This window comes from Ananas comosus, linkage group 17, assembly GCF_001540865.1.
Source record: "Ananas comosus cultivar F153 linkage group 17, ASM154086v1, whole genome shotgun sequence".
Lineage (NCBI taxonomy): Eukaryota > Viridiplantae > Streptophyta > Magnoliopsida > Poales > Bromeliaceae > Ananas > Ananas comosus.
The window spans coordinates 3,352,105-3,470,225 of record NC_033637.1 but is presented as its reverse complement, the minus strand read 5'-3'; the positions used below and the strand labels follow the sequence as shown (position 1 = coordinate 3,470,225).

Below are 118,121 nucleotides of genomic sequence, written 5' to 3'. Positions count from 1 at the left end.
CCCAATTATCTTATGATTTGTATTAATCAGAATGGTAGTTTGCAAAATAAGAATGGGAATATATCATGTTCGAAGAACATTTAGATGCTCAATTCCTTCGACCCATTTAGCTTGCTGATGTTCAGGTGAACTACTCGCACCCAACTGATCCACTTACCATCTCCTTTACCCAAAAATATTATATCTAAGTTCATTGCATCAATTAATGCCATGGTTCAGTTTTATCAATCTTGTAGAACTTATAAGAAAAATAAACGCACATAAATCTTACACTGAATATAAAGGGCACATCCTTTCACTATCTAATTTGACATTTGAACCCTTTGATCCGTGCAAACAAGTCCTATGCTCTTTCCAATCGAGCAATCGCAATTCGCCGTTTCCTCCTTCAAAAAGCCTTAGCAATATCGATAGCGAGTTGCGTTACGTACGCGCCCTATGACGCCCCACTTTTCATAGAGTTGTCTATTTTAGAATTATTTTAGCGCTAACATGTTTGATTTTCTTACCTTTTGAATCTAAGCATAGTCCAAAATGTTATAACTGGGTTAAAAAGTTTTGCCCTAATATATCCTGTATATAAAACGATTTTAAATTTCGGAAATGTTACATTCTTCTCTCTTTTAAGCACCGATATCCTCGTCATGCGCAAGTACACTCGCGAGCGCTAGATGATGTGAGACTCATCTAGCTAACTTCAGCCAATTTTGTGGCTCATTTCGCTAACCTTTGCTGATCCTGTAGGGAGCCGCGCTCCACCTACAACAGTCGTCAACCAGAGAGCGACGTTCTACCTGCTGCATGACCCTAGCTAGCTCAGTCAAAATACATTTCACACTTTCATCTGGTGATTGATTTTGATATCAACTGTGATGTCCCACTTCCGAAAAATTCACTCATCATGCTTGACTCTTTTAATTTTTTTAAGCCTAATCACCGCCTAAAATATTATAATTGGGTTAAGAAGTTTAACCCTAATATATCTACCCTACATAAAGAACTATTTTAAATCTTAAGGGAGTTGCACACCTTTTGTTTATGGCAATATCAAACTCAGCATGAGCTCAATTTTGGTTAAATCACCTATTGGCTGTTTTCAATAATAAAACCACACGCATATGCATGTTGAACTAATTCTTTAGACTCTTTTCAAGCTTTTAAACATCAAAAAATTAAATGATCTTCAAATCCTTTTACAATGGTATTACCTTCAAATCCTTTTACAATTGTATTACATCATAATCTGTTGATGCCCAGAAGAGCAGATCATGTGAGGAAGGTACCTTCAAAGCACCATACATCATTACATGGTCCGCAGTACGTTGAATATAACATATTCAAAATGTCGTTTTCTAATAATTTAAACTTGTAAAATAAATAATGATCTTATAAGGTTTTAATATGATATACAACCAATAAATAGCTTATCTAATATAGACGTTAATTTTTGAAAGCTTTTTACCTATGCATTAAGTACTTGCAAAATCGACACTTCTTCTTTTTTTCTTTCCTTCGTCACACGAGAAAATAGTTATAAAAAATTTATGATTTTTATGTACAAACTTTTTAAGTATTTTAGATCACATTCGGTAGTTTAAAAATTATGTTTTAGAACACTAATAATTGAGTGATGGTGAGCTCAGGCTAAAATCTGTCCAATAACTTCTCCTATCCAAAACATCTCAAAACTCACTATCATAAGTTGTTTTTTTTTTTTAATGTTAGAACACCTTATCTGTTACATTATTTTTTTTAGAAAAAAAATTTACCCAAGCCATTGCAGCAATTTTCTACATAAAAGTACACTCAGATGTTCACAATAAGGTAAAATATACAACCTCTAACAGGTGGAAAACAGTATTCTTGATGTGCTATGACTAGATTTTTCAATGAACTAAGAAACAATTTTTTAATAATCATCACAAAAAAAAAAAAGTTATGAGCACAAGCCCTGAAATTCTGGGAGGTCACTCATTATCTGTCCCCCATTGCTCCATATCTCCCTGCAATTGGTATATGAGTAACAATGAGTGGAAAGTCACCACCCAAACAAGCATTGAACACTATGACCATGAGTATTGCTCGGCTTCGGATAATTTTTTTTTTTTTGATAAAAAGATAGCACGCTATCAGTTTCATTCATTTAGATGATGAACTAAGCTATATTGATGAGGCAGCACAGCCTCGAAAAAGGCGAAAAAGCGAATAGACCAAAAAAAAAAAAAAAAAAAAACACTCCACTAACACTTTATCAGGGACCCGCTACATGTCATAGTTTCCCCCACAGAGTCGCCGGCTGATTAATCTTATAGTAGGATAATTGTTCAAAAAAAACTACTACTCCACCAACCATTAATTGGTGGCAGTTTGCTTACTGTTTCTTAGGTATTGAGAGACAAAACTAACTCATAATTATTTACTTATTTTAGTACTATTTTTTGAGAAAGAGATTCTTTTGATTAATGATTATTGATTGATAGTACTATTTTTGAGAAAGAGATTCTTTTGATTAATGATTATTCAACATCAACATATTTTCCTCTACTCTTTGAGGCCAATGATTTAGATTAGCTATGGGACAGCAAAGCTGCTATCACTTAGTACTAGGTTACTATTAAAAAGAAAGAGAGGACTAATAGTGCATTAGGGATTTTTTTCACTAGCAGAGCTATTAAAAATAGTACTAATACCTTCCTCTTTTAAAAAAATTAATAGCTTCTTCATGACTTCTATTTAGATAGCGTGAAAATTTGAGTTTCTGCTTTTAAGACTTAAAATCTCATATTCACTTTCCATCGTAGCAAAAAAGCGTGTTTGATATGACAGACCTGGGGATCTCTATTATCATCTAAGCTTTCTCCCTACAGTCGAAGTCTACGGACTGTGCATGCTCACAGCTCAGTAATACCGAACACGCCTACTCTAAAATATTTATTAACCAGTCATATACTTGATCATATGAGCTTCTATATTTTAAAATAGAAAAGTTATTTCGAAAGCAAAGTCACACAAGCACTCGGCGACGAATCAACAAACTTATACAGGAAAGGATGATAATTGAAACTGACAAACTAGGCTGAATCACCATTCCTATTCTTCCCCAATCAGTTGGTGTGGTTGGGTAACATGGCAATTATGCTATTAATACTAGGGTCTGGTCAACATCTCAATTTGTGTACAGGGAATGGATGAAGAGTCTTAGAAGGCTTAAGAGCCCCCTTCCACCAACCATTGTGACTGTGTTCTCTCACAACCCAGCATCCCATTTTCCACACTATGGGCCTTTCATGTTGAGGACCACTACTACTATTATGTTAGATGTTTATCTTATAAGAGGAAAAATAACAACAAAATAATTGTCAATATAATTTCACATTAATTACATTTATGATTACATGAATTAAAAGGTTTAACAACATATATATAACAGAAGGAATAGGCCAGGCAAATGAACTTCTTTTACAAATGAGAATAGTGTTGGGGTCCCTTGGTCAGATGATCGGATCGAAAATCCGACCAGTCAGAATCGGCTTCATATACTTGTTTCGAACCATCCGATCGATCAGATTGGGGTTGATCGATCGGAAAGTTTCTGACCAATTGCAATGCTCGGGCTGGTTTTGCGGATCTGACCGATCGGATTCGACAGTCCTAGTCGGTTTTTAACCTTGAGTTTTGGGCCTTTATGCATGCGATTGAGTATAACCCTAGTTAGGACTTTTTGAAGAGGATCATTCGGAAAAAGCTTCTAAGAGAAAATTAGGGTTCCAAGAAGCCACCAAAAAAGAAGAGAATAGGAGAGGCTTAGAGAGTATTTCAATCAAGAGGAGAAGATTGGATAAAGTTGATTGGAGAGGTTCCCTCAATCTCGTGTTAGAGTTGTTCCAACGAGGTTTTTTTGATGAGATTACTTCAATCTTAATTTCTTTTTTCTTGTATTGAAAGCAGCATTTTCGGTGTGATGTTGAAGAAAATATTATACTCTTAACTACTTTATAGTGAAGCTTCTTCTTACTCTGGCCCCAGACGTAGACTTCAATCAAACCATGTAATCTTGGTGTTCTTAATTGCATGATTTCTATAATTTCTTTGTGCTTTATTGTTATTATCACTAGTAACTAACCCATGCAATGCACCAAACTTTAACTCCCAAATTAAAATTTATTAATTTTATAACTATAATAATCCACTTAACTCAAATTAAACTTCCACCATAATTACCATTCAATTATCATTATGTGTACGTAAGCAACATATTGTAACTTCCAAATTAAATTCAGTTAATTTAAATCATGATTAAATAAAATTTATATTTTAATGGACATTCAATCATTATTAGATAATTTATTAATTATGATTTCTAACTTTTATTTTTTTCATTAATAAGTTGCACATTACTTATTTTAAAATTATGCAAAAATACAAAAAGATTACGAAACCTCATATACAAATATTTTTTAAAATATTTGTATAAATTAACTTAATTTCAACTCACAGTAAACAATATCATTCTCAAGGTATGAAACCTTTTATAAAACTGTGCCACGTGGCGTCTTGTGGTTCACTTGGAACCATACTTCTAAAATTATATAATAATAATAATATATATAACTTTTAAAATTATATAACATATATAGGGCCCGTTTGGCCTAGCTTCTGAAAAAGTGATTTTGGTTTGGAAAAGTGATTTTTGTTAAAAGCTGTACATCGTTTTGCTGAGTTTAGATTAAAGCGATTTTTCTGAAGTGATTTTAAAAAGCTGTTTGGCAAAATTTTTTCGATGTTTGCATAAATTAATATTTTTATTAAATTTTATTTTAAAATAATTTAAAATCTAAATTTAAATTTGAAATAAAATTAAAATTTTTAAATTTCAAAATTGTACAAAATTTAAAATTTCCAGTAATCGAATTTTTCCAACAAATTGTTTGTGTTTTAAAGATAATGATTTAGCTTCCCCTATTTCCAGTAATCGAATTTTTCCAACAAAAAAGTTAATGCCCAATGAGAGCTCTTTTCAATCTTAAAAGGATTGCCAGTTCTTCATTGACTTGAATCAATTTCAAACTTCGCAAGCTTATTTTCTCATCAGCCGCAAGATCCACAACTGTGTAATTGTTAGTTAATTCAGGAAATGACATAACGAATTAAGCCTTAATTGTCCCTTAATTTGTCTACTATGTTACATGTTATTAACAAACTATATGTCTTGTGAGCAGCAACAAATAGATAGATTCTGGGTGATGAAGCATGCATATTAAATGGGGGTTTAATTGGGTTATTTTAATAATGTGAGAGAGAGATGAGATGAGATGAGATGAGGCCACACAAGGACACTGGCTCACATGGCAAAGCACATGAGGGGATTGCTACTTCTTTCATGTAGCCCTGCCACTTGGAAAGATTTGCAACTAGGTCCACTAATAAGTGGGCACCACCAGAATCCAAGGGGGGTTCTCCAAAAATGATTAGAGAGGGGTTAGTAAGTTTATTAAAGACTGATAAAACATACAATTTAAATCAACAACACCACATGGGCATGCCTCGGCGTCGGCCCACGTAACATGCCAATCATGTGCATCTCGCCAGTTCTATTTGTTAGTTAGGATGTTGTTATTCTGAGAGCAGCGTTGCTTGTATACCTATCGGTAGAGTGTAAATTTCATACTCCAATCATTCAAAAACCAATATGTTTGAATACTAAAAACTTATAACAGATAATATAATAGAATGTACAGATAGTATTTTTTATACTAAATTGTTTGTGTTTTAAAGATAATGATTTAGACTTTTGCACACCACCTGCTTGAATGGTATAAATCAAAAAAATAAATTTAAAGAAAGAATCACACTAAGACTGGTAGCCTCTTCTGCCACAGTTAGTTTAGATTAAATGGTTTAAGAATTGGGTTGTGCACCGAAACCAACATCCTGGCCAATTTTCATGGACTCAGATGCCAAACAGTTAAAGACAAAATTTCCAATCAAAATGATCAGTGTGATTTGACCTATCAGCTTTGGCTACACATGGCATTTAAATTACTGGTGAGGGGATTTGTAGTTCCATGAAGAACAAGGGGCAATTAATGAAATGGTTTTAATATGGCATCTTGTTACCATCTGTTCTCTATAAAAAGGACACCAAATGGTCTTGTTTCCTGTGCACAAGCAAACTACCTCTCTCTGGTTGTGTAACCTGAAAGGAAAAGGAGAGAATGGTTTACAAGCCATCGGAGTCCAATCTTAGAAGGCAAGACTCTATGAAGAAGAAGAAGAAGCAGCAGCTTGAGGGTGAGGTGAGAGCAGGAAAAGATGCGAAGCAAGAGCTGGTGAGGCTTCCATGCAACAAAGGCAAGGCATGCAAATTCAAGAGGAGTTGCTTCAGTGAGGAAGAAGATGCAGCATCTTCTGCTATGCTTCTCTTGGCTTGCATTGTTTGTGCTACTTCATCTATCTGACCTGCTACATTTTCTTTCCAGATTAGATCAGCTTTTCTCTCCTGTATCTCTGTGGGCTTCAACTAGATATTCTATTTATTTATTTCCTTTTCCCTCCCTCCCTCTGGTGTGTGTGTGTATGTGTGCATAAACATGCTAAAGAACACTGCAGTTACATATATATATATATATATATATATATATATATATATACATATCCAAAAGAATATTGCGTAAACTAGTAAATATTTCAAGTTCTTTTTTTTTCCTTTTAAAGAAAAACTATGTAGCTTATTCATGAGTTAATTAAAGTACAAGACGGGATTCTGAGACCAAGTCTCCAAGCATATGGTAGACCCACTCCTATTTTTGATGGGACTATTACTTAGCATGTTGTACTCATCATCTGTTTTGCCGGGTTTATCTTGAATGGATCTAAACCAACTAAGACAACAATGAGAAGTGATTTCGACTGCAAATTGTAAACTCTAGTTACCATACATCAGATCGAAGATTATTTCGAACTCCAATCTGAAACAGCTGAAAGAAAAGACCAGGCTATATAAGAGAGGAAAATCCACTTCAATAGTTCTATCGGCCCCAGTGAGTATACAAATAGATATTATTGGAGTGGCAAGTTTCTCTGTTTGGTTTCCAGCTTAGTTGCGCAATCATATGATACTTTTGGAAGAGACTGTATCCACGAGCATAAGCACTTTCCATAGCTGAATTTGCAAGCACTGGGATCAGTTCACAAACAGTAACTGATTGTGCTATCTCTGTTAAACCCCACATGAGTACACTAATAATCTATACAACTTAGATCCACAATACTAAGTTAGGAGAATAACAAGAGCTCTACAGTGACGCACGAGTACAGAAATGCGGATTGTGATTTTCATTCCCCTGCAACTAGTTCATCCATCACACAGAACCAAAATGTATAACATCTACAAAACTTTCTCACACAAGCAACATGATTTAAAGAGGAAAATAATAAAAAAGATAAAGAGGTAAAACAGGCTCAAACGTTCTCAGTATTCATGATTCACTGTGAGTGAAGAAGCTTCTCTATGATGTTTTTCAGTGCCGGCGCGCTCACACTGCACTTTTGATCCGCGAAACACGACCTCCCTTCCTCGGCTGCTCGGCAAAGCTGCGGATCCATCGGCACTTTTCCAAGAAATGGGACGGCCATTTCCCCACACATCTTCTCGGCTCCCCCTTGACTGCTGTCAAATACCTCACTACAAGCAACAAGATTTAGTAGCTCCGGTGCATTCGACTTGATATAATTCAACGCCCACTCGGTTGCATCGCTCTCACCTCCACCCTCACCTAATTTCACAAACCTAAGGTCAGAAAGTGGCTGCTTTAATCCACTCATATTTTCCACGACACCCAGAACCTTGATGCCAACTTTCTTGCAAAAGCTTATCTCCTTACGCACATCGATCAAGGACACCTGTTGCGGAGTGGTCACGATGATCGCACCGTCTATCCCTGTTGCCTGTAGGAACTGTACGATCGAGATGTGCTCATCAGAGGTGCCGGGAGGGGCATCGACGACCAGATAGTCAAGCTCGCCCCAGTCAACATCCTTCAAGAACTGCTTGATGAGCCCATTTTTGCGTGGGCCCCTCCAGATGACGGCCTCGTCAGGGTGAGGGAGCATGAACCCGATGGACATGACACCGAGGTTCGACTCAACGTAGACCGGGGACCAGCCGAGGTTGCTCTGGTGGATGTCCTGGCCCTCGAGTCCTAGCATCTTGGGGATGCTGGGACCACATATGTCGATGTCGAGCAAGCCGACCTGGTAGTCCGTGTCGGCGAGGGCAAAGGAGAGCTGGGCCGAGAATGTGCTCTTGCCAACCCCACCCTTGCCAGATAGCACCAGTATCTTGTGCTTCACGGTAGCCATTCGCTCCACTATCGCGACCAAGTCTATATCAAAAGTCAAAAAAATTCAATCAAAATATGACCATAGCATTGCAGCTTGTAGTAATTTTAAAGAATAAAGGAGATAGCATTTCAAGGAAAATTAGAACATTTAACACAAATTCTATGTCACAGGCAGTATAGGTGCTATAATTTGATGCACAGATAAGAATACTAGTTACGTAGTGAGCATACAAGCTAAAAAGAAAGACCAGATGTTTTCTCAGTTCTGCCGATGCGGAATCAAGGGAAGTGTTTCTTAAGCAACACATAGGCCTCATGCATTGAAAAATAGCAGAAAAATAGATGTGAAACTGTTCCTTTCTGTACTCCAATATGCCTCGCAACTGAAACATGGAGCTACTCCACATGTTCAAGAAGCAGTATATGCTTGATTTAGATCAATAAAGATTTGAGGCTAACTATAATAGAATATTGCATGATATAGCCCAGACCCACGTATAGACACATATCACACCTGAAATATTCCATCTAATACCTCATACCAAGGTTTTAAGTGTCCGTCGGCACGGGCCGTATCCACCGTGCCGTACCGTGCCAACAAGATACCAGCACGATACAGACCCCGTGCGGATGGCACAGCTCAAAGCCCTCTATTCTTTAAATTAGTAAGTAATTTTCTCAATAAAGTTTAAAAGATGTAATAAAAAGACATAATAAATAGTTAGAATATTTTGTTGCTAAAGAAAATAAATATTTCATGCTATTATATATCAGCACACAAGAATTTTTTTGACCGGCACGCATCGGTACGGCTCGGCACGCACCGTGCCGTACCGTGCCGGCAAGTTTCCGGCACAACCCCGTGCCACGGCACTTAAATCCTTGCCTCATACATAAGGTCCCCTCTGGTTTAAAGATTTAGTTTCATCGGGAAAGATTCAAGTTTTCCAGATCCTCAGACAAAATTCTAGGGAATAACCTAATGCTCACCTTCTCCCATAAAGGAACGAACTTAGCAACAGTTCTTAGTCTAATCATCAGATCATTCAATGTATTCACTCTACATTTGGCTAACAGAAATGTCGGTCACAAAAGCATCAGACAAAATTATCAAACCAAACAACAATCCTTTGCAACACTAAGATTTTAAAAAATTGCTCTCGTATTAAAAAGGGAATTCAAGGCCTCCGGCCAAATTGAGGTTCAAACACAAGTATTCATCCATATGCCAAGGTGTAAAACATTTCTCACACTTCATCTATCTTTTGTGAGACAGCAACTATCTATTAATACGCTAGGATACATGAAGGCAATACTATTATTCGCTTTCTATCCCCAATATTCCAGTTTGAGTCTTCTGCCTTAATTACTGCACAATAACTTTACTACTGTTGTGAGTTATGATCCCTGATAAATCCTATAAACTGATAGAAAAGTTAAAATCAAATAAACCAATAAGACAGCCCTAAAAAGTAAATTGCAAACAAAGATAATTAATAATGCTGGGTGAGCCAGTTAACTCCTAGGAAAAGGAAACATACCGTACTATATGGCAATCTGAGAGAGAGAGAGAGAGAGAGAAGGGGAAGGGCCACCTTCTAAAATGCATCAGTAACGACAGCAAACTAGACTTTTAGACACATGAACTCAAGTTACTTGATGCAAAAATGTCAGCAACAATGAGATTAACAACAGGGAGAACAATATTAGAGAAGAGGAAGGGAAACTATTTAGAATGCATCAGAAATAACAGGAAACTTGCCTTTGAGACACATGGACTCAAATTACTGGATGCAAATATGCAAGCTACAAATAGTTTTAAAACATGCAGGTTGCATCACTGATTACCATGAACTCACTGGCAAAAGCATTATTCATAATAACACATATGGGCTCAATTAACTCCGCTATTCAAATAGCTAGATGATTAACTTGTTCGTCAAAGTAAGCTCATCATCGAGTTTCTACATATATCCACAGTATCATCATGATTAGCTCTTCAGTGAACCAAAACAAGACCTCTTGGTCTTCTTACCCAACAGAGCATTCGGACAAAAATACCTCAACAATCAGTCCAGAGAGCAAAGAAATTGAGAGGCATTATATGCACTTGAATTTTCTGTTACAAATTCAAATACTTCATCCAAAAATATATAGATTCTGGATTCTTTTCTAGAAAGCCCTAAAGTCCTAGCACAGCAACAGATCGAAAGTCATCAGCTTTTTTAAGCTCAAAGAATTTAGTTCCTAAACATACATATCTTAGGTCCTCCCAGGAAGCATTTAAAGTTATATAGTTTTCTCTTATCTGCCATGGGAGCTATCCATAAAATAATCAACACAAACATTCAATGGCAAAAGGGAAATTGAATTCTCTGTCTCTCTCTCTCTAACAAAAACAAGTCAAACAGGCAACTTGTAGGGAGATAACTAAAATTACCAAAGGATTTTTAATACCAAAGCAATCAAATTCTTTTCTATAAACCCCTAAAGTCCTTGCACAACAGCAAATTCAAAGTCACCACCAATCAAGTTCAAAGAATTCAGTTCATAAATATCTTACAAACTTCCCAGTAAACAATTAAGCTTTTATATTCGTCTCTAATCTACCATAAAAACCATCCTTAGAATAAATTAGACCCCAAAATATGAACAATCAATAGCCAAATACCGATTGGATTCTCTCTCTATAACAAAAAAAACAAAAAAAAAAAAATTAAAAAAACAACTTTTTAAGGACAAAAACTCAACTACAACAATTTTCACCACCAAACTGATCAAACAAAACATCTTTTTGCAGGATTCGAATAACTCGAACTCTAATATCAAATAGATATGATTTTTTTTTTCGAAAAAAAAGATTTGGTTACCAGGATCAGGGCCTTTTGGAGCAGTGGCGCATATCTGCTGATTAGGGCACCCGGCGCACTCATCCGATTTCCCCGCTGCCTCCGACTGAGGCCCCGGACAATCTAAAACAAAGAACGGAAAACAAAACCACTCAATAAGATTACAAAAACCACAAATGATTAAAACCCAGAAGAAGAAGAAGAAGAAGAAGAAGAAGAAGGAAATCTCCGAAAACCCAAGCTAATTGCATAGCTAAAAAGAGGAGGGAAAACATACGCTCGTTTGCGTTCTCGGGGATTTCATGGTACCCGTTCTCCATCTCTCTCCCTCTCTCTCTCTCTCTCTCTCTCTTTCTCGCGCTTTGTCTCCCGATCAACTCCTCAGCTAAATTGAGGACGCTTGAGATTATGGAACGAATAATGAAAATGTACGATGGCCCCCTCAACTTTATTTTATTTCGAGCCAACATCCTCCCTTTTATAACACCAAAACATAAATTTGACCCGGTGCACCAAGGAACCGTACCCGTCCGATCGAGATCAAACGGTCAAGACGCGAGCTTTCCTTTTTGCCCTCCTACGCCTCGCTCCTCATGAGAGTCGGTGCCCCGTTCCTTCGTTTACTAAACGGGGGTCAACAAAGCGTGCGCTTATAGAGAGAGAGAGAGAGAGAGAGAGGCGATGCGATGAGAGGAGGAGCCCTAGGAGTAGTCGTAGCCCCCCCGCCTCTCTCCCACTGCTATTACCCAAACGCCCACCATGTGTTCGACGCTATTCCCCTTCGAAGAGCGCTTCCCCTCTCTTCTCTCCGAGCCCCAAATGGGCCCTCCAAACGCAGTACTCCGCCGCGTTGCGGTGCGCCGCGGCTCCGCTCAGGTAGTAAATGCCAAAGATCGAAGCTTTTCCCCGATTCTTCATCTCGTTTTTTTTTTTTCTCCTTTTTAATTCCATGTTTGTTTGAACTATTTGAGCTGCATTAGAGTTCTTTTACTTGTACTATATGCCAATGCTTCTCTTCGGTAAAATGCATGGAGAAACCCCCTCAATTATAGGCTACTATGAACTAGAGCCCTCGAGTGTTTTTATTTTTTGAGCAGTTTCTGCTTGATGCATGCGCAAAATAGATGAAATTTAACCTCTAATAAAGTCATGGAAAAAAAAATGCTCAAAAATCCCCCTTTTTTTTCCCTCTCTCTTTAGATGATTCCTTTTGAAATATCTTTTGATATATCCATTTTGATCTCCTCTTGAGATTTAAACGCATGAATCCGTTGCCGACCAATTGGTTGGCAAGTATTTGAAGTTTGCTTCCTCATGGGTTCTTCGAATGCTGGGAAGTTTGGGATCCAGTGCTTTGCCTTAGGGGCATTCTCCATGCAAGATGTTTCTTAACCCAAACAAACACCTCTCGGTCTTAGAAGCAAGCGAAGAATCCGACCATGTTGCCTCTGGTGTCATCTTTATTCTTGCTCTTATATGCAAGTCATTGAGGCAACTACTGCATTTTCTTACTTGCCAGGTCAACACAGGATGGTGTAAACCCTTTAGATGCTTGTCTTTCTAGTTATAACTTTCTAATTCCTTTTCCAATTTGCGTAATCAATGGAACTTCCTTGCATTATTTTAGACAACAAGATATTGTTCTCTTGAGATGATTGTATACTTGTTCCCTATTGATCTCCTGCATCTGACCATCAAACAGTTAATAACTTCATCAGGGGCCTTCAACCAAACCCAGCCTTTGCTGCAATGGCTCGTGCGTATTTTGCGGCTTCCAAATTCCTACCACCCAGACAAAATTTTGAAGGATATATCGCTCGGAGCTGCACTATTTCCTTGTCTCAATCCTCCCAACCTTCCTCATCGATTGTCCTTGCAAATCCTCCACCTCTAGCAGTTTCGGCCCACCTCACATCATCGGATGTGCCCCAACGATCAGATGAATGGTTCGCCCTCCGCAAGGATAAGCTCACCACCAGCACTTTCAGCACCGCCTTGGGGTTTTGGAGGGGCAACCGCCGCTCCGAGCTTTGGCATCAGAAAGTATTTACACCAGAAGACATCTCATTCGAAGCAGCTGCAAGAGCAGCCATGGATTGGGGCATCCTCCACGAGGCCCCGGCCATCGAACAGTATAAAAGCATCACAGGCCGTGAGGTGAGCTTTTTAGGATTTGCAGTTCATGCAGAAGCCAAATTCGGCTGGTTGGGAGCTTCTCCGGACGGAATTTTAGGGTTTCATCCGGATGGTGGGATTTTAGAAGTGAAGTGCCCTTATAATAAGGGGAAGCCCGAACTTGCGCTTCCCTGGGATGCCATGCCGTACTACTACATGCCACAAGTTCAAGGACAAATGGAGATTATGAATAGGGAATGGGTTGATCTCTATTGTTGGACTCCAAATGGGAGTAGTTTGTTTAGGGTTTTCCGTGATCGAGCTTATTGGGAGCTTATTTATAGCATTTTATGTGATTTTTGGTGGGGGAATGTGGTGCCGGCTAGGGAAGAAGTGCTTTTGGGGAGGGAAGAAGAGGCTCGAGCCTACGAGCCAAAGCCGAGGCATGGGCTGACCAACATGGTTATCGGCAGAAGCCGAAAGTTGGCTGCGGAAGCAAGGCTCTTGTGCAGGGATATCGGAGGCCATGTTGAGTTCTTCAAGTGAAAGGATGAAGGATGGTTTCCCTAGCTGATGTTGTGGGATCTACAGGTTCCCAGAATTATTGCAGATCCCAGAATTATAATTCTTTTATTGAGCCTAAATGGTTGATGATGTTTCTATGTGTAAATGCTTCATCTGGTCAAAATTGATGATCTGATCAAAGCCATGTATTCTGATGTAGCAATTAAATCCAAAAGATGCAACAATTCAGAAAAAAAAAACATATTCAAGTATCGAATGTTTCAATTAATGCTCCCGTTCTTTTCCTTCAAGTGCTCTTTCCTAATTATAATTCTGATTGCTTGAATCAGAAGAGCTTTTTTATCGAAGTTTGGCTTGGTTTGCTTGTGTGTTTGCTGAAAGGAACTATTATTATAATTTGGTGTCTACTTTTCACTCATCTTGTCGGTGTTTTATTTTTTTCTCTCCTTGATGGTCAACTTTATGATTAGAGCCGTTTAAGAATCACCTATTGACAGGTCTTCAATTGTCTCTTTTTCTTTCTGTTTTTTAAGTTTAAGAGGGTATAATTTGAGGACAATTTTCCACCGTTTAGACGGTGGAAAATGACATGTTCAGAGTATCTTTGGTTGATCTTCGGAAAACTGCATTCCTTTAGGTGGATTATTATAAGACACTAATGTGATCAAGAGGTGCCAATTTATTTTACTATTATGTGCTGCAATTATGTGAGGCCCTTCCCTTGAATGAAACAAGGAGAGTAGTTGCTTCCTATCTAAATACAGCAAAAGGAATGAATGGTTCAAAATAAACTCTCCTAAATTGGGGTATCTTAACAATCATCTTTCCTCTTCTGAATGCAGGGATAGCAGGGGGGAAGAAACAAGTTTGAGAGAGAGAGGCAGGGGGAGAGATGGATTGTAGCTACGCCGGCGGGCTGTCGTGGGCCGACCAATGGGACAGCACTCCGGACTCCCCGCTACCGCCGACGACCGACGACAGAAAGAAAGGAAAGGACGGCTCGAAGGGGGCGCGGTCGGCGTCAGCCCGCTTCAAGAAGATGAAGAATGGTACCTTCGGATGGTTCAAAGAACTTTGCCAGAAGAAGTCTAACAAATAATCGGAAAGGAACCCATCAGCGCGGTCTAAGAAGATGAAGATCAGTAACTTTTGGATGGTTAAAGAACTTTGCCGGAAGAAATATAGTAAATAATTTGCTCGCCGTTTCTTTTTGCTGTACAACTTTGCTAAGGTTTATTTCTAAATGAAATAAACGAAACGGGTGCTACCTATCTCTCAAAAAAATAAAATAAAAAAAAACTTTGCATTTCATGTTGTTGTTTACTATGTAATGATTTCAATCTAATTGTTATATCTTGATCAAATCTACGGTATTTGATGACATATCTTTCCCACGTAAACGTTGTTTCCTAATCGCATAGGCAATAATTCTGTATTTGGTTGGCATGTTAATTTTATTGTAAATCATCAGCCATGTGATCATTGTTAGAAGAAGAAAGTACCACTCAACATTAAAGATTTTTCTCTTTTTTTTTTTCACTTACGATTTGCTCTAATGAAAGGTATTTAAAAGGCCAAAACAAGCAAATTGAACGTACTCAACAGACCAATGAATATAACTTGTTAGCTCCAAACAAAAATCATGACAAGAGCCCACTGTGTAAACTTAAAGTGACAGGTTGATTCCCGCGTGCACTTTTGCAATTTTACTGACAGTGTTTTTGGTTCCACGTAAAACTGTAAAAAAAAAAATTGGAGGAAAAAAAATTTTACGCTCTCTAATATTTGGTTTGTAGAAAAATAAAATAATTTTCCAACTGTTTGGTTGAAAGAAAAAAATAAATAAATAAATAAATAAATGTTATATATTTTTTATTATATATTATATATTATTAATATACAATAATTATTATACTATATATTATTATTATTATTATTATTATTATTTTATAAATAAATATTTGAAATATATTATATAATAAGTATGTAATTATATAATACTTCTAGGTCCCTTGTGGGCCTCTATCTCACGCGGTCCACACCGTGTGTTAACGCATCGCCTGAATCGCGTTTTTTGAGCGCGAAGTTTTCGACGCGTCGCCTGAACCGTGTTTTTTGAGCGCGAAGTTTTCGTTTTCCATTCAAGAAGAGCGAAAAACGAAAATGTGCAGTTTTCTTAGAATCTGTAAAAAAAAATATTTCTGAACTTTTTTTTTTTTTTTTACAAACAACCAAACAACAAAAATATTATTTTTCCAATATTTTCTTTTTTCGGAGTGGTTTTACAAGAATCCAAACAGACGCTAAGGAGGCCAATATTTTCTTTTTTCGGAGTGGTTTTACAAGGATCCAAACAGACGCTAAGGAGGCACGTGTTTCCAACTTCTTGGATAATGAAATAATGTATGCATACCCTAGAAGGTGTCTAAAACAAATGCGCCTATAGAAGATATTCATCAAACCTCATAGGCGTCATCTCCGTCGTATGAAATCTTTGGATAACCTTTTTTTATCCGCTTCATTTAGTGAGTACACCGCGCATCTCCGCGAAAGTAATTGGATAACCTTTTTTTTTCTTTTTTTCTTTTTTTTTTTGAGAGATAGGTAACACGCTATCCGCTTCATTTATTTCATTTAGAAATAAATTTAGCTAGAAATGTGAATCAACTAGGATTCGAACTTAGATCTCGGGTACCAACCATCAAATTCTTTGTCACTTGCTTTAGGGACGGTCGGTATAATTGGATAACCTTATGTAACGAGGCATTGCTACCCACCACCAAGCCCTTATGTAACGGGGCATTGCTATCTTAGTAGAAAATACATTACGTCCATGCTTCCTTAGTTGTTGCAAATGGGACTTCCTAAACCTACGTGCACAAACACTTTCTAAATTTGATCGACAGAGAGTAGGAAAAAAAAATAAAAGCCCTACTGACTCTGGTTCTTGACGACTTATAAAAAGTTGAATGTGCTTTGCAAATTTAGGTTTGAGTATGATATATTGTGAAATTTGGTTAGGTGAAATAATTGCTTTCGAATTTGGAGTTTCCAGTTTCAGTTTTTTTGCCAGATTGGGTTTTAGGCATGGATTTCCAAAACCCAACTGTCTCGGGTTTGGATTTGGATTTTAATTTCGGTAGTCAAATTTCAGGTTCTAATTTCGGTTTTGAATTTTGATTTTGGTTTGTGTTTTCAAAGACCGGTTTGAGTTTTTAAAAACTTGTCTGAATTCAGCCGTTCACATCTTTGGGAAAACTTCTAATATCTCTTGTGGTTTCACTTTTCTCTCACTTTAATACCCTATAGTTTAAAGTGTATCAAGTTAGTACCATATAGTTTTGCACTTTTTCACTTTAGTACCATGTGGTTTAATGTGTATCAAGTTAGTACCCTATGGTTTCGCACTTTCTCACTTTAGTACCATGTGGTTTCGCAATTTCTCACTTTAGTACCTTGTGGTTTAAAAATCACAGGGTTCCAACTTGATACAAAAATAAAACCATAGGATACTAACTTGATACAAAAATAAAACCACAGAGTACTAACTTAATACACTTTAAACTACAGGATATTAAAGTAAAAAAGTGTGAAACCACAGGATATGAACTTGATACACTTTAAACTATAGGATACTAAAATGAAAAAGTGCAAAACCACGGGAAGGTTTTGAAGTTTTCCCCACATCTTCAAACCAAATTAAGTCATCCAAATGAATAAAAAATTATGAACAAGAATCAATTAGAGCACAAATATGTGGTGAAATAGATTAAAATATCCTGTAGAACCCTCGACACCTCGGAGCGCTAGAGAACCCTTAAAAGGGTTTCTCCCACATTCCATAAATTATCTATTTAATAATAAGCCAATTTTCCCAGTGATAAAGCAGAACAGTACACGATTCTATAAACATTGCTATTTAATACGCCAAATTTCCATATGATAAAGCAGAACAGTACATGAAGTATATGTTGTTATTGGTACATTTCAAACAAGTGGCATTAATAACAATACATACTTATACATCACTCCTCACAGACACCTCACAGAAAAGCGAAGGAAAACGCTGTGCCCCATCATCAAAGATGCATGAGCGTAACATCAAAGGCGTATGAGTAACACTTGAATTTTTTTATGGATATTGCACAGTTTCAAACCGACAACGTAGACCCACACACATCTTTTTAGGATATAATCGAGGCAAGAGGTATGGGTAGCGTCGATGATTCTGCTAAGAGATTCGAATGAAGGATAGAACATCTGAGACAAGCCGCAAGTGATACCGACCTCGAAGCAGATATATGACTTGCTCTCCCTAGTACATGCCACCAGCTAAATCAAGCTCAGAGCTGATTGTGAGAACAAAAGACAAATGGTCTCCAGCCAATTCTTCATCACTCTTGATTTTCCTTTTTTTCCTTTTTTTTTGATTTTGGATCATCTTTTTTTTTTCTTTTTTTTTCATTGAAATTTTGGATATGGAAAAGATAAACCGAAAGATTGTCGTAATCATAGCCAAGCTATACCTCTTCAATCCAATCTTCAACTACTGTTCTGATAATAAACAGCCAGAACAGAGATGTTCAAGAGCAAATGTCTCTTGATACTCGCCGTCTTTGATGCACTTCCCACATTGTATACACCTCGCAATGCAAAAATCACAAGCCCTACATAGTTCTGGCCCTTTCTGCCTGCAGGTCTCCAGAGGGCAGTTGTAGACGAGCTTGTGCTTTTGGCACTTGGGACAAATCTCAATATCGAGAGCAGAGTTGTCATAACACCCTAAAGAAGACCGCTCTTTGTGATAGAACCGCTGCTTAGTAGAAGACCTCAGCTGATGAGATTGGTCCATGCCTAATAATAGCTTCAGCTCTTCAAAGTTGCTCTCCGATATGCTCAAAAGCCTGCCCAATTTAAGGTGCTTTATTCCCGTACCACTTCGAGTCTTGAAAGCTTTTAGGGTTTCGATGAGGCCCTCTGTAGTGAGCCTAACACAGTCGGACACATTCAACTGCATCATAAAAAGATGTTATTACTTGAGCATACAATAATAAGATCCAAAAATATTCAAGAAAATGGTTAATTTACAAAAAGAACAGTCCGGTTTGTTTCAGCAGTGATGAGAAGAGATTGACCAAAATAAATTCATTTTAAAAAAAGGTCATTGCAGAACAAGAAGCTGTACAAGCTAAAAGGCAGGTAGCGAAGAATGCTTCAATTTAATACCTATGACTTTAGTAGATCACTTCAAGATACAAATATGCATTAAGGAGGAACACAAATAAGCATTGGTCCTTTTCAGCATCCAACATATTTTGAACAGAATGATGGAAATACGCAAAAGGAACAGTCCAACACGTTTCAGTAATCAGCCGTAAAGAGAGGACATAAACAAAAATCAAGTAATTAAAAGAACAAGTCATGCTATGTTACTACATTCTGCGATGCAGGAAAATTCAAAAATAATTAGATGTGTGGATTTTAAGAAGCACAAAAGTAATCATAAGAACAAAATAAGTCTGCGGAATAAAAGAATCTTGAATTAAAAAATAACAACTACTGATGTGCAAGAAGCATTTTTCACATTCACAAAAGTTCAGATCTAATCAGTGCCTTGGGAGTCTGGGGCCCTTTCTGTCATAGGCATAATATGATCTAAAAGCTTATAACACAAATGGCAAATCGACAAAATAGATAAATATCTGGGAACAGTTAACTTATCCCAATCATCCTATTCAAAACATTGTCCTGTAGATTAGATGTCAATGTTATTTAAATGACTACACAAAGACTTAAAAGCATAATAGCATGCAGATTAGATGTCAATGTTATTTAAATGACTACACAAAGACTTAAAAGCATAATAGCATGCATTGACAGGAGACCCAGTCCTAAAATTCCGCATGACTTCGGAACTTGGTGCATCTTAAGAAGCTAAAAGAGCCAATCTTGGTAAACTGTTTTCTGTATCTTGTACATGATTGTCAAAGTAACTGATCTCTTTTACCAAATAGTCCAACTTCACATTAAACCTAAAGAGTCTATTTCTAATAAATTAGACCAGAAGAACCTATGAGACCAAAGGAAAGCCCATGTTTCCAATATGGAACTGTAGTTTATCTTGGAGCCGCAAATAAACTTCACTTTAACCTTAAGTTTCTATAGTCTGATTGTTACATTACGCATTCAAAGCAAGAGATAAATCATTCAAACAGCCCTATTAATTTAATTACCCGATTCAGCCCCTTAGCCAACATATTGCGGTGGTATACACACCACACAAAGTACATGGAAACAATTAAACATAATAGGAAACATATAAGCACTACAAAGAATTTTCATTTTTAAACAAAACAGTGAATACAAAATTTTGCAAGAAAATTCAAGCAAAATGAAGATAAGCAAAATGATTCGAGAGCAATCATGCCAACTAAATGACTTTCTAAACAAATAAAATTAACATTAGCTGTCACCAAAAACATTTCATACTAACCTTGCTAAGATTTGGGCAATTCTCAAGTGCATGCCTCAGACCATCATCAGTGATCTTTGGGCATCCCACCACGCTCAAGCACTGCAGATTGCCTTGGGCTTTCTGTGTTAGCCGCACAAGACCATCATCTGTTAACTTATCACCCAACTCATAATGTATGTGGATACACCTCCACAGAAGGGGGTCATTCAGAATGGCAGAGCGCAAAGTCTTGCAGACCCTTTCAACTGAGAGGCGATCTTGAATCTCGAGATAACCAAGAGTGTAAAGCAAACCATCATGTGGAATACTCTCGTCGCAATCATCCTTTCCAAGTTCAGGACCTTTAGAGCTGGAAAGCACTTCCAGATTGACGACAGGTTCAAAAGCACTTCCCCGCCCATCACGATGACCTTCGCAGTTCAATTGGACTGCTGAAGGTACCAGCAAAGCATTATTGCAGTAGTAACTCAAGCCCGCAAAAAGATCATTACCACCACCGAGCTGATAATCACCAAGTATAGCCCTGAAATCTCCAATCCAGCCAGCAATAGCTGCAGTGAAGGAGGTTTCAAGGTTCATCCCAAAGGGATCAGATGGCAAGAGATCTGCCGGATCAAGGTGATTAACACCCATTTGATACTCATTAGATATAATTCTTACATCTCCGATCCAACCAGATAATGCTGAAGTGAAAGTGGTCTCCAGGTTCATTCCAAAGGGGTCGGACGGCAATCGATCGACCACATCACGATAATCATCTCTTTCTCCCCACTCTCTCTTCCCTCTGGAAGAGCTAGGTTCATCAAATTTCCATCCAGATTGGTAGGAGCTACCAAAAGCATCCCAACCACTCCGTATTGAGTTGGCGCAATCATCGTCCCCACGGATTGGAGTTGGCAGCACCGAACAAGATGAGAAATTTACAGCCATTTTCCGATCCACCAATTCTTCAAAAACTGTGTAGTGACTTTCTCCTTTTTTTTGGTTTTTTTTTTTTTTTTTGCTTTTTTTTTCTGTTTTGGGTGGTATTTGTGGAATCAAATACAACGAATTAAAGAATAAAGGCAATAATTTTGTAGATCTTTTTTTTTCTTTTTTTCTCAGCAGATTTCTCCTTTTTTTTCCCCTCTTTTTTATCTTTATCCTACCATCTACCCTAATCCAAACCCTAGATCTCCCCAAGAAAACCCTCAATTTTCGATTGCAAACAAAAAACCTAGCACCAAAAATTTCACCGAGCCTCTTGATCACGGATTCCCCGAATCCGAAGAGATTTAGAGATTTGATCAATCAAACGACGAATAACTACAGCAAAAAAATTTGGGAAAAAAAAAAGGAGGGAGAAAACACGATTCCGAATAAAACCCCCGACCTTAATCCCCTTCAACACCTAAAAACTCCTCATCAATCGACTCAAAACTCGATCCCGAATCCCACCGAAACACCAGAGGCATACATATATATCATCCTCAGCGGACGAAAAAGAAAAGATTTAAAAAACAAAAGTGAGAGAAAAGGTTACAATAATGGTGGATTGGATTAAAAAAAAAAAAAAAAAAAAAAAAAAAAAAAAAAACCCTACCGATCGGAGGAGGAAAACGAGCCCGAAATCGACTCTAGCGCCCCGAATCGCCCCTGGAAAAGCGACCAAGGATCGGAGGGGCTCCGCGATTTGGAACCCCGCAAAGATCTCTTCTTCTCTCTTCTTCCGTAAAGAGGGGGGAGAGGGGGGAGAGAGAGAGAGAGAGAGAGAGAGGAGAGAGAGAGAGTACGAGGGAGAAGCGTGGAGGCGGGGGAGGGGGCCAACCTAGAATTTAACTAATCCCGGGGCGGGGGGGCGTTTCGGGAGAATAGGATCGGGGTTTGCGAGCGGTGGCCACGTGTCGGTTCCCAGAGCCTACAGGTGGTGAAATTATTTCCTGCACCCTGTGTACCCTTACACCTTGTAAACCGTATCCATTTTTAGATTGCAGTGGTTTTTTCCCTTATAAAAAAGGGAAAACTTCAAAAACCACCCTGTAGTTTCGCAGTTTCTCACTTTGCTCTTCTGCGGTTTAAAATGTATCAATATGCCCCCTTAATGCCCTTATGGTTTTTTTTTCTCTTTTTCTTATCAATTTCATTATTTTTTTTTCTTAAATCAGTAATAGAGTTAAAATTAAAGGATACTAAAATAAATATTTGATGAAATTTTTTGTATATAATTTAATGAAATATTAATGAAAAAGCTACCGAAAAGATAAAAACAAAACCACAGGGGGGCAAATTGATACATTTTAAACTGCATGGGGGCAAAGTGAGAAACTACAAAATCACAGGGGGTCTTTGAAGTTTTTTCTAAAAAAATTAATAATAATAAACTTCAAATACCACCCTTATAGTTTCATTTTTTTCTCATTTTAGTACTCTATAGTTTGAAGTGTATCAAGTTAGTATTCTGTGATTTTATTTTTATCTTTTGGTCAACTTTTTCGTTAATATTTTGTTAAATTATATACAAAAAACTTCACATACCCCACCTAGGTTTATCAAGTATTCATTTTAATACCATTTGGTTTTAACTTTGTCACTAATTTTAAAAAAAATTAATAGAATCTATAATAAAAAGATAAAAATAAAATCACAGGGCACTAAATCGATATATTTTAAATCATAGGATACTAAAATAAGAAAGTATGAAATCACAAGGAGTGGTATTTGAAGTTTTTTTCAAATAAAAGTATGGAGATCTCCTTAAGTAAAGGATTTTCGAAATAAGCCTCAAACTTTTTTTGATTATAGTGGGGTAAATCGTATCCAATTTTTGATCATAGTGGGGTAAAAGAAAAAAATAAATTGTGTGGAGACCCCCTCAACTATGGGATATTCTAAACTTCTCAACTTTTTTTTTTTAAGTTGAGACCCTCTTTAAGTTCGTATTTTTCTGATTTGAAACTTTAATAAAAGTAAAAATTTTATCATATATAATAATTTTATTAGTACCATTAATTTATTAGTTTTATTTGCTAAAATGTGATTGAAATTATTAAATTTATAAAATTATCAATAAATTTGAAAAAAAATTTAAAATTTTTAACTAAAATTACTTGATTTCAAAAAATTATAAGTTGAGGGTGCTCTGAAGCTATGGCTTAATTTGGTATTGAGGTCTATCTAACACTATTAGATAAAAATAGAGTTGAAGAAAAAATATATAGAGATATACTTCTGCGTTCTCCGGTGGAATCGCAGAAAATATATAGTAACAAACTCATCGCGATATACATAATGCAATATTACGTACGGAAACAAATAAAGTATTTTTCTATCATACTTTCTTACCACACGTAATACAATCTCACAGCAATCCCAAATGAAGCCTATCTCAAAATTGCCTATAGTTAAGATACTTTCTAAATATATTTATATAATTCCCACCTTAAAATTAAAATCTGATCCAATAAATACAATTGATAATTATTTAATTAATTTTAATTATGAGAAATTAAATGTCTTAAGCTCATAATTTTTTATATGTTGGATTTTAGATGTTCAAGTCTTTGTTACAGATTTTTTTAGCAATGGTGTATGAGATGTAATTATACACCGGGTGTAGGCAATAGTTTCTCCGTTGGAATGACGCACCGGAATGGTGTATGAGATGAATCATAAACCGGGTGTAGGCAATAGTTTCTCCGTTGGAATGACGCAACGGCACGCGGGGGCGTGATCGTGCGGGCCCACCTTATCGGATTGTGTACCCCACCCACGGGATCACGCGGTCGATCTTGGCCGTTGGATTTGAGATGGGCTATGATTAGTGCGTAAACTTGGATTAGTTGGAGATTCTAAATTAGCTTTACCACGGCACCTAGTTGATGACGTGGCGAGCTTTTATTGGTTCCTTTTTGTGCTGTTATAATCTCTTGTGTGCTCCGCAAGTTTTTGACTCATACGTATCCCTCACGCGGTTTGGCTCTGCAGCAAATACCCAACCCGATCTGACCCAATCCAATTTGGCTAAGTAGTTGGGTTTAGTTAGGAGCCAGGTTTGACCTATTTGCAAGAACTTAATTAACCAATGGAACTACTAATTGGATTCAAATTATCCAAATAAGCTTAAATTTACAACGAATTTTTTAAGATAATAATCAAATCTAGATCTCGAATTAGAACTTCTGCCTAAGAATGAATATATTTGGCTTTGCCGCAGACGGTAAATATTGTCCGATAAAATATTGTCGGAACAACATAAAAAGCTTTAATTTTAGTTTTTTATTTTGAGAATGAAAATCAAAGTGGGACCAAATAGGTCCTCAAGGACATAAACTAGATTGGTAGATCTAACACCCTTTTGTATCCTTTTTATAGTTTTTTTGCAGTTGGTATTTCTCTCTCTCTCTCTCTCTAACAAAACAAGTTACACATACATGGACAAAATAGTTATGTTTTAAAAAGATGGGTGGAATATTGGTCTAGAATAGCTTGGATGCAGATGGAAAGAAGGAATTAGAGAAGAAGATGGTGGAAGGAAGAGATTGAGTGCAACTTTGTTTTAAGAGATAGCCCAACTCACCAAGCATACCCTTACTAGTCATGCTATCTTTGTGTGGATTTTGCCCCAATTTTTTATAATGACTAGGTGAAGAATCTTGTACCCATGAGCAAGTAATAAGTAATAATAAAGTGAAAAAGTAAGAAAGAAATGCTTACCTTGTTGTGACATTTCAGCTCTTAAATTTTTATTTATTATAATTTTTTATTTAAAATTTATAAATTATTATAATAAGTTTTATAATTTAATTTAGTTGACTAAGTATTAAAGTGTCGGTAATGTGAAAGTGGTCCGACATCTTAATTATTGTCGCGTCGTCTATCACAACACTGTCATATTACTTTTAGGGGCAATTACTTATATACTTCTAAAAAGTTTTCGATTTTCTGATTTGCTCCTTTTAGAAAACTAATATTGAAAATATTTTTTTACGTTCCAACCTATTTTAAATATATTTCTAGAGTTAAATTCTGTTAATAAATTATTAACAATAGCTGTTATCTACATGAAATTACTATTATTTCAAATATACCCTTCCACCATCACTAACTTTTCTTATTTATCCTTAAGTTAGGGATACAAAAAGTATTTTAATTGTTTGACTTTTCAAATATAGCTTTCTACCATCACCAATATTTCTTATTTGCTGTTAAGTTAGAGCAAAAGAGACATTTTGATTTTTTTAACTCTAATAAATATTTAACTTATATTTAACACAAGTTAATTTAGCGGGTGGTAACTATAGGGGTATTTTGGAATAACGGAGGAACATATATATAATGGATGTATTGAAAAGAAAAAAAATAGGGATAAATAAAATATTTTTAAAGTTTTCAGAGGTATATAGATAATTATCCCTTACTTTTATATTTATAATATATAAATATTTAGTCCAGTAAATTAAATTTGGGAATTAATTATAACAGTTTAGAAATTTTGAGGCAGAAATTATAATAAGTTAAAATTGGGGACCAAAATATCATGCAACTCAGTTTGAGGACCAAAAGTAATTTAGCCTTTATTGATAGAAAGAGTAAAAGGTATTTGATTTTGCTCACTTTCAAGTAATAACAAAGTCACTTCTGTACATCATTGGTTGTGTTGAATCATGATTGATTAAGTTATTTTTTAAAAATAAGGCAAATCACTTAGTAGGTAAAATAGTATCAAAATCTTTTAATAGGCAAAAAATCAAACTTTAAATTTTCAGTCAAAAAAAAGTTGTACTTAATAAGTTATTACTAGATAATTTATTTCAACATTCAAATATGACCTTAAAGTATACGACGAGCAAAATGACTGATCTTGATTATTCTGATGTGTCAAAAAATTACTCTCAGTAGAATGCATTCACATATGCATCACAGTCATTATTCTTCTTAACTTATATTACTGTTTGTATTAATCGTTGGTCATATGACAAATTAAATGGCACGATACCGCGTAAAGTGTTGTTTATTTATTTATTTATTTTCTGTGAGAGGCAACTGAGTATCTTCTAATTTCAGGTTAAGTGCTTATCAGGAGTAAATTTCTCTAATTAGAAAATCTGCATCTCACAACGTTCACATATGACACTTACCAAAATTTTATTAAGATCACTAATCTTTTCACATTCTTTCACAAACCTGTGTTACTCGAGCAATATTTTTTATTTTAAATTATAAAGCACCAATGCACAAAAACAATGCTAACGCCAATAATGTCAACACTAGAACGTTTCATCATATGGATATACTAGCTATTACAGTATATGAAAACAAGAGCCTGTTTGGCACGACTTATTTAAAAAACAAAATAAAAATAAAAATTTTAGGACGTAAGCACATAAAAGAGCTTTTTTGGCAAATGGCCTTCTAAAAAATTTTTATCTTAAAACAAGTCCCAACAAATTTATAATTACAAAAATAACCCTACTCCTGCCGCGCAGGCGCCACGCAAGCGCCATGTGGACGGGCTGGGAGGTCGCTTGCCAAGTTCAACACAGCGAATCATTTACCGCGTTTTATATTTATATTCTTTTTTTTCTCTTTTAGGGATATCAACGAGTTGGGTCCGGGTTCGGGTTTCGGGTTTTTGGTCGGGTATGGATATGGGTATGGATTTTTAAAACCCGCCGGGTTCGAATTCAGGTTCGAGTTTAATTTGATTTTCAGATTCGGGTTTGGATTTTGGGGATGTCAACGGGTCGGGCTCGGGTTCGAGTTTCGGGTTTTTGGTCGGGTATGGATATGGATATTGATTTTTAAAATCCGCCGGGTTTGAATTCGGGTTCGAGTTTTAATTTGATTTTCGGATTCGGGTTCGGATTTTTGAAAACCCGATCTAATCCGACCCATTGACATCCCTAAAAAAGAAGAAAGTGATTATAAATATGTTTGAACACGGTGAATCATTCACCGTGTTCAATTTAGCAAGCGACCTCCGAGCCCGCCCACGTCGCGCTTGCGTGGCGCCTGCGTGGCAGGAGAGGGCCATTTTTATAATTATAAATTTGTTGGAGCAAGTTTTAAAATAAAATTTTTTCAAGGCCATTTGCAAAAAAACCCCACCATAAAATTATTTGGTGGCCAACAAAATCTTAGTTGAAATTAGCTTTAACTAGATTTCGACTCCAATTTATAACTTTTGACTCGAATTCTTAAGATAATAGTCTGTGACTCGAATTCTTAAGCTGATGATGTAAAATAACTAAGCTTTGAATTTGGACCGTCATATATCAATAATTTAGTCTTTGCCGCTTGCGCCAGTGACAGCCGCTTATTCACTTATTTTGTTAGATTACTGAACTTTATATTTCTGGTCAAAAGTGATAATGTTTTCAATTGCGATCTATGCTCCATATCATCCACCTTATTAAGTCAAAATTGATGAGTGTAAAATAAAACTGAAGTAGTTTAATTTTATTAAGCGAAAACTCTTTATTTTAAATTTTTTTGGTTTGTATAATTTAGTCGTTAGATTTAATTTACTTCTCTTATATTTAATAACTCTAATGGCTACTAGCATCTTCCGTTAACTGCCAATAGCTAATAACAAATAAAAATGGTTAATTCAATATGATTTTAGTTTAAATTAGTTTAAATTGAATCAATTTAAACTAAATCAATCAAATGATCAAGTGCCAATAAAGAGAGGGAGGTTTAGGAACCTGTTTCAAAATGATATGTAAGGGGGTTCAGTACATTTTCACTTGTAATTTCCGCTATTTTTAATCACAAAGTTCGCTTAACAAATTTTTTGAACCATTATTTTTGGAATTTATAAAATTATAATTTTTAAATGAAAATGTCCTATATTCTTTCTCTCTTTTCATGCCTATCCGTTTAATATTTATGCAATATAAAATTTATAGGTAATATGAAAGAAAATGGGCCAATTTGCATAAAAAATCCACTTATTTTGGGCTTTTGCAAAACCGGGCCACCTTTTTCGTTTTTGCAAATTCGGTCCGCTTTTTCAGCAAACTGACCAAAATACCCTTATTACTTTTTCTCTTTCCTCTTTCTCTCTCCTCTTCGTTCTCTCGTTCTNGCAAAGAGGTTGGTGGCGGGGTGGCAGAACTTGGCGTACATGAGGAAGAAGAAGAAGAAGAAGAAAAAGAGGAAAAAAAAAAGAGAAGGAAGCTTCTCCCGCAGGAAGAAGAAAAAAAAGAAAGAGTAAAAAAAAAAAAAAAAAAGAAAACTGTTCCTGCAGGAGAAAGAAGAAAAAGAAGAAGAAGAGAAGAAAGAGAGAAAAAAAAAGAGGATGGTGGCGCGGCCTCAGCAAAGTCGGAGGATTTGGGTTGAGGCAGGGGAGAGGGGCTCGTTGCCGGCGACGTCGCCGGAGCGGACGAAGGCGACGTCGCCGGGGCAGGGGTGGCGTTTCCGCCTCTGCTGCTCTCTGGGAAAAAAAAGGAAAAAAGAACGACAAAAAAAAAAAAAGAAAGAGAAAAAGGTACAAGGGCATTTTGGTCAGTTTGCTAAAAAAGCGGACCGAATCTGCAAAAACGAAAAAGGTGGCCCGATTTTACAAAAGCCTAAAATAAGTGGATTTTTTATGCAAATTGGCCTTTAAATGCTACACGTATAGCCCTTATAGAAGGTGTTTGATTTTTTAAAAAAAGCATAAAAAATTATGTTTTAAAAAATTTCATAATAAAAAGTATTATTTTCATAATTTCTGTTCTTAAAATAAAAATCTGAAAAACGTAAGTAAGACTTTTTCATAAAATTTGAAGAAAAATAAAAAATTTGTAGTAATCAAACTGATAAAAAATATTGTTTAGTGAGAGAACTATTTTTTGATATATCTGTTGGTGAAGCAAGCACCACGCAAAATTGATATTTTTTGCATGTATTGAAAAATTTGTTTGCAAATACTAAATTTGAATCGATATTTAGAATTTAGAATTAGAGTAGAGCTGCTATACTATTGGAAGCATAAAGTAGTTGGTGCTTCTGATTTTTTAGCTCTTAGATCAGTCCAATTAATCATTTCTAATCATTGGATTAATATTATTAATCAATAGGGATCACTCAACCCTAGGGACCACTCCACTCTAATGGGATCGTTATCATCCCAATCGTAAAATTTTTTGATCTAAGGATTAAAAAATCAGAAGTACTAATTACTTTATGCTTCCGATAGTAGCTCTACACTTAAAATTATATGATCAAACATTTACAAAATGATAAATTGATTAATTAAGTAGGCATTTTACACAAAACCCCCCACAATATTAGTATATTCTCCGCTCAGGCGAAGAAGCCTCATTGAGCAGAGTTACACCCTTTTCGTCTCCCTCCCTAAAAACAAATAAAAGCTTCAGCTGAGAAAAGCGGCGAAAAAAAGCCAAAACCCCCCGTCTCTCTCTGTGTCGCTCTCGCCATTAGCGAGCTCGGTTTCGTCGCTTCCTCCGAAACCCTCGTCTCTTTTCTCCTCCCCTCTTCTTCTTCTTCATCTTCTTCTCCTTCTTCTTCGTCTCGATTCCCCGAGTCCGCGATACGGGTTTTGTTGCCCTCATCGTCCTCTCCAAATCCCACTCCATTTGCCTCCCTTTGTCTCCCTAGAGATCGCTTCTCGAATCCCCAATTCCCCTCAGGTTTTGGAGGGATTCGCGACATGGGTTTTGCTCCGTCGGGGCTAGTCGCAAAGCCCTCTTGTGGTCGCCGTGTGATTCCATGTCTCTTCTTACTCTAGACCAGTTCTTGTCGCAGCCCCTCCTCCGTTGCTACCGAAGGAGGGAGGAGGAGGGCGAGGAGGAAGAGGCCGGGGCGAGGAAGAGCATGTACTTGGCCGAGAAGCCTCGACCCGTGGATTACTACAAGGAAGAAGCTAGGGATATGATGATCCAAGTCGTTGGCAATGGCGGATTACCGCCGCAGCAGCCGCCGCCTCCGCCGCCGCCGCCGCAGCCGCAGCAGATGATCTTCACTGAGAGCAGCGGAGAGGACCATGAGATTAAGGCCCCGAAGAAGCGGGCGGAGACTTGGGTTCAGGAGGAGACTAGAAGCTTGATCAGCTTTCGGAGGGAGATGGATGGGCTTTTCAATACATCGAAGTCGAATAAGCACTTGTGGGAGCAGATCTCGGCGAAGATGAGGGAGAAAGGGTACGATAGGTCGCCGACCATGTGCACCGATAAGTGGAGGAATTTGCTCAAGGAGTTCAAGAAGGCGAAGCATCAGTCGAAGGGGAGTGGGTCGGCGAAGATGTCGTACTACAAGGAGCTTGATGAGTTGCTTAAGGAGAGGAGCAAGAATGCTCCTTACAAAAGCCCTACTGCTTCCAAGGTTGATTCCTATCTGCAATTCTCTGATAAAGGTATCAGACCGCTTGTGTAAAGTTTGATAAATGATTAATGCATTTTTACATGAGTTTGCTTTTCCTTGATGATTACTTCTTATTGGTAATTTGCTATAGCATGATGATATATGAACATGATTAGATAGTCAATTAGCTTGATACTTAGTTGCTATCCAAGTAACTGCGGCTAGACTTTTGGTTGCAATTAAAGCTTTGTACAAACAAGAGTGACCTTACAGTTTCCATATTGTCTACTGTGAGCGTGGGAATAGACTTCTTGAGGATAATGATGTGAACCTTTTTGCAGGATTTTGCCTTCATCACTGGGGCATAGATTAGTGAAAGATTTGATTCGCAAAATATCAGATGGAAAACATTTATCTGTTTGAGATGCTTCTAATTAATTTCTGGCCACTATGGATTTTACACTACACATTGAAGTAAAAGAGAAGTGAGCTATTCAGCGGACTGCCTTGTTTGCGTGCTTATTGTTCTGTGTACATGCTGATGCCTGTGTGAAAGTTCAAAGTGTTTTCTACAGAACCATTTGTTCCATTTGTGCTCTCTTGATCTATCAGATTGCATAGATTTATCATATTTTTTTAGGAAGAACAGGTTGGCCATTACCTTTGTGGCATTTGTTCCCAATATGGAATTCATAGACTTAAGAAAGGCAGCTCTGTATACTCAATATTTCAGTTAGGCATTGCCATTTGTTTTCTGTTTTCATTATTGCATTATGTGCTCTCTTTATGCTATGCTTATCATTTTCCTTTCGTACTTTTCAAACAGTGATAATTGTTTACATTTTTTTTTGGTTGCGTTTCAAGCTGATATATGCAGTATAATAGTATATTTCTTGTCCTTCGGGATGTTAAAGAAGTAACCAATTAGCTGCACATTACTTATTTTTGTGGGCTGGACAGATATATTGGTTGCATGAATTATCTCAAACTAGAAATTATCCTGTTTTGGTATGTTAGCTACATGAATAAGCTCATACTCGTAATTATTCTATTTATTGTTGTTAACCTAATCAATTGATACATACTGTTCTTTGTCCTAGGTTTTGAAGATACTGCAATTCCATTTGGATCTGTTGAAGGTAATCGACTGTTTTTTATGTTTCATGACTGTTTCCTTTTTCTACGTGATATCCTTCAGAGCGGAGTAGTGGACTACTTTTTGTTGTCTCTCATGATTCTGATTTTGCATCCCTGGCTTTGTAGTGTGTATTATTAAGCCAAGTGATTTTTTTTTTTCAACACAAAATGCTTGGTGGAACATACATTATTTGTAATTAAAGCTATGTATATGATTTACTAGCTGGTGGTAGGTCAACCCTTAGTGTGGAAAGACATTTGGAGAGTGAAAGGCATCCTCTTGCCATAACAGCTGCTGATGCTGTAGCAACTAATGGTGTCAACCCTTGGAATTGGAGGGATTCCTCTGCAAATGGTAACACTTATATCTTGAAAATTTGCGATACCTGTTAATATACTTTCTCCTGAGATATTATTTTAGTACTTTGAAATGTGTTGATTGTTAATTTGAACACTTAATTTTTTTTTTACTTAAGTAGATTGTTTTTGGTTCTGATATTATCTTTTTCAGTTTTATGCGTGCGTGCACTTTCTGTCCAAAATTCCTAGCTTTTGTTAGGGGTTGCACATAACATGGAAAACCTATCATGTTATATGACTTTTGCATCACCATTTGCTCTAAACAAGGCCTCCAAACAATTTTATCATGTTAAATGACCTTTTACTGAATATTGAGTAAAATCATCTAATAGTATCAGTTGTCGTATGGAGAGCAAATGCGGAATGAAACATTGATTTGGGTGGAATTGAATCTGTGGATGACATTGCAAAAAAAAGGTTAGATTGAGATAGGCATGTCTAAGAGAAAAAGATTAGACACCAAAATCACAGTTCATCAGAAGTTCAGCAAATATCAAGTAATACTACTATATAGCAGATACTAGTATTACTGAAAGGGAACGACCTGTCCTTGCTGCTTAAGAGTCGACATTTAACCTTTTATCTCTGAAAAAAAGAATATGCAAAGTAAAATTTGCTAATTGCAATTGCAATTTAATTAGTGCTCTTTTAGTTTATTGGGTGTCCTGGATTGCTTTCACTCTATTAATTAGTCTTAACCTTATTGGCAGGTGGCGACAACCATCCTTCTTATGTTGGAAGGGTTATTTTAGTCAAATGGGGAGAGTACACTAAAAGGATAGGTATTGATGGCACTGCTGAGGCAATTAAGGAGGCCATCAAATCAGCGTTTGGATTAAGAACTAAAAGGGCCTTTTGGCTCGAAGATGAAGATGATGTAGTTCGCAGCTTTGACAGGGACATGCCATTAGGAACTTATACTCTTCATCTTGATGAGGGTAAAATTAATATACTTTTGCCAGATAATTGAACGATCTTCTTTTAGTTTATAATATTCATCATATATTTCTAATTTTCTACAAATTTTGTTATCTATCATCATACGTGCATCTCACAAGGCCTTTTTCTGCTTCATATTGGCCTATCCAAGGTAAGAGGCAAGGACTAGTTACGAGTACTATACTAGATGATTCGTGGAAGGATAAAAACAAATTAGGATTATTAGTCCGTTCAAAAATGCTTGTAGTTCAACTTTTACGAGAATTAAGAGATTAAAATCATGATTTAACTGCCTAATCCTTTTGGTGCAACTACACTAACAACAATAGAAACGACAATAATTAGGCAATTATTAGTGGTTTGGCCTTTGCGGAGAAAAGAATGTGAAACAAGCAATCTCTTAGGAAGGAGAGAAATAATACACTAGTTGACAATTGATCATAGTTAAATTAATGAAAGCTTACAACTAGTCTCTATGGATATGGCTATGCTACATAGAAATCAAGTTGTGCCTACTGATTCCATGAAACTCCCTCTTCTAACTTATATAATGCAAATTTCCCTTGTATCCAGCTTATCGTAATATTGTGTGGTTATCCATAACTGCATTTGCTATATACACAATGGAGATTTTATAATGACGGATATGAATACTTCCGCTTTATGACTTCTCGTGTATAATCTTTTCAGGGATAAGTATCAAAGTGTGCATGTATGACGACACAGATCGCATACCAGTCCAAACTGAAGAAAAGACTCTCTACACTGAAAAAGATTTTTGCGACTTTCTCTCACGCCGTGGTTGGACTGGACTAAGAGAACTTAGTGGCTTCCGAAGTGTTGATACATTGGATGAGCTTCGTCCGGGTGCGATGTATCAGGGCATAAGGTGACTGAGATTAAGAGAGATCTGAAACATTCAACTCAGTGAAGAATATTTACTGATTTTTTTGAAGAAGTTATACATACTATTGTTGGCCTGAATAGAAGCAATGACCTTCTATTTTGGACTATATGAAGTTACTTTATTTGCTTTAGCACGCATAGATCTGATTTAATGTTTGAACTAGTGTTTATTTTTGTATCTAGGGGCTCATGAAACTGTTACCAACCCACATATGAGTTGGTTAGGGCTCTCAAATATGTAGATAACCTTCACACTGTGAATCTTGCCGGTAAAAGCCTTCAGACATGTTTTCTGTTGGTTTAAAACTTTCTGGTCGATGAATGCGGCGAATGTAAATTTTATTATTTATCATCTTTTGGTGTGTCTTTTATTTTTCCTCATTTTGACGTTACAGATGGGAACCATTAAAGGTGAATTTCCCTTTTGCCTCAGACTTAATATTAATTGCCATCAGAAAAGTAATTTCCGCCGTAATTCCAAGTAAATTTTATGCAATTTTCTTTTCGCATAATCTCTCAATCAAATCTGTCTTCGTTGCATTGTTTTTACCTAATGCTGCAGTTAATTTGTTTAGTTGGAATTGGGACAAAATTATCCTTTTCTTTTTCTTTTTCTTTTTTTTTTTCATTGAATTGTTCTATCTGAATTGTTCTATCTGAGATTCAAACTTCTGCATTTCCTGTTGATCCTTTTCGTCAAGTTCCTCATCAAGTTTCCTTGTTTATGGGCGAGAATGATCAAGTAATTGTAAGTTCAAAAGTTACTTTATAGGACATAGGATGATAGTATTTGATAGAAAATTTCAATGCAAGACATGATACTTTTGCTGGAAGGTTGAATTCACCTGGTGCAATTTACCCCCAGTATCAGTATTGAGTACATAATTTGAAATTGACATAAACATCCCCTGAGAGAGGGTGCACCTTCCATTTTGCAAATAGAACTGCGTCAGGACATGCTACGATTTCTTGGTCATCATCAATGAACACGACGAACAATTCGTTCTACTTCTTCTACTCCTACAGATAGTTCGAGAAGCATTCTCTTGTGAACGATTTGTCTACTGCATATCGATTCCTTCATCAGAGATTTAAGTTCTAAAAAGCTGTGGTAATTTCGTAGAACCAAAAACATTCAACACATAAAATTGAACCAATCTAAATGATTGTTCTCACATTTCAGCACAAGATGCCATTCAACGGCCGATAATCTCCCTAACACACATGCCTCAATGTGAATGAACGGTTCACAGCCACTTATGAGCTTCGAGAACAGCGGCTACTGCTCGTCCCATTCATCGTTCTTGTATGAAACCAGGGTATCCACTTTATGTATCTGCATCATTCCATGTAAAGCGAGAGAGAGAGTTTAGCTTGGAACAAAGGCAAGTGATCAACAATTTTAGCGAAAAATAGATGACTGAGTTTACTCTAATAAGAATTATAGATTGTTTAATTACCTTGGTGTCGAAAGAATGCAGTTTAACCATCTGGGGATTCTGTATCAGTTTGGCGTCGCTCTCAATCCAAGTAAATGGAACAGCAACATCTTTATCAGTGTAGGCTAAAACATCAAACACACCTAGAAAAAAAAAAATATTATAGCCATTATTGCCCATTACAGTGAAAAATTCCTGGAAAATAAGGGGGAAAAAAAAGAGATAAATGAACAAGTGCTTTTGGTCTGGCTTATGGAATAACTTTTCTCCTCTCCAAAAATCGAAGCTTCAAAAAACAAGATGTTTGGCTAATCGATTGCCTTAAGCTTTTGTCATTGTGGAGAACTAAACTGTACCGCGGCTCTATTTCAGAGTTTTTGCTTTTGCTTCAGATAAACTACTTAAAAAGCACTTCTACATAAACTCTAAGCAAAAACGGCGCAAGACTCCCTAGGAATGGGAACGGCCCTATTCACTATCTTAACTCAACTTTACCAATCTTTCTCAATTAAACAAGTGAAGATAAAAGGGTAAGGAAATGACTCACAAGGTTCATCAAGACAGGGCAGGTAGGTGATGCAGGAGGCGATCTGACGCATGATCGCTTGGATCTCCCTCATGATTTCTTTATCACTCTTCTCCCTTATGACCCTGAGAACAATCACACACACACAAACAAACACTATTATTAACATACTTCAGGAATCCGACCCCTCCGCGGCCGCCCTTTCAACTCTTTCTGTGTTCTTCCTTACTGTTCAGTGTTTACAACAACTCACCCTTTCTCGACAACCTCGGCGTCGGTTTCGATGTTGAAGTTCCACCGCTCGAGAACCTCCGAGGTCGCCTTACTCATTATCACAAGAACAACCCTCTGCAGCTTCCCAGATTCCAACCATTCTATCGACAATAGGAACAAAAATCAACACTGCCAGAGATTCAGAATACTAAAAAAATATTGTTGACAGTAAGTTTCGAAAACAAGAATGTGACCTGATAATTGAGAAGTTAGGCTCGCGATGAACGATTTGACGCCGTCGTCCTGCGTCAGCAGCATAGTGAGCCCGTACTTCTTCACCTTCGCAAAGCTTTCCTCGGGGTAGACGCCGCGATTGTATAGTATGCTGCAGATCAAATCTTACACATGTTAGCAACATGTCTCCGAATCCAAACCAATTCAAGAAATGCGAAGAAGAAGGAGAAGGCAATCTCTCACCTGTTTGCAGCGTAGCCTGCGAGTGCGGCAAAAGAGCGAACACGACACGGGCGCAAAGAGATCAAAAAATGAAGAAATCAGGAGGATTTTTTTTTTAAAAAAAAAAGAGGAATGGGTAGATCATGATACCGAAGAACTCGCCGACGATTGCGGCGGAGCCCTTGAGGGTGATGATGTCCTTGGAGATGGTTCTAGAAGCCATTTGATCCTTCTTTCTCGATCCGAAGGCGCCGAACGGGGTTCCAAAGAAGCGATCTGAAGGAGAATTTTGAAGCAAAAAACAGCAACAAAAAGAAAAAATGGAGAAATTTGAGAGGGGGGAGGTTTAACGGCTAGTTTTTTCTTTTTTCTTTTTTGTTTCGTTTGAGATTTGGGGTGAGACTTGAGAGGGCGCAAAGGTCGCTCCAGGTTTTTAAAAACTGGTATGCCATCCAACGGTCGAAATTGAGATGGGGCCCACCCACTAGCACTTGTATAGCGGATCTCGTTGGGGTGCTCGTAGAACCCGATAACCCGTTATTAGTATCAGAATTCAAATCAGATCCCGTAGTTAATTGGATTTTTAATTCCGGTTCAACTTTGAGAACCTATTCCGTCATCGAACCATTCTGTAACATACATACATTGTATTTCTAAAAAATCAATATGCATTGATTTGCTCAAATAGTTAGTGGCTCAGTTTTTCAGCTAAAAAGTTAATAAGTTTTGGTTCAATCTGGTGTTACTGCCGATCAAGTTCAGTCATGTTTTTTATTCACGCCAACTCCGCTTAGAATCTCTCTAATGGAATTTATAAAAAAAGTTGAGAATAAGATCCAAACATCAGATTTAATGATATTAGGAAAATTCCGTAGTACTCACAAACGGAGAATTAGATATTAATGATACTTTTTTTAGAATACATTTGTTCTCAAAAAAAAAAAAAAAAAAACCTTACGCATCATAATAGTTCAATCAAAACATGTTTTATATTTCCGCAGAGTTCTACAACCCTCTGTTATTCTCCATGAATGATTTACTGTAATTTTTATTCCAGAATAGAATGGCAATTACAAGCTCTTCTTAATGCAGCAATAAGAGAGCAACACTCAAAAAATAATTGTGAAAAGCGAACTCGAGAATCGCCGATGATCTATCAGTTTGGATCCGAGAAGAACTTGTTGATCGACGGCATGATCTGCGGGGTTTTGTTGCGGAGGAACTTCCGAACCCCGTGTTCCGCGTATCTCTCTCCCTCGTCGAAGTTGTCGAGCACTCCTGCAGCTCTATTCTGCTTATTGACTCTGCACACAATTAAAATTACACAGCAATTTGTAATTTAAATTGCGGAGTTTAGTGTTTCTTTCCTTCTTTATTTGCCAGTATCAAGTAGGAGTTACTAGATATGCCAACTATGGTAGAGATAAACAAGGATGAATACAACAATTCAATTAATTTGCGACGATAAATATATCATAAAACCAAGGCAAAAGCCACACAACTATAGTCCAAATGACTAAGAATGAAGCTTCCAAGGGTGTAGAGAATTTTAGAGAACTTTTATTCGAAGTGTTAGCTGCAGTAAAAGCAAACCTCTACATCTTCTCTATTTAATTCCAAGTAAAGAACATTTGGCGGAATAGCGGAGATATTTACAACTTTCTCTTTTAGAACCTTTTACGTTGTACAATTGAAAAGTTTGATTCAGAATTGAACCAAAATAAGCACTCGGTCAACTACATTTCGTGCGCCTGTCGCACTCGAATCTCAGACACGGTGTATTCGAACAATTCCGAGAACTATTTGGTTTTGCTGAAATTTTGGAATCATATCATGCTCATGGTTTAGACACCAACAATGTTCAATTCGAACCAATTTGATGCAATTTTAAGATGTAACTATTGTCGTACGCAAACTCATATGAAGTCAATATACCTCACTTCAGGATTTGTGGAGATATTCCTGATCAGTTGCATGCCACATATCCCAACAGCTACACCAACAGCCGCGAACAAAGGATACACCTGCGCCAAAATTATCAACTTCTTTGAGAACAATAATAAACTCTTACGTGTGGCAAAGGACTTGGTGGTTGGTACCCGAGATCCAAGTTCGAATCCTAATTAATTCACATTTCCAGCTAAGTTTATTTTCAAATAAAATAAACGAAGCGGGTAGCGTATTACATATCTCTCAAAAAAATAATAAACTCTTGCGTGTATAAAAAAAATTGAAAAACAAAAAAATCAAGAAGGTTTGCACAATTACAGATAATTTTGAGAAGGTTAAAAGAACTTTATATTAACTTTGTATTATAGCGATCGATCATCTGAATAACTTCAATTGAATATTTGAGTCATTTTGTTTTCATGCAGTTCGAGATTAGTAAATAAATTCACATAATTAGTAAGAAAAAGAGATCAAATCAAAATTAAAAGAGAGGGAAATCGAAAAAAAAAAAACCTCGGGCCTCAACCATCTGTTGAGGGTGGAAGAAGCCATTAGATGTGGTGATGCAGAAGAAGAGAAAACGCAGGCTTCAATAAAACTGTGATTTGCTTCTTGTGGAGAAAAAAAAGCACCAAAAACTCAGCTATCTATTTATTTATTTTAGACAATAATGTTGAACACATATAAAGTCTCAGTTTCACACCGTAGCGTTTGAAAGAGATTATTCTGTTGGGAATCCGGTACTCGCCCCGGTACCGGATCTCGTGAATCCGCAACCCGCTCCGATACCGACTGCTGTGGATCCGGTATCGATTGTTGGGATTCCGCAACGGAAACGTCAAATCGGGTTTTTACCATAAACCCGTCTCCTCAGCAGATGCTGATTCAATCATAAAAGAGAGAAATACCAAAACAGAAAATATGCGGGTAAAATAAGATTCATTAAATAAGAGAATATTACACCTGACTCCTCTTCTGCACAGAGTAGCTACAACCCGAGCCCTCTTTCTGAATCTCTTCTACCCTTCTCTCGTCTTCTTTAAACCCATAAAGAAGACAATCATCCGCGCGCACCCATGCACTAGGTGTACTAAATAACTCTCTCTCTCTCTCTTTTTCTCTCTCTGGTACGACACCCAAGAGGCCTTTTCTCTCTCTCTCTCTCCCGTACTCACCTCAAAAACAAACCCACAAAGAGCTATTTATAAGGCTCCACTAAAACGTACCCCAATCCTAATATATTTAGGATTTCTACTCCAATTAATATCTAAATCTATCTTAATTAATCTCTAATAGATTTAAATATTAATCCTAATCTAGTTAGGTTTATCCTCTAATTAATATTTAAATCTTAATTTATCTCAAACAAATTTAAATATTAATTCTTATCTAAATAGGATTCAACTACAAATCTAACTAAATCCTAACATATTCAAGGATGGCTCCTAAATTATTGCACTGAATAACACAATTTAGTTCGTCCATATTAGATGACTCAGATGCATTCAATACGCACAGGGTTTGCAAAAAATTTACATACTATTTATCTACGTGTGTCTCCAATTCAAACGGTTCTTTTTTTATCTTTTACGTACTTGGATGGATTATACTTTTATATTTTAAGTTAGATTTGTTTTATTACTACGTTTAATTTTTTTTTTGCAAGTGTTGCAATCAAATACGCAACGAGATTTTGCTGAAAATATGAAATAACTAGATTTGAATCTTAAACCAATTGTATTAGCCAATTATATTAAACACTGACAATAATTTAAGTTTTGCGTTTTCCATCTTGAAACCAATTAAAGGTTTGCTTCTGACTTTGACTAATGCGTGGGTGGTGGTGCCGTGCAGAACTTGGGATTTTTCCCCCTCCGATTTTGAACTTCTAGAAGGAATTTTCTTTTTATTTTCTTTTTATTTTTGTTTTGGGGAAAGGAATCAAATGAATTTGGTAATTTAAAACTTCCAGATTTGATACATTAATTAGGGAATTAGTCGGCAATTTCAAATTCTAAATCCTACCACAAAATATTGCTAAAGTTAACTACACAAGAGTAACTGAGCCTCAAATTTTTTTTTCCTATAGAAGGATTAATTGCTTAAATTTGTAAATTTGTTAGTAACATATTTGCTTGTTAAATGATATATTGTCAAGGAACATAATATTTATTAGGAGAGATGCGTAAAAAGATATGCTTTTCGTAAATTTGAATTATAATCTATAAATTTGGAATCATTTGATTTCAGTTAGTGACTGTTTATCCACGATAAACCAATACTATGGGGTTTGGGTATAAAAATTTGTATAGGCACTAATTTTTCATTATCATGCACGTTATGCACGAGACAATTTTACTGCTTATTTTAACAAAATAAATAATAAAATTAATCTGAATTACTCTATAATAAATATTTATATAATTCAATTATGAGTCCGACTGAAGTACTATCGATAGCATCAAGCATTTGGTGCTATCGAGTTTTCCATCGTTAGATTTAATCCTTTGATTATTAGATTATATTATTCAACCAACCATCGACTCAATCTTAGAGGTCTATATCATTCTAATTATTTATTTCTTAATTTAAAGGCTAAAAAATTAATAGTATAAATAGTTTGATGTTATTGATAGTATTCCATTCTAGTTCGTTCAATTATATTGTACTGCTATTGAGCGACAAAATTATTCCGTACTTTGATTTTTTGTGCATAAATTGTAGCCAATATGCACATATTCAAACCTTCACTACCGTACCCGTCCATCGCTTTTCCACCGGCCGTTCAAGATCGTGCGGCTGCGCTGCGACTCCGCGATCCCATGCGACCAACGTGTGCGGCGGGCCCCACGTGTCATAATCAAAACCGTGATATACGACCGTTACACTCAAATCCACCAATCCATTTCCTTGGGCGCCAAGAAACACACCCTCTCTCTCTGCGGGCCCGGATCCGAATCCGAATCCGAATCCGAATCAAAATCCAAATCCAGCAACGGTTCGAAATCCAGCGGAAGGAACCATCTAGAAAACTCCGCCGCCCCTCGAATTCCGGCCGTCCTCGTGACACCAATCACTAAATTATATTCCCTACACCGCGTGTATACGTACACTCATGCACCTCGCCCTATAATATGTATAGTCATATATATATATATATATATTTTAAATTCCATTCATAAAAGTTAACAATAAATAATGAGTCATAACTAGATTTTCATCCGTGCGATGTACGGCTAATACAATAATATAAAATAATAAAAATTATTATGTAACAAAAAAAATTTCTAATTAATTATATATTTTTTAACAAATAAAAAAATATACTATCAATCTTAATTATAGTATATATTAAAGTATACAAGCTAGAGAAAAAAAAATTTGGACCAAATTAAATATTCAACTAAAATGCAAAATTCAATCATGCTCTATTATTTATGAATTGGTATGCAAAATAATTTACATTTACATATTGATGTGCGAAATAAAATGATAACTAAAATTGATATGAAAAATTACAAATGACATTAATATTTAAGCATATAATGAGATCAACTAAACTTTCATATTTGACACAANAATATTATATATGCGAAAAATATTATATTAATAGGGACCGGTATTTTGAGAAAAGGGAAAAATTCAAAACTAACGTTTTTATAAGTAGTATAGATCAGCAGCTAACTGAAAAAAATATATAAATATTGAAAAGATATATCTATAATTATATTAAATAATTCGCAACCAAATATTCATATTTGAGAAGCATATAGAAAATCACGTGTCAACTTTTCATATAGGATTTATTAAGTGTTCTACTTTTATATATAGTAATAAATAGGTAGATTTGATTATACGTTCAAAATTTAGAAATTTAGGTATACAAATCTTTAATAAAATGTCATAAAACCTTGTTAGTAAATTATTGAAATTTATGGGCGCTGCGTATAGAAGGACGCACTTGTACACCCTGTGCAGCCAAAAATTTTGTTCCGAAATTCACGCAACAGCGAACACGAGACTGACGCGTGGCGCGTATTCAGCCGTAAGAATCTGTCTACTTTCCCAGAACGAACGGACGAGATACGGTGAAAGGCGCTGCCTCAAATGAGAACCGGGTAACACTACAGTGCGCCTCGAGCTCATCGTAACAATACCTCTCGTTATATTAATCCTCGCCACACCTCAGTGATCTTGCTTCTCTCTGTATTCTCCATCTCCATTTTCGTCTCAGATATCTTTATCTCATTTTGCCTCCGTCGATCGCCATGGGTAAAACCCTCCTCAGATTACTCTCTCGCCTCCTCTTTCTCTTCTTTCTCTTCGATCTGTGTACTGATCTTATGATTTTTGTTTTTTTTTTTTTTCTGTTTTTCTTTTTGATTTTTCAGGGAAGATTAAGATCGGGATCAACGGTAGGTTCCAGATCGGCTTTGATTCACAAGTTGATCTGAGGTTTTTTCGGTTTTTTTGATCTATTTTGATTTTGATGATTTTGTATTGTTTTTATAAGGATTTGGAAGGATCGGACGTTTGGTGGCTAGAGTTGCTCTCCAGAGCGATGATGTGGAGCTCGTCGCCGTCAATGATCCCTTCATCACCACTGATTACATGGTATTGTTGTCCTCAGATCCGATCTAAGATGTTCTGGTTTGTAGTCTTTGATGCATATTTTATGATTAATCGGTATGCGGCGGATTTATTTATATATCGTGTTGCGCCTTGGATCGATGTAGATCTGGATCTTACTATGATAGAGTAGCGAGGAATGATCGGAAAATGTTGTGTTAATTTGTGGCTGGTTGTGTCATTGCCTCGATCTTTTTGATATAGCGACTCTGTTAGCTTTTTACTAGCGATCTCAAATTACCTCATCTACCTTTAAATTTTAATGGTTTAGCGGTCTAGTGGTTTTGTTGAATAGTTGCAACTCTATTATGTGGGACCTTTTATTTTTTTTCTTTTTGATGTATATATTTAACTTTTTGAAAAGGCTAAATTATTCTCCGACCATTTCTTGTAAGTCCCTAGATCATATCGCTAAGATGTTGTGATTTAGCGGGGTAAAATATCTGTGGCAACTGTTGTTGTATGCTCGTGCTGCTTTATCACATTAGATTGGCCGCCTATCTGAATTTATTAGTTACCAGATCTTCATCTCTAGTAAAGCAATGTTTCTAAGTTTTTTAGTTTATACAAATCTGATTCTTGGTTCTGTAATTTGCATTAACGGGTAAGGTGTCATGTATATGTCAGTGCTATTCAAAAGCGATTCAGAAGCGAATTTACAATACTGTTAACTCCTGTCATGATGTTTCTCTTGAGTCTCCTATGAAGTAAGTGATGATATGTAGGGACGTATGGTTAGTTTGTTTATGAAATTTGTTAGATATAATTGGCTGCTGGGCCATAATGGAGAAAAGATGCCTTATGTTGACCCCTTTTTTTAATGTATTGTGTGATGTAAGAATTGTATCATACATCTAATCTTATATAATATCAGCCAATAAAAACTTTTTTTTTTTTTTGCCTTGTGGTATTGCAAGATGATAATGTTGAGATTTAGTGTTGACAGCGACCATCTATTTGCTTGGGCTGATTCCCTTTTCCTCTTAGTTGGCCAATTGCATCTATTCTTTTTGCCTATAACATGAAGTAACTGCTTCTGTAGCGCCTGTGTTCCAATTGATGCTTTGCAGTTGAGATTTGCATAACTAAATTCACATTCTGTTAAGATCTGCTGAACATCAGAATCTTCTTGACCCCATAAATTGTTTATGTAAATTTTACCAATGATTTCTATTGGTGTTAATATTAATTTAGCATATTGTTATTTCGGTAATTGCTTGCAGACATACATGTTCAAGTATGATACCGTGCACGGACAGTGGAAGCACCATGATATTAAGGTGAAGGATTCTAAGACCCTTCTCTTTGGCGAGAAGGCAGTCACTGTTTTTGGAATCAGGTAATTTGTTGGACATTTTCTTGCCCAGCAACTCATTAATTCGCTTTAGAGATCTGACCTGAGAATTTCTTTATCAAGGAACCCTGAGGAGATCCCCTGGGGTGAGGCCGGTGCTGAGTATGTTGTGGAGTCAACTGGTGTCTTCACTGACAAGGACAAGGCTGCTGCTCATCTGAAGGTAATTTCCTCCTGTATAGTTTCATCATTCTGTAACATCATCTTATTTAGCTCATATATACTAGAGAAGGCTTGATGGATGTAGCATCTATCAAATATTCAGCCTTCTCTGAAGCAGCTTTGAAGAATATCAGTGGGTTATTAGCTGCAATTTTACTTGGTGATATGTGATATCGAAGTGAGAATAATAGGAAATAGAAAAGGAGTAATAATTCTTTGCATTATATGGTATCGACCACTTCCTAAATTTTGATAACTGAATATTCTTTGCACTAGGAAATGATACTTAAACAGACCGTTCTGGAAAAAGCAATATTTCTTGTAAAAATGTGTTCTCTGGTCTCTTAATGGTCTGCTATACTTTCTTTTGTATGTCGCATTATGTTTATATATATGTATATTAACTTGATTTTTTATGATCTATGACAAAAGGGTGGCGCGAAGAAGGTCATCATTTCTGCTCCTAGTAAGGATGCCCCGATGTTTGTTGTTGGTGTGAATGAGAAGGAATACAAGCCTGACATTGACATTGTCTCCAATGCTAGCTGCACCACTAACTGTTTGGCACCTCTAGCTAAGGTATTGTGGTTTCTATATTATCTCCTCATAGTTACATAATAAAAAGATTATGGGAGATAGATATTAATGCTTGCAAACTGTTTGGCAGGTCATCCATGATAGGTTTGGTATTATTGAGGGCTTAATGACCACAGTGCACTCTATTACAGGTGACTATTTATTTTTGTGTCTGAACTTGCTCTGCGCATTTATGATGAAGATGTGCTGATGAACCTTTAATAATTTTCCTCAGCTACACAGAAGACTGTTGATGGTCCATCAAGCAAGGACTGGAGAGGTGGAAGAGCTGCTAGCTTTAACATCATTCCCAGCAGCACTGGAGCTGCCAAGGTATACTACATATTTATGTTATGACGCTCCATTGTCGGCTACGAATATATTTTTTGTTTTCATGGATTATACTAGTCTGTGTGTTGATCATTCTTACATTAGGTTGAGAATTGTTGAACATCTTTTTCTACTGAATTAAACGACTACTGGTCATCTCCCTTAATATATGCTAGGTAATAAAAATTTGGAGTATTTCACGTGCAGCCTTGTTGCCAAATTTGACTAACATCTAAACTGTTCTTTTTTACTTTTCTTTGCTTGCACCAGATTTGTGTAGGTGCAAACAAGAAAAGCATCCATTGATGAAAAAGAATGTGTATCTACCTGCATTTTTGCCTTCTAAATGTGTATATTGGCTTATTTTAGTTGATGATGGTGTCATCTTGATATGATGGATTTCTCTGTTTGTAATGGGTTGTTCTCAGTCATCGTAAGAATATATATAATTGCGAAGCAAAGGTTTTCTTCTGTCCTTTTTTTCTTAAGGCGGAGTATTTAATATCTCTTTGAATGGTTGGTGGAGTTAGAAAGGTCTTAAAGGCCTTCCAACTACTCTCCTTTCTGCTTGGCCGTTGATTCCTTGACTCGGAATATTTTGCTCTCTCCGTGGTTAATTATTGCTATGCCAATTTTATTTTGAATCAACTTCTAAAGTAACTTTTTGATGATTTTAAATTGCATAGGCTGTTGGGAAGGTGCTCCCTGCATTGAATGGGAAACTGACCGGTATGGCTTTCCGAGTTCCAACAGTGGATGTTTCAGTTGTGGATCTCACCGTTAGGCTTGAGAAGGCTGCCAGCTATGACCAGATCAAGGCTGCAATCAAGTAAGTCAGCAGCTAATTGTTTGATTTTTATTCGTCTTTCATGTTAGTTACCTGTTATTTAACAAAGTGCCAACCTATGAAGGATGTGCAATTTATGTTAGAAGCGAGTGACGTGTTAAATAAACTCCTTTTTGTTGATGAACTTGCTCGATTAATAAGCTTAAGTGAAGCTCGTAAAATACTTTAGCACGGATCTGGACTAGCTCATTGATTGATCAATTGTTCTTTTTTCCCTTCTTTTTAAATCTTGTATTTATGTCTTTCTTTTCTTTTCTTTTCTTTTCTTCTTTCCCTTTCTTTTTTGTGCTAACACAGGGAAGAGTCTGAGGGTAATCTCAAAGGCATCTTGGGTTATGTAGATGAGGACTTGGTTTCCTCAGATTTTGTCGGTGATAGCAGGTAATACCAATTATTGTCCATGATGTTACCCGTGTGATTCCCACCTCTGAGTGGTGTTGCTGGTTTGTCCCATATATTTATAGTCATTCACCAATTTATGGCCTAACTATTCAGCGTTTACATTCCTGATACAACAGGTCAAGCATTTTTGATGCCAAGGCTGGTATTGCCCTGAACGACAACTTCGTCAAGTTTGTGTCTTGGTATGACAACGAGTGGGGTTACAGGTCAGTTTCTGTTTCTAATTATGTTGTAAAAAATATATCAGGATCCTAAACATGTTATTTGCTAATTTGGCCTTCTTTTGTTTTTGTTTTGTTTTATCCTATTTTTGCAGCTCGCGTGTTGTCGACCTCATCCGCCACATGAACAGCACCAAGTAGACAGTTCAGATTTCTTTTGCAAAGTTTTAAGTTATGGCTTGCGTCTTCAGGAGTTTAATGTTCGCGAGCCATCGGAATAAATTTTTGTTGTTGAAGTGTGAAACAGTGGTGTCTAAAACTTAACAGTGTGGGTCTGTGGCCTACATTTTTGTTTGAGATCTCTCTTTAAAGTGATCAGAGTTTAATTGGGATTTGGCTAATCAATAAACTATTTCTGCTGTGTGTGTTTATGTTTTGGTATGCTTTAATAATGTTTACAAAATAGTTTGGCTGCGTTTCACTAGTCATATGTGTCTAAAGATGTTTAGAAGTAAGAAAATTATTTCGTTTCTCTCTGTAGAGATGCCTTTTTTTATCGAATGATACGTGAACGCATGTAGCGCATATGGTGACACTTATTTTCTTCTCAGAATCTTTCCTTTTTTGGCTTGTATGTATAAGAAAACAACGTAGTGTTTTTATTTTTTTATTATTCTCCTTGTTACAATCCAATGGTTCATTGGGTAAATTTTAATACTAGAAATTTAAAAAATTAACTTTCTTTAAAAAAATTATAATCTATCCAGAAAAAATTATAATTTTTGGATAGAGATAAAGTTAATGAGGGTCAACAGCAAGAACCTCACTTTGACCTTAAAAGCAAGAAAAAGGATACACATATACTAGCGATGTTAACTTGTCAGTTTCGAATCATGTTTTGCAAAATTCAAAATCGAATCTGCATAAAATATTAAAATTTGAAACGGTACCCGAATTCTACGGTAACAAAAATTCAAACCCCATAAAGAACTGGAATAAAAGCCAAAAATCCACACCCAAAACTGAGAAATTGAAACCGATTATTTACCATCCCAAACATAAAATTAAATCATTAACATATACTAATAGTTAAAATAAATGTCTAAAAATACCATTTTATATATAATAGGTTTTCACACAAGTCTTAATTTCGGGCTCGGGTTCGATTGGAGTACAAACAAACATTATAACAAAATCCAAATCTATTAAATTTTTATTTTATCTATTGAGACACCTGACAAACTCTACCCATATCCGCAGATACCTGCAGGTTATCCGCAAATTTACAGGTACGGTTGCTAACTTTTCTCATCCAAAAATTTATGGGTTAAATGAATAGATATCCATTAAGTTATGAACATTTTAGACAACCCGCGGATATTCACGGATATCCGCATATTTTTTTTAATTAAAAAATATATATTCACGGATACCCGCATTTTTTTTAATTAAAAAGTATATAAACTTTACGATATTGACTTTATAATTATGAAAAATTTATTAATTTTATATTACAAAAATTGTGGTTACAAAAATTGTGAATGAAAAATTACTCTTAGATTATATAGTTTATGCATTTTAAGATTTTATATTGTTTATTGTATGTTATGATATTTCAATCAATAAGTTATATTATATTTTTAAAAATTATATTTGTTTTTTGCATTTGAAAAAGTATAAAAGCAAAAAAAGGTAAAAAAAATTGTAGTAACCCGCATACCTGCTCGCCCACTAGTGAGGGTATTGGTTAAGATGTTAACCAACTAAAAATTTACGGATAAAATTTATCCATTCCTAAATGACTTGCGGAACAATGATCTGCGCGTGGATTATTCAGTCCACCCATTTGCGAGGTCTACTATTTAGTATTGATCTTACCTGTTTAGTATCTACTAAACCCGCTTCTAATGGTTTCGAATTCTAATTAAATTTCGGATATCCATATCAATCGACATCCCTAGCATATGCTCAAAGAGGTGTCACCGTACTGAAGTTTGAAGCATGTGATACGATGGGCACCGACCATCCCTAAAGCAAGTGGCAAAGGGCTTGGTGATTGGTACCCGAGATCCAAGGTTCGAATCCTAGTTGGTTCACATTTTCAGCTAAATTTATTTCTGAATAAAATAAACGAAGCGGGTAGGGTGCTACCTATCTCTCTCAAAAAAAAGAAAAGAAGAAGTGATACGATGGGCGTATAAGATGGTGCGGTGCACCGTGCACGTATTATAATGATGCATCAGGTGCACGTATTTTTTTTATTAAATGGGCCAGGGCTGAGCCAGGAGAGGGCCTAATGGGCTTCAAATACTAATTCCCTGAGAAACTTTCGAAGCCCAGTTTTAAGACCTGGTCCACGGAAACACACTCGGTGTTCAAAGCCCAGTATTAAGACCCGGTCCACCGAAATCTCTCTCTCTCTCTCTCTCTCTCCAATCTCCATCCCCTCTCCCGCTCTTCACTAACCCTAACCCTAACCCTAACCCCTTCGTGCAGGGAGAGACACCACCCTTTCCCCTGCGCCAAGTACCTCTCTCTCTCTCTCTCTCTCTCTCTCTCTCTCTCTCTCTCTCTCTCAGTATTAGAGCCATAGCAAGAACCTGGATTAGTCCCTGCCTCCTTTTTGAGCTTGGATTGGTAATTACTTTGCAATCCTCTTAATAGTGTTTGGATTCTCCTTATTCTCTCGTGTTAATGAATGCAACATTTTTTCCCCTTTTCTTTTTAATTGAGCTTCTGCTTGGTACTAGTTTGCGCAAGAGTTGAGTCTATGGAAATTCGCGCATATTTTTGAAGGGGTTTATGCTATTTGTTCTAAATTTTATTCGTGTGATTGCGTACTAGATTTGATTATTTTGAAATGGTATTTGATCGTGATCATTACTACATCTTCCGCTTGGAATTGCATCAAAATTAGCTTTTAAACTTGTTTTGACAATGTAAATCTCATATGTGCTGGAGCTTCGGAGATGTCGATGCTTCAATTGCATAAGTCGTGCTAATAGATCATGCCCTTAATAAGAATGTGTAATGTCTTATTACATGAATCTTTTGCAGCTTGTAATGGGAATAAGAATGGATTTAGGTTCCTCCTAGATTCTTTCTTTCTACTTTATATGCGTTTGCGCTATCAAGATTACAGAGACCACTACGAGATCACGCAAATTGTAATATTGAAGTTTTATGTACAATCTCGTTATTATACACCTTTTTTAAGGGCGATTCACCACCCTAAGCCCTAAACCCAAAATCCTAAAATCCTATTTGAAATTTTGTACTTGTAGTGCAATGTTACGGCCAACTTGCCCTAATCTTTTAACTTATATCTCTCTGTACAACTTTTCATGCATATGCAAACAATGTGTGGTTTGTCTCCTATTGAAGGGGCCATCATCATTACATTTTGGCCATGGGCTTCAAAGTTTTGGGGCTATTAGCAGCTTGGTCTGTTTCATTGATCATTGGGAACGAACCCATGAGAACATGATATATGTGGTAATGAGCTCCAATTCATGGGAGAGTGAGATAGCGGATTATAATGTGGGAAGGGCAATACCTTGATTTAGATTTTCCTTGGGTTTTATTATTTTTGAGGTTTTGTCCCACTACTTGCAAGTGCAAGGTTTTCTAGGCATTGAAATCATAGAGTGGAATGTAAGTGAATCAGTGATCGTTCATTTCCATTTTGATACTGTTGAGGATTACTATCGTGCTCTAATTTGTCCTGTCCTGTGTATGGAATGTATTTTCTTAAAAGATCAGTTGTTTCTATTTTGATACTGTTGAGGGTTACTATCATACTCTAATTTGCCCTTTCCTCTGTATGCTATGTATATTTTCTTAAAAGCAAAGCACGACTTGAACAACCAAACGAGTGCCTAACTGTTTTACAGTTATTTCAGAGAGGATATATCTTCAGCTGATAACTTTGCGGTGGAAAAGGGCACTGATATTCTCAATATCCAATTTAAGGCAATTGTTTTAAGTCGAATGCTTTGTATTGCTTCACTGTAGATCTCCTATTTGGGAATGCTTGTCTGGAGAATGTGACTTATAATCTTTATATTAGGGTTATTCTTTAGTATCACAGTTAGCTTTTCTTTGGAAAGCTTATTTTGCTGACAATGTAATAATCCTTGGTAGATTACAACTAAAACTTAGTGTTTCTTCCTTTAGGGGCGTTTGGTTCAAGGTTTGTAATATTTTGGGAATATTATGTATTTTATATTAGGAATGACAAATTTGTTACTAATTTGGCATGCCATTTGAGTTGGGAGGTTGTTAAAAACTAGTATATTCTTATTAATGGACTGCTAATGATTTCTATTGAAGTATGAAATAAGAGTACCTCCTAATTCATAATAATTTAGCATTTCTATCACTTAAAAATTTACAATGATTTCACTACTTCACCTACTTCTTTTATAACTATTCAACTTGAGTTGAATGGTAACGAATTGAATTTATTTTCAATAGAAAATATGGAGGATTATCAGAATATTACAAACTGTGATAATAGGATATCTTGTGCCTTCTAAGTGATTAGCTTTTTAGCAACATTGGTGGAATTTTTAGCTTCTGTCATGGAATCCAAGCATTGGTAGCAGCTGTTGCTCTTTCTTGCAGGAACATGCGTATTCTATTGGTGTTTCCTCTTTTTTATGATAATTTCGTTCTTTTTCTTGGATTTTAAATGCAGTATTAGGTATCTAATTATGGCAACAATTGGCATAAGAAAACTGAGGCTTGCCTCTATCAGAAAGGAGGCAGCTCAATTGGCGATAACCAGAGGTTATTCAGCAGCTGGCGGTGGTAAGGCAAAGAAGGGTGGTAAAGGTGGTGCAGCCGATGCCCCCAAAGCTTCAGCTCTCAGCAAAGAGCTTAAGAGCACTACGGTGTTCGGAGCAAATATCCTCAAGGATGGTGCGGATCCCAAGATATCGCCTGATTCCGACTATCCTGATTGGCTGTGGCATTTACTGGATAAGCGCCCTCTCTTAAGTGAACTACGGAGAAAAGATACAGAGACTCTCCCTTTTGAAGACCTTAAGCGCTTCGTGAAGCTGGATAACCGTGCACGGATAAAGGAAAATAATGCCGTCAGGGCCAAGAACTGATTCTGAAGCAGGAGTAACTGCATTTTGGGCCTCTTTTCCTTTTTTCTCCTTCCCTCTCTTTGAATCCTCTCTTTGAATCATGCTATGGAATTTGTCGATTAAAGATGTCAGAGGTCTCTGAAATTTTATTTGCATGCTGTATGCTAAAAGAGAATAATGTGATCTGGGAGCTTTTCTTGTAGCTGTTTAAACTATTTCTGCCATCAGTAATATAGATTTGAGTTAGGGGCCTATATAATTAATGTCAATATACTTTGATTGCCATGTTTTCTTGTGTTTTTGGGAGATCATCCCAAGTATTCCTTCACCTTTTCCAAATCTTAATGTGCACTTCTTTTTCTCTTTTGGTTTTGTAAAGGATGTGCATTTGGTATTGCTCTTTTAAAAGCGGGCAGAATATTTTTAGTTTTGGGCGAATTGAATTGAATTATATTTAAGCTTCGTCTCTTTTCATGTCCAGTAGAAGTGGGAGATTTTATGTTTGGAACTCTCTCTGATTCATCATCAGTGCATGAGCATTCATACACTGCACCCGTAAAATTCAATTACAGAAAGCTTCATAATTAAAATGTAACTAAACATATTTTACAATATTTAAAAAATCCATGTACTAAGAGTTATTAAATTTATATCATGAATAAAATAATTATTTTACCATTGGCTTTCAGAGCTCATGATTTTTAATACAAAGACCCTACTTGTAAGATTTTTTGGTTTTTTTTGTTAACTTAGTTTAATTTGACGCTCTGAAATCGATCTTAGCCCTTTCAGATGCATCGTCCACGATAGTAAATGAGATATCCCAACCAAAATTCCGATTTATAGGTTGGAAAAAATGTAGTTTACCAACTAGGTTACTAGAATGTAAATACGACTTCAAATGGAAATGAGCCTTAAACATATTAAAAGAGGCCCTTCACGTGGGAAAGAAAACTTCTATTACATCTCAACATAGATTCAATCCACAAAATTTTTTCAAATAGAACAAATTTCTTTGCAAAAGCTTTAGATATAGTAAAGAGCTATCCTTTCTTTTAAATATCACTCATGTGAAATACCTAGCTTACCCATCCATGTCCTAATATATTAAATGTGAGGGAGAAAAAAGAATTTACTTCCTACTCTAACTCAAATCTTATTATGATTCCCCCAGATGCCGATTATCATCATTTGCTGTCGGAAAAATCAGCGTCAATAACATCCCCATTGTCGGACCCCTTGCCTGCGGAGCCCGTAGGCCCGGCATCTGCCCCACCCCCAGAGGCGGCCCCGGCTCCGGCCGTGGGTCCACTGCCGGGCTGATTATATAGGGATTGGCCCAGCTGCATGACCTCCTGGTTTAGAGCGGCCATCGCGTCCTTCATTCCTTGCGTCGATCCACCTGCGATGACGTCCTTGAGCTCGTTGAGCTTCGCCTCCACCTTCTCTTTCACCGCAGCGGGGACTTTGTCTCCGAGCTCCTTCAATTGCTTCTCGGTTTGGTAAACAACCGATTCTGCTTGGTTCTTGGTGTCGATGGCATCTCGCTTCTCCTTGTCCTCCTTGGCAAACTTCTCGGCTTCTTTCACCATCCTCTCCACCTGAACATTTATAATTAGTTAGGATAAATGCTCTTGCATAGATATCTCTTCACAGACTAAAATGTAATGATCAAACAGATCTAATGAGCTATAAGGTGCAGATGCGATATGCTAGCAATACAGATAATACAAATATAGAGACGCAAAAGAGCTTCGATTTCGAGCAATAGTGTATTCAGGTGATGTACCTCATCGGTGGGCAAGGTGCTGGCGCCGGTAATAGTAATGTCCTGCTTCTTCCCGGTGCCCTTATCCACAGCAGTAACAGAGAGAATACCATTGGCATCGATATCAAACTTGACTTCAATCTGTGGGACGCCACGTGGTGCCGGAGGGATCCCATCAAGCCGGAAGCTTCCAATAGATTTGTTGTCCCTCACAAACTCTCTCTCGCCCTGAAGGACGTTGATCTCCACACTCGTCTGCCCATCAGCTGCAGTGGAGAATACTTCCGATTTCGAAGTGGGCAGGGTTGTATTCCTAGGGATGATCTTCGTCATAACCCCACCTAGCGTCTCCAGACCAAGAGAGAGTGGGGTGACGTCGAGAAGGACAATGTCACTCACCTCTCCACCCAAAACTCCTGCCTGAAGGTGAGTAGGGAAACAAATAAAATAAAAGGTCAGAGATGAAGAAATGACCTCAATACAGTGAGCAAAATATGAGAGATGAGACGGGACACCTCAACCACTGACCTGAACAGCTGCCCCAAGAGCAACAACCTCATCGGGGTTCACAGTAACGTTAGGCTCCTTTCCCGTCATTTTTCTCACAAGCGCCTGTACTGCTGGAATTCGAGTTGAGCCCCCAACAAGAATTACCTCATCTAAATCCTTGAATGACAGCTTTGCATCTTTCAGAGAATTGTCCACAGGTGTCTTCAGCCTAATTGATGATGGCAGCAAATGAGCAACGGAGACATCGAAATAACAAGCATGCCACTAATTAGAGTAGATATTGTTTGGGAGGCATCATGTAAGACTTGCATGCAATTTGAAATAAAACTAGCACAAAAAATGAATAACGTTTACAGCAGTACTAGAAGGTAACAGAGAGCAATTGTTGGAATTAAAAACCAAAGAAAAAAGGTTCTCTACCATTCATACAGCAGAATTACTACAAAATATTAGAAAATACCTATCAAGGAGGTCCGAACACAACTCCTCGAATTTGGCCCTCGTGAGGGTTGTCTCAATATGTTTTGGCCCATCAGCAGTGGCAGTAATAAATGGTAAGCTGTTGAAGAGCAATTAGAACGGATTTAGAAAAGGAAATATAGAAAGAGAACATTAAAAGCGAATTGAAACATGAAAACTGAAGAAGCTAACCTAATGTTAGTCTGAGTCAACGATGACAACTCCATTTTGGCCTTCTCTGCAGTCTCAGTGAGTCGCTGGAGGGCTTGCTTATCTTTCAAAAGATCAATGCCTTCATCCCTCTTAAAGTCGGCAGCAAGCCAGTCTACAATTCTCTGCTCAAGATGGAGAAAAATTAATTATGATTTTGAACTTGATATTGGAGCATATGAGTGTATATGCGTGCCCAGAGTGTATATGTGTGCCCAAAGCATGCGCTTGGGCAGTTAGGCTCATGCAGGTTCATTTCGTTAGGCACAACATCTACGCAGTGTAGGCATATCTGCGTTCAAAGAATGTCCTCAAGTATGTAGCATAACACACCTAGGAAAAAGAAAAAGAAAACACTAGATAAGCAGCAAGCGTCATATTTCAGAATGATTCTGATCATGTAGCAACACAAGCTGGATGTCAATGGTCATCGAGTTGCAGGAATTGATTATTGAAAGTAAAACCTGTACAACTTGTTTAAGCTTGCCAAGCAAGCTAGCTAGATCATCGATTCCCGGCCATATTTCATATTCGCATGCATCACAACAAGTAACTTCCGTTTTGCAATGGCAAAAACGTCACATAGCCATTCATATATCCTCCATAAATGAACAAGATGGTCATAAAGCACTAAACCAAACAAATACTTCAGCATATGCCATGCTAGTGTCATAGAGAAAAAGAAGTGACCAACCTTGTCAAAGTCATCACCACCAAGATGAGTGTCACCTGATGTAGAGAGCACCTCAAAAACACCATCTCCAACCTCAAGAACTACAGCATAATATCATGGTTATTACTATAATTACAAACAAATGCTAATATTACATACATAAAGGTAGACCACAATCGTGAGCTCCTTTGCTGAAGCAAGCATGCTGCCTGCATTATTTCGCTGCAGCATTCTACTACATATGATAATGTAAAGTTGATGCTCAAGAAATCATATGATGGGTTAGTATAATTGCCAAAGATAAGTCTTTAATAAACCCAAATCTGAGATAAGAATTTTTTAAATTCCAATCTAAAGGAACCGATGGTGAATCTACTTGAAAATTCACTTATAAATAGACATATATGTGGCATCCATGCAAGCAAATAGTTTATTTGCCCGCAAAGAGGCTCTTGATACTTGGAGGACCTTAACATGGGATTGTGGACAACACACACAGAAAGATAATGAGATTAAACACTTCAAATGTAGATGCTTCAAATGTAGATTAGCTTCAAATTTAAGTTTAAATTTGTAACTCAAATAGATATCCAACCAATAAGCCACCTCTTCAATCAAGTCATTTCACTATTGCAGCAATCAATCTCTAACCTTTTAGTTTTTACGAACTTTACTAGTTGAAAGCAACAAAAACTGAGTTTACATAGTTTTCACTGTTTGATTTGCACAACAAAGATTGTGTATTGTGATCACAATTTGCTATCCTTCGTTAGCAGGCAATCCATTTTTCAGATAGACTTAAAAGGATCTTCTAAGTGAGGGATTAGGCAGTATTTAAACTTAGACAAGCTTCTATACCTGAGACATCGAAGGTGCCACCTCCCAAGTCAAACACTAAAATCGTTTCATTGTTCTTCTTTTCAAATCCATAAGCCAATGATGCTGCAGTTGGCTCGTTTATGATACGAAGAACTTCCAATCCAGCAATACGACCAGCATCTTTTGTTGCGGTCCTCTGAGAGTCATTGAAATAGGCAGGAACTGTGACTACTGCTTTGGTAACCTTATCATTTAAGAACTTGGAAGCGTCATCAACAAGTTTCCTCAGAACCTGGAAAAATAAAGACGTGGTTAAATGCTCAAAATCCTTTATGTAAGCAATACTTAATATTCACAAAAATATTTCCACAGTAATTTTCCAACTTCTTAATCGACTAGTAATTTACCATATTAGATCTTTAATAATAATCAGCCAAGACCATAGTTAAATTTTTGCAAGTGACTAATCAAAGTGGAACAATTTAAATGTTTTGGTGTCAGCAAATTTTGGACAAATAGTTTCTGATCTCAATTGAAGTTGTGTAAGAAAGAAGGATACAGTAATGCAATTCAAACTTGCACATTTACATTTAAAGCTTCCAAGGTGAAAAGTTATACATTATAGAACAAAGTTAAACATTAAATGTTGTTAAGAGCTGAAGCCACTGCATCTTGTACTTTTAAAAGGAAATATAAACCAAAATCATGTTGAAGTAACGCAGAAACCAGAGAAGGCCGGTTAATATTACCGATTGAAATGCCCTACGCCCCTACCAAAATCTGTTCTAAGAAGCAAAAGAATGCAACTTTAGAAGCAGCAGAACAACAAATATAAAGAAAAGAAGTTTTCAAGGATGGTTTGCTCACTTTTGAGTGGAAGCTAACATTAAATTCACTCAGGCAAACAAATACTACCAGACTAAGCAAACATAGCGAAGAACTAATGAGAATTGGATTATGCCTTCTGATTTACTACTCTAATAAGGGGAGAACTAGTAAATTTTGAGTATACATCTGGGAAGAGAGAAGTCGATCCATGAAAGCAAGAATGACAGATAGCAATACGAAAAAACTAAAACATCAAGTAGCGAGTCCATTTAGCCTCGAAGTGACATTCCTAGCTACTATGCTTTTGAGAAGTAACTAAGCTACTTTACACGTGCACTGGTAGATAAACACAATATAATGAAAGAGCCATCAAAGATTCAAGGAAAAGACCTGTGCCGAGATCTCTTCAGCGGCGAACTGCTTCCCGATGGCGGGGCACTCGAGCTTCACGTTCCCGTTCTCGTCCCTGACGACCTTGTAGGACACCTGCTTCGACTCCTCGTCGACCTCCGACATCTTCCTCCCGATGAAGCGCTTCACGGAGAAGAAGGTGTTCTCCGGGTTTACCACCGCCTGGCGCTTCGCGATCTGGCCCACGAGGCGGTCGCCGTTCTTCGTGTACGCCACGACGGAGGGCGTCGTCCGCTGCCCCTCGGCGTTCGTCACGATCGTCGGCTTCCCCCCCTCCATCGCCGCCACCGCAGAGTTGGTGGTGCCGAGGTCGATCCCCACCACCTTCTCGCACACCACGCGGAGGGGGGCCGCGGCGGCGGAGCGCCGGGCTCCCCTCCCCGCCGCGGTCCTAAGGCGGAGCGGAGCTCCGATGACGCCATGGGCGCGGCGGGAGCCGAAGAAGAGGGAGCTCGAGGAGGAGACGCTCTTCGCCCTCGAAGAGGAGGGGAAGGAAGGGGCGGCGGAGGAGCCGAGAGCGTGGATTTGGGCGGACGAAGACGCCATTTGTACGCACACCTTCCTCAAAACCCTAGAATGGATGGGGAGAGAGAAGAGGGGGAGGAGGCGGAGGCGAAACGGAGGGTGTCGAAGGAGCGGATGCGAAGAGAAAAGATAAGGGGAGGGTAGGGGTTTTATGAGGACGACGAAATGGGGGTTCGCTGCAGGACCCGTCGAAGGTTCTGGAACGCGGTCGGTGGCCGTGCCGGGCCAGCGCGGCCCATATTATCCGGGCCGAAGTTGTCAGTCCGGCCCGGATTCAAATCCAGGCCGGGAGGTACGGGCCAGCGCTAACCAACCCTCCGGCCCATCACGGCCCCTCGGCCAGGAAGGCACGGGTCGGGCCGGGCTTGGCTCGCCCTTAAAGTTTTTATTTTTAATTTTTTTTAAAAAAATATAAATTAAAAAGTATGATTAATAATTTATTTTTATTTAAATCTATATTTTAATTTAAAAATTAAAATTTATAAAATAATTACAAAGTAATAATTTTTAAAAAAAATTTTAAAAAAATATATAATTGATAATATTTTATTACTAAAAAAAAAAATGAATTGAGAGTTTGATCCATTGGACCAAAACCCCTCCTCCCTGCAAACTTCAGGAGGAGAGCTCCTGGAAAGAAGGGCTCAGGAGCTCTGACCCCAAAACCTAAGGCAAGTTGCCTTGGGCCTTAGGGCTTGTTTGGTTCAAGGGTAGAATTGGAATGGATAATGGAATGAGAATGAATTGGAATGGTAATTGGAATGGCCCACTCCCCCAAAACGTTTGGTTTATTTGTGGATTAGGAATTGGAATGAGTTATTTACATTTCATTGTTCGGTTCGTATACACTAAAAAAATTATAGGATACTATAACACTAATTTTACTCTCAAATATAAATTTATATTATTTAAATTTTATGAAAAATATAATACTATTCTCTAATAAGTTTTCCAAAAAAAATATCAAATTTATTTTTAAAAACTTTTAGGGCTTATTTGGTTCATCCATTTTGGGTATGAAATGGGAATCGGTTTGAAACCCTAATCCATTTTAGGGCTTGTTTGGCTCATCCATTTTGGATATGAAAATATAATACTATTCTCTAATAAGTTTTCCAAAAAAAATATCAAATTTATTTTTAAAAACTTTTATTGATGTGGGTTAGGAATAGAGTTTTAAGAGAGGATATGTTTTTTTTTTTTTTTTGATGAGAAAGGAGTGAAGAGAAGGAGAGTGAGATGGTCACATGGGCTTCGAGAATTTAGTGGGTTTTCAGAATGAAATCTCAATCCGGGTTAGAAGACCAGAATCAAGTTGAAGGCTAATGTGTCATTCCCATTCCAGTCCGGAATAGGAATCCCAAACCGATTCATGCGAACCAAACAAAATTAACCGGATTTGATCAAACCGATTTCCATTCCATATCCAAAATGGATGAACCAACAAGCCGTTTAGTGCCCAGGCCATGGTAGCTCGGCTCGCACGGCCGAAGTGGGCCGTCCCGTGCGAAGGCCAGGTACGCCCCAAGCCTATATTGGGTCGAGCCGTTCTGGATAGTTGGGCCAAAAAGAGGCTCCGGACAGCCCAAAATATCGGGTCGGGTCGGGCCAATACGGATGCTTCGGCATCTATGCTGGGCTGCAACCCTGCCCATTGACATCCCTTGGTGGGAGTGTGGCAAAAGCTATTGCCCCAATAGAGGGCCAATAATGGGTTGGGAATAACAAATTAGGCTCAGTAATGAAATGGACTAAAATGGAGGCCTATTAATGGTTATGGGATGGGCCGTGACTCACTAAAAGGCTCTACTCTCAAAAGGGCCAGATGCACCAACTATTCATCGACTGTCACAGTCTCACTATCATTTTATATAATTTACATTTTACTAACTGAATTAGTTACAATTTTTTATTAATTAAAAATTTTGACAGGTACACTAAAATACGAGACGGGTGAAGAACAAAATATTAATGATGAAGCAATAATTTTTTTTTTTTAAATATATAACAAAAACTAAGACACCATTTGGCATCATCTCTAGTATAAATTATATTGATAGGAATTATTTTTTATCATGATTAATTAGTTTTGCTATACATTCTGCTAAAGTACTAAATGATAACAAGAAAATTTACTTATTTATTTTTATTGTTAAATAAATATTTTGAATAACCAGATTGCTGGCAATTTATTGTGAACTCCTGCATAAAGGTGTCCAAAATATTCGATACCCCATACCCGACCCGGACCCTACCTGGACCCGAACCGGACCCGATAAAAAATGAATAGTATACGGATAAAAAAAATTACCCATTAAAGTTTCGGGTATGGGCCGGGATATTTTATATCCATACCCGATTTGGACCCGACCCGAACCTAACTTTTAAATGGGTACGGTCCGGAATAGTTTTCAAATCCGGATCCGGACCCGGACCCGATGAAATATCCAATAGCAAATAAAAAAAATAAACTTTTGAAGTTGAAGGATCAATTTCAATATGACTTATAAATGATGAGTCACTACATATTTTCATCCTAATGAAACCCTAGCCGTCTCTTTTACTCATTACTTTTTTCTAATTTTTTTACTCTTTGTTTTCTACTTCTTTTTTTTCATTTCATTTCCGCCAACAATATTTCATTGTCATCATCATCATCAGTGTCATCATCATCATCAGCGACAATATTTCTTTTGAATGAATTTTATTGGACGGTTCAACTTATTAGAATGCGAGTTTTTTTATGGTGGGCTTTATAGTTTGTCTATTGACTATTTAATAAAGTTTATAAAAAAAATATATTTATACGGATATCCGTACTTGATCTAGATCCGATCTATATCCAGTCTTGAACGGGTAGTATACAAGAAGTCATTACCCAGATCCGCTCAAATAGACTCGATGGGTATATTAGTAACTTTAGTACCCAGATCCGGACCCGACCCGAAGTTAAATGGGTAGGGTATATATATTTTTTTGTAACAATTTCTTTTTAGGGTATGGATACAGTATATTAATTATCCAGACCCGACCCGGTCCATGGACATCTTTACTCCTGCACTGTTTTAAATAAAATTTTTATTTAAAAAAAATAAGATGTCCAATACCTGGCATATGTGTAATGTGTGCCGACACGAATCTCGAGGCAAAAGTTGTCCGGTGGTCAGATGGCGCGAAGCGTCCCGAGCTCGTCGACAACTTTCCCGCCATTTTTCATCTTCGCGCCGCCCTTCTCTTCCTCCTCCTCCTCCTCCTCTCCCCGTCTCCTCGCTCCTCTCTTCTCCTCTCTCCCTCGGTCTCCCCTACGTGCCCCTCCAAAACCCTAATCCATCGCCATGGAAGAGGCCATCAAAGCCGAGTTCGAGAAGAGCGGATTCTCCATCGACCAAGACGATCACATCCTCGATCGATGTATGCCCCTTTTTTTTCTCTTTCTCTATGCCCCCGTTTATCATTAACGATACCCTAATCCTTCGATCCTTGTCTTTTTCTCTATCAGTGTTGACCTATTGCATCAATTACAAGCTCACCCCTTCGGATCTCGTTTCCAACTGGGAAATTTACTACCTCAACCGGTAAGATGGAAGCATTCATGAGCTTTTATTTATTTATTTATTTATTTTTTTGGTAATATGTATCGAAACTCCTCAACTTTAGTTCGTTAAGTTGAAATTTTTGTTGAATTTAACTGTTCTATTAGCTATAATCGTTCATCGTGTCAGTTTATTTGCTAAAAAGTGATAAAATCACTATATTCTATGGAATTATTGCTGAATTTAAAATCTTCTATATATTTGACTAAAATCACGTAATTTCAAAACATATAGAAGTGGTTACTCTGAAGAATTCCTTTATTATCCTAGCTCACTGTGAAATTTCTCTTTTTTTTTTGTACCTAGTATATCTTTCAAGCCTTTTTAGATGTTGGTTGGTTTGGTAGTTGATACAGTGCATTTTGTTCAGGCAATTAAATGGATTGAAGCTAGAAAATAGTCACATGGATGGGTTCTTATCACATCTTCAAAATGAGGTGAAGGAGAAACTTATCAAAGAGGAACCTCACCTGCATATTTACTCCAGCAACGATGTTGAAATGTGAGTTAATGGTGAATAATTCGTAATCCAGGCATGATATGTAATTTCAGTGACCATAGTATTCTCCTGCAAATTAACTTTTGCAGGCTTTTAAATAGTGAACCTGATGATCGCGAAGAGAGCTTTCTTGACACCCCAAGTAAGTACGAAAGGCCATATGTGGAGAATTCAGCATCAACACCTAGGGCAAATGAAAAACCTTCATCAAGCAAAGAGTCAAAAGCCAATAGCACTCGCATAACCCCTTTTGGGCAGCGAATTAACAAATTTACCTCACAATTTGTTTTCAATGCTCATAATATGGTTGATGGATCAAGTCGGCAGGAGGTAGAAGATATTGAAGATGATTTAATTAGAAGAGTTCAGCCTGGCCCAAGATGCTCTTTGCAAGTTCATCTTTCGCAGCCAGAACCAGGTTGTAGGTTCATGTACGACAGAATAGAAGATAGGGTAAGCAGCATTGCCCTGCATTACATTTCTTGATGTTTGATATATGTTGATTTGTGTTAAAAAATTTCCTCTTTTTTTAGTTTAATTCACTAGAAAATCGGATTAGAAAGTTTTCGAACTTGTTTGCCGCATCTGGACTTTATGGAGAACTTGCAGATGCTACATTGGCTTCACAGGTAATTGCTTGTTATGCATTTAGAATTCGTTCCTACTTGGTGCTTGTAGAAAGTTGATTTAGGAAATTAACATAATGTGTGATTAGGACTATGCTTTTCTACTACGTAAAAAAATAAAGGCTTAAATGACACTCCTGTTCAGAAAAACATATTTGCCGTTGGTCTGATCATTTGTGATGGAGAAGGTCATTTAAACGAGAAGTCCATTTTACTGCAAGGCAGGTAGAAATACTTCTCTCACGCCTATTATTTGTAGTAAAGTTTCTGTTCAGTTAATTTTTATAGCTGTTCTTTACTAATCGCTTGAACTTTTATCTAACTGCGGATGTTTTGCTGATAGTGTCGAGCATTCTGGGGGACAGCGTGTTCGTCTTGATCTCAGTAATCTGACCCATTTTTCCTTGTTTCCTGGTCAGGTACACCATATGAATTAAATGTTCATGACACGAGTGCTTGTATATTAGCCTTATTCTTGATTTAATGCACATTTGTGGAATACCAGGTGATTGGTATTGAAGGAAATAATCCAAGTGGACATTGTTTGATTGCATCAAAAGTGGTTGATTATTTAACCAGCTCCAGTGATGCCGATTTGCCTCCTGCAAAGAAGCCTGCGGTGAATCAGGAAGCTCGGCTGAGTTCTTCCTCTGAGTCGAAAGTGCTATCAGTAGTATGTATTTCTTATTCTTAATGTCAGCATTTTTCAGCTATCCTTCATGTCTAAATTGTCGACAGTATTGTGTCCGCATGAAGCCTAGTTTAACTTTTGGTTTGTTAGTTGCCCATTTCTTTTAATCTGGGAACCTTGGATTTTTTATAGGTTATTGCAGCAGGTCCGTTCACTACAAATGATAACTTGTTGTTCGAGCCACTACAAGAACTGCTAGCATACGCTCGTAGGAAACAGCCTCAGCTGCTTATCTTGGTGAGCTCAAGCATACTTTTGGAATTTCTGAAACCTCATCATGTGTTATATACTAAGAAAGCTTCAATGGTTCTTTGTATTGTTTCAATTGCTTTGGCAGATGGGACCGTTTGTTGATTCTGATCATCCGGATATTAAAAAAGGAACTGCTGACCAGAGCTTCGGTGACATTTTCCATCTTGAAATTCTTCGACGGGTTGGTCACAGTATATTGGTCATGCTTCCAATTTAATATGATTAAGAAATTTCTATAGTTCTGTATTCTTTGATGCAGTTGCAAGACTACAATGAGTATATGGGCCCTGGTGTCCGTGTGATCCTTGTTCCATCTATACGCGATGCTAACCATGACTTCGTTTTCCCTCAGGTATAAGCCTGGCAGCTCAAGTCCCTTTGCTGTTTAGTGGACTTTGAGGCATGTAGTGCAAATGCGGTTTATCTTTACAATCATAATTTCATCAAATTTCATTATGTTGCAAAAATTCTTGCCCAAGTAGCAATGGCCACATGATGATAAATTCCCTAATTTCCTACATTGTAGCATCTCATTGAATCTTGTTTTCTAGTCGGTGCAAGAATCTTTGGAATTAAGCTGGAATTCAATTCAAGTTCTACTGAATGAGCCAAAGGCCCAAATCCTAAGGCCTATGTTGATTCCATTTTTGGGAACAACATGGAAGATGACGATCAATCTTAGCATACCATAAATCACTTCTATAGTTGTTATGTTGCTATGTATGTCGGGATATATATATATATATATATATATATATGTTGTAAAAATCAATAGGCTGCACAATATATGCTATGTGCACCCGTCGTGCAATTGGCCAAATAGATGGACGTGTATGGTCCCTTGGTTACCTAAGTTGCAAATAAGGTAGGCTGGAGTTCTTAGGCAAGTGAGTTTAGTTAGAAAATGATATAGATGTTGCATATCACCAGCATGCTACAGCTTCTCGTAGTCAAGCAGTTCCCTCTTTTTTTTCATTCTTAAGTTTTTGTAATCTATCTATGATTTATTTGTATTCAAATTCTTTTCTGCAGCCTGCATTTGATATTAATCTGCCAGAAGATAGCACACAGCAGGTACCCTTCCTTGCTTATTGCTATATCTGAGCGTACTATTAGATCAGTGCATAAAATATTGTCCTTTGCTCTTCCAGCTACTCTTTTTACAGTCTTACTTTTATCATTTTTCATATGCAGATAACTTGTGTTGCAAATCCAAGCCTCTTCAGCTCTAACGAGGTACAAAATTTTGTAACTACGCAAGTGATTATTATTTTTATCTACATGTGCTAGATATTCATTTGAGCAGAATTCATTATATACTCGTGACATGATAAAACAATCAACATCCCATCAATCAATGTTGTCCCTAATTGATCTTTCTTTTAGGTATATTAGAAAGAATATATTTATTTGATGACTGAATCATAGTTTATTTACACAGGTAGCTATACAAATGACATGTTTATCGAATTATTCCAAGAAATTCTATTATGCTATTCTTACAAACAAAGCAATATACAGCTGCAGCAAATCCAATTTTAGACTCTGATCTCCCTATATGTTTATGCACTGCCTTTTGATTTATTGTCGTTATTTGGACTCGGCATCCTCTTTTGTCATAGTGCTGATTTAATGTTCTGTTCCAGGTCATGTTTAGCTGTTGTACCGTGGATATCCTGAAACAGCTAAGCAGTGAAGAGATCTCTCATAACCCACCTGATATGCAGTCCGCTGACAGGATGGGGCGACTGGCGACACACCTATTGAGACAACGCAGGTAATTTTAATAATGAAATTTTGTCAAATGATTGTTCATTTTTTGTGTTAGGATTCTGACTTGCTCACTACTTCACGACTCGCTAGCTACTATCCTCTATATCCGCCTGCTGTTGGTGTTCCTTTGGATTTCTCACTTGCACCGGAAGCACTTGAGATCCTACCTTCTCCAGATGTTCTTCTCCTTCCTTCTGATCTTGCTCCCTTCATCAAGGTATTAATGGTTAAATCTTGCTTGTATGTAGTCAACATGATATAATCCTTCCTCTCGCAAAAACATTTGCTGTAGTTGCATAGTTTGCATTCTGAATTTTTTTTTTCTCCCTTTCTTTGGTAAAATCTTTTGATAGTCCCTTCACCATCCCAATATTGCTTCTTGGTCCTTTGAACTTTAGCGTGTAAACTTTTTCACATATTGCAATTCCGTCCTTCACCATTAAAAGCAAAGTTACAAGTTTTTCCTATGAAATGACCACACTGTTCTTGTAAAAAGGCTTTCTTGTGTCAGTGCACTTGAAATTGGGTCAGGAATGTTATTTTACGGTAAAAAGTTCTGTGATATCAGATTCTCTTGGCAGCTAGGAATGGAATTGCAATATATGAGAAAGTTCAAGGAGTAAAGTGTTCAAATGTTTCAGGGGCTAAGTTACTTTATTGAGGCTAAATTAACTTCATGAGACCGACTCCATCCAAAAGTTCAACAGCTTATACTGTCCTGCAAAATCAGTGATCAAATTGCTTGAAACTTCTCTCTTAAAATACTTTGTTAAAGGCACTTTTTGGTTACGCAGTTGTTGTCCGTCAGAGAAGGAAATGAAGAGGAGAAAAGGTGTATGTGCGTGAACCCAGGGAGACTCGCAAAGGGTATTGGAGGGGGCACTTTTGTGGAGCTCTACTACTGCGAAGATGTCGACAACACCAACGCCTCCATCATCCGCATCTAGTTTCAGTATAGTGAGGCATTAGATACATAATGCAACATACTTGTAAATTGCATCATTCGAAATATAGCTATTCGCCAAGTTCTTTAATAGTGGACGAAAGTTGCATATCCAGTTGTTCACTCAATTTTATTCTTCGCTTAAAGGTCTGGTTCCAGGATTTGTCTGAGTTTGTTACATTGCTGCCGTAGTTGGAGAATAACGTTTCTTATGCTGCAGCTGAACTAATATCAATGGAATGCCTAGTATAGTAGTATGTGAAATTATTGTACGGGCGTGTTTGGTTCGCACTATGAAAATTATTATGAATAAAAAGATGTCCCATGCTTTTATTTCTACTTATTCTATTATTAAAAATGTGGCATTACGGCGTTTGATTCGAATAGTCATATTATTTAAAATTACAAAAAATATATACTCAATATATTTATTTGGTTAATTAATTTTAGATAATGTTATTAAAAATTTCAATATTTTCTATCAATATTTTTTCTAAAAGAAGGGAGAGAGAATATAGATTAGAGAAAGAGCATAATTAAAAAAATAAAAAGAGAGATGAAGTCTAGGTTGGAGGGAGTGAGAGAGTTGATATTTTAGCAAAAGAGTGGGAGAGAGAGAGCTTTAGTTTAGAAAGAGAAAAAGAGTTGAAGTTTAGAGAGAGAAAGATAAGTTTAGAAAGAGATATGATGTTAGAGTGTAAAGAAAAACAATACCAATTAATCAGCGGGTGGGAAAAAAAAAATATTAGATATATTATGATTATTCCAATCTATTAATATGAAAATATTTATCATTCCTCAAAGAAATGATATTAGTATTTTGGCATGAATCTCATTCCCAAGTAAATTTAATATTACTAACCAGATTATTTAGTGCATTTAGCCAAATATCATCATATTTTTTTTATTTTTATTGAATTACTAGAAATCTTAAAAAAATAGCTCGAACCTAACACACACAATGTAATTTTTTGCCGGAGGTTTCTTTGATATGTAATCGATGCATTTAGAATTTTCATACCACGGAATCTAGTCTAGGCTATGTATTTTCTCTGGTGCTTTCATCTAGGAGTGTGCAATTTTCATGCCGAAAGAATGAAGCGGATAGCGTTTTCTCAAAAAAAAAAAATTTCATGCCGAAACTGTGTATCAGATTATCAAATGTAACTCTTCTAAAATTTTCATATTCGCCTTTCTCAATGGCTAATTCTTCGGAATTGGATGAAGATACAGATGAACGTCTTCGTATTTTATTTGTAAAGTGCCACTCTGGTATGGATGGTTGAATGAGCAATGAGCATGCAAAATAACGAGACGGTTTGGAAACAAGGCTAACTATCTCATAAAAATTGCTTTAATTATAACTACTCAATATTCGAATTCAGAGACTAAAAAAGAAAAAGAATGGCTGCAAGAAAGAAGATCGTCATCGTCAACCCCAATATTTTGTTCTTTATTTTTCTTGCACTAGGAGCTAGTAGGCGGAACTTAATTTAAGAGTAGCTCAAATATAGCTGCTCACATCCGATGAAGATCCATCTTACGTCAATCACCCACGAACTACTCCAACCATCGCGGGATCACATTGCTTTTCAACCATGTATGCTTTCCCATACTGCATACTTTTTTCTTTTTCTTTTTTTTCTTAGAGATAGATAACATGTTACCCGCTTTATTTATTTCATTTAGAAATAAACTTAGCTAGAAATATGAATCAACTAGGATTCGAACTTGAATCTCGGGTACCAATCAATAAATTTTTTGCCACTTGCTCTAGGGACGCTCGGTTACTGCGTACTTTCCTTATGTGCAGTCCATTTAGAAAACTGTCTTACTTCAGTAGTTTTTTGTTGCTCAATTTCGGTCCGAATCAATTGCTGAGATTTGAGAGGCCGAAAGCATAGTGCTTCGGCTAGCCCGCTCGAGAATCTTAAGACCATATTTTGAGGGCTGAATCCGACCAGATCCTTCCCTCTCCGATCTATATCTAAACAAAGTCAAATTCGGCCTGCAAATAAAGGAACGTTATTTATATGCATCACAGTATATAAATTACTTAGGAACGTTATTATTTTCAGTATACACATAGATTGCCTGGTGAGCCCAATCCTGGTTTGGACCTTGGATGGCACAGAGACAAGGTTGGATCCGAGTGTAAGCCTAGACCATAACATGAGTGCATGGGCCGTACGAAGTTTTCCTTCTCTCTTTCCTAAAGAGGGGAACTAGGCTGATTTTCTAGTTGGAGGTGGTGCAGGTGCGCGGAAGGCGTGTGATGTAGGCCGTGGTAAATTCATAGTTAGTTAATTCGGACTCTGCAAAAATTCGGTACGGATATAATTCGGATAAAATTCGTCTTCTAATTTTTAAATTTGTTAAAAAATATGGCTAAAAAACAGATACGCCAATTATTCAGATACGTAATTTATGCGGACATTATACGTTCACCAATTAAAAATTCGGAATAAAAAATTCGGCTATTAAATTAATTTTTTTTCTCTCAAGATTTATGTTATTATTAGCATAAATACTCATATTTCTTAAAATTATAAAAATAAAGAGCTACAAAATTAAGCTAATTAAGTATAAAAAAAAAACTATATTATGCCTCAAAAGAAATAAATAATTAAGCAAATAAAAGATTAAAATAGTTCATAAGAGATTAAACTTTTTTGATCGACTGATATATTTTTTTTTTAGGAAAGAGGAGGGCGAACGTTTTGGAAAAGGATTTTTTTTTTTTTGGCGAGGTTTGGAATTTTTTTCTTTTTTTCTGTTTTGGGCGAGCCACAAGGCCCGCGAGGCCCGCGAGCCGCGTGGCTCGCGACCCCTAGTGCGGACGCGAGCGCGGGCGTAGGCCCTGCCGCGACCGTGGGCCCAGGCGCGGGCCCAAGGGCCTTTTTTGAACGAAATATTCACTTGAATAATTATTGAATAATTATTTTTCTCTAAAAAATCGCATTTTTTTCTGACTTTTTCGGAAAAATACGAAAACGGCTGTTTAATTCATATTTTTTTTTCAAAATTCATGAATAATTCGTAAATAATTCGTAAATTTACTAACCATGGGTAAATCATAACTGAGAGTTTTTGGGGGTATTTGGCTTAACTTTATCGGGAGTGATTCTGAACTTAAAATCACTTTTGAGCTTAGTAGAGCATTTGAAGATGGAAGATGAAAAATTTTTAGTCTACTTTTCAGAATCAGAAAACTGATTTTGAAGTCTCCACAATTAGAAGCAGAAAGCTGCTTCTCCAAAACTAATTTTGAATTTTAAATTTAAATTTTAAATTTTAAATTTTAAATTTAAATTCAAATTGGAAAATTGAAAATTTAAATTTAGATTTAAAAATTCAACTTTTAAATTTAAAATTTTGAAATTTCCAATTTATTTTTTGTACAATTTTTAAATTTTAAATTTTAAATTTAAATTCAAATTGGAAAATTGAAAATTTAAATTTAGATTTAAAAATTCAACTTTTAAATTTAAAATTTTGAAATTTCCAATTTATTTTTTGTACAATTTTGAAATTTAAAAAGTATACTTTTAATTCAAATTGAAATATTTAATTTAAATTCAAATTTTAAATTATTTTAAAATAAATTTAATAACAATATTAATATATGCAAGTATCAAAAAATTTTTGAATTTTAGAAGCAGAAAAAGCTGCTTCTCCAAAACTAATTTTGAATTTTAAATTTAAATTTTAAATTTTAAAATTAAAATTTAAAATTTAGATTTTAAATTTGTAATTAAAACTTTAAATTCAAATTGGAAAATTAAAAATTTGAATTTAGATTTAAAAATACAAATTTTAAATTTAAAATTTTGAAATTTCCAATTTATTTTTTGTACAATTTGAAATTTAAAAAGTATACTTTTAATTCAAATTGAAATATTTAATTTAAAATTTAAAATTTAAATTATTTTAAAATAAATTTAATAACAATATTAATATATGTAAGTATCAAAATTTTTTTGCCAAATAGTTTTAGAAAATCACTTCAAAAAAAATACTTTACATAAACTCAGACACATACTGTACAACTTTTTACCAAAATCAATTCTTCAAATCAAAATCATTTCTGCAAAAATTATTTTTTCAGAAGCCAGGCCAAACAGGCCCAGTGCTTACCAGCACCCTGCTCCGGAAGCCAACGTGTGCTAGTGAAAAAAATATATTTGAATTTGACTATTTTATTTTTCAAAATTTTTATTTTACTATCTAATCTTTCAATTTATTTGATTTGAGCCAATCAACGACGCTTTGATTTAAATATATAAATATGTCGTTTATTTTTACAGATTTTATTAGCATATTTTATATAATCTTTATGACTATAAATTTCTTGTAATTTCAATTTATAGAATTTATTCCTTATAATAATTGAAAATCAAGAGAGCATTTCTCAAAGTGGGTAATACGGAGTATTTCCTTATAGTGATCACATCTATCTTCTATAAAACTATATGAAAGCTCAATAGCATGAGCTGACATGGCATGCCCTTCTTATTTTGGGAGAATAGGTTAATGCTAATGACTAATGCTAATAAAAAATTAAGAAAATGTATGAAACTGATGAATCTTAGATTTTATTAAATAACTTAATTAATACTATTGAGAAACATATTAATTGTGCATTAAGTACAGGGTAACTGACATGAACATTGCAAAAGGCATTTTTGGTTTTTTTAAAAAAGTTTTAAAAAACCTAATTAAAATCCACAACCCTATATGAACAATATAATTTTATTTTTAACACATCGAGAGTGAATTGTGAATATAAAATTCATACTATAAAAAAGAGAAATTATTTTACAAAATAGCTTTGATTCTTTTTATATTTGTGGATTCAATTAAATAAAATAATGATAGTGTCAATACCTTCAAATGTATACGAATTTATTTTGATCCATCTTTTCATATTCTTATTTAAATTATATATTAGAATAGGTTTCACTTTCAAAAGTTTTATTTTGTTACTATGAAGTGTTGCCACCTTTTCACATTCCTATCCGTTATTTTATAATTAATGTGTTCGCATTCTTCTTATTTTTAATTTCTTTACTATGCAATTTTACGATATGTCGTCTTCCATCTTTTCTCTCTCACTCTCTCTCTCTCTTTAGATTTGACACGCTCCTACATGCCCACTCCGCCGTCGCTAGAGCCCCACCCTCCGCCGCCCCGCTGCTACCGAAGGGGCTGTCGTTGCTATTGCCGTCGCCGAAAAAGGAGTTGCTAGACCCATCCTCCCCGCCATCAGTGAGGAACCTTTGGTGGGTGCGGCGAGTGTGACGCGCGAGGGCATAGGGTCCGAAGCAATAGGGGTTGGATCGTACGGTGGAGGAAGACGAGGTGGATGAGCCAGCGGCACAGGCGTGGTGGTGGTAGAGGTGGAGGACGACAATCTTGGCGCAGGCAATGCCGTTGATCGAAGTGATGACTGGGTAACAAGAACACTCAAGCTTCCAGATATGCATCACTTTCTACCTAATGTAAAGTTACTAGATTGGTTTTGATGTTTTAGATCTGGTTTGGGGGTTCTTCAATTGCTCCATTGTTTACTTCTCCTCAACTATATGTTTTTGTTTACTGCTAATGCGCTGCTTTGTTCATTATTACTGCTGACTATTGGTTCTTAACTGTTGGTATATTTGTGTACCACCAATTATTGCTAACTGTTTATATTTTCTCATTTGTTCATTTCTGCTACTATCGACTACTTTTCGATTTACCGCTTCTATGAAAATTGATCATCTACTTCTATGAAATCGATCCGCCGCATCGCGCGGGTACCTTCACTAGTAAGTATATTAACATAATAGGAAAATTCAAGAGATATTATATAAATAACTTTCCGTGTATATATATATTTATATATAGAGTGAGGCTACTATGCTTCTGGAAGCACGAAGCCTTCCGTGCTTTCAGGTCGTTTTTGATGTTGCGACTTTCGAATCGTCGATCGGCTCCGTTAAGAGTATTTGAAGTATCCAGAAAATAAATTTTGCAATTTTTTGATATCATTTGCCTAATGAACTACGGGGCTTAAAATCAACGGCTGAAAATAAAAATCTTACAAAACGTGATAATATGACATTAAAATTTTAGATCAAAGATATTGATCTTGTTTTATATAGTATAAAGAATTTTCTATCAAAATTTTACGTGATTTGGATATTTCTACATCGTTAAACTTGCAAACGGCTCACCACGACCATTAAAATTATTGATTTTGAGTCCCTTCGATCACTAGGCAAATGATATCAAAAAATTGCAAAATTTATTTTCTAGATACTTTAAATACTCTAGATCAAGTTTAACGAAGCCAATCGATAATTCGAAAGTTGCAATATCGAAAACAGCCTAGAAGCACGGAGCCTTCCGTGCTTCCAGAAGCATAGTAGCCTCACTCTTTATATATATATATACCTTATAATGATTAAATATATTAACAGTTTCTCAAATTTGAATGTATGGAATTTATTCCTTATAATGATCAAGCATTAACAGAATTAGAAAATTCAAGAGGTATTATATAAATAACTTTCCGTGTATAGATATGTATATGGCATTTATTCCTTATAATGATTAAATATATTAACAGAATAGGAAAATGCAAGAGATACTATGTAAATAACTTTTCCCCTCGCGCGCTCTCTCTCTATATATAAATATATTACAATAACAATTACTGGGTATTCCCTTCTAGTATCTATTTGTATCTCTCTCTCTCTCTTCCAGAGTCCCAGAGCTGACGAAAGCGGAAGCAGGGAAAGAGAGGAAGGACGCAAGGTAACCCCATCCTCAGATCGGCAAAGGATCGAGGATTTTTTTTTGTTTTTGAAAGAGTTTTTTAAAGAGAAGAAAAGGTAACGAATGCTCTTCAACAGCCAACCTCATTCTCAACCCCTCCCCCAAGTGAGAAAATTTTTTTTTTTTTTTTTTTTTTTTTTTTTTTGAGAAAACGCTTTAGTTTTCTATTGTTGCGATTCGCCCGATCAATCTTTGGTAATCGCTGTATTATTATGTTAGAAGAGGCGCCGACCCATTTAATTGCATAGACGATTTGGAGGTTTGCAACTGTAACTATATACTACCGTTCCTTTAATCCAACTGTACGTCTGCTTTTTGATGGCTCATCAACATTTTCTGGTTATCCGATCATCCACCGCTCTCAGGTTTTCCGCTTTTCACAGGGGGACCAAATCAAAAAAAAAAAAAAATGACGGTTTGGGATTCGGATCGGAAGCGAATGCGAATAGAGACGACGGACCAACAACAGAAGGAAACTCCTTATGAAATTATTCAAGAGATTCTTTCACGGCTGCCGACGAGGGCCGTCCTCAGGTCCGGCCTTGTATCCAAGCTGTGGTTCAGTGCGGCGAGCAATGCATACTTCCGTAGTCTTCATTATAGTCGGATGGGACCGGACCCGAAACCTGTGATTCTGCTACTCGGCGACAGCAAGAAGGGCGTCACATCGTCGGGCCCAGCTCGGATTCGCCGGGGCGGCCATATCCCATTGTACCATCTTAGCGCTCCTCAAAATTATGAGTTGTGCAACACGTGCAATGGCTTGCTCTGTCTCGCTCCGCGCAATCCTGCAGAGCCGATAATCGTGTGCAATCCCCTCACCGACGAATCCGTCGCACTGCCTGCAGCTCCTCCCCCCATGGAGGATTGCTATTGCTTTGTTGGCTTGGGCTTCTGTTCGACCAGCAATGGATATAAAGTGTTCCGAATCTCTTATCCTCGAGAGGGGAACTATGTTGCTTTGCGGGCTACAGGCGGTGCGGGTGTGCTGGAGGTGTGCGATGTGGGCTGCAATGAATCATGGCGAAGAGTTTGTAGGCTTCTCTTGCCCCCATTCGGGAAGCCGGTTTGTGTTGATGGGAAGATACATTGGGTGGCCCACAGTCATATTTCGGAAGACGAGATCTTATCAGTTGATGTCTGCAGCGAGAAATATATATACACGACCATCCCTAGTGTTGCCCACTGCGGAAGACGCGAATTGTCTCATTATGGTACCGAAGGTTTTGCACCGATCATTTTGGAGATGGAAGGCTGTGTTTCCATCGCCGCTCATTATCATTTTTCAGGGCTTTTTATTTGGGTGCTAAAGGATCTCCAGCAGAACCGCTGGGAGCTACGACATTCTTGCTTCCCCCTGCTGCCGCCATTCACTTGTGCCGTTGCGTACACCCAAGAAATAGTTAATGTATGTTTTTACGATGGTATCTTGCTACTCAGGCTGCGTCATCAGCTGCGTCATCAATGTGTGATGTATGATACTAGGGAACATTCCTCCACAGTGCCACCGCGGGGGTGGAGAGTTGATGTATCAGAAATTCTGTCCATTACGGAGGGAGAGTTAATCGGAGGTTTTTACCCCAGTTTGGTTCCGGCCAAAGAATTTGCTTCCTGTTCAAGCAGATCCAGCAAGATGTGCCGTTCAGAGGACTCCTGGTTTCCTTGTGAGGTGTTGAACATGAAAGAAAATAAAGCTAGTGCCTTGGCCAGATATGTCTTGCGTGGGAAGGCATGGAATGGACATTTGTATCCATCAGTAGTGGTGAATACAAGCTTGCGCTTTTTATAGATTTTCAGAGATGGGTTAACTCCTATAAGTGTATGAGGGAGGGCTATATATAACAATTATTAAGATTAAATTTTTGCCAAGCTAATATCAAGTTTGCTTTTGTTTTTCTGTTTGATGATGTTATTAGCAGTTTTGATAAGTTGTTGTTTAACAAACAGTGAATTTTATTGCTTCATGAAAGGCTAGGACAAAATATGCAGTTTATGATGATCTCCAATGCCTCCCATTCTATGCTAACTTTCTGTATACTAATTTGTTTGATTAAATTCTATTTGATTCATACACGCTTCTATTAGCTTGTAATTTTAGTTTCTCTCAATTGAGCTCATTAAAAATCAATTTGGTGCTTTTCATCATTCTGTTTCTATGAATGTTATGCTTTGAGCATTGTTGTTTCATGTTTCTGGTTCTTCCTGATGTTCCCAATGATCAAGAACATTTAGTCAATGTTGTATCTAAAATGTAACTTCCATTTATTTTCCTTTGTAATAGTGCATTTGCGAGGTTTTCGTCTTTATTGATTATTGAGCTATACTATATTCATATACCATCGTATGTCGATTTCTTCTTATTTCGTTTAAGAATATTGTAAGACTGCTATTAGTGTATTATTGAATAGATAATGCGAAGAAAAGACAACTCGAGTGTTGTTATTAGTGGAAAATTAGCATCTTGATGAGCTCATCCTCATCCATCCATCTTGATGAGAAGTCAATATGTCGTGAATAAAAAAATGGCATTGTGTAGCTGTCTACAATTTGGTTATGTCTTCCATTGCCATCACCCCTTTTTTTTCGCTTTTCTTTTCATATTTTTTTGGCTTTTTAAGTTGTATCATTTATCTCTTATGCAAATGTGGATTACGTGGTCCATTGATTGATTCAGTCATGCAGCTGGATTTATTACTTACAGTACCATAAATTGATCATGGTCAGATTCAGCTTCTTATCCATATATAACAATAACAAATTGAAAATAAGCCGCCTGAATTCTGTCAGCAAATGGCAAATATCATACCTAAATTAAAATTGTATTTATTCACGAATTCTGAGAACACAAACAAAAGTTCAATTTGCTGGTTACGTGTATGTGAATGCAATTTGGATAAGCATAGACATGTAAAAGACCTGGTACATTTAAATCAAGCTTCTTTTTCATCAACAATGCTATTGCTAAGCAGATGATAGAGAAAGCAGTAGCAGCAGCACCAATACAAAAATTGTTTTCCTTTCACCATTCTTTCTTTTCCTTCCTCCCCTACAGTCAAATGCCTTTTGCACCACATATATTTAATCTCGTACAAACCGACAAAGGAAATTTAATTATATCAACTCTGTTACTGATCTACAAACACGCAATCTTTCAAACGGCATAAGCCAAACAAAAAGGCTAGCAAATGGCGTGAAAAAATTGTCCAAAAAAGAAAGCCACAAAGCCTGCTTAATTTTCATGAAGTTTGTTATAGATGGAAAAATGGCAACAAGATGTTAAGAACTATGCGAGCCCTGGTCAACAGTAGCAGCAGAAACATAAAGACAACAGATATCGAGAAACAAAACCAAGAAGATGGTAGAATTCTGAAAAATAACTGAACATAGCCTCAAAACACTAGAGTAGAGAAGCAACTATTACCACAAAAATTATACCACCACCATATTACTCATCAAAAAATAGGCATCTCCAAGTCTGCCCAGAAAGAGTAGATTAATGCGGTACCTCATCTCAACATATGCAACATGCTTAGAGATTAGTCAGCCGGATTTGGCCAAAATTGGTTTCACTGGAGAGTGATTTTGTGTATAAAACTAAGATTAACTGAAACAAGTTTGCAAAGCCACTTCCAAACTGCCCAAGACACATGCTACCCAAGAAATATTGCAGCCGGATCAATCAACATTATGCAGGCAAAATGAAGAAAATATACAGCTCAACACTGCTTTTACTTCATAGCAAACTGGTACATTCGAGTCTACATAAGTCCCAATCAAGAACATCAAGCTCCAGGTTTAATTATCCATTACAGCTCAATCACTGCTTTGGCTCAATCAACATTATCCAGTACAGCTCAATTGTCGCTTTGGCTCAATCAACACTCAAGCCAAAGTCTAAAATGGAAGGGACTGCCAAAACTAGAAAAACATTTTCTTCATTTTTTTTTTCTTTTTTATAAATCTAACAGATGTGTTTGTTTCAAACAAACACTGCGAATTCCTCAAGCTTTCACATTACATTACACGAACATCTCTCCCAACCAAAATCTGAAACAGCAAATGGAATTTACTTGAAATCTTAAATAACCTGTTGTATTTGGTGTCTCTGCCACAGTAACAGAGAGAGGAAGATAAACAAGTATACTCGGGCAAATTTCTCAGAAAAGCACATCATCGGCAACTATGTTTAAGCTTATTATCTACCTATGTAAGAAATTCTGCTTTCTGAAAAGCATTTTCACCGAACAAGGTATAGCTATAACAAGCTAAAAGAGAACAGAAAATGCTACAAAACCAGAAACAGGTACGGCTCTTCATGGTGAAACGTAAATACTTAGGTAAGGTCAGGGAAATGATTCAAGGGGTTATTAATGTATTACACTGCAAGTAGATTTACCAGATGTTTTTCTGCTACTTGCAAAGGGCTAATAAGGTGTCCATGCTTCTGTTATACTGTACCCTCATTTTGAAGTCATTCAGTTTGCTAGCCACTAAACATACACAATGCAGGTGGCAGGAAAAAAAAACGAAAAAGAAAAGAAAAATGTAAACTGAATCCCTTTTAGTCAAACACTAGTTATACGTCTTTGCCAGCTATCCATGATCCAGGTATGAATATATCTCCAGACAAACACAAACCAAATACGTGGTTCTCTTATCTCCCCGGACTATGTGGTACTAATTGGGTTGCCCTTCAAGGTAAGGGCCTCCTCCAAAATGTAAATTAACGACAGCAAAATAAGAATCCAAATAGAATTCTCCAAATCAGCAACTAATCAGTAGAAAATGCCTATTCCCAAATCCTCAGAAAAACTCAAGAAAGAAATATCATACTTTCTGAACAAAGAAACAGCATCCTGTATTGCCACAGGTCCCAGAAACTCAAAAATCCACACAAGTAGCAAGATTATTTACTTAGAAATGAAATTCTCTTTCATGTTAGCAGTCAGCACGCATCAAAAAACATAAGAAATAATGTGTTGCAGAGTTTATGTTTTTATTGGGGGGCAGTTTCATGCCAAAAGTCAGCACACTGACACTCATGCCATTTGATGAGTTCCATTGGCCGGGGCAGCTGGGGCGGGGGCGGCTGGGGAATGACTTCCATTGGCAGGCAATGCTGTTCCAGGGCAAATATATAAATATATAAATATATATATATACACTCTTAGTGGAATTAAAAGGAAAAGCGATAAGAGAGATACAAAATCTCACATATAAGTCCGTAAAAGCAGAGAAGCGGCTTCTGAGAAAGAACCTCGTCTATACCAACAATAACGAACTGCAAATTAAAAAAAATTAATTTTGGCTGTACATATTCATACAAACTAATTTTATTTTCATATTATTTTTTTTTTACCTGGCCACAAAAAATTCTCTTCCATACACCTAAGAGAGGATAGTAAAGGTACAGTAAAGTTCCAAATTCCACACTTAGGAGAACAGCATTAAGTTTGTATTTCGTCTATCATTAAAGAAACAGAATAATCTTATTATTTCTTAATAAAATAACAAAAAATACTATAAATGTTGGTGATTAATTTTAATAAGAAAATTTACCTGTGCAATATCCAACTGCAGAGGATAGGTACCGACATTTTTAATAATCACGCAGGAAGGTAAACCTTAATCTCTTATGGACTATCTTAATCTCTTATTTGCTTAATTATTTATTTATTTTAAGGCATAATACAGTTTGTTAATTTTTTTACTTAATTAGCTTAATTTTGTAGCTCTTTATTCTTATATTCTTAAGAAATATAAATATTTATGCTAATAGCATAAATATTGAGAGAAAAAAAGATTAATTTAATAGCATTTTTTTTTTTTTTTTTGAGAGATGGGTAGCACGTTACCCGCTTCGTTTATTTCATTTAGAAATCAACTTAGCTGGAAATGTGAATCAACTAGGATTCGAACTTGGATCTCGGGTACCAACCATTAAGCCCTTTGCCACTTGCTCTAGGGACGGTTGGTTTAATAGCGAATTTTTAATCCCGAATTTTTAATCGGTGAACGTATAATATCCGTATAAATCATGTATCCGAATAATCGTATAAATCATGTATCCAAATAATTGACAAATCTGTTTTTTAGCCGTATTTTTCAACGAATTTAAAAATTAGAAGACGAATTTTATCCGAATTATACCCGTACCGAATTTTTGCCGAATCCGAATTAACTAACTATGGTTAACGACCCATATTTTCTTATGAGTAATGCTAGAAGTACATTCCATGAGAAGTGTAAGATCTACACCTCACCCATCTAATAAGTTCTACCTACTATTGGATTTGAACTAATGACTCCTGCCGTATGAAAGCAATACTCTAACCTAGCCGAAAGCATCACTAGCTTACGCTCTGACCCAAGTAACATGGGACACGTGGAATCCCGTGTGAATCAGCAAGGACCACCTTGCAAGGCTAAATACTCCTGGGTAGGGGTGGCAATCCAGCTCGCTATTCGCGAGCCCGCTCGTGTTCGGCTCGAAATGAGCTCGAGATCGGCTCGCTCGTTTAGTAAACGAGCCGAACACGAGCTGGATTTTTCAACTCATTCAATAAACGAGCCGAACACGAGCTGGAGTCAGCTCGCTCGTGTTCGGCTTGATAACAGCTCGAATATATATAATGATTTTTTTATATAATTATTTAATTTATTTTTTATATAAAATAAATAATTATATATGATATATATATTTATTATTTAATTTTAGCAAAATAAAAATATAAATGCAACTTTAATTATAAAAAAATTCATTATATATATATTTTAACATTAGATCAAAGTCTAATAGATAAAATTTTATAAATTTATTATATATATATATTAATATAAATATTTTTTAAATTTATTGTTCGTTGGCCAGCTCGTGAGTCAGCTCGTGTTCGGCTCGTTTATTAACGAGCTGAACACGAGCTGAATTTTTTGGCTCGATACTTTAATGAGCCAGCTCATGTTCGGCTCGTTTAATAAACGAGCCGAACAAGCTCGCTCGTGTTCGCCTTGTTTACACCCCTACTCCTGGGTGACCGATAGCGAAGTAGTACCGTGAGAGAAAGGTGAAAAGACCTCCCATTGGGGAGTGAAATAGAACATAAAACCGTGAGCTCCCAAGCAATGGGAGGAGAAAGTGATCTCTCGTTGATCAAAGATTTCTATATGAAAAATACGAATCAGAGTTTGAAGAAGGGGAAGGAGCCGTCGACCCCCAATAGATAGAGAAGGATTTATTCAATCACATAGTTTGGGCTCCTAGAATATGGCGTGTTTGTGGCAATCTATTTGATTGTATCGAAAGGCACTAGGCCTTCTAATTGCTTAAGGGGTTTATCTAAAAAATTCGCGATATAACTAAGAAGGCGTTTCAAATACCACACATGAGTCACTGGACATGCGAGTTTGATGTATCCCATTTGATAAAACTGAATAGTGCTCATGATACCGATCGTCCCTAGAGCAAGTGGCAAAGGGCTTGGTGGTTGGTACCCGAGACCCAAGTTCGAATCCTAATTGATTCACATTTTCAACTAAGTTTATTTCTAAATAAAATAAACGAAGCGGATAGCATGCTACCTATCTCTCAAAAAAAAAAAAAAAAGTGCTCATGATTATTCTATTTTTATCTCATTCATAGAAAGCAGATTTAATCGTGAATCTTTGGTACCCAATCTGATCGTAATATCAGAATTATAGGTAGAAATTGGATTAATTTTTATATTGTATTTTGTATATCTATACAAGACTATTCCATATTGATCCAAATAAATCCATATGCGCCCATTTTTAATAGGATTCCCGCCAAAAGCAAACATGTACTGTAATGTGCTTCTCCGTGGGTATCAGGTAACCATGTATGTACGGGTATTAATCGGCAATTTTACAGCATAAGGAATAAGGGAGTCAAAATAGAATATTATTTCCAACGACACATGATATGATAGGAAAAATTTTCTGTGTGCCCCTTTAAAAGTATGTATTTATTAGAATACCCCTATAAAAATAAAATATCTTAAATGCTCCTCTAAATATAGAACATTTTCAAAAATACCCTTCAAAACACATTTTTATTAAAATCTACAGTAACAGCAACCAATATACCGATTTTATCCTTTTCATAATTGCCTTTCTAAATGTTCCAACTATTACTAATGAAGGGTTAATTTCATTCATACCCCCTCTAAACACTTACTATCTTATAAATATGTTCTCATCATTAATTTCTGTCTCTCTACCAAATATCTATTGTAGATAGATTATCATGAATTAGTGAAAATATCCATTTTATCCTGAATTTTTTTAATTTTTTTGAAAGAGCACTTTAATGTAATGAAATGTACAATAAATAAACTTTCAAAACTGTCCCTCGTTAGTAATTAGTTTAGATAAAGATACAACTATTCAATTTAAATACTATTAAAATATTAATAAAAGTCAATTCACTCTGTTATTTAGCACATTTGCACTTCGCTAACCTTGATAATAAGATTTATCAGATAATCTGAGTTTTTTTTAAAAAAAAAATTTGCAAAGAATGTTAAATCGTTTTATTGTAATTTCAAATCTAGTAAGTAATTTTATGGTTTATAATTAATGATAAAACTTTGTAATTTTTGAGCTATTTATTATTTTTCTCTCTTTTTTAAAAGAGATTAGAAATATTTAATAATATTGAATAAGATAGAAATATTATTCTTTTATAGTTAGTACAGAAATCAATGTGAAAATATAACTAAATAATGTAATGAAAAACAACGATATTAAATATTAAAAAAATATTTACCTAAGGCAGAATAATTATTTTGTGAAAAAAGGTCAACTTTAACTGATAGTTAATACAGAGGAATACATGTGCAAACTATACGACCTTATGGTGGTGGATTTACAAATTTATTATTTAATGTTTGCACAAATTATACATATAGTCATACATATGGTTTTGACCTGCAAAGATACAAGATAAAAATGCATAAAATTTATTTATCTCAAGTATCACCTTTTTGAATTAAACTATCTAATTTTTAAAAAAATTTATTTTACTATCTAACCTTCCAATCTATTTGATTTGGGTCCATAACTATAAATTTATTAAATTAAATAATTAGCTTAAATTACATAAAAAGTTATCAAATCACTTAACGAATAAAAAGATTAATTAAATAGTCACAAAAAAACAAAAAAAAAAACCTTATCCGTCCTTTCCCTCCCGAATCTCGCGTTGGCGCGCCCTAACCCTAACGCTTCTTCGGGCCCACCATTCGATCGACGTCGCACCCATTTCTCTCGCACCCTCTCGATCTCTCTACGATACGCTCAACGTAACGAGAGGGTAATCACACTCTCCTCACTACTACTATGTTAATGCTATTCTCTCCTCATAGATTTAGTTGATAAAATTTGTAGAACGAAGTTGATTGATCTATGAATGCTCTAGGATCCAGCAAAAACACGAAACTGCTTTATGATCTGAAGTGATATGACGCATATCTGTTTGATTATAGCTAATCCACTCTTTTACGCACTGTACTTACAAAAAGGATTAAGAAAAATGTAATTTTTTTAAAAAAATTTGCAAGTTAGAGTTTTGAATTTCCAATTTGGAAACTTTCAACTTATTTTGAAGTTTGAAATAAATCAAGCATGTAAAGTAATAATAATGAAGAAGTAAAATTACGGAAATCGGGATAATTATATTGTGTAATAAATAGTGTTGAATTATTCTTTAGATTGGCTTCTTTTCAAATTTTAGTGTCAATTTCCGTCCTCTTCGGGCAAGAGTTGCATTAATTGGTCTTATCTTTTTGATGTCTTTTCTACGAATAGACTGCCGAAGAAAGCACCTATCAATATGAAATATCGTCGACTATTTGCGATCTTTAAAGATATAGAGCTAGACTAGACAGCAAGACCAATAACTTGTGTAGTTCACGCACTCGATTGAACTCCTTGTCCTCGTAACGTAGAGAATATGAAATGGAGATGCTGTATACTTTGTAATCCGACTCTTTGTTATTCTGCTAGAGATTTAGTTATGTGTGTACGCCTTACCGTGAACATCTAACTTATGTAGATGTATTTTCCTTCTCTTCCTTCTCTCTTTCAACTTCGCTAGGATCGGATAAGTCAATGGCCGTTCTTTCACGTCTGCGAATACTTTCCTGGGCCCCTCATCGTTCTTCACTTATTTGTGCATGCAAGCAAATTGTTTACGCAATGTACGTCTTTCGATTTATCATTATTGCCGGTCCTCCTCTGAAAAGACTTTGATTTTGAACAGTGAATAAGCATGAATTTTGTAGTTTCTTGTGATTGCTGTCGGTCATCATTGTCGTGGAAAATTTCCTTTTCTGCTTAAGTGCATTTGAAGTTGAATTGACTTGTGCCTATCGGTCCACTCTTTACATAGAATAGCGATCTTTTTTCTGACAAATTTATTCTGTTTATTGCTGGAACTAAATGTTTTCGGCTTGCTTATTAGTCCATTTAAGAATCGATTTGCTTCCTCTGAAGAAGAAAAGAGCTTTTCTTCTAAGTAGTCGGAAGATCTAAATCAATAGAGCAGGACCTAAGCGCTCTATTTCAACCTTTAACGAACTCTTGCTACTTGTGAAATGTTCTGCAATGAATTAAACACGAATACTAGCTTTTCCTGTTAACAATTTGATTATTGTTGCAGGAATGCCGGATCACTGGGAACTTCAGGTCATGTAAAACTCTCGTGTCGGCACATTATGAGATCTTTTTGTGCTGTAGAAATGGATAATGATATCCGTGGATGCTCACGAGGTTCTCTTATAGTCCTAGAAGGACTAGATCGGAGTGGAAAAACTTCACAATGTGGTAATCTGCTTGCGTACTTGCAAGGAAAAGGGTTTTCTGTTGAGGCATGGCAATTTCCAGACCGAAGCACCAGTGTTGGCAAAATGATTTCTGCATATCTCGCAAATGAGTCGCAATTAGATGATAGAACAATCCACTTACTTTTCAGTGCTAATCGGTGGGAGAAAAGGTTTGATGCTAAATGCCATGCAATATATACAACATATTCAGGATTTCTTGTAAACATCTGAACATGTGCTTGTGCTGCTTAAGCACCATATTAGTGCAATGGTACTTTACCAATCAAGATAAGAGTAAATGTTTAGTGCCGATAAGAGAGCCAATTAAGTTTTTTCTTGGTTTGCAGAGCTTTGATGGAAAACAAGCTAAAGAGTGGAACAACCCTTATTGTTGATCGCTATTCTTACTCTGGGGTAGCTTTTTCTGCTGCCAAAGGACTCAATATTGAGTGGTGTAAGGTGAGCTGCATCAGAAACTTGGGAGATTTGTTTATCTTCTTAGCTGCCTGATGCATGTGGAGAAAATATTGTTTCCTTGTTGCAGGCTCCAGAAGTGGGGTTAATAGCACCAGATGTAGTTGTATATCTTGATGTACCTCCAGAGGTAGTTTCTAGGATCCTGTATATTACTATCTTTTTTCCTCATCCAATATGTCATCTTATTCTTAATGTTATACAAGTATACTTGCCTTTTTCTGTGTCATTAATTAGCTGTTCTGAATGAAGCAATTCCTAGAAGCTTGAATTAAAGGAGAGATTGTATTCTATCATAGTCTTGGATTTTGATTCTGAAATTATTTCAATTACTTAATAAGCCTTTCTTATTGGGCGCAGAAAGCCAAAGACAACTTATAGAAAACATTAATTGACTTTTTAAATATTTTTAATGTGTATATATAATTACATAGTTTGTTTATCAGTAAGATGACAGCTTGAAGCTGCAATGAAAGAGAATAATCAGCAAATATAAAATTAGGTGTTTGTCCATGTAACAACTTGAGGCAAGTAAGCATGAGCTGGAGAGATTCAAGCTTGGCTTGTTGTAAGAGCCGAGTTGGATCTGAAAACATTAGCAATATTTAGCAATGAGCACTTTTTGCTTTTCCTGCTTCATATGTAGTATATGCGAGTTAGGAGAAGCAAATTTTATATTAGATCTCTCTCTCTCAAATAACATTCACTTAGGCAACTTGCTTAATATTTTCAGTATGAGGGCGCTACCTATTTATATGCAGTTGTTAGAGTTCTCCAAATCATGACTATGAAAATTCATGTCTTCAGTTCATCTCATGATTATTCAACATATCACATTTTCTGATTTGTCATTTATGATGAGATCCCACTAAAGAAGTATTATTTCAGAAAGCAGCTGAAAGAGGAGGTTATGGCCTTGAGAAATATGAACAACTAGATTTCCAAGGAAAAGTTGCTGAGCACTATCATAATCTCCTCGATTCTTCTTGGGAGGTAATAAGTGGGTTGAGGTGCCCGTGCCCTATTCTTTCATTTAGTTCTTGATTACTCTCCTGCATCTACTATGAATTTTGTCTTTAAATTATGTGTCCGTTTGTATGAGTAATGACACTGTAATGTTGCTGTGATGCATTAGATACCCTACACTTGTGCGAGTGGCATAGCATTTGATAAAGACGTAAAACTGTTCTTTTACTGGTGTCAATAGTTCTTAATTTTGTCTGTGGATATGCTGGGCCAATATCTCAAGACTTAGTTGTGCAGTAGTATAGTTGTGGAGTACTGATATTTTCCTAGGAGTTCTCCTTGTTGTCTGGTATTGGCAATATGACGTATTATCATTAATTTTCGCCCGTCTATTGTTCAAGACACTTTCATTATTAAGAAATTAGGAAAGCTACAGCTGCTAAACAACGATAACACCACAAGCAGACAAGCCAATGCTTTTATTTACTTGGTATTACTTAAGAGGTATTTATCTTCAAATTAATTTTGTCAGAACAAAGGGAGGATACTGAAATATATTAATAAAAATTATTACCTTTTTTTATCGCTAAGCAACTATTGATCTTTTCCAGTTATATCTTTTCTCAGCATTTTGTGTTTCTTTTCTCAATAGAAGTGTCATCTAGCTCACTTGTAAGGATTTTCCTCATAATGGTCTGCGAAAGAAGAATGTCATGCCCAAGGAACCAGAGTTTTCAGTTTTTGGCCCAATAGTTGGGTCATTATGTGTGCATAACTTTTTATGCTTTGTTGCATAAGCCGTCTACTTAAATATTTCAATGTGTAAAGTTGCATCTGACATTTGCTTATGCAGCACTGTTCCATATCTGGTACTGATTGTGGTTAATGCTTGGGTTCCACCGCATATCCAACATGTTCACTTAACAGCAGTTAGGCAAAGTACTATTTATAGCTCGGAATTGGAACTGGATGAGACAGTGTGCCTTCGCCAAACTTGTATAGTGCAGTTTGGTGATGTGTTTAGGAAACAATGCGAAAGTTCAAGCCCACATAAGCCAAGGATATGACACAGTTCTTGGAACCCATTTAACCCAAACCTTTAGATTTAGGCTTAATAGTATATTATATACTCTCTACTCTTTTAATTTTCATTCCTACCATGATTTGCCAGGTGTTGTTTGGCTCTTGACCTATAGCTGATATAATAGTATATTCTTGAGAAATGTGAATTTATTTTCTCCACCATCCAAGTTACTTTCAAATGCGCTGTCCTGTACATTAGTCCAACTGAAGCAGATTATTTACAGCTCTCCACTTTTCTTTAGACTTTGATTCCTTTGGGCATCCAGTGACAAAGTTGCCCAACTCTTCTTTATCGATTACGTACGCATATATGTACTTACACGTATATTGTACTGGCGGTACTTTATACTTGCTCCATGGAAGATGATTCATGTCTACACGTATTTTTCTTTCATTTTCGTTTTCTTTTTCACTATCATTTTTACAACTGTACCATTAGGTAATCTTTTTCTCTCCAGCAACCTCTGATTCTCCTCTTTTATATGCTTTGTTTCAGATTGTTGATGGCTCCCAATCAATCGAGTCGGTGGAGCGACAGCTAAAAGATCTCGCGATGCATTCCATACTAACTTGTCAACGTGGAAAGCCGCTCACCAACCTCTGGTCACACTAGTTATGTCGTTCCGGTTCTCATAGAAAAGTTTATTCTCACAAAATGAATCTTTGAATACTCACGAACAAGAAAGCTGTGCACTGGTTTCACTAAATTAATATAGAGAACAATGTGATTTCATCATTGTTGCGTCGTGCGGCAAATATTTTGGTAGTACTTATCTTTCTAGATTTGGTGCAATTTAAGTGAGTTGATTACCTCTTTTTGACCCACAATTAGTGGGCCTATTAAAGCAAAGAGCGAATCGCGGCGACCTTTCCAGCTCCATGGATTTTAGTGGAAGAGTTTAGGATGAGTTCGATGCAAGAAATGTGGACGCATGCCACATCCACGGCTACATTTGAGAAACCAATTTTAAACAAAAGGGGATGTGCCCTTTACTTAAAAACTTCTTTTGGTAAAAGACATGATTGGATTGCATGATGTATAACCTACTGGATTAGTCTGCAAAGTGTAGATTAACCTACAGATAATCGTGGTCGACAAGGGGAACTTTCGAGATAATCGCGACAGGTGGAATTTCGTACAATATTTTTTTTTATATAACTCTTGCTTTTGAAAAGCTTAATTAGATGGTACACTTTGGCTTATTCTTAACTTCTTTCCCCAGTACTTAAAATTTTAGGTGGCATCATCCTCGTAAAAGATCTTTAGCAGGATTACCTATCAAACTGCAACTTTTCTGGGGCTTGACACCTAGATAAATGGTAAACCACTTCGCGAGGTAATCGAATGGTTTCGAGATTTAACACCAAACCGTAACTTGTAAACACCACAACGAAAGCACTTCACACCAATTTGAAAACACTACAGTAAAAACTTCAGGGACGAGACTCCCCAAACTTGAAACAAGAATACAGAAACCGATTTCTCTCGAATACTCGTCTCTCACCCTCAAATTTGTCTTAGACACGCATAATTCACCTTCAAAGAACAGTAACTCTGAAAATGAGTTTGATATTGTAACCAGCTCTGTTCACTCTCACAATGTGGTTAGCATTTCTATTTCAATTGTTGCATTAAAGGAGGAGTTTAATTTGGTTCAGCTGTAAGCTTAAAAGTATCTCTCTTTATAACTGTTCCAAAAGCTGATTTTAAATAGCTTATTAGCAAAGGGTATATATGTAAAGATGGACAGGACAAGGATTAATTAAGTACAAATAATTTAAGATACTGCTTATAGAGTATCATATAAGGAGTACCTAACACAGTGACAAATGTCCCTCCCTTAAAATCCTACTGTCCAACCAACCATCCAACTTAATTATTATTATTATTATTAAAAGTTAAACTGTAAAATGAAACGGAAATTAAAAAAAAAAAAAATTGTGATTCACGACACGGTGCGTTAGGGACATCATTTAATTTTGCCCTCGTTATATCATGCTTCAAAAGAAGAATTTTTGTTCTCACATGTACGATTCTTATGTGTATCATATTAGTACCAAAACTACTGTAGCAATAATAGCAAAATACTTTAAGTTATAATATAAATTCTAAGCTATTAAATTGTTTTATTCTTTCCCGAAGAATCGGATATCTAACATGCCATGGCAATTTTAAATTTAGAAATTAAGATTTAAATTAGAATTGTAGTTAGTTGATGCTTCGAACCCTTATTGCAGCAAATTAGAAAAGGCCAAAGTGGAATAGCGACCAGCAATATAATTTATAGGAAAAACTTCAAATACCCCCTCCACGTGGTTTCACAGTTTCTTACTTTAGTACGCTGTGGTTTAAAATATATCAAGATAGTACCGTGTGGTTTCGTAGTTTCTCACTTTAGTACCATGTGGTTTAAAATGTATCAAGTTAGTATTATGTGGTTTTATTTTTGTATCAAGTTAGTACCCTATGGTTTTATTTTTTCTTTTTATTATCCATTTCGGTGTATTTTTTTCGTTAAATCAGTGACAAAGTTAAAATTAAAGGGTACTAAAATGAATATTCGATAAACCTAGGTAGGGTATCTGAAGTTTTTTTTGTATATAATTTAACGAAATATTAAACCACAGGATACTAAAGTGAGAAAGTGCGAAACCACATGATACTAACTTGATATATTTTAAACTACAGGATATTAAAATAAGAAAGTATGAAACCACTGGGTACTAACTTGATACACTTTCAACGACAGAGTAGTAAAGTGAGAAAAAGTGTGAAACCATACGGGGTTATTTGAAGTTTTTCTTAATTTATAAGAAAAAAATTAAAAGGATAAATAGGTAAAAGCACCCAGACATTCGAGAATTATCCATCCGAGTGGGGAACTCAAAAGTGGGGCTAACTCAACCTACTTTTGGCATCCATAAATTAAACAAAAAAAGAAAAAGAAAAGTAAATTTTGACCAATGTGGGCCCTAACCCAATCTCTTAGCCAATCAAACCCACTCTACTTGGCCGAACCACATTGGACCCAACCCTCCAATGAGAAGTAATATTCCAGCTGTTCCAGTCCTCGCCAAGGGGATGGGCCCTCAAAGGGACACATTGTGTTCTATACAAATCCATAGCTGTGAAATGACTAAAATACCCCTCGGGACACTATCTCCCTGAGTACCATCCAATGATGTAGTACAAACGTGGCACACTAATAAAGGGCTCCTTGGACAACTAAAGAGCAATATCATTGATGGAGCGATAGATACCAACCCATCAATGTTTTCCATGAAAGCAAAAACTTTGATGCAAAATGTTTGGTTGTAAATCCATGTAGCATTTTGGAAGGGCACTATTTTCTCTATAAATTTGTTGTGTACAGAAAATTCTTACATACGGCTCACGAATTAATAATTATTTGGATAACTCAAATGTGTTCTAATAATTAAGCAGCGAAATCTGTTCGAGTACAGGATACCATTGTATGAGGGTGCACCTAATCAGCGACCTTATCTTGGACCACAGAAAAGTTTTTCCGTAAAAGCGTCTTAGATATAAGAATAGTGACATATGAAACTAAATATTATTAAATTATTTTTGTATCTTTTTTTACACTGAAATGATGATGATGAGATCTCTACTGCTCCATTTGGCTCGACGAGATTAGTGGAGCACCAAAAATTTCGTCCGGAGTATCTGTCACGTATAAAGAAAGCTTTTCTATTAGATTTTATGTATGAGCTAATTAAGAGTCTTTATATCACATATGGGTAGTATTTTTAACCAACAGCAGAAATCAACTTTGGTTGTAATTCTAGCACTTGAGTACTATTCTGGCGACTAGATGCCAAATCACTACAAAAAATCTTACATTTAAGGACACTTTAAACAATAAATAGTGACGCTTTAAAGCGTTGGCAAAAATAATCCCGACGCTTGTAAAAGCGTCGAATAAAGAATCGCTAAATAAACATGTCGGGATAAATATGCCGACGTTTTAATATAGCGTTGAAAATTTTTTATAAATATTTGATAAAAATATGTTTATTGGCGACGCTTAATTATAGTGTCGGCAAATGTCGAATATTAAAGACGTTAGAATAAAACGTCGTCTAAAACATATTTTGTTGTAGTGAATGTAAAGTGAAAGATGTAATAAAAAGTTATGTGCAATTGTAAAAAGTACAAACAACTAGAACTTCCACCCATGGACTTTTCCTTGAAGGAAAAGGAACTTTCACACTATTCTTTTTTTGTTGCTAAGCAGCAAGATTATGCCATTGGATAATTTGGGATGCGCTATTGTGAGAGGGATTTTCATTTTTGTTGTTTTTACTTGAGTCTTATGGCACTTCAAAACCTCGACAAAGGGCGTACATGTAGCATTTTTGTACAAACTTCACACTTAAGACACCCCACTTGGCCGGTCTTTTTTTTTATTCTAACACCAAAACACAGATTTGGCAGTATTTGGATTGGGGATAAGGGGAGGGATAACCCCTTATCCTCCTTTATACCCAAACGTAAATTTTTTATCCGAAAATAGTAGTTCTCGGGTATTTGAAATAACCTCAAATAACTATTCCCACCAACACTTCCGTTTTTATATATAACTATTTATTATTTTTCTTATTCCATATTATCTATTCAAACGTTATTTTTTTTATCTCCGGAAACAATCCAATTTTCATCCAAACGCTATTTTTCTTATCCCCATACTTGTACCTATCCCTGTAATAGCTAGTTTTTGATTATACCCGAACCAAACACTACCAGAAGGTTTATCAAATTTTGGATCCCGAGGTATAAGATTTTACATCCTTACTAAGAATGTATGGATAGCATTTTCAATCCCTAGTACCTCATGTTGGGAAATATAAATGAAGATTTAAGTAAATTATGATTTTGAGGCATGTAAAATTATTTTTTTTTAAGGAGATATTTGCCCTTACTCGAATATATGCTGCCGGATTACTAACAAATACCCTCAGGATACAACAAGACAATCGAAAGATTGCAAACAACATTTTTGAAGATTTTTCTTTAAGAACTTCTCTTTTAAGAATCAGTGTGAAAAATTAGAAAGGAGAAAGGATTGATTATTTGAAGATTTTAAATATTTTCTATTTATGGGAGATGAATGGTTACGATGAAATAACACAATTTTTAAAATTATATCTTTTTACAAAAGGACACGTCCATTCATAAATAGTAAAAAGACATTCTCTTACAAAAGATTCATCTCTTTATGAAGAAATATATCTCTTTGTAAAGAAATACGTCTTTTCATCAAATAAAAAGACATATTTTTATAAGAATAGTTATTTTACTAAAAAGACACAATCATTCACTAATTTAATTCTTCAAGTTATTCTCTCACTTCCATTATTACAATCTACACTAACACCTCATTCACTCAATTTTCCTTACAACTATACCATGGTAGATCCTAATGATTAGGATAGTCCAAAAAAAAAGGAAAAAGGGGAAAAGAATAAACAAAACCTAGGTAGACATATAATTGATTGTGCATGCCTAACTCAATAAAAAAAATAATGTGTGTAACAAATTCCCCATCTAGGACCTTAAAATAGTTGCAATGGAAAAATTGTGCACGCGCACACGAGAAACAAATAAATTTTGGCCCAAAATTCTTTCCCCTCAAAAATTGATGTTAAGACATTTGGATGGACGATTCGTGCCGTTAGTGAAAAATAAAATTCACAAATTTTTGATAAATTTTACTTGTAATTAAGTGGAGTGAAAAAATAAATACTCTAAATTTACTAATTTTCTTAAGCATAGTATATGGTTTTTTTAAATTGAAAATCAGATCTTGATTTCTTGATCTAGACAATTTTCTAAAGAATTTTTAATCTGTTTGAATCATATTTAATTTTTAAACTAGCTATTACCTACCATTTACCTTTCAAAACATAAAAGATAAGAAAAGAAAAGAAAAACTATCACCTTATGTAAATATTTTTTTGGTTTGATGCAGATGTCAAAAAAAAAAAAGTGTAATATAAAAAGATGATGATATGCCTAACAGCACATAGATTTTGGTTTCTAGTAACTTTAGAAAATATATCAATATAAAATCTAAGCTAATTTTTTATTTGTCTTCTTTAAAGATGGCGAAATAAGTTATAAACGATGCATACAAAAGTTGTTTCCCTTTGAATGTTAGGCGATGTTTGGTTCCATGTAAAAATAGGTTGAAAACAAATTTTCAGTTGAAAAATAATTTTTCAAGTGTTTGATTGGGTGTAAATAAAATTTTTGGTGAAACTTAGTTTTACATATTTGGAAAAAATCCTCCATTTTGTTTTCCGCGGGGGAGCGACGGAAAACGAAAAGCGCGAAGGAAAAAGCGCGACGTTTGGTGCGGAAGGGAGCAGCGGACGTGCGCGGTCCACGAGACAGCTTCAGCCTCGTGGACCACATGAGCGGAGGTCCACAGTGGACCTCCCTCTCATTATATATATATATATAGAGAGAGAGAGAGAGAGAGAGAGAGCTAGGCTGGTAGGCTATCGACAACACGAAGGCCTCCGTGTTACCAAATTATTTTTCCAATGATGCGGCTTCCAAATGGACGATCGGCTTCGTTAGACTTGATCTACATTATTAAAAGTATTTGAAAACTAAATTTTATAATTTTTTTACATCATTTGGCTAGTGATCAAAAGGTCTTAAAATTAACAATTTTAATGATAGATGTGATGCGTTTGTGAATTTAACGGTGTAAAACAATCAAAATCTGATGAAGTATTTATAGAAAATTCTTTTCACTATTTAGAGTAAAATCAATACCTCTGATCTTAAATTCAAGTTTTTTATCATTATTTTTTATGAGATTTTTATTTTCAGCCGTTCATTTTTAGACTACTCATTTGATAGATAAATGATGGCGAAAAATTATGAAATTTAATTTTCAAATACTTTTAATAGTGTAGATCAAGTCTAACGAAGCCGATCGTCGATTTGAAAACTGCATAATTGAAAAAAACTTGGTAGCACGGAGACCNATTTTATTTATAAATATATATTTATATATTATTTTATTTTTATATTGAAATATTATCATATAATATTTCATTTATAATTTTGTAATTATTTATTAATATTTTTAAATATATAACTCTTATATATTTAAAATATATATTTATTATAATTTTAAATATATTTAATATATATATATATATATAAATTATAATAATAATATATATAGTATATTAATTATATAATAATAATAATATATATGTAATAAAAATATATTAAATAGGTTTTATCTATTTTTCTTTTCCTTCCAACCAAACAACCGTCATGAAAAATTATTTTTCTTTTCTTACAAACCAAACACTAAACACTAAACACAGTTTTACGTGAAACCAAACACACCCTTAGCTCTTTTTCAAACAGATGTTTGAACATTTATTTTAGAAAATAAATTTCTAAACTTTACAAGATAGTTTCATAAACGCTTCTTTTCAAATAAAATTGCTAATTATATAGTTGGTTTTGACCATGTTCCTTTATATAAACTTATAAAACTTTAAAGCAGGGAAAACTTATTGTATAATTTATACAAAGTAATACAAACTAAAGTTTGGTAGAGCCTATTCTACAATTGTCATATTTAATTATCAAAATTGAAAGAAAAAGAATAGACTTTTTTTATATTTTAAAATATTTATATAGTTATACACATGATATCTGATAAGAATGGTTGTGTAATTGATAAATTTGTTTGAGTTTAGGGGGTCGCAACCGATCGAGTCGCGTGAGCAAAGGAGCTTAAGGGGTGTTTGGGTTTTATTAAAATTTTTTTTTTTAGTTTTTCATCTGTTAAATTTAGAAACAAATTCTAAATTTATGGCAAATCAGTGTTTTCATTTTTTATTTTTTTAAATTTAAAAGATTAATTTTCTATGAAATTTAAAAAAACTATTTTTAAAAGAAACTAATTTTTCTAAAATAAATGAGCAAAAAATTGGAAAAAAGAATCAGATAATACTGCTTTTTTGATTTTTTTTTTTTTAAATAAACCAAACAGCCACTTATAGGCTATAGCCCTTAGTACGTTTGAAAATTCAAAAGTACACAAGGGCATTTTCGTCAGAAGGAAAAAGCCAATCTCCCGGGAACCGTTACGAGGGGTGACGTCACGAATCTCCACGGAGATCCACGTCGCCATCGCCCAGCGTCCACGCGTCCCCTACTCCTCGACACTAATAATAGCAACCCACGCCGCCTTCCCCCGCTCCCATTGGTCCACGTGTCTCTTTTCGTCTCGGACCGGTTCCCCTCATTGGACGCCCTCGTTACCGCATAAAGCAAACAAAAAAAAAAAAAAAAAAAAAAAAAAAAAAAACCTCATCTTAGGTGGGCCCCACATCTCCACCTCCCAATGGCGAAATTATAGCATGCACCGGGTGTATAAATATAGCAATGAGTCGCACCTCTTAAGTCTTAACCCTTATGATTATATTATATGGGTAAATTAACTTTTATTTATGTGTCTTGGACTAATATAAAATCATAACCAGAAAATTATTTTATATAAAAATATTATTTATATTATCGAATGAATTGAGATTAATCGCCAAACCGGAGGCGCGGTGCATGGGGCCCACATGTACACCGGGCGCAAGCATGGTTAGTATTTAAAAGTGGGCCCCACGGTCGCGCTCTCCGAGGCTCGAGCGCCCCTGAGTACGTGTTCTCTCCTGGCGCCAAAAGTGGGTACACTCCGCGCTCCCCTATTGGCCAGCGCTTTCTCTCTCTCTCTCTCTCTCTCTCTCTCTCTCTCTCCCCCCTCCCCTCCCCCCCGACAACGGCGCCTTCTTCTTTTCCCCACCCCCGTACCTAATCGTAATCCCATCTCTGCCCTTCACGTGCTGCCGCATCAGATGGACGCCACGCGTCCGTATTGGCCAATCTCCGCGGAGCAGACACGCCCGACACGTGCTGGCGCGGACACGTGTCCACCACCACCCCCTGTATTTAAAACCCCACTACGCAACCCTCCCTTCGTTCTCCGCAGTGAGCGATCGAGAGAGAGAGGGAGAGTGAAAAGGATAAAGAGAAGTAAAGAGGGCCAGAGAGAGAGAGAGAGAGAGAGAGAGATGGATAGGAGAGGAGGGGGTTGTTGCATCGCGAGGTACGGAGGGGACGCTGACGTGGCGTGGAGGGTGGGCCGGATAATGCTGCGGTTCCGGCCCATCGCGCCGAAGCCCGCGGCGGGTGGGGGGGCGGCGCCGCCTCCGCCTGCGGCGGCGCCGGAGGGGAGCGGCGGCGGCGGAGGGAGGGAGGGGGGGAGGAGGGGGCGGAGGCCGAGGAGGGCGACGGTGGAGGAGAGGTCGTCGTCGTCGTCGTCCTCGGCGGAGCACACCTCGGCGATCGTGACGCTCCCGCTGATGCCGGAGTCGCCGGAGACGGCGAAGGCGGGGGGTGGCCCTGCGGCGCCGGATCCGGCGCCGGAGGGGATCCCGGGGTGGCTGCTGCGCGCCGCGGCGGCGGCTGCGGCGGCGGCTGCGGCGGCGGCGCGGCCGGCGGAGGTGGTGGTGCCGCGGCCGGTGCGGCCGGCGGGGTCGTGGGTGACGGTGGAGAGCGTGGTGGACACGTGGCGCGACGGGGAGGCGGGAGCCGCGCGGGAGCTGGTGCGGCCCGCCCTGGACGACGAGGAGGCGCCGGTGTTCGTGTCGGACCGGTGGGAGCGGGTGACGTGGACCAACGAGGCCTACCGCAGGATGGTGGTGGGCCCCGCAAAGAGCGCGGGCGCCGACAACGACGACGCCGGCGACGACGACGCCGGCGACGACGACGCCGCCGCCGACGACGACGGCGACGAGGAGGAGGAGGTGCGTGTGGGGCTGGTGACGAAGGGGCACGTGCCGGAGTGGGGCACGTGTGGGGCGTTCACGTGCCTCGTGCGCGTGCGCTACGCGTGTCGCCGGAAGGGTCGGGGCTCTCTCGCGGCGCCGTGCGACGTGTGGCGCTCGGACGGGGGCTGCTACACGTGGCGCCTCGACGTTAAAGCCGCGCTCAGCCTCAGCCTCTGCCTCTAGAGAGAGAAAACACCCCCTCCCCCCCTCCCCCCTTCCCCCCCAAAAAAAGTAGAGAGAGAGAGAGAGAAACTAGAGAGAGGTTACTTACTCGGGGGATAAAGAGGCTCGTCGGAGGGACGTAGTTGTAAATATTCGTCGTACGCGAGGGGTTTTTTTTTACGTATTTTCTACGTACGTAGTGCAACAGCGACTACGCAAAAGGAGTGGTACTCTTGCTTTGTAGCTTTGGTTTGTGCAAATTAATAATAGTTAAAAATCGCGAACTGTGCTTACTCGTATGCTACATGGAATGATGACAATTTTTGAACTTTAGATTGGGGATAAATTAAGAAACACATGATTTATGTAGTTGGAGAGAAACTAAAGCGAGATCANTTCCCCCCCCAAAAAAAGTAGAGAGAGAGAGAGAGAGAAACTAGAGAGAGGTTACTTACTCGGGGGATAAAGAGGCTCGTCGGAGGGACGTAGTTGTAAATATTCGTCGTACGCGAGGGGTTTTTTTTTACGTATTTTCTACGTACGTAGTGCAACAGCGACTACGCAAAAGGAGTGGTACTCTTGCTTTGTAGCTTTGCTTTGTGCAAATTAATAATAGTTAAAAATCGCGAACTGTGCTTACTCGTATGCTACATGGAATGATGACAATTTTTGAACTTTAGATTGGGGATAAATTAAGAAACACATGATTTATGTAGTTGGAGAGAAACTAAAGCGAGATCAGATCAGATCATAGCTAATTGTGAGAATTAATCTAATTAAGACGTGCAATTAAGCTTGTAGTTCTTTATTTAACTTTCAATAACAATGTTTAATTAGCTCCTTAATTCCTAGTTATTTTGTGCTGTAAGCCTCATAAAAACTTAAATACATGTGATCTGTGCCTGTTTGGGAGCACCGTGGTGAGTAATTGTTCCGCGAAATTGCAAAAATTATGTTTCTATCCAATTAATTAGTAACACTAAAAATTCTGGTACATCCAATCAAGCACTGATTGTGAACATTCTTCTACTATGTTCAATCAAACAATAATGTGTAACAGGTGTGCCAACACAGATAGTTGTTTCTCGAAATTACGCGAATCCTGTTGTCCAATCAAATGACACCGCGTATGAAATTTACTGTTTATGTGTGTGGTGAAATAAGACATCCATTAATTAGATGGTTTTTAGATGATTGTTCGAAAGTGCTTGCCTATATCTGTATTTATTTTTGCCCTTCCACATAAATACATGAACAATTGAGGAAAGATCTATGGTACAGTTAATCACCAGTGTCTAGAAGAGTCTAATGTGCCATATTTTTAAGTATTATTCTATTGTAAGCATGTAGTTCTCTTATATTATGGATCAGACAAGTGTAGAAAGTTCAGTTTGTACAAAATGCCCCACAATTGGAGCATGATCGTGACAAGGAGATATTTTTTTTGATAAGTGTATGGTAGGTACATTATTAATGTTTGCACAAATTATACATATAGGGCTTCGTTAGATATATATATATATACTGCACCTTTTAACTTTTTACATCAATGATGCTAATTAAGCTGGTTCTTAATCCATTTTCTAACAGTGTAATGATACTTTAGGTAATCAAAGCCTTTTGATTTGTGTGGTGCTAAAAACATGTTTACTCCGTGTTCATTGGCCACTTAACTCGTGCCAATAGCGTACATATGGAAATCTCTAGGACTGCGTTTGGTTCAGGTATTAGTAAAAACTGCTTGTTCCAGGAATAGGTACAAGTTTAGGTATAAGCAGGAATTAGATTAATTTTGCGTTTGGATGAAAATTAAGTTGTTCCTAGGAGTAAGGTAAATAGCGTTTGGATGGTTAAATTGGAACAACAGGAATAAAAGTTATAATTTGAAATTAAAATTATATTATCTAATTAATTAACATCAAAATATTACTTAAAATAAATAATAAATAAATTATTAATAAATAATTATAAATAATAATAATAATTAATTATTAATTATCAATTATTATTATTAATTAATTATTATTAATTATTTATAATTATTTATAAGTAATAAATTAATTAATTATTAATAAATTATTAATAATTATTAATTAATTAATAATTATTTATAAGTAATAAATTAATTAATAATAATTATCTAATTATTAATAATTAATTATAAATCATTATTAATAAATAATAATTATCTAATTATTAATAATTAATTATAAATAATAAATTAATAATAATATCGATTATCTATTTCTTAAGAATAATAATTATTAATAATTATTATTTAATTAATAATTATTAAGAAATAATAATTATTAAACTAATAATTATTATTATCTAATTATAAATAATTAATTATTTGTTTATTTATTTTATTATTTAAGCGATAGATAATAATTCAAATATATTAATTAGATTAATTAACAATTTACTATCATTAAAATTTAAATTTAGATTTAATTAACCTTGTACTCATTCGGGAACAAGCTTGTTCCAAGAAAGAGATGGAACAGCAGTTCCAGTCAGTTCCAGTCTTATACCAGCTAGTTCCAGAAACCCGAGAACTACTGTTCTCGGATACCAAACGCTGCGTTTGAAAATAAAGGGAGAAACAAAGGCTTATTCTCCTCCTTATTTCCGAACCAAACGCTACCTAGATGTTTCTTATATTTAAATCTACCGAATTAATAAAGTTTTCTCTGGCACATGGATCATTAAAGGTTGGGTAAAAAATTCCATTTAATCTAATAATCTAATTAGTTGCAAAATTTAATGAAAATGATTTGCTGCGTTGTTTGTTCGTGTGCCGCTCACGAAGATCTTATGGTTTGCTTTTAATATATTTCCTACAACCTGCAAATTAATGCGGTTGGTTTTCGTATAAATGTTGCCCTCCAACTCCCATTAAAGAGAAGGTTAAAATAAGCCAAATGAAACAACTACTTACCATCGGATAGCGCGCTACCTTTTTCTCCAAAAAAAATCTAAACATGTGTAATTATACGCTACGCCGATATCTTATGCAATATTATTCTACATTAGACATCGATACCGTTCGGCGAACCTCGATACACTGGCGGCAGCTTCTGACGGTCGGGAAAATGCCGGCGGCTGCGAGTCGGGCAGGCGGGGTGTGCAGAATGTCACTGTGGTCAGTTGGTTTCATCTAATATGGGCTTCTCCCATTCTTTGTGGGCCTAATTGCGCATTAATATCTTGGCTAGTCCTATATTGGGGGTCTTTTGCCCTTGTGGACGATTTCTGGGCTGCAGGGTTTGCTTCTCTGGTGCGACTGGGTTGAGTTGATGAAGCCACGCAACTTTACCTCTCTATATTTACGCCCTCCGTGATATTTGGAGTTTGAGTTTGGATATGATAAAGTGAAGAGCGACTAGCTTGAGTTGACGGAGCCACACAACTTTATCTTTTCAAATTTAATGTCCTTGTTGGCGTTGGCGTCTGGAATTGAATTGGATAGAATAAAATAGTAAAGGGCGACTGAATTGAGTGGACAGAGTCACACAACTTTGCGTCTCCTCATTTACACCCTACCTGGCATATGGAGTTGAAGTGGATAGAATAAAGTGAGAGAGCGATGCTCGCGCACGGAGAGGGATAGAGACACTTGGAAAATTTTCAAATCCAATCATGTTCAATCTCAATCTTTAGGGATGACAGTTCCAACCTCTCCACGACTCCGTGTACCTACCCTACGAATCGCTATATAAACACTCGATAAATATACCCCACACCAACATTGCGCTCTTTGATATCCTATTCACTCAAATTCTGGATGCCCGCGTGCCACGCAATCGAAAAAAGAAAAGAAAAGAAAAAAACATAAAAACTAGACGTATGACGGATTCTGTTGCATTGTCCCTTTCATGAAGAATGACATGCTCCCCTACTGAAAGCCATACTTGCATCTTTTTACTTTTCCAATTTCCAAAAGGCCAGCAAGTCTATAATAGAGAGGTGTGTACACTTCAACCACCTTATCTCTCTCGGTCTCCTTGCAATCTATGCCTCATATAGACAGTTGGAAATGCAGAGTATCCTTATCCAGTAGTAGATGAGACGAACAACACAACGCATAAAATCGATATCTGCTCTCATAATCAGCTACTAAAAATTACGTAAATTATTCATCTTCTAAGTTTTGAGTCATAAATTGAAGTTTGAGTTACAAATTTCAATCCGACAAATAAAGGATTATTAATAAACCAAATCATCACCAAAAGCGCCAACAAGAATTTTGCAGTAACCCCTTGAGAAACAAAAATGAATTCAATCACATTTTGATTTTATCCAGTGTATTGGTGTGTGCATTAAGAAAGAGAATTCAAGAGGTCAAGCTTCAGCTGAATATATGCACTGGTATGTACTGAACACGGCAAATCATAAATTCACCATCCTCTACACTAATCAAACAGAGGAAAGTACAACGAAAGTTCCAACAGTTAAGAAACCACAACAATACAAATCAGAGAGTGCTGCTGAACTGTTTTCAAACAGACACGTCAAAGAGCGGAATTCGATCACACACTTTTGTTTAGACACTCTTCATGGGTTTCTCTGATTTGTCCCTTCGCCGAGTCTTAACAATCGATTTCTCTAGATCCTGCAAACGAAATTAATGATGCTGTTAGGTTTACCATTTAAGTAGGTTGAAAACCAGGAAATTAGGTAAATGATGTAGCAATACATGTAGTCCGATTAAAACATTGTCTGGTTCTAAAGTCAGCTGTAGTTAAGGCGGTAAGAGAACAATAAGGAAACAGTTTGAAAATTGGAGAAAGATACGAATAGTGTGCTTTTAGATCCAAAGCTGATCAAGGCCGTTCAAGAATTCTGTGGCTTTTGGACAACAGGATACATCAAAACAGAGCACAAGCAATATGTCCAAGTGTCCGCTAAAATATTCAACCAAGTCCCTTAAATTGCTTGTCTTGTGAAAATTAAACACCCAGCCTACTATAAAATGTACCAAGATCCCTACACTAATTTGAGTCTAAGCAAATTAAGATGGATTGATTCTTTTTATATGCTAGAACTCAGTGCGCGAGGCTCTGTAAAATAACGCAAACGCATCACATACATGTTGCAGACAGCACTATACCACCACCCCAAATTCCTCTTCAAAATCTCTACAAAGAAGCACGAATACTTTCCTTGTTTCCTTACAAGAAGAGATCATAGGAAACCTTTCAAACGATTTGACAATTTTATAAAAACGTTAGGCAACTCAAATAGAAGAAGAACACCTTAAACTGAACAATGGTCATAACAAAAGCAATTCAACATGTATACATCATCATCAATTAAAATCTATGCTTTCGAAACAAACCTGGTTCTGACTCTTGGGAGACATCTCTTTTGTCCAAAGACTTTCTAAATTATAGTATGCCCTTGCCTTCTCATCAAGCGCATGAACAATCACTGTACCTGGAAGATTAGAAGGAGATACAAATTAAAGAATCGAATACTGAAGAAAGTGCATTTTCTATAAAAATAACATCTTGCTACGGTGAACCACATTGCTCACAAACCAGAATACCATGTCAAGTAAGATCTCCATTTCTTAAGGCAAAAATATAATCTGTTAACAGCCAATTACTACTAAAGCCGACGATCCATTAGCAACTTCGTGAATGAGATACTGACCAGAATCTATGACAATCCACTTTCCACCTGCATGACCCTCTACGCTAGGAAGCAGTAATCGTTCAGACCCCTGCTGCTTCTGTTTTACCTGATAATTACCAATTGACCAAAAACAGTAAGACCACAATGATTAAATTGGTTATACATGTGAATATCGACAATTAGACAAATTTCTGATATGTGATCGACCAGATGGAGAAAGTAGAAATCTATAATGCAATGGTAAAACAATCAAGAAAAAGAAAAAACTATGAAAGAAGCTTAGTAATCCAAAATCCCGGATACATGTGGCAATCTATGTCATTACCAGCTAGATGAACTTAGGGTCCGTTTGGTTCGCGCTATCTTTTACAGATTACTAGTAATCCAATGTGAATAAAAAAATATGACGGTATTTGGCTAAACGCACTAAGTAATCTAGTTGGTAATATTAGATTCACTTGGGAATAAGAATCACCCCAAAGTACTAATCTCATTCATTTGAGGGAGGGTGGGTATCCTCATATTAATGGATTGGGATAATCATAATATATCTAATCTCTTTCTTTCTTCCTACCCGCCAGCTAATTGATATTATTTTTCTTTACACTCTAACCTTATATCTCTCTCTAAACTTATTTTTCTCTCTAAAATTCAACTTTTTTTTTTTTCTCTCTAAACTAAGCTTTCTCTCTCTCTCTCTCTTTCTAAAATTTCAACTCTCTCACTCCCTCTAATTTCGACTATATTTTTCTTTCTATTTTTTTAATTATGCTCTCTCTCTCTAACTTATACTCTCTCTCACTTTTTTCTAAAAAGATGTTGAAACTTTTGATAACATTATCTAAAATTAATTAAATAAATAAATTAATTAATTGTATATTTTTTGTAATATTAAATAACATGGCTAATTAATATTACCGTGCGAACCAAACACAAGAATTCCACATTCTTAGTAATAAGATGAATAGGAATAAGATTCTTAGATATCTTTTATTCCTAGTAATCTTTCATAATGCGAACCAAATGCACCCTTAAGGTTACACTTCAACTCTAGCTGGAAAGGAGAACCCAGTTAACCCAGTGAGCTAGTATAGCCGTGATCTTTATCCTTCAAATTTGTCACACATGTCATCATCCTTCTCTAAAAATGGCCTCCTCTTGGTGCATTTTACAGTAGCATCAGGTCTCATTCATTCAAATCTCAAACTAGAAAGAATTCTCCACAAAAATTTGAACTTTTTTACACTCTGTTCCACTAAATTGCAGCTGCTATATCATCATGTTTATCACTGCAAATCACACCCGCAACACCAAAAGATTGAAGAGCTAGGGTTTTCCGGATCACCGAGAATCGATCGACACACCAGGGATGAGGAAATCGAACCTGCCTTGTGGATTAGGGCTTGGGCGATGTTGCGCACGTGCCACGTGGATCGCCCCGTGGCGATGACCATGTAATCGGTCCAATCGCACTGGTCGCGCACGGGGATCACCCGCACGTCTTCGGCTTTGACGTCGCCGAGCACCTTCTCCACCTCGCCGAGCTCAAGAAGCCCTAGATTCGACGCAGAGGAGGAGGCGAAAGAGGACGAGGAGCGGAGAAACCCTAGCGGGAGCCTCCATGGGAGGGACGAGAGAGCACGCGATCGCACGGTGGAGAACATTGGTTGCGGACGCTTCGTTTGATCGCTTCGAGCGGTTCGGTGGCGTTCGAGCTAGGCCGCTAAAACCCTAATTAATGGGCCGCTTTGGGCCGGGCCGGCCAAATTTGGTCCTAAACGAGGTCCTTTTGCAAACTCTGGTCCAAAGCGGTCCATCCGGGCCGGTCCGGGCCGGCCCTGGTTCAAGAAAGAATGGCAAAGCCAACCGGACCCAACTTTATAACTTAGTCCCTGTACTATAATAATATTGCGCGGCCGTCCTATGCTTTTCCTAAAAAATAGCCACTTTTTTGTAAAATAAAATTTTTAACTCCTTATTTATTATAATCTTAAATATTTAAATACATGTGGTGTTTTTATGTGAAAATTAGCTTTTTCACTTTTAGTACATCAACGTGCGCTTGGTTCAACTTTTGGAGTAGCTTCTTTAGTTTGCAATGGTATAATTAATCTGAGAATTGTTGATTATCGAAGAGACACATTAATTATATGACTCTTTTAAGTAGAAGGCTAATCAGCAAAGCAATCTAAGAGACTAATAAATGCCGAATCATTATTGCTTTATCTTAAAATAGAATCTCAACTAGCAAAATGGTGGTTGCTTAAAAAGTACATGGGTCATCTCCCAATAATATTTTTTTTCTATATATAATTATTCTCTTAACCTCTTTTGAGATATGGATGAATATAAATATAAGGAACAAGTAAATGGTACCAAAATTAAGGAAAAAATGTTGCAAGTATTGTTGACCATGCCAATTATGTGTGATTATTTTATGGGTGTTGAAGAATCTAATGGAGACTTTAGATATTGTTTAAGCTAAAGTGGTTGTTAAGCATGGTTTAATGAAACCATAATCCTTTTTGTTTCATCTAATAGATTCTTCATTATGCTATTCTTTTGAGTCCTAAAAGGATTCCCCCTCATGTCATAGGAAATTTCCAAACTAGTCCCACCTTAAAAAAAAAGAAAAGGAAAAAAGTGAAAAGAAGAAACAAGAAATAAACAAAGAAAACTCAATCCTTTTTTTTTTTTGATAATGGATTGGATAAGTTCTTCTTCTTCTTCTTTTTTACTTTTTCTTTTTATCTAAAGTGATTTGCTAGCTTTCAAGGTGTTGGATTGTACACTTCATGTTATAATATGTGCAACAAAAGTAAATGAATATGAGATAAAATAATTATGTACTGATAATTTTTACCCTTCTTTCATGTATAGAATTGTCAAAAAAAAGTACTAATTAACAACTTTTTTCTTTAAATTTTGTGATAATGTCAAAAAAAGTATAGTAGAAGTCTAATTCAAAATGTTTATTTTAGGGTCTAGAGGTCAATTTTTGATGAGCTACATAGTGGAAAACTTCGGTACTTCTATTTGTTAGTTTTATCTTAACCTTTTGCTTTTCAGATGAAATATTGTTCCAAAAAACAGGCAAATATATCTATTTACCATGAGGGAGTTTTTATGATAGTTCATATTTATTTATTTGTATACTTATAATCTACTGTTTCTCTTTTTTTTGGTGGAAAAGAGTAGTGTTATTCTCCTCTTGATAGGGTAAAAAGATATGTACATGTAGGCCATTTACAGTGCTCATCAACCACAAAAAATGGTCGCAAAAAAAGTAATTTTATTTCTGGAAAATGGTCACAAAATAGGCTTCTAATCAATCTGTAATAGCTTGTAATTATGTTTGATATCTTTTTTATGCAATTGGTTTGTGCATTCTGTTCCTGATTGGAACCACTTGAATTGTACCGTTGCAACACCTTGAACGTAAAGGAAAGACTCTATCCGTTCGGCGGTCTGTCGACGCGCCCGAATCCGACCAAAAAGGCAGGTCTCGGGGCATGACACAACCCCTACAAAGAGTTTTTTACTCTAACCATAGCTACAATTACAAGTCGATTCTTTTTGGAAAAAATATTAGGAGTGCTCAAAACAGACTAATTAGTTGCTTCCATAACAAATTAATGGAGAATTTCAAAAGAGAATTTCATGGCCTAAGCTACATGAAGATGCATGATGTTTGAGTAGAATACATTTTCCTAAATCACAAGATATAAAATGGACACGAACCAATTAATTTTGGCTTTATGTAGGGGAAGGGGACTATGAAAGATGGCTACAGTTCACCTCCTCTTCTTCTTCTTCCTTATCCTATTTTTCCTTCTCTTACCCTTTGTGGTAGAAATTAATTAAGCTCTTATTCGATAGTTTTTATGCAACCAATTCTCTAAGTTCATCAACAAACATAGTTTGAATGCCCTCAAAAAAAAAAAATAAAAGGAAGCGGTTTTTAGCGTAACTAATTAAAAGTTGAAATGAGCTTTTGATGAATCTATGAATAATTCAAAACTTTGATTTTACTATATTGGTCATATTTCGGAGGATCAATAAAACACATGTTCGATCGTCGCCCTCTAAGCGATCTTGTCAAGCATCTGTGCATAGGAGTTCTAAATAAATAAACATGGTAGGGACAAAATAAGCATTTCGCGCAATTCGTCATAACACTTTTTTAATTATAGTAGATCTGATTTTGGCTAGCTAAATTTGATTGGATTTAATATATCTGATCTGTGTATAGTAAAATTGACCTAATTACTTAACATCACTTTCCTTTCGCTTACATGTGGTGCATGTAGTGTTACATCTTTGATCACGTATTTATACATCAATCACTACCATGAATTTATATCGACTTGTTGGATGGGCAAATGGTGGTTCAAATGGAATGTTGAGTGAGAGGATTTGACCTCCAATGAAAGCTCTCCCCTACTGGTTTTAAGATAATACTTACAAGGAAAGAGGTTTATAAACAAACAAGGAATGATTGAAAATTTGTACCTTCCATGCATTACGTTATTCTTTTCTAGCTAGGGATGTCGATGGATATAGATATCCGAAATTTTATCCAAATTCGAATCTGAATGAAATGTATTTATCTAATACTAAATGGATATAATTTCGAATATGAGTATCTAGAACAGAAATCCGACCGATTTGGATTCGAGTATGGATTTTGATTGTACTCAAATCCAAACCCAAATTCGAAATTATTTTTCATTATATATGTGCGTGTGTGTGTTTAATGTTGTATTTGAATTTGTATTTTAAAATTGTAGGTTTAATATAAATATTTGGAAATATTATAAAGAGAAATATGGATATGGGTTCGGGTTCGGGTTCGGGTTCGGGTTCGGGTTCGGAGTTTTAAAATATGTCGAATTCGGATTCGGGTTCAGGTTCGGGTTTGGATTTTTGAAAATTCACTCCGAACTTTTCCTATAATGATCCTTTAAATGAGGAATGATCCTTTTCTGAATGTACGTATTAGGGTGGTGATATACCTGTATCAACCTCGTTTTCATGAGGTTGACACAAAATTGATTTGGATTTGTTTCGGACATGAAAGGTAGGTATGGATTTACAAAAGAACGCCCAATTTATAGTCATTAATAAGAGTTCGTCTCTAAAGTTCGCTCAGATGATGTGTGTAGAACAAAGTTTGCATTTGATGCTGCATTTCCAGTGAAGAGTAGGCGAGAAGACGCCGAAGACACGACTACCGATCGAATTATCAATTCAAGGAATTCTTCAATTTTAAAGCACGAAAACAAAATAAACATCAACACAAAAAGGTATACGTAGAGTAGATCCTTCTTCGCTATATTATATATGGCACTGACGAACTTAGACTAACCTACGTATATTTGTTACGAAGAAATTGATCATTAAAGGATCTCTATATGAAAAACCAAAAAGAAAAATATTGCGAAACTGATTGACTAAGCTCAAAGATTCAAGTGCGATGCTCTTTTAAAAGTTTTACAAATCTAAATTGATCGAGTCCTTACAAACCGGTCTTAGCGGAGAAAAAGGAGAGAAGCCACTCATGGGGCGGAGTGTGATGCTCCAACCAAAGCTGCAAATGCAATATATCAAATCTTTTCATGAATATAGAGACCGCTATTCTCCGAGATTTTAGGTTTTGGATCAGGTCCATGTTGAAATTTGAAGATGTTTATATCAACCACCAATGTCAACCACCAAATTGAAGCAACAGCGTGCTTGGTTCAACGTCATAACTTCTGAGAATTGGACCTAAGCGTCCATCATCAAATCGACATGCTTGAAAATTTAGGTCGAGACTAACACGCAACGGAAGCGAATGACGCTTATCAATTGCCAATCAACGAAGAAACTATTTTAGGAGATTGGCATTGCACAGAATTAAAATTCGCAAATCTTGTCGAATACTCTTATACCATGAGATCCATCTCTTTCCTAGGTTCCTTTTTATTTTTTGTATTTTCTCTTTGACGATGTCTGTAGGTATTCCTAAACCCTAAAAACCTCACCAGTTGAAAACTCTGAACCTTAGATTGAAACTTAAGATTTATGAAATTTCTAATAAAATTTTAAATCAGCTAGAAATTTTACTCTTTTATTTTATTCGATACAACATAATTTAAAATACCAAACAACATATGAAATTTAAACTGATTTTTTTTTTTTTGAAATAAGTAGCACGCTATCCGCTTCATTTATTTCATTTATTTAGAAATAAACTTAGTTGGAAATCTAAATCAATTAGGATTCAAACTTGGGACCTCGGGTATCAACCATCGAGCCTTTTGCCATTTGCTCTAGGAACAGTCAGTTAAAACCGAATAAATTAACTCAAAGGTACAGTTGACTACGGTCCACAGCACAAAATGCAGGAAAAAAAAAAAGAATTTTGATTTCGTTTATTAATCATCCAATTGCGAACCACCACGTGTGAGACAAGAGTCGGACACGGTGGATCCACAGATCCCCCGCTAAATCAGTTAATCACCCACGTAATTTCCCTGCCCATCAGAGGGTATTTCAGTAAAATCAGCGTCATCTATCCGAATAGCCGCAATAATTAAAATACAAATAAAATAAATAAATAAATAGGCTAAATTACACTTTTCTCCCAAACTATAAGAAACGTGACTTTTAGGTATCCACATTTTTAATTTATTATAATTTTAGATCGAATTATTAAAATTAAATTCTACATTCTTTTTTAATTAACTAAATATTAATATGTCGTTTAAATAAAAGTGCTGTAGCAGTATTATAATTAATAACATAATAATAATTAAAATATCACGTCACTTTTATATTATTTTATCAACTAATTTAGATTGTAACACTTAATTACAATAATGTATAAACTTTGATCTTTAAAATTATAATCAATAAAATTTGAGGACCGAAATGTCAACATACTAAGTTTAAGGACTAAAAGTATAAGTTAGCCGATAAATAATAAATGAATAAAATGAGAAATACGAAAACCGCTACAGAAGAGAGCAGAAGCGAGCAAAAAGCTGCGAAACTCTGCTGTGTTTGAGAGAGAGAGAGAGAGAGAGAGAGAGTGAGAGCGCTTTCCTTCGAGGAAACGTTAGTTATAGCGAAGAGGGGAAAAGGAAGAGAGAGAGAGAGAGACAGAGAGAGAGAGAGGAAACCCTAGTTGTCCTCTTGCTCATCGTCGTCTTCTTCTTGTTCGTAAAGCTAACCCTACCGCTGCAAATTGTACTCTGACGAGCTAGGGTTTTGGTAACCCTTTCACCCCCGCGCTCGATCCCCTTGCCGCTTCGCGGTTTCCCCGCTACCGGAGCCGAGTGCCTGGGGATTCGCGCTCGCGGTGCTCGGGCTTGTGGATTGAGGAGGAAGTGGCGGCCCCCCCGCAGGGGGGACGGGGGGAGGGGGAGGAGGGGGCGCGGGGAGCTCGGTGGAGGAGATCGGGAGCTGCTGTGGTGTGGGAATGGTGAGTTGGGAACTCTCTTTGGTGTTTGCGAGAGAGAATTGGTTGTTTGGTGAGCATTTTTACTGCAATTGGGTACAGAATCGCTACTGTTTTTTTGTAATTCACTACAATTTACTGTTAGTCTTTTGTCGCTGCTTGCGTAGGTTAGTGGTTTTGTTTAATGGGTCGGTAAAAGTTCCAATTTTTAACTGTTTTGGTCTTTTGGTTCGTTGCTTTGGTCCGTAGTTTGCCTGAGATGTGATGAGACCTTTCAAATTTTAATTTTGATTAGAAAATATCTGTTTGAAAGGGCAAATTCTTAAAATAATTGTTGAAAGGAGCGAAAACCAACTGAATGTTTGGAAACAAATTGAAGGCCTAATTATATTGCAGGTTATTGTATGTTTCTTTCATATTTACGTTATTTTTGTCATGCCTTTTGCCTTACCTTGGAGCAATAATCGCGGTTATGTTTTACAGGTCATGGCATCGGAATTGCTAGATAGCTCATTCTGGGTGCAAGATTACAACTTCACGGGATTTGTGGTTTGTGACGGAGGAGGAGACTAGTAAGTTTTCCGTTAAAGGGGGCTGATTCGTGCGGTTGCGAAAGATGCCACCATCACACCAATTGAAGTTCTCCCCCAGTAGGGATCGCAGGCCGGCGACTACGCATAGGAGGGGTCTCAGCTTTGAGAGTGGACTGGCCGTTAAGGCAAAAGATGATGATCTTGCCTTGTTCACCGATATGCAGAATCGAGAAAGGAGTAACTTCTTGCTCCACACATCAGATGATTTTGATGAGTCCATATGTAACGCCTGTACCCATTCAGTATTCACAAACTCAATTCTTTTTTTTCTTGCTCAAATCTTATTTGGGTATAACACACCAGGGGCCCTCAAACTGTTAGTTGTATTATTAATTTAGCCCCTGATCTTTCATTAGCTACAATTGGAGGCCCTAATCTTTAGATTTCTTAGCAATCTTACTCTTCTGGCTAAAGTAATCTCTCAAGTTGGATAGAAATATCAGCATAATCATCATCTAACAAGCATGTAACTTTGTTCTTTTCGTATGTGGCTCTCATCCACTTTTGTGGAGGAATTAAATTGAAAGGGTTAGATTGCAACAGCATGCAAATGATAGGGTAGCCTAATTGTGACAACTGGGAGGTTAGGGACCAAATCGATACTTCCCTGAAAGGTTGGGGACCTGCACCTGCAGTGCAAATTGCACTTCTTATTGCTGGATATTTACTGTTCCTTTTTTCCTGGCTTCTTATATATCAGCGAAACTGAGATACTTTTCGGATTTCAAGCTTGGCATCAATATTCCAGCTCGAGGAGATAGGAATGATCTGCTTAATGCAGATGGTGATAAAAATGACTATGACTGGTGAGTTCCTTCTAGAACAGGCTTCTGAGAGTTATTATTCTTGCTGTAGTACTTTTTAGATGTATATGATGCATGATCCCTTTTTGATTAAAATCGTGTTCATTCGTGTGATATTTAGAATATGTGAAGTGTTACCAGGCTTTTAATTACTCAGAATTTGCACTGATTCTACGCTATATGCATTCACCTTAAAGTGAACTCAGTTAACTGCATAGAGAAAAACTGTGCTTCAATTTGATAAACTGATGTTTTACAGAAGTAAAAGGATTATCTCTTCTTACGTTACAGGCTTTTGACTCCCCCTGATACTCCACTCTTTCCTTCGTTGGATGATGAAGAGCCCCGATCAGTTAGCCAGCTCCCTAGGGGCAGGCTACGAAGTCAACCTATACCGCTTTCAAGCTCATCTACAGTAATGATCAATTATTTATCATCCGTTCTTCACACTTCAGCCTACTGTGATTTGTTTGTTTGGGATTTTTACCATGGGTGCTCTATGTTTCTGTGCTGACAGATTGAGAAGGGTCATAGGACAAGTAGGAGCAGCACAAGTCCACGCAGACTAAGCCCATCTCCATGCTCTAATAGTAGTGTAGTAAATCCAGGAACAAGACCATCTTCATCTTCTCGCTCTAGCCCGTCTCCCTCTGTACGAGCATCGACACCATCACGAAGACCTTCCACTCCCCCAACTAAGTCGTCAACACCAAGGTCTTCAACTCCCACTTTACGCATTTCAAGCACCAGTTCAACTGGTCAAGCACTTTCCTCTGGGAAAAGAGGAACCTCCCCCATAAAAGCTAGTCGTGGAAATTCTGCTTCACCAAAATTTCAAAGTTGGCAATCAAGTCTTCCTCATTTCTCCTCAGATGCACCACTAAATCTTCGAACTGTTCTTCCAGACCGGCCTGTATCACGTTCAAGGGGTTTGTCCCCTGCATCTGGAAGTGGGACAGGTTCGAGTTCAAAATTTAGAAGACAGTCGATGTCGCCAACTCCATCTAGAACTAGAAGTGCCAGCTCATCACATAGTCTTGAGCGAGACCGTTTAAGTTCGCATAGTAGAGCTTCTGTCACATCCTCTGGTGATGATGAAGTGGACTCTCTGCACTCTGTTCCCGTGGAAATTTCTAGCAACCATTCTACAAGAAAAATTGCTGTTCAGATGCATAGCAGAGCAGCTGTACTATCATCAAAACCGACAAGAAACTCTTCTGCTAGTTCCGCACCAAAAAGTTCTTTCGATTCTGCACTTAGACTGATGGTAGGGTTTATTATGCTGTTTCATCTATTTTTCTCTTTTCTTGAATTACTGAATTCTTGCATTATCTTATTTACTTTCTACGAGATTTGTTCTTAATGTCATTTTTCATAAACCATTTAACATCCTTAATGTAGATGTTCTACTTATGTTTCTCTAGGAACAAAGAAAAGCTCCTCAAAATATGTTCAGGCCACTTTTATCTAGCGTTCCTGCCACTACATTTGGTGTTGGGAAAACAGATACTATGCAGCATCCTTTGTTCTCAAAGAACTCGTCATTCACAGCAAACAGCACTGCTAGCGCTGATCATGGTCCTGCCGTCACTCCTTATATTGAACATGGTTGGGAAAAGACAGAAGATCCTGATATCCAAGAGGAAGTATTTATCTTTGACAAGGTGGATGAGCTTAATAATGAACATACAAATCGCAGTATCTCTACAGTAAAGACTCTAAACAGCATGGAAACAGACAAATTAGAAGACCAGGAAAATGCTGCAGTTGATGTTGATCAAGTAACAGCCACTGAAGTTGATATCTGCGGAAAAACAGTAACTTGCTCTATATGTAGAAAAAAATTTAGCATTGTGGAAATGTATGGTGATACAAATGTTTGTCAAGAATGTTCTGAGAAGGGTGGAGTCGTTGCTGCGGAACCTGATGCCACTTCACTTATTAATAAGAATGCGATAATTCAATCCGAATTGCCATCTGTACTTGAAAGATCCAGTGAAGTGCAACTTCCACCAGTTCTCGAATCCTCAGCAAGAGATAGCAATGATGCTTTTATTGAGCATCGGGAAAGGAACAGTGAATTGTCAACTGTACTTCTATCCAAAAGCAGTTCATCGGAATTTAAAGAGGGGCAATTAGATGGGCAGATTGTAGATGAAATCCCACAAATTAACTTTGGTTCTGGACCACAAAGTCAGAGCAAAGTGACTAGTTCCGAACCTCAGGATGGTGGCAGAATCCAACAGATAGAACCGACTACACGTACAAGCGAGCAAAACCTTTTGGAAAACCTAATGAAGAGCCAAACTGATATTGGTGGTAAAGGTATCTCGGAACTTCTAATGCAACGCTCAAGCAGCAGCAAGTGGCCTAGTTTTCAAGGAAGGGCTTTTGTTGCCACAAATTTACCTTTTTCTGAGTCCTATGTGAGAAATAACAGGACTGTCATGAAGCGCAGCATAGAGCATGGCAGTTCTTCAGCTTCATCTTCTGTCGATTTGGGATCATTTAAGCAGACAGAAGTTTGGGTTCATCACCATACACAACAGAGAAACTATTTAAGTGGTCAAAGCACCAGTTCAGTGTCAGATATGTCGATTAGCAGTTCTTCTGCGCCAATTTTCCCAAAAAGTGACATCAATGACGACTTTGATTATATAGACGATGTAGGAAAAAGGGCCTCAAAAATGAGTATGTTATCAACTGAAGAACTTAATGACACTTTTGGTAATGCGGAGCTGAGTGCTCCAAATTGTTCGTCTGTCGGAACATTCGTTGTTGATCAAGAAACATCTGCTTCTGAGGATGCTTGTATGAATCTGAACGTGTCTGACTCACAAATAAGTCAACCAGCACCAGATAATATGGTTTTTGATGACCAAACTACGTGCAGTATTGTTAATCAAGATGTTTTATGTAACACGAGATCTCGGAATCCAGATAAAGAAGAATCAAGTATAATCTCGCAACCTTCTTTCCTTGAGGAAGGTCGTTTACCAAGCACAAAACTGAATCATGACGAGGCATCCTTCTCTTCCGTCGCTGTCCTAGAGCAATTAAGTAATCACATCATTCTTGAGAATTCACAAGCAGAGCTTGAACAATCACAGGATTTCAGTAACGTGGATATGTCGCGTGAAAATTGTGATTCGACCACATCCGAGAAGGATGTGTTGCTTTCTGCAGAGGAATCTAACATTTCCAAGGCTCCTCACAACATCAATGGTATGTATTAAATTGAATGTGATTAACCATATTCTTGAAATTTCAGTTTTCGCTAAGTACCTCTTTCGATAATGATCCTTTATAACATATTTATATAATGCTTCTTGAGTTCGATCTTCTCTTGATCATGGTTCCTTTATAAATTTGTCGAAAAAAGTTTCCAAACATATATATATTTCCATATTAGTCATCACTGCCTTTCTTGTCTATACCCATATGGAAATGGTTGTAGTATGTAACTTTCCCTTCAACTCTTACAGAAGAGTCAACTACTATGGCTGAAGGGCCGAGGAGACAAATCCGGAGAAGCTTCACATTGGAAGAAGCAACCGACACTGTACTCTTCTGCAGTTCTATCATTCACGATCTTGCGTATAAAGCTGCAACCATTGGTATGGAAAAGGAACTGACCTCACTGGAGGCTCCTCGCCCAACTGTTACTATTCTAGGAAAGTTTACACAGGACAATTTACACACAGAATCCGCCAAATGTGTCCCCAAAAACTGCGTGGTGAAAAGGAAAAGGTTGGAAACGGATATGAAAACACCATCTTCGAATTTACAAGAGAATGCAGAGAATTTGGTTTGTTCTGCGCCTTTCTCTAGTGAAGTTCCAAAGAAAGTTGACAGTATGAAGCCCCCGAAGTTGGAATCAAAATGCAACTGTACAATAATGTAGGGAGTTTCTTCTTCGGCGAGAGTATCAAAATGCTTATCTTTTAAGAATTTCGACGCTGGAATCAATGATTAGGGGGAGAGGTGTTACTATTGCCTTTTGATTGTACCTGCTGATGCTCTTTTTTCCCTCCTCTTTTGGTTTTCTGGGTTTCAGAGGACACTTGTGCAGTTTGAGCTATTCTTTTGTAAATTCTTTTTCTTGTTTCTTCAGCTATTGATTGTAATGTAGCTTTTACTAGCTTTAAATTTCACGATTGCCATGTTAAGTTCATTTTTGATTTTTGATCCTCCTTGTTATCTATGGGCCACTGCACCCTAACTTAGATTAAACTCTGTATAGTTTTTACTCATATGCTCATGGTTTCTGCGGCGAAGTTGGCACGTGCGTCAACGTCTAAGCCCAAGAGGCATATTATTTACCAACTCGGTGAATCATTTGTGTCAATAATTACATTTAGTAAATGAGTTGCAATGACATTAAATTCTTAGGCTTTGTTTGGATGTCCCTAAAATCTTTTTTTAATGTAATTAAAGCGTAGGAGTTTTAAATTTTACTTATTGAAATATCTTGATACTCATAATTTGATAGGATAGTATTTACATTTCTGAAATGATTTATTTTATTTTGAAAAACTAATTTAAAGGTCAAATATGATGTTCTAATTTAGACATTTGAAAACACTTTTGAGCTATTAATCACAATAGAAAAATTTGTATACCAAATAGAATATACATAATTTATTCTGACATCCAAACTGGCCTTAATTGTTTTTATTATGCTGCGCTATCTTCTTTGTTCTCTTTAAATAGATAAACCTGCGATAGGTTTAAGTAGTTTGACATGTTCATAAAATTCTTCGCAAATATCTAGTTATGAATTAATTGGTTTGAAAAGTAAACACTTGTTGAGATAATAAGGGAGAAAGGAGTGACAAAATGAGTTTCTATAATATAAGGCTTAATTGTTTTTATTATGCTGCTCCATCTTCTTTGTTCTCTTTAAATACATAGAAATGTAAAGATAGTAGTTTGACTTTTTTATAATTCTTCACGAATATTCAGTTATAAATTAATTGGTTGGCAAAGTCAACACCGTTTGAGATAATAAGTTACACAAGAGGGACAAAAGGAGTTTCTATAATATAGATTTTTGGATGGCGATAGAGAAGCTATGCCTATTTTTTTAGCCTTCTATTATAGTGATACTCTCACATGAGACCACAAGAGGTTTACTTACTTTAAAAAAAAACATTTATTAATTACTAAATCAAGTTTTTCGAAATAACTACAATTATAGTGACTGAAATACAAAAATAATTGCACTCTATACAACTATTATAGAACATGTTTCACTTTCACTAGCAACGGTGTTGATGAAATGGGTCAAATGTATGGATATTCCCTGTACTGTCCCAGGAGTGCTTCTTGGTCCATGCACTTAAAACGCTTCATGAGCTTATGCACATGATGAAGTTTAATACCTAACTATTAAAGAAAATGTGATTTTTATATATTATAAAACGACCTCAATTCTCTTCAAAGTAGACCGAAATAACTTAGCGCACTTATAATTTCAAAAGATAACGCTTACTTTATAAGTAAAATTAAATTTTTTTTTAGTAGATGTAACAACTAACAATTTTTTTAAAATGACAAATAAAAAAGAATAGCAAATCGTGATATCCGTATAGAATATATTTTAGCCAAAAAAAATGTTGACCAAATTTTTTGTCTCAATATTAATTAAAACATAGCATTTGACGTTGACCAATTGCTTCTTCGGTCTACTTGTGCTAAGATTAGGGATTTTTTTTTTTTTGAGAGAGAGAGATAGGTAGCATGCTACTCGTTTTGTTTATTTCATTTAGAAATAAACTTAGCTGGAAATATGAATTAATTAGGATTCGAATCTGGAACCTCGGATACCAACCACTAATTTCTTTACCACTTGCGCTAAGGATAATATCTTGTCAGACTATTTCGTAGTCTTATATATTGAAATAAGTTATTTAGTAATTTTTATTCAATATGAATCTTCTTATATAATACACGTTAGAAGTGTGGTCAAATATCTAGTCTAGACTAATATAGCAAGTTCGACATTTAAATTATTTTTTATAACAAAATAAATCACCTTGTGTATATTATTTGATTAAATCATATATATCAACACCTTTGTAAGTCCTGAAAGGCGCCTCCACATACAGTAATCCATAGTCAAAGTTAGGGGTGTTTACAAACACCCAATGAGAAAGGGGTGGCGAAAAGAAGATTAGTTTTATAAATAAAATTTTGGCATGATCATTTTGTTAATTTCGAGTTTTCGGAGGATCATTTTATAAAAAAGCCCATAGGAAAGTGTAATTATTGGCCAGTAGCAAAAGATCTAGTTAAAGTAAACAGCTAGTTGATAGATGAGTTAGAGAAAAAAATATATATTATTATTATTTAGAAATCAATCTTTGGATTCTTTAAAAACTGTTAGACGAATTTGAGACGTTGAAAAAAAATTGACCGAATTTTGCAGCACTAGATGACATGTTTTGGTTGTGGGGTATAATCCCTTCCTTTTGTTTTTGTTTTTTTCCTTTATTTCACCCGAGACCTCAATGATTCACCATTTGTAGCTAAATTCCATTTTTATCTTCACTGCTCATGATCATTAACAACATTATGGTGCAAATTCATTCCGCCACAAATACAATGAGTTCCTAAAATAATTATATTTATTTATTTTTTTGAGAAATAGGTAGCATGCTACCCGCTTCGTTTATTTCATTTAGAAATAAACTTAGCTAGAAATGTGAATCAACTAGGATTCGAACTTGGGTCTCGGGTACCAACCATCAAAC

At 36.5% G+C, this 118,121-nt stretch overlaps 15 protein-coding genes across 21 annotated transcripts; 9 read left to right on the top strand and 6 right to left on the bottom strand.

Annotated features, from left to right (window-relative positions):
- LOC109723060 (cytosolic Fe-S cluster assembly factor NBP35) lies at window positions 7,234-11,636 on the bottom strand. Its single transcript, XM_020251270.1, has 3 exons — window positions 11,469-11,636; window positions 11,213-11,314; window positions 7,234-8,384 (listed from the first exon to the last, which is right to left on the bottom strand). Exons 1-3 carry the CDS (start codon window positions 11,509-11,511, stop codon window positions 7,486-7,488), a joined length of 1,044 nt encoding a protein of 347 aa, XP_020106859.1. The 5' UTR covers window positions 11,512-11,636; the 3' UTR covers window positions 7,234-7,485.
- Window positions 11,810-14,121, top strand: LOC109723061. Its single transcript, XM_020251271.1, has 2 exons — window positions 11,810-12,067; window positions 12,894-14,121. Exons 1-2 carry the CDS (start codon window positions 11,878-11,880, stop codon window positions 13,850-13,852), a joined length of 1,149 nt encoding a protein of 382 aa, XP_020106860.1. The 5' UTR covers window positions 11,810-11,877; the 3' UTR covers window positions 13,853-14,121.
- Window positions 17,738-21,805, bottom strand: LOC109723124 (F-box protein SKIP14-like). The gene is made up of 2 exons (XM_020251345.1): window positions 20,325-21,805; window positions 17,738-18,842 (listed from the first exon to the last, which is right to left on the bottom strand). The coding sequence occupies exons 1-2, from the start codon at window positions 21,234-21,236 to the stop codon at window positions 18,378-18,380; spliced, it is 1,377 nt and encodes a 458-aa protein (XP_020106934.1). The 5' UTR covers window positions 21,237-21,805; the 3' UTR covers window positions 17,738-18,377.
- On the top strand, window positions 29,867-34,290 carry LOC109723205 (trihelix transcription factor GT-1-like). The gene is made up of 5 exons (XM_020251488.1): window positions 29,867-30,645; window positions 31,694-31,732; window positions 31,954-32,085; window positions 32,801-33,028; window positions 33,720-34,290. The coding sequence occupies exons 1-5, from the start codon at window positions 30,003-30,005 to the stop codon at window positions 33,920-33,922; spliced, it is 1,245 nt and encodes a 414-aa protein (XP_020107077.1). The 5' UTR covers window positions 29,867-30,002; the 3' UTR covers window positions 33,923-34,290.
- On the bottom strand, window positions 34,758-37,015 carry LOC109723206 (mitotic spindle checkpoint protein MAD2). Its single transcript, XM_020251489.1, has 7 exons — window positions 36,720-37,015; window positions 36,591-36,606; window positions 36,368-36,498; window positions 36,154-36,274; window positions 35,922-36,025; window positions 35,396-35,517; window positions 34,758-35,271 (listed from the first exon to the last, which is right to left on the bottom strand). The coding sequence occupies exons 1-7, from the start codon at window positions 36,790-36,792 to the stop codon at window positions 35,215-35,217; spliced, it is 624 nt and encodes a 207-aa protein (XP_020107078.1). The 5' UTR covers window positions 36,793-37,015; the 3' UTR covers window positions 34,758-35,214.
- On the bottom strand, window positions 37,537-39,227 carry LOC109723446. The gene is made up of 3 exons (XM_020251802.1): window positions 39,033-39,227; window positions 38,505-38,593; window positions 37,537-37,873 (listed from the first exon to the last, which is right to left on the bottom strand). The coding sequence occupies exons 1-3, from the start codon at window positions 39,069-39,071 to the stop codon at window positions 37,726-37,728; spliced, it is 276 nt and encodes a 91-aa protein (XP_020107391.1). The 5' UTR covers window positions 39,072-39,227; the 3' UTR covers window positions 37,537-37,725.
- Window positions 42,659-47,416, top strand: LOC109723214 (glyceraldehyde-3-phosphate dehydrogenase 2, cytosolic). The gene is made up of 12 exons (XM_020251500.1): window positions 42,659-42,791; window positions 42,911-42,934; window positions 43,033-43,133; window positions 44,372-44,487; window positions 44,566-44,665; window positions 45,097-45,243; window positions 45,332-45,392; window positions 45,476-45,573; window positions 46,257-46,399; window positions 46,715-46,798; window positions 46,936-47,025; window positions 47,136-47,416. The coding sequence occupies exons 1-12, from the start codon at window positions 42,788-42,790 to the stop codon at window positions 47,179-47,181; spliced, it is 1,014 nt and encodes a 337-aa protein (XP_020107089.1). The 5' UTR covers window positions 42,659-42,787; the 3' UTR covers window positions 47,182-47,416.
- LOC109722655 (54S ribosomal protein L37, mitochondrial-like) lies at window positions 49,399-52,404 on the top strand. The gene is made up of 2 exons (XM_020250758.1): window positions 49,399-49,617; window positions 51,680-52,404. Exon 2 carries the CDS (start codon window positions 51,696-51,698, stop codon window positions 52,095-52,097), a length of 402 nt encoding a protein of 133 aa, XP_020106347.1. The 5' UTR covers window positions 49,399-49,617; window positions 51,680-51,695; the 3' UTR covers window positions 52,098-52,404.
- LOC109722945 (stromal 70 kDa heat shock-related protein, chloroplastic-like) lies at window positions 52,998-58,407 on the bottom strand. Its single transcript, XM_020251121.1, has 8 exons — window positions 57,734-58,407; window positions 56,555-56,807; window positions 55,718-55,797; window positions 55,006-55,148; window positions 54,815-54,913; window positions 54,373-54,562; window positions 53,866-54,264; window positions 52,998-53,677 (listed from the first exon to the last, which is right to left on the bottom strand). Exons 1-8 carry the CDS (start codon window positions 58,298-58,300, stop codon window positions 53,264-53,266), a joined length of 2,145 nt encoding a protein of 714 aa, XP_020106710.1. The 5' UTR covers window positions 58,301-58,407; the 3' UTR covers window positions 52,998-53,263.
- On the top strand, window positions 61,464-66,920 carry LOC109723369 (DNA polymerase alpha subunit B). Its single transcript, XM_020251706.1, has 16 exons — window positions 61,464-61,690; window positions 61,779-61,854; window positions 62,243-62,374; window positions 62,461-62,824; window positions 62,905-63,000; window positions 63,143-63,222; window positions 63,341-63,416; window positions 63,503-63,670; window positions 63,821-63,925; window positions 64,026-64,121; window positions 64,200-64,292; window positions 64,973-65,014; window positions 65,135-65,176; window positions 65,587-65,717; window positions 65,804-65,930; window positions 66,508-66,920. The coding sequence occupies exons 1-16, from the start codon at window positions 61,615-61,617 to the stop codon at window positions 66,658-66,660; spliced, it is 1,857 nt and encodes a 618-aa protein (XP_020107295.1). The 5' UTR covers window positions 61,464-61,614; the 3' UTR covers window positions 66,661-66,920.
- LOC109722792 (F-box protein At5g18160-like) lies at window positions 73,359-75,477 on the top strand. Of its 4 annotated transcripts, XM_020250931.1 has the most exons (3): window positions 73,464-73,583; window positions 73,698-73,780; window positions 73,862-75,477. In XM_020250931.1, the coding sequence occupies exon 3, from the start codon at window positions 73,888-73,890 to the stop codon at window positions 75,265-75,267; it is 1,380 nt and encodes a 459-aa protein (XP_020106520.1). In that variant the 5' UTR covers window positions 73,464-73,583; window positions 73,698-73,780; window positions 73,862-73,887; the 3' UTR covers window positions 75,268-75,477. The 4 variants fall into 4 exon arrangements, with proteins under 4 accessions (XP_020106518.1, XP_020106520.1, XP_020106521.1 ...); XM_020250929.1 differs by lacking the exons at window positions 73,464-73,583; window positions 73,698-73,780 and adding an exon at window positions 73,359-73,457; XM_020250932.1 differs by lacking the exon at window positions 73,464-73,583 and having other exon boundaries at window positions 73,613-73,737; window positions 73,844-75,477.
- Window positions 82,692-87,575, top strand: LOC109723314 (thymidylate kinase-like). 3 transcript variants are annotated; one of them, XM_020251646.1, is made up of 6 exons: window positions 82,692-82,809; window positions 84,157-84,489; window positions 84,667-84,778; window positions 84,864-84,923; window positions 85,682-85,786; window positions 87,339-87,575. In XM_020251646.1, the coding sequence occupies exons 2-6, from the start codon at window positions 84,212-84,214 to the stop codon at window positions 87,453-87,455; spliced, it is 672 nt and encodes a 223-aa protein (XP_020107235.1). In that variant the 5' UTR covers window positions 82,692-82,809; window positions 84,157-84,211; the 3' UTR covers window positions 87,456-87,575. The 3 variants fall into 3 exon arrangements, with proteins under 3 accessions (XP_020107235.1, XP_020107234.1, XP_020107233.1); XM_020251645.1 differs by lacking the exon at window positions 82,692-82,809 and adding an exon at window positions 83,307-83,695 and having other exon boundaries at window positions 84,157-84,477; XM_020251644.1 differs by lacking the exon at window positions 82,692-82,809 and adding an exon at window positions 83,309-83,695.
- LOC109722706 (soluble starch synthase 2-3, chloroplastic/amyloplastic-like) lies at window positions 95,698-97,185 on the top strand. The gene has a single exon (XM_020250818.1). It carries the CDS (start codon window positions 95,750-95,752, stop codon window positions 96,905-96,907), a length of 1,158 nt encoding a protein of 385 aa, XP_020106407.1. The 5' UTR covers window positions 95,698-95,749; the 3' UTR covers window positions 96,908-97,185.
- Window positions 101,222-104,243, bottom strand: LOC109722693 (protein Iojap-related, mitochondrial). Its single transcript, XM_020250804.1, has 4 exons — window positions 103,915-104,243; window positions 102,545-102,632; window positions 102,228-102,325; window positions 101,222-101,501 (listed from the first exon to the last, which is right to left on the bottom strand). The coding sequence occupies exons 1-4, from the start codon at window positions 104,188-104,190 to the stop codon at window positions 101,433-101,435; spliced, it is 531 nt and encodes a 176-aa protein (XP_020106393.1). The 5' UTR covers window positions 104,191-104,243; the 3' UTR covers window positions 101,222-101,432.
- LOC109722888 (flocculation protein FLO11-like) lies at window positions 109,522-115,557 on the top strand. Of its 2 annotated transcripts, none has more exons than XM_020251067.1 (7): window positions 109,522-109,994; window positions 110,454-110,785; window positions 111,264-111,369; window positions 111,658-111,781; window positions 111,884-112,633; window positions 112,791-114,591; window positions 114,852-115,557. In XM_020251067.1, exons 2-7 carry the CDS (start codon window positions 110,587-110,589, stop codon window positions 115,268-115,270), a joined length of 3,399 nt encoding a protein of 1,132 aa, XP_020106656.1. In that variant the 5' UTR covers window positions 109,522-109,994; window positions 110,454-110,586; the 3' UTR covers window positions 115,271-115,557. The 2 variants fall into 2 exon arrangements, with proteins under 2 accessions (XP_020106656.1, XP_020106655.1); XM_020251066.1 differs by having other exon boundaries at window positions 109,522-110,043.

Bases quoted from the DNA above. Each gene is read 5' to 3' on its own strand.
- LOC109723060 (XM_020251270.1), bottom strand. From the start codon at position 11,511: ATGGAGAACGGGTACCATGAAATCCCCGAGAACGCAAACGAGC. The intron at 11,315-11,468 runs GTATGTTTTCCC...TCTTTGTTTTAG, and splicing joins CCCCGAGAACGCAAACGAGC to ATTGTCCGGGGCCTCAGTCG. The intron at 8,385-11,212 runs GTAACCAAATCT...CTTTTGATATAG, and splicing joins TCCAAAAGGCCCTGATCCTG to ACTTGGTCGCGATAGTGGAG.
- LOC109723061 (XM_020251271.1), top strand. From the start codon at position 11,878: ATGAGAGGAGGAGCCCTAGGAGTAGTCGTAGCCCCCCCGCCTCTCTCC. The intron at 12,068-12,893 runs GTAGTAAATGCC...ACCATCAAACAG, and splicing joins TGCGCCGCGGCTCCGCTCAG to TTAATAACTTCATCAGGGGC.
- LOC109723124 (XM_020251345.1), bottom strand. From the start codon at position 21,236: ATGGCTGTAAATTTCTCATCTTGTTCGGTGCTGCCAACTCCAATCCGT. The intron at 18,843-20,324 runs GTTAGTATGAAA...TTTATGATGCAG, and splicing joins ATTGCCCAAATCTTAGCAAG to TTGAATGTGTCCGACTGTGT.
- LOC109723205 (XM_020251488.1), top strand. From the start codon at position 30,003: ATGTCTCTTCTTACTCTAGACCAGTTCTTGTCGCAGCCCCTCCTCCGT. The intron at 31,733-31,953 runs GTAATCGACTGT...ATGATTTACTAG, and splicing joins TCCATTTGGATCTGTTGAAG to CTGGTGGTAGGTCAACCCTT. The intron at 32,086-32,800 runs GTAACACTTATA...CCTTATTGGCAG, and splicing joins GAGGGATTCCTCTGCAAATG to GTGGCGACAACCATCCTTCT.
- LOC109723206 (XM_020251489.1), bottom strand. From the start codon at position 36,792: ATGGCTTCTAGAACCATCTCCAAGGACATCATCACCCTCAAGGGCTCC. The intron at 36,026-36,153 runs GTGAGTTGTTGT...GATTGTTCTCAG, and splicing joins GCCGAGGTTGTCGAGAAAGG to GGTCATAAGGGAGAAGAGTG. The intron at 35,518-35,921 runs GTGAGTCATTTC...TTTTTTTTCTAG, and splicing joins GCCCTGTCTTGATGAACCTT to GTGTGTTTGATGTTTTAGCC.
- LOC109723446 (XM_020251802.1), bottom strand. From the start codon at position 39,071: ATGGCTTCTTCCACCCTCAACAGATGGTTGAGGCCCGAG. The intron at 38,594-39,032 runs GTTTTTTTTTTT...ATTTTGGCGCAG, and splicing joins ACAGATGGTTGAGGCCCGAG to GTGTATCCTTTGTTCGCGGC. The intron at 37,874-38,504 runs GTATATTGACTT...AATTGTGTGCAG, and splicing joins TCCACAAATCCTGAAGTGAG to AGTCAATAAGCAGAATAGAG.
- LOC109723214 (XM_020251500.1), top strand. The intron at 43,134-44,371 runs GTATTGTTGTCC...AATTGCTTGCAG, and splicing joins TCATCACCACTGATTACATG to ACATACATGTTCAAGTATGA. The intron at 46,400-46,714 runs GTAAGTCAGCAG...GTGCTAACACAG, and splicing joins CAGATCAAGGCTGCAATCAA to GGAAGAGTCTGAGGGTAATC.
- LOC109722655 (XM_020250758.1), top strand. From the start codon at position 51,696: ATGGCAACAATTGGCATAAGAAAACTGAGGCTTGCCTCTATCAGAAAG.
- LOC109722945 (XM_020251121.1), bottom strand. From the start codon at position 58,300: ATGGCGTCTTCGTCCGCCCAAATCCACGCTCTCGGCTCCTCCGCCGCC. The intron at 56,808-57,733 runs GTCTTTTCCTTG...TTATTTTTCCAG, and splicing joins CTGAAGAGATCTCGGCACAG to GTTCTGAGGAAACTTGTTGA. The intron at 55,149-55,717 runs GTTGGTCACTTC...CATCTTGAGCAG, and splicing joins GTGGTGATGACTTTGACAAG to AGAATTGTAGACTGGCTTGC.
- LOC109723369 (XM_020251706.1), top strand. From the start codon at position 61,615: ATGGAAGAGGCCATCAAAGCCGAGTTCGAGAAGAGCGGATTCTCCATC. The intron at 62,825-62,904 runs GTAAGCAGCATT...CTCTTTTTTTAG, and splicing joins ACGACAGAATAGAAGATAGG to TTTAATTCACTAGAAAATCG. The intron at 63,001-63,142 runs GTAATTGCTTGT...ACTCCTGTTCAG, and splicing joins ATGCTACATTGGCTTCACAG to AAAAACATATTTGCCGTTGG.
- LOC109722792 (XM_020250929.1), top strand. From the start codon at position 73,888: ATGACGGTTTGGGATTCGGATCGGAAGCGAATGCGAATAGAGACGACG.
- LOC109723314 (XM_020251644.1), top strand. From the start codon at position 83,607: ATGGCCGTTCTTTCACGTCTGCGAATACTTTCCTGGGCCCCTCATCGT. The intron at 84,779-84,863 runs GTGAGCTGCATC...TCCTTGTTGCAG, and splicing joins TCAATATTGAGTGGTGTAAG to GCTCCAGAAGTGGGGTTAAT. The intron at 85,787-87,338 runs GTAATAAGTGGG...GCTTTGTTTCAG, and splicing joins TCCTCGATTCTTCTTGGGAG to ATTGTTGATGGCTCCCAATC.
- LOC109722706 (XM_020250818.1), top strand. From the start codon at position 95,750: ATGGACGCCACGCGTCCGTATTGGCCAATCTCCGCGGAGCAGACACGC.
- LOC109722693 (XM_020250804.1), bottom strand. From the start codon at position 104,190: ATGTTCTCCACCGTGCGATCGCGTGCTCTCTCGTCCCTCCCATGGAGG. The intron at 102,633-103,914 runs GCAGGTTCGATT...GGTAATTATCAG, and splicing joins CCCAAGCCCTAATCCACAAG to GTAAAACAGAAGCAGCAGGG. The intron at 101,502-102,227 runs GTTTGTTTCGAA...TTTCGTTTGCAG, and splicing joins CTCCCAAGAGTCAGAACCAG to GATCTAGAGAAATCGATTGT.
- LOC109722888 (XM_020251067.1), top strand. From the start codon at position 110,587: ATGCCACCATCACACCAATTGAAGTTCTCCCCCAGTAGGGATCGCAGG. The intron at 111,782-111,883 runs GTAATGATCAAT...CTGTGCTGACAG, and splicing joins CGCTTTCAAGCTCATCTACA to ATTGAGAAGGGTCATAGGAC. The intron at 112,634-112,790 runs GTAGGGTTTATT...ATGTTTCTCTAG, and splicing joins ATTCTGCACTTAGACTGATG to GAACAAAGAAAAGCTCCTCA.